The sequence below is a fragment of the Perognathus longimembris genome, chromosome 16, assembly GCF_023159225.1.
Source record: "Perognathus longimembris pacificus isolate PPM17 chromosome 16, ASM2315922v1, whole genome shotgun sequence".
In the NCBI taxonomy this organism is placed as follows: Eukaryota; Metazoa; Chordata; class Mammalia; order Rodentia; family Heteromyidae; genus Perognathus; species Perognathus longimembris.
Window position 1 is genome coordinate 36,950,184 of NC_063176.1, and position 142,986 is coordinate 37,093,169.

The following is a 142,986-nucleotide window of genomic DNA, read 5'->3' on the forward strand; positions in this document are numbered from 1 at the left end:
AACTGAGGACCTAGTTCTTGCTAGTCAGGTAATGTACTCTTGAAGCACACCTCCAGCCTGGTCTTACAATGGAGTTAAAATAATACTTGTTTGTTCATTTCTTTGTTTGGCAAAACCAGGACATGAACTCAGAGCCTTGTGATCTTGCTCAGTTGTGATTCTCTACAACTCAAGCCACATTTACATTAAAAAGGTCAATTTTAGATGGAGTCTCATGGACATTTTGCCCCAAGCTAGTTTTAAGCCTTGATCCTCCAGGTCTCAGCTTTCATGGTAGTTAGAACTGATAAGTTTGAGTTTCAAGTACCCAGATTTCTTTTTACTTTTAAGTTAACATATATTTATAATATGAGTGGGATTTACTGTATACTTTGAACAAAAACACTCTTTTCCCTTTGCTGGTTAATTTTAAGGTAGGGTCTCAGGACTGAGAAGGTGGTTTAGTGGCAAAGTGCTTGCCTAACATGCACCAAGCCCTTGATTCGATTCCTCAGTACCACATAAAACAGAAAAAGCTGGAAGTAGCACTGTGGCTCAAGAGGTAGAGTGCTATCCTTGAGCAAAAGAAGCTCAGGGACAGTACCCAGGCCCTGAGTTTAAACACCAGGAACAGAAGAAAAATAGGATATCACTTCCTGCCTATGTCTGCTACTGGACTGAGATTCACTGAGTTTTGACTTATTCTTGTAGTTGCAATGACATGCACATGGCCTCGGGCCAAGCTCCTCTCTGGTAAGCTGGAATCTTCAAGATTTGCCTGCCTCTGGAGGCCTTTAACCAAATTGCTCCTCTTCTGATTCTCCCACATAGGGAGGATTACAGATGTGTATCACTGGTGTCTGGTAATTTTGAGGATAATGTTAAAATTCTGTCTCAGTCGCTGTCTCTGTCCCTGCCCTCTTCCCCACTTCTCATCCCCTTAATGGCTTTTCATTATATTTGAGATAAACACCAAGCCTTGACAAGACCTATGAAACACTGCAGTGGCATCGCCTATCCTCTACCCCTGGACTTTTCTCATCACTCTTGTCTTTGCCTTCTTCAGCTACATTCTCTGTGCTCTGACCTGTCTGTAAACTCCATATAGTTTATACCATACAATTTAGTCTTTTGTTTTTGTGCCAGTATTGGAACTTGAACTCCAGTTCAAGTATTATGTCAGTATTCGGGCTTGTTCTCACTTGCATTTTTTTCATTCAAGGCTAGCAGTTCTCCACTTGAGCTACACCTCTACTTCTAGCTAGAGAAAGTGGAGTCTCCGATTTTTCTGCCAAAGCTAACAATGAACTGTGATCCTCAGCCTCTTAGAAGCTAGCATTACAGGCATGAGCCACCAGTGCCCAAGCAATTTAATATTTAATTGTTGCTATTTTACATTGGTATCTGTAGCTTGTATGTAACAGAGTCAGCTGAATTTCCTATAACTTAGAAACTCAGTCTTACTTTACTCTCTAGATGGCGCTGGGACCAATATTTAGGTAAGAACAGTGATAGTTTGATCTCTGGGTCATGTGAAAGGAACTGTGCTCGTTAGCATTCTAAAAAAGGGGAAAAGTCCATTTTATGAGTTTCATATAAAGAAAACTGGCTTCAAAATTTTTAACATGCCATGTGAAATTATGCCCTTTTGGGGCTGGGAATATGGCCTAGTGGCAAGAGTGCTTGCCTCCTACACATGAAGCTCTTGGTTCGATTCCCCAGCACCACATATATGGAAAACGGCCAGAAGGGGCGCTGTGGCTCAGGTGGCAGAGTGCTAGCCTTGCGTGGGAAGAAGCTAAGGATGGTGCTCAGGCCCTGAGTCCAAGGCCCAGGACTGGCAAAAAAAAAAAAAAAGAAAGAAAGAAATTATGCCCTTTTTCTTTTGTATTTCTTTCCCATGGTTTTACCCCTGATATCACTGTAACTGAGTTTAATACCTTGGATATCGTTTATGTGTGTATCAGAACTAGGGAAGGGAAATGGAATACCACAATTGAGAGACAAAAGATAAAAAGACAAACCAACACAACAGCAATACTTACAAAACTATATGGTGTAAACCAACTATACAACTCATGGAGGGGGAGAGGGAAGTAGTGAAGGGGGGAAGATGGGGGGGGCAGGGAAACAAGGGAGGAGATAACAAGTTGGATAAGAAATGTACTCACTGCTTTACATATAAAACTGTAACCCAATGTATCCAATGCCTAACATATGAAACTGTAACCTCTCTGTACATCAGTTTGATAATAATAAAAAAAAAAATTTAAACAACGAAGCCACATTTTAATTATTTATTTATATATATTTTGCCAGTCCTGGGTCTTGAACTCAGGGCCTGAGCACTATACCTGGCTTCTTTTTTGTTCAAGGCTAGCACTCTGCCACTTGAGCCACAGCACCACTTTTGGCCATTTTCTGTGTATGTGGTGCTGAGGAATCGAACCCAGGGCCTCATGTATACAAGGCAAGCACTCTTGCCACTAGGCCATATTCCCAGCCCTGATAATAAAAATTTGAAAGAAAAAAAAACTGTAAACCATCTGTACATCACTTTCACAATAAAGAAATGAAAAAAAATGGTGACTACAATAGCTACTGCATTAGAATTTTTCAGAATATTTCTTTTATTTTTCTTTTGATTTTTCTTGTTTCATACTATTTATATATTTATTTTCATTTTGACTGCTGGTTAACACAGGATTTTACTAGGTAACTCAGGCCCAGGGCTGATCATTTGACACCATGATTTCAAACCTCATGACATGATTCCTGTATTTGTTTATACAGAAATTATCAAATTGTTGCTGTTGTGTTTTCCTTCACTTTCTTGCATGTCTTGAAAGTCATTTTTATTAATTAGCAAATATTAATCAAATAATGGGTTTTATTATGACATTTTCATAAATGTACATGGTGTAGTCTGCTCATAGCCCCACCTGGTCCCCCTGTGGCCAACCTGAGTTACTATTTCCAATTCCCAAGTAGTTTATCATCTACTATTTTTTTTTTTCCAGTCCTGGGGCTTGGGCCCAGGGCTTGAGGGCTGTCCCTGGCATCTTTTTGCTCAAAGCTAGCATTCTACCTCTTGAGCCAGAGCACCACTTCCAATTTTTTCTGTGTATGTGGTGCTGAGGAATTGAACCCAGGACTTTGTGCATGCTAGGCAAACATTGTACCACTAAGCCACATTCCCAGCCTATCATCTACTTTTATGTGTGTTTTTTTAAAAAATGTTTCTTCTTCTCCTCCTCCTCCTCTTTCCCCTCTCCCCTCCTTCTCCTCCTTCTCCCACTCCTCCTTCCCCTCTCTCCTCCTTTCCTCCTTCTTTTTCATTCTTCCAGTCCTAGAGCTGGAAATCAGGGAAAGGCCACTGTCTCTAGGCTCATATTGTTCAAGGTTAATGCTCTACAACTTAAGCCATGGCTCCACGCAGCGTTTAGAAGGTTAATTGGAGATGAGTCATGGGTTTTCCTGCCCAAGCTGGCTTTAAAACAGTATTCACAGAATTTAGCCTCTTTGGTAGCTATGATTATAGGCTTGATACACTGCCACCAAGCATTATATCTTCCTTTAAAGAAAACAATCTTGATTTCCCAAAGAGACAAAATATGGTTGGTTGTATCTAAGTCTGGATTACTTAAAAAAACAGAATGATTGCCAGTTCAATCCATTATACTAAAAATGATGTCAATTCATTATTTATAGATGTTAATAATCAAAAAATTTAAATATAGAATAAAATTAGTTCCTCTAATGTATCCTTCTATAAATTTTGAAAAACATGGACACACAAAATAGAAGGAAAAGGGAACTAGTATCTCATGAGGGTCTACTTCAGTATAAATATCAGCATTCTTTCATCTACTCACAACAGATGTGAATGTACACTGAACCAGAACTGGACTGCAGTGGATGATACGCCATTCAGATGGGACAACAGATATGTTATATGCAACAGGTGGTCAATTCAAGTATACAATCACAGAGGTGTAGTTAGATCATATATCAGGCGTAGCATTTATTGACTTTATGATGAACGTGAAAATTAAAATTCAAGGAAATGTCTGGTTTTCTTTTGCTAAAGCTAGACAACCTTGTTCAGAATATAATTAAGGGACTATTTGACATTTCTCAGTGATATCACCTTGTATTCTGAGAGTGAAATTAAATCCAGGGTGATGAAAAATGATGAAAACTAAAACGCAAGGGTAAAAAGAAGTCACAGATGAGTATGAGCCTAAAGGAAGATAGTATAATACTGTTGGCATTTCAGAGAGAAGACTTTCTTAGGAGCCTATGAGTTCATTAATTTTCAAAGAGCTAATAAAGACATAAGGATATTAACAGAAATATCTGCTCGTTGTGAAAGTATCAGCCTAGTAACACACTAAATTACTAAGAGAATCCAGCCGAAGGAAATAGGAAGCAGTGGGTGCTTAAGTTACTAAGCTACCTAATCTTGAAAACTTACAAAAAGAGTGAGAGGAGATGGGTAGGAAAGAGGCTTAAAGTTGAGTGGAAACTGGGCTCTCACAAAGGTTGCTGTGGAGAGGATACTTGGCTGTGTTTCCTTGATCCCAGGTGGATGGTCTAGATAATAAATAGTACCAGTGAAGAATTGCTTGTGCCAGGGTCTCCTGGGGAAGATCAGATTGGCCTTGAGCTTTGGAACAGGTGTCTCTGCCTCCTGCAGGCTGAGCCCAGAGGTGTGAACCATCAACACTGATCTCCACCTCATTCCCCCTCTTGGTTAGGGTGTGTTCTGATGCAGCCTGGTTCCTTCTGGTGTGATAGAATGCTGGCTGGGTAGATGTGAGAGAGTTCCTCAATGTTCTTCATCATCTGAGGTGTGTTGGCACTTCATGCAATGGATACTTGTTCAGGGAATCACTGACCTCCTCTGTACAATTCAACTGAGGGCAGTGGCCCTGTGTCTTAGGAAGATAAAGAAATTATATGTATGTATGTATGTATGTATGTATGTATGTATGTATGTATGGGTGCTTTTATATATTATAGTTATACATATTTGTTTATATTACATGCATACATCTATATGTACACACAATTTGTGCACTATTTGGGTCCATGTGTGGATAGACTTTGATGCCCCACACCGCTGTGCCCTCCTCATTCAGAGTGGTGTACTTATTAAGGCATTATAAACCCAATCCAAGTTGGATATGTGTTCCTTAGGACACCTTGCTTGGAGTGGCACAAGGGGTGGAGTTAAGGAGGGAGGAATATCCATGAGGTGATAGGCTCCCATGGGGAAGGTTAGAGGGGACTCCTTGTGAGTCGGTGGCCGGGGGAGGCAAGGGAAAGCCTTCGGGCAGTGTCCCTTACACAGCCCACTGGTGCTGCAGGCCTCCCGAGGTCATCGCCAGGGGAACCTACCTAGTCTTGCAATTGGTGTAATCACGAATGGTCTTGGCCATGAGCCCAGCAGTTCTCTTAGCGGGGGGCCTTTCCGGTGTTGACCACCGGCCTGAGGGCAGCCCTTGTGGTGCTGGAAGGGGCACAGGCTGTTGTCTGGCTTTGGGGATGGAACCTTCAGCCACCACCGCCAGCGACAGCACCAACACCAGCAGTAGCAGCACCAGCAGGAGCCCCACCCGCACCCGCACCCGCACCCATAGCAGCACTCCTTCCTCCTCCTATACCCCCTGCTCCTCGCTGACCACTCCTGGTTGGGGCGCCAGGCCGGCTGCCGCTGGCCTCCCGGGGCCCTGCGCTGCTGACTCAGGGTTTCGGGGTTTCCACCCGGGGCGAGGAGGCTTTTCTGGACGTGGGTGTTTGAGCACCTGCGCCTGGCGGCCTTGGCTCCTCTGCGCCTGGGCAGCCGGGATCCTGGCGCTCACTGCCTGCAGATGCTGCTCGGGGACTCCGTGAAGCCGCAGGAAAAGCTCCCGCCAGGACTCACCCTCTGCCGGGGTTTCCTCCTGGAATTGCCTCCAGGTTCCAAGGTGCTGCTGCTGCACCCATGGTTCCCTGGACGGTGATGGTGGTGCTGAGCTGGCGGACAGGGGTCGAAGAGAATGCGGGGCCTCGTGGGGCCGCCTGGAGCACTGTGTTGCAGAAGCGCCCAGACCTCATGGGGACTGGAGGGAGGGAGGGAGCCCTGCGTGCTTCCAGAGTACCCCAGCATCTGCAGGGTCACTCTGACCAAAGGGAAGGCGGCCCCCTTCTCCGTTCCCTTCCTCTTCCCCTTCCCGGTCCTCTTCCCATTCTCCTTCTCGCTCCTCCAGGGGCCCAGAGGATCCAGGCTCGCGGGTGGCTGGAAGAAGGACCTCCATTGCAGGCCGGGCTGCCCCGGGAAATTGCGGGCTTCGGCAGCAGGCAGCAACATTTGCACCCCTTCTTCCTGTGTGGATTCGCAGCACTGGCTGGATCCAAGGCTTGGATATCAAAAAGACATTTGTACTTGAATGTTTATCGCGGCACAATTCACAATAGCCAAAATATTGAAACATCCCAGATGCCCCTCCACAGATGAATGGATCCAATAAATAAGGTACTTATACACAATGGAATACTACATATATATTAGGAATGGTGAAATATTGTTATTCGCAGGGAAATGGTCAGAACTCGAACAAATAATGTTGAGCGAGACAAGCCTAGAACACAGAAAACAAAGGGGCATGATCTCCCTGATATATGACTGTTAACAAAGGGAGACAGAGAGACAGTAGAGACCAAGTCTGTGAAACCAAAAACTGCTTGTCAAATAATATTCCCCACAGGATTGGGGCAGCGACCCAACAGTATGTAACTAAAACCAAACAATTACTCAACATATAAAGGTCAAAAATTGACCTCTCAGTGGAATACAATAGCCCAAAAGCTATGTATGTACGTTTATATAAGACTACTGTTGACATATTGTCTAATATTGACATTACAGTTAAAGCCCTAGGCGAATTTTCTTGGGCTTGGCCACGAGGCTACCATATATGTTCTTGATACATTGTGTATAGTATATATGTCTACCTGACCTAGGAAAAGGAAAGAAAAACAGGGTGTAAGATATCACAAGAGGAGCTGGGAATATGGCCTAGTGGCAAGAGTGCTTGCCTCCTACACATGAAGCTCTCGGTTCGATTCCCCAGCACCACATATATGGAAAACGGCCAGAAGGGGCGCTGTGGCTCAGCAGAGTGCTAGCCTTGAGCAGGAAGAAGCCAGGGATGGTGCTCAGGCCCTGAGTCCAAGGCCCAGGACTGGCCAAAAAAAAAAAAAGATATCACAAGAAATGTACACACTGCCCTACTATGTAACTGTACCCTTTTTGCACAACACCTTGTCAAAAAATTTGTGTTCAATTAATAAATAAACAAAATAAGATAATAAAATAAAAAAGATTTTTCTGCACCAAAAAAAAAAAAAAAAAAGAATCCCTCAATTTTTAGGTGCTGGGCCAGGGATATCATTGATATGTAATCTTGTTGTAAAACTCACAGCTCAGGGTCACAATGATAAACAACTTGGGCACATCTCCATATGAATGACTCTTGGATCTCAATCTCACTGATGTTTTGATCCTCTTGAGACTGTGTTTTAACTGGAAGGAGACAATAGTGGATCTGTTGATACCTATGCATGACATGAAGGGTAGCCTTGAACTGTGTTTTCCTTGAGCTCTGAGAAGGCCTTTTGTTCTCCACTGGCCCCAGGAAGTCTAGTGGTTAAAAGTCAACAACTGAGTTTCTTTTATAGGAGACCTATAAATCAGATCTGCTTTTTAGATGGTAGGAGAAGACAATATTATTAGTGGTCCCGTTTTCCTCTTAGAGAAGAGCATTTCTTGTGGACAAACTCAGTGAGAGTCCACTCATCTCCTAGTTATGTGGATAAGATTCTATGTGGAGAGAGGGTATTTTCATACCAAACAAAATGTCAAGCCACCTACAGGCCTTAGAATCCAAACAGGACCAGGCCAGTGGGTGTACAGTGTATTTATCCAGTTAGCCTCACTTTTCGTTCATAAGACCCCAAGATGAGTTCTTACTCCTAAGACTTTGAACAGAGAGTGGGCTTACTAAGTAGAATTTGCTTTGCATCTGTGCTTGGCAAAATATGCTGAAATTGTAAGATTTAGTGGTACTGCCTCGGTATGAAGTCAAGCAGGACTGCACACGTGGTAGGCAGGTTCTCTACCACTTGAACTATGCCCTCTGGCCCTTTTTTCTTTTAGGTTTTCAGATGAGTCTTTCTTGTTGTAATTGTTGTTCTAATTGTTGCTCAGGGCTCAGCTGAGACTATGAGCCTTCATATTCCTTCCACATGCCTGAGATGACAAGCGTGAACTACTGTGCCCACCTGTTGAGGAGGGGGTTGGGCTAGCCTTTTGCCCTGGCTGGCCTTGAACCTTAATACCCCCAATATCTGTATCCCTAGCAGTTATGACTATAAGCATGAGTCACTGTACATAGCTAAAGATTTTTTTAACTATTTACTATTATTTAGCTTCATCTGCCATTTTTCTCAATACTATGAAAAAAAATAATTCACATGGTGGCACACACCTGTAATGCTAGCATGCAGGTGCTGGGTGGGAAGACTTGGAGTTTGAGGCCCACTTGACATACATAGCTAAACCTGGTCAAAAAACAAAACAATAAAGGACTCACGAAGGCTAATAGACTGATTTATAACTTCCAACTTCATATTTTATGTCAAATTAGCTGTATTTATCCTTTACTATTTTTGCATACAGAATAGTTTTAAATCGGAAACTAGCACATTCACTTGTAAAAATAAAGTATCACATGAGTTATTTTACATGGGGGCTCTGAACATTTCGTTTGGCAAGTATCACGAAGCCTCGGCCACACTGCACAGGACTGGCATTGTTAGGGCAAATCCACTTCTGTCACAAAGTCAGCCTGAGAACGAGTCCATTTATTTTCCCTGAGGAATAATTTTTAAGGTCTTGGTCCTTGCTCTGTTTAAATATAAATTTAATGGGACTAAACGTGCAGTAATATTTATTTAGATTTATAAAAAATGATATAAATCTTTGCTGGGTTAAACCAAAATATAACCATTTCTAAATATATGCATTACTTTTATAATCAATACTTGTTCATTTATTTAAGTTTTTTTGAGCAGAATTAACTATGCACATTACATATTCATGATAAAGCCATTTCATTTGTGAGATAGGAAAGAGAGGACAAGACTCAGTCACGGAATGACTTGGATTGGAGTCATGGCTCAGGTGGTAAGAGCGCCAGCCAATGAGCAAAAGTGTGAGACTCTGAGTTCAGTTCTGGTCTTGGGGACAGGAAAAAAAAAAAGAGTGGAGTGTTTGCATTGTGGAAATAAATATCCTCAGTCCATTACTATAATACAACCCCTGCTCATCGGAGTTGTGTGAGGAACAAAAGAAATGAGAGGGATAGAGCATGTCAACCTAGCAGGCTACTAACAAGGAAGGGTTACGACCACAGGCTAAATTTCTGACCCTCTGCCATCATGGCTTGGTTTCAGACACCAGAAAAATAACATGGAACTATTTGGCAGGGTCTGCAGTAGTCATAGCAAGGCAAAGAAGCATTCGAGAAGCACTCAAACTCTCTTTTTTTTTTTTTTTGGACAGTCCTGGGGCTTGGACTCAGTCCCTGGCTTCTTGCTCAAGGCTAGCACGCTGACACTTGAGCCACAGCACCACTTTTGGCCTTTTCTATATATGTGGAACTGAGGAATCAAAGCCAGGGCTTCATGTATATGACCAAACTCTTTTGCCACTAGGCCATATTCCCAGCCCAGCACTCAAACTGTTAAGCCTTGTTAAATAATTGCAGTGGTTCTAGATTCCTATGTAATGGATATATTCTACTCACAAACAAGCTCACCAAGATATATGGACTATTTATCACAGTGATATAAATGAGATACTATTTTTCCATTTTTCACACATAAAGTATAACAGTGACACATAGGTAACAATGATGATAACAATCTTCAAGTTATTTTACTTTTTATTTATTTTTACAGTACTGGGGTTTGAACTCAGGGTCTTGAACTTGCTAGTTGGGAACTCTACCACTTGAGCAATGTCCCCAGCCCTGTTTTGTTCTTTTTGTTATTTTTCAGAAAGGGTATCACAGCTTTTGTTCTGGGCTACCTGTCAGAGGTAATCCTCCTACCTATGGTCTTTCACATAACTGGGCCCCCCACCCCCCTCTCCTCCTGGCCCTCCCCCTCTTCTCCCCTTTCTCCACTTCCTATTCTTTTTTTTTTTTTTTTTCAGACTAGGCCTAGAACTTGAGATCCTCCTGCCTCAGACACCTCCCAAGTGCCAGGATTACAGGCATGCACTGCCATACCTGGCTAATGTAGTTTTCAACTATAATGTTAAGAGCAAACTGATTACATCATAGCAAGCAATTATTTATTAGGACACAGAAGGCATGCTAAAAGTCGAACGAATTACTATCATTTAAAATATACAGCTTACTGGCTTTTTTCTTAAAACAAAAAAAGCTGGTGTACATCCACTGCAGTCTATGCTTTCTGGTACCACCTGTGGTACCAACTGGAGGCAATTTTTTTTTTAATTCTGTGATCTTGAAGGCTTTTACCTTGTTTTACAGGGCTTTTGTCTTTCTTTTAGCCACTAGATTTTTCAGGAAGAATTCACCTATCCAGAAAAATATAAAAATACATTAATATTAATTTAAAATACAGTAAAGCTTCATTTCAGAATTGTACTTTAATGTTTCCCTTATAAAGAGGACTTGTGCCCAGCACCGGAGGCTCACACCTGTAATGAGGAGGCTGAGATAGGAGGATGGAGGTTCAAAGCCAGCCCTGGCAGGAAAGTTCATGAGACTCTTGTGTCTAATCAATCACAGAAAAAGCTGAAGTGGAGTTGAGCCTCAAATGGTAGAGCTCTAGCTTTAGGCAAAAGGAGCTCAGGGTCAGCACCCAGCTCCAGGACTGGCCCAAAAAACAAAAACAAAAAACATATATATATATATATACTAATTTTTTTATTTTTCTAATCTCTTGCTTGATTGCTTGTTTGCCTGGTGCTTTCACTTGATCTATACCTTCAGCCCTTATTTATTTTTTTGTCTTTTCTTTTTTGGTACTCCAGGGGATCGAACCCAGGACACTGCACTTGCTAGGCAAGTGCTTTGCCACTGAGCTACATCCCAGCCCTCAGCCCTTACTTTTGCTAGTTGTTTTAGAGATGGAGTTTGACAGAATTTATTTGCCCTGGTTGACTTCAAACCATGATTCTCTGGATCTCAATCTCCAGAGTAATTAGGATTATAGTTGTAAGTCACCAGTGCCCATTTCCATTTTCTAATCTGAAAGGCAATATACTTTGTTTGTTTTTTTATTATTTTATGGTCAGTTGTGGGGCTTGAACTCTGGGCCTGGGTGCTGTCCTTGAGCTCTTTGGCTGTTTTTCTGCCTGGACTGGCTTTGAAGGGCTGGCTTTGAACTGCAATCCTCACATCAACCTTCTAAGTAGCTAGGATTACAGGCATGAGCCATTGGCACCTGGCAAGGAAGTATATTTTAAAAACCCATTCCCTGTTATTAGCTCATTCTCCCCCGCCCCCTGAGTCCTGGGGCTTGGACTCGGGCCTGAGGACAGTCCCTGGCTTCTTTTTGCTCAAGGCTTGAGCCATTTGAGCCACAGCACCACTTCTGGCCTTTTCTATACGTGGTGCTGAGGAATCAAACCCAGGCTTCATGCATGCTAGGCAAGCACTCTACCTCTAAGCCACATTCCCAGCTCTGTTATTAGCTCTTCAGTCTTTATCTTTTTGTTTTGTGTGCCAGTTCTGGGATTTGAAGTCAAGACCTAGGCACTGTCTCTGAGCTTTTTCACTCAAGGTTAGCACTCTGGCCACAATTCCACTTCCAGCATTTCTGGTAGTTTAGTGGATAGTCTCATGACTTTCCTGCCCAGGCTGGCTTTGAACCATGATCCTCAGGTCTCAGCCTCCTAAGTAGCTAGGGTTGCAGATGTGAGCCACCAGCACCTGGCTCAGTCTTAATTAACTCTTATTATAACAACCCTGATTGTCAAGGGCAGCCCTGTGTGTCTACAAACCGGCCTCTGTATGTTCACCCTCCTTGATGTGCACTCTATGTCTCATCACTGACAAAGTACTGCTGCTGGCAAACATCATTTCAGTGCCAACTTTGTTCCATCAATAGCCCAGATCGCATGTGCAGGACAGACCTGGATGCAGCTGAGAGACTCATCTGATGGAATTCTTCAGTGTATTGCCCTCCGGGGAAGCCAGCTCTTCATTTATAAGAGCTTTTTCCCACTCCTCAGGAGAGCTCACAGCTTAGTGGGGCCCATTCACTTTCCAGGCCATTAGGGTTCCATTTAGTCTAGGGCTCTTACAGCACAGATCAAACATTTGTTTAGTGCTCAATACTTGGGGGGCAGGGGGGAGGCCTGACTTTATGAGGAGTTGAATTAACTTTGTATGTATGTGAGTAGAATTGCAATGACCATAGCCAAAACAAGAACCACCAACTCAACCAAGCCTAGGAACCTTTGAAGATCTGTACCGCATGAGTCTGCTAGAAATATAGACGGCATTATCCAATGCCATCCGTGTCCACCATCTAACCCAGTGCCCCATGGGCCCCAGGTCAATCTTACTGGTAATTTAGAATGCATCGTAATGCTCATAAGTTATCTCTTTAAAATGTTAGAAATGAATTACAGAGGAGTTACAGTTTCATATGTAAGGCAGTAAGTACATTTCTTGTTCAATCTGTTACCTCCTCCCCCATTTTCCTCCCACCTCCCCCTCCCCTTTCCCTCTCCCCCCATGAGTTGTTCAGCTGGTTTACACCAAATGGTTTTGTAAGTATTGCTTTTGGAATCATTTGTCTTCTTATCCTTTTTCTCTCAATTTTTGTATTCCCTTTCCCTTCCCTAGTTCTAACACACATATATACAGTATCCAGGGTACAGCTATGGCCTTATGAACACTTAAGATGATGCTAAGTGAAATAAACTCCACGTTATGGAAACAAGTGTTATATCATTGTTGTAATTATTTTCAACATGCTATGTGAAACTGTACCCCATTTTTTTCTCTCGTATTCCCTTCCTGTGGTTTCACGCCCACTATCACTGTATCTCAGTAATGATTTTAATTCACATAAACTATGGGAGTATTATATTTTTATAATGATTTACCTGTTTTCATTTTAAGTATTTTTACATAATATCTATTTCTTTCTTCCTTTCCTTTCTCCTTTTTCCTTCCCTTTCTTTCTTTCTTTGTCCAATTCTGGGGCTTGAACTCAGGCCCTGGGCACTGTCCCCTAAGCTTCTTTTGCTCAAGACTAGCACTCTACCTGTTGAGCCACCACACCACTTCTGCTTTGTTCTATTTATATGGTACTGAGGAACTGAACCCAGGCTTCATGCATGCTAGGCAAGCAGTCTTCCACAGAGCCACATTCCCAGTCCTCTATTTCTTTCTCTCTCTGTACCTCTGTATACTATAAGAGTATGCTTTTAATTTCTTAAAAGTATTTTTCCGGGCTGGGGATATGGCCTAGTGGCAAGAGCGCTTGCCTTGTATACATGAAGCCCTGAGTTCGATTCCCCAGCACCACATATAGAGAAAACGGCCAGAAGGGGCGCTGTGGCTCAAGTGGTAGAGTGCTAGCCTTGAGCAAAAAGAAGCCAGGGACAGTGCTCAGGCCCTGAGTCCAAGCCCCAGGACTGGCAACAAAAACAAAACAAACAAACAAAAGTATTTTTCCACATAACTCAATATTAAAATCAAATGAGAACTAAAAAAATAAATAAAATAAAACAAAATGTTAGAAATGGAGCTGGGAATGTGGCTTAGTGGTAGAGTTCTTGCCTAGCATGCATGAAGCCCTGGGTTTGATTCCTCAGCATCACATAAACAGAAAAAGCCAGAAGTAGCACTGTGGCTCAAAAGGTAGAGTGCTAGCCATGAGCAAAAAGAAGCCAGAGTCAGTGCTCAGGCCCTGAGTTCACACTCCAGGATTGGCAATCAATCAATCAATAAAAGTGTTAGGAATGCTTCCTTGCAAAGAATAAAACATCTTTCAAATGGCATTACTGTAACCACTCTAATAGCTAATCTTGGTTTTAGACTTTATATATGTTTAATTTACCAGTGGTCCTGCTCAAAGAATGAGTGACTTATAATTACTTTCTAAGTCACCACATTCTATCAATCAGTGCTGAATCAAATTCTTGGGTTTTATCACTACAACAAACTACTAAACTGTTAAACTGTATAAAAGTCTCTTAAATGTATTGGAAACTGAAATTTAATAATACTTGAGCATTACATTTTTTTTTCGTTTTTGGTCGGTTGTGGGGCTTGAACTCAGGGCCTGGGTGCTGTCTCTGAGCTCTACAGCTCAAGGCTAGCATTCTATCACTTGAGCCACAGCATCACTTCTGTGTGTTTTTTTTAGAGTTAGTTGGATATAAAAGTCTCAGGGACTTTCCAGCCCGTCCAGGCTTTGAACTGTGACCCTCAGATCTCAGCTTCCTGAGTAGCTAGGATTATAGCATGAGCCACTGGTGGCCAGCTTTAAATTCTTTCAAATAGAATTATGGTTAATTTAAACATACCTCATTATACACAGATATCTCCCCGCCCCTCCTTTGGAGGTACTAAGGTTTGGACTCAGGATCTTGAGCTTTGTCATATCCCTGCTTAAATGATGTCCCTTTAGAAAACGCTTTTAGAGTCGGGCACTGGTGGCTCATCACTATAATCCTAGCTACTCAGAAGGCTGAGATCTGGGGATCTCGGTTCAGAGCCAGCCAGGGCAGGAGAGTCCCATAAAACTCTTAATCAACAAAAAAAAGCCAAAAGTAGAGCTGTGACTCAAGTGATAGAGCACTAGCCTTGAATGAAAAAGTTCAAGGACAGTGCCCAGGCCCTGAGTTCAAGCCCTAGGACTAGCACAAAGAAAAAAGAACAAAAAATGCTTTTAGCCAAGTTCTCAACTACTCAAGAAGTTGAGATCTGGAGAATCTTGGTTTAAGGCTTGAGGGCAGGAAAGTTTACTAGACTCCATCTCCAAAATAACAAGCAAAACAACCAGGTTCAAAGTGATATTGAAGTGGTAGAGCTGGCTGGGAATATTAGTGGCAAGAGAGCTTGCCTCATATACATGAAGCACTGGGTTCAATTCCCCAGTACCACATATATGGAAAACGGCCAGAAGTGGTGCTGTGGCTCAAGTGGCAGACTGCTAGCCTTGAGCAAAAGGAAGCCAGGGACAGTGCTCCGGCCCTGAGTTCAAAGCCCAGGACTGGCAAAAAATAAATAAATAAATAAATAAAAAGAATTGAAGTGGTAGAGCTCCTACCAGCAAGTCAAGCTATGTGGTATGCTTATTTATTTTATTGATTTATTTGTTTTCTTGCTGGTCCTGGGGCTTGAACTCAGGGCCTGAGTACTGTCCCTGAGCCTCCTGGTGCTCAAGGCTAGCACTCTACCACTTGAGCCACAGTGTCACTTCCAGCTTTTTCTGAGTAGCTTACTGGAGGTAAGAATCTCACAGACTTTTCTGCCTGGGCTGGCTTTGGGCCAACTTTGAACGGTGATCTTCAGATCTCAGCCTCCTGAGTAGCTAGGATTACAGATGTGAGCCGCCACCACCCAGCAAAAGCTTTTATTTTCATTTTTTTATAAATTGGTTCAAGCAACTGATCTAAACAGGTAAAAAGTTACATTACACTTAGCAAAAATACTGAAATTTTCTTTAGAGAGAAATGATTGTATGGAGTTTTGTTCTTGTTACCTCTAGGGGGGAGAATTGAAAGAAATTAACAATGCAAGCAGCAATGCTATTAAACTCCAGTGCTTAAGTTGATGTGAAATTGGGAGTGCCAGGATATGGCTAGCATTATTTTCAAATGGGTGCACAGCACATTTGTCAGAAAACTCTATTATATGCATGACATAGTTTGTCATTTCTTAATAATCTGATACTGAAAGCCATACATAGAATAATAAACTCACTGCTTTCACTAATGTGGCTAAGATATGAAGGTAGGGTAGGACTGGTTTAAGGAACAATCTAGGTTTAAGAGAAATTTCTCCTTAATATGACACCTATGGAACAAAGCTCCAAAAGAAGTTCCAGATAAAAAATACTTTTTATCCCCCAATAAAAGGCAACTACAACTTTTATCATTTGCTTTACAGCTTTGGTGAACTGAGGTAGAACTTACACGAAAAGTTAATGGCCCACAAAACCTCCCCTGTAGTCCTACTCACCTGCTTTATATGAAGAACGCACCAAAGGCCCACTTGCTGTATAATGAAATCCAAGTTCATTTCCTACTTTTTCCCAGTACTTGAACTTTTCAGGAGTAATGTATTCTTCAACCTAGATTTAAATAATCTCTTTAGGTCAGGTAGCATTTTCCTAAAACATTCTGATTTTATATAAAGTCTATACTCAGGTATTCAAAGATGGTTTTCACTCTCATCATTTATCCCGGCCCCTCTCTTGCTCACTGACTACATGTCTGCAGATTACTTCTTTGCCCCTCTATCTTTCTTTCTTTCTCTTTTTTTCCTTATTCCTTCTTTCCTTTCTTCCTTCCTCTCCGCCCCTCCCCCCCCCATTGTGAGGCTTGACTTAGGGACAGGGTAGGTACTGTCCCTGAGCTCTTTTGCTCAAGGCTAACACTTTACCACTTTGAGCCATAGCTCCACTTCTGGTTTTCTGGTGATTAACTGGAGATAAGAGTCTCACAACTTTCCTGCCTGAGCTGGCTTTGTACTGTGATCCTCATCTGAGTAGCTAGGATTACAGGTGTGAGCCACCAGCACCTAGCTTCTCTCTCACTTTTTCTTTCTTCTTTCTTGGGGCCAGTCCTGGGGCTTGCTTGAACTCAGGGCCTGGGTGCTGTCCCAGAGCTTTTCTGGCTCAAGGTTGACACTCATCACTTGAGCCACAGCTCCACTTCCGACTTTTTGGTGGTTAACTAGAGACAAGAAGCTCATGAACTTGCCTGTTCGGGCAGGCTTTGAGCCACAATCTTTAGATCTCATCCTCCTGAGCAGTTAGGATTACAGGTGTGAGCCACCAGCACCCAGCTTGAGCTCCTTATCTTATACATAACTTTAAGCCAGAAGATTATGGACTGTCAATGAGTGCAATTTCCCATTTTTTAGTCCTTTTCTGTGTTCACTTGGTTCATACAATTTAGGTGGCAGCAAATAAGAACCAGAGCAGCTTCTTTATGAAGATAATAAAATGAAACTGAAACTTATAGACATACATTCAACATTACACTAAAAGCCAGCAATTCTTCTTCTTCTTCTTCTTCTTCTTCTTCTTCTTCTTCTTCTTCTTCTTCTTCTTCTTCTTCTTCTTCTTCTTCTTCTTCTTCTTCTTCTTCTTTTAACAGTCCTGGGGTTTGAACTCAGGGCCATGGCACTGTCCTTGATCTTCTTTTGCTCAAGGCTAGCACTCTACCACTTGAGCCACAGCGCCACTTCTGGCTTTTCTATATATGTGGTGCTGAGGAATCAAACCCAGGGCTTCAAGGCTTTAAATTTCCAAACACTTTCTTGTAATACAGTGATGTCTTCACTATTCACAAGTAACAATCAGAATTAGTGGCTTCAGCCAGGAATGTGGCTTAGTGGTAGAGTGCTTGCCTAGCATGCAAGGAGCCATGGGTTTGATTCCTCAGTACCACAAATATAGAAAAGGCAGAAGGGGCGCTGTGGCTCAGGTGGCAGAGTGCTAGCCTTGAGAAAAAAGAAGCCAGGGACAGTGCTCAGGCCCTGAGTTCAAGCCCCAGGACTGGCAAAAAAACAGAACAAAACAAAGAGACTCTACCTTGAGATGGCGCTTTGTGGGCTGCATATATTGTCCCAAAGTTAAACAGTCTACATCAGCTTCACGGAGTGCTAGAGGAAAAAAAAAGCACAAAGAACATTATAATTATATTTGTAGGGGTTTATAGTACTGAAATTGTAGATCTAAATATAATTTCTGAGGCATATTTCATAACTGTGAATTTTAGGCTAGTATGTTATCATCATGAGGATTAAGGCTAAATCTATTGGTTGAAAAATGATATGTGCCAGGGACTATAGTAAAGGTTTAAAACATAGGAATGATTAACGTAGCCATGTGGAGTTAAAAACTACAAAGAAAGATACCTTTAATACTACAGAATAGTAAAAAATGGAGAGGAGAGGAGAGGAGAATGTCTTAGAGTAGGTATGCTAGGCAGAGATGGTGAAGGGAATGGTGTCTATTGAAGGCCTGTAAACAGCTGTATTATAGCCCAGACACGTCCTGTTAGGACATACTCAATGGACAGGGTAGGCTTTTAGGAGTGTGATTTGACCTCTACATATCATGAAATTTCTCATAAGTTAAGTTTCATAGGATTTACATAGTATGACTGTCTCTCCCGCCCTACTTCCTTTCTTCACTCCTCTACCTCCCTCCACTAGATCTCCCTCCCACACCTTTCAAATGCCACTTTCCTGGTGTCCATTTTGTTGGACTGCTAGTTGTTTCTAAGGAATGACACCATAAGGATTTTCTCTCACAAATATCATATTTTGATTAATACATTTGTGTACACTTGCACACAAACCTGTGGGGGGCTTTTTATTTATAAATTAGTTCTAGCTTCTATACATGAGCAAAACATAACCAAAAGCAGGTCTCTGGACCTGCTTTTACTCCAATTAGATGGGACAGATTTTTTTCATTTTTCAACTTCTTTACCTTTCATAGTTGCATATATTTGCTCATCATTTTCGCCTAAACCCAGCATTACTGATGTTTTGGAAATAACATCAGGCTGAATCTCCTTGGCATGTCTCAGGACACGTAGAGACTGGTCAAAATTGGCCCGGGGATCACGAACTTTCCTGAAAAATAGGAGAGTGTGATCAGCAAAAAGAAATACAAGTTCCACCAGGTATGTGGTTATACAAACGACAGGAGAGACTGGAAAGCCCATTGTGAGGGTTATATTCCATTATCTGGCTCAATGGTGGCATGTGTGCACAAATGTTCGATTTAGGAAAGGAAAGGAGGCCTCAGGAGGCTTGCAAGCTCTGTCAGCTTTGAAGATTTCTCAAGTCTGGAGAAGAAAAACAAGCACACCAGCACAGAAGAAACTTCTTCAGTAAGTATAATGAGCAATGAGAATTCTGGAATTCAAAATGATCATGGCTGTACAGAGCAGACAAAATAGAAAATGAGCAGATAGCAAACAAAGAAAAAAAACACCTGGCACTCCATTTCAGAGGTCTGAAACTTTCAATGTTCATTTCTTTCTAAAGTCTAACCTGCCCTCTGCTGGTGAGGACACAGCACTGCCAGCTCGGCCAAACAAACAAGGTTCTGGAATTTTCACTAGAAAGGAGAATGTTTCTTCAGCTAAAGCAGGGAAGTGGTACCCACTGCTGGTGGTGTCACGGCAGAATTGGCACAGGCTGTGTGCTAGACTTCAGCAAGGCCAAACCATGGTTGACATGGCAAGAAGGGTAAAAAGCCAGAAACTTGTTCATGGTAAGTCAGCATTCTTATCAGGTGTTTTTTGCCAGCCTGAATCTCTGCCAGGGCACTATCCCTGAGACTCTTTGTGCTCAAGGCTAGCGCTCTACTACTAGAGCCACAGCGCCACTTCCGGCTTTTTCTGTAGTTCATTAGAAATAAGAGTCTCGGGGACTTTCCTACCCTGACCTCCTAAGTAGCTAGGATTGCAGGCATGAGCCACCACACCCAGCTCCTTTCAAGTTGAATGTAGCTTTTTCCTTTGCAAACATTTTTTTTTAAACCAGAGATTGGAAGAAAAAAATGCATAATTTGAAAAACAACCCCCAACTGACGACATAGTTTTTCTTTTTTTAATGTAGCTCAGATGGGCCTCAAACTTGCAACCCTTCTGCCTGCCCCTCTGAAGTACTGGGATTACTGGCATGTACTACCATGCCCAGCAAGTTATTACTTTTATAAAAGGGTTCCTCCATTGAATTTAACATCCTCTTTAATGTGTGTACATATTTCAGTAGAAATGCGCATTACTATCCATCATAAGTTCTTATAAGACACAGGATAACATATACAGAAGTTAATAGAACCCACAGCCAAAAACTTTATAAAGTTAATGTAGAGAACAATACTAATCTTGACTGACTGCGGGTTTGTTTTTGTTTTCTTGTTGGTCTCTGAGCTTCAGCTCAGTGCCTGGGTGCTATCACTGAGCTCTTTTCCTCAAGGCTAGTGACTGCTCTACCACTTTGAGCCAGAACTCCACTTCTGGTTATTTGGTGGTTAACTAGAGATATGAATTTCTTGCTTGGGTTGGCTTTGAACCTTGATCCTCAGATCTTAGCTTCCTCAGTAGCTAGAATTACAGGTGTGAGACACTGGTACCCAGTATGACTGAATTTTAATAATATTGACTGTTTTAAAGTAGTTCTCATTTTTCTGAAATTTGAATATAGTCATTTGGAATAAAAAGCCTTCATTGTCCCTACCTACTAGGAAGAGAAGGAAAGGAAGCATAGTATTTACTTTTTAAAAAAAAAATTAAGTAATTGTACAATGAGGTAACAATGCCATATATCAGGTTATGAGTACTCACTAGACACTATGTCAAAAATGAACAATATAGGACTGGGAGCGTGGTACATGCATGAAGCCCTGGGTTAGACTGCTCAGCAGCACATAAACAGAAAAACCCAGAAGTGGCGCTGTGGCTCTAGTGGTAGAGTGCTAGCCTTGAACAAAAGAAGCTCAGGGACAGTGTCTGGGCCCTGAGTTCAAGCCCCAGGACTAGCAAAAAAAAAAAAAAAAAAAGAAAGAAAGAAAGAAAGAAAGAAAAAACAACTATATAACTTGTAGGTGGGGATAGGAGGGAAAAACTGTGAGAAAGCAAAGGGTAACAAAATGTACCTACTTATGTAACACCTCTGTAAGTCACCTTTCTAACAATAAAAAATAATTTAACAAGTTGCCATTTTTCTGCTGCATCACCTATTGCTTATTGCTTGTATAAGTGCTCTGTGTGTTTGTGTGTGTGTGTGTGAATGTGTGTGCGTGCATGTGCATGCATGTTTGTGTTCATGTAAGCTGGTGGAGATGAAAGCCCAGCTCAGTAGCCTAGAGCCTTTGGTATGCCAGGCAAGCACTCTGCCACTGAGGCAAATCCCCAGCCCCCCAAAAGTATTTTTTGTCTTTTCTTTAGAATGACAGCTAAAGTAATTCCTCCAGTGCAAATTTTTCCATTTTAAGAGGGTTAAAAAAAAACACAGTACTTGACAGAGGAAAGCATATATCACAACAGAGCATAAATGATGATGTCAGTTACTTATCCTGGAGTCTGTTTTTTCCCACACTGAGTGATACTAAGTAATTACTGGATGAAAATATGGGTGACGTTTTATGTCTCTTTGTTGGCTGTGTATTCTGATTATTCTATAGTAAAGGAAGAAAGGAAAGCAAGAAGGGAGCTCACTTTGCACACATGTGACCCTTACTTCCCAACCATATTCCATGTACATAATCACCTCTGTAATTCTGGAACTGTTTCTATATTATGTGCATACACATCTAATCCTGACAGAGCAACTTTTTCTACTGCTTTAAGATCCCCTCGGAAATCTGGGGTGAGGCATTCCACAAGAATTTTCGGATTCCTAGGAGGGGAAAAAAAGAGACATATCAAATTGAGGAGAACACATGACAGAAATGGTACTTAAAATAATTTGTCAATACTCATTCATGATCAGTTTGAACAGAGTAATCTTTTGTTTTGTTTTGTTTTTTTGCTAGTCCTAGGGCTTGGGCTCAGGGCCTGAACACTGTCCCTGGCTTCTTTTTTGTTCAAGGCTAGCACTCTACCACTTGACCCACAGCGCCCACTTCTGGCTTTTTCTGTGTATGTGGTACTGGAGAATCAAACCCAGGGCTTCATGCATGGTAGGCAAACTCTACCAGTAAGCCACATTCCCAGCCTGAACAGAGTAATCTTTAGAGCCTTGCTAATAAACGCACAGACAGAAGAATGCCCCCTATGATATAAAACAAAAAATAAACTCAGACCATGAAATAATATTTAGAGAATGGTTCAAACACATCCGCATGTAAATAATGATCAGCATAAAACCTGAAGCTCGGTGTGGTGGTGGCCTGTCTGTAATCCCAGCTATGTGGGAGACTGAGGCAGGAGAATCATGAGTTAGAGGCCTGCTTAGGATATATAGTAAGTTCAAGGTCAGCCTGGGAAAGGTAGTAAGACCCTATATCAAAATAAAAATTATAAAAGGCTGGGATTGTAAACCAATAGTGGAGTATTTGCTTAGTATTTGCAAGGCCTACCTAGTTCATTCCCCCCAGTACTACTAAAACAAAACATTTCAGATTAATAAAGGCTTTTAAACTTAATTTGAAGAATTTTTGTTTGATTGGTTTTGGCGATAATAGGTTTTGAACTCATGCCTCATTCTTGCTACCATTTAAGCCAGCCCCTTAAGTAAAATCATTTGCAGGAATTAAAAGGTGAAATGTTAAATGTGTATTTTTTTACAGTGTACAGAATAAACTGACACACTTCTGTGAATGCAAATATCATCTGATTGCTTCAGCTTTGATTTCTTTTACAGTTCAATAGTACCCTCCTCCCAAGTGCTATGGGTTTAGAAACAATTTTCTGGGTTGCTGAGTCATGAACTGTGCTTAAATGAAATGCAAGCTAAACATTAATCTTCCTATTTACACTGTGGTGATGTCTACTCACTCAAGCACTACAATGCAAACTAAGCTACAGAGCTACAGTTTTGACACTAGCAAATAGGGTTGGACAGCTGACAATTGTTTTTCACAAACCCTATAGCAAGGTATCTGGAGCTGGTCTTTGAATAGCTACAAAATAAGACCACAGAGCTGGGTGCCAGTAGCTCATACTTACTATAATCCTAGTTACTCAGGAGACTGAGGTCTGCTGATTACAACTTGAAGCCAGCCAGGGCAGGAAAGTCTGGGAGATTATACTCTCCAATTAACCACAAAAAGGTGGGGGGGGGGGGAGGTCTGGGAATGTGGCTTAGTGGTAGAGTGCTTGCCTAACATGCATGAAGCCCTGGGTTTGATTCCTCAGTACCACATAAACAGAAAAAGCAGGAATTGGCACTGTGGCTCAAGAGGTAGAATACTAGCCTTGAGCAAATGAAGCTCAGGGACAGTTGGCTCAGGCCCTGAGTTCAAGCCCCAGGACTGGCGCACACACACATACACATGCGTGCACGCGCGCACACACACACACACACGCACACACAAAACCAGAAGTAGAGCTGTGGCTCAGTAGGGCTATAGGTATGAGCAAGGATTACAGATGTGAGCTACTGGTGCCTGGCCTTAACTACTTTCACATGATGATTTGTTCAAAATCAGTGCTAAGAAGACCACAGTTTAACAGTTTTTAAAGAAAATCACTCATAATATAGACATGAGGTGGAGGGCTGGGTTCTAATAGTGTAGGGATACATTCCTGCCATTGAAATTCATGCAATCACTGAAATTTTTTACACATGTGCATCTGTTTATTTGTTTTGTTTTTGTTGCCAGTCCTGGGGTGTAGACTCCGGGCCTGAGCACTGTCCCTAGCTTCTTTTTGCTCAAGACTAGCACTCTACCTCTTGAGCCACAGCGCCACTTCTGGCTTTTTTCTACATATGTGGTGCTGAGGAATCGAACCCAGGGCTTCATGGATACAGGCGAGCACTTTACCACTAGGCCATATTCCCAGCCCTGCACACATGCATCTGTATGCATGACAGTGCTTTCTCTGAAGAACTGGTCACATCTTTCTCAGTAGATTATCAAGGGCAGGACATCTCCCCCAACACTGGAAACTGCTGCTTTAAAGTGATCTTCTGAAACAGAAATCCTGATTCTATAGCGGTCCTTGAATTTCACAGAGGCAGAAACAAGTACCTTTCCTTTAAGAATAACACAGTCTTTGCTATGTGCTCTGCTCCACCATCGGGCAAATCTAGAGAAAGAAAAGAAAATGATGCCACAAGATGATGCCACAATTTAGTAAAAGGCCATTTCCAGTAGAAGCCAGGACAGTGCATTACTAACCATCTCGATCCACAGATGTCAGGACAACGTAATCCAGACCCCACTCTGCAATTGCCTTTGCAGTGTTGTAGGGCTCATCAGCATCAAGTGGAGGGGGGTTTCGTGCAGTCTTAACAGAACAAAATCTGCAACCTCTTGTACATGTGTCACCCATCAACTGGAATACAGATGTTATCATTTAAAACAGGCAGATTACCCTCAAGAATGCAATGTACAAAGCAAACTGCAAAGAATCTGAACAAATCAGTCATGTTTGTTTATTTGTTTTTTATTGGTTGTGGTGCTTGAACTTGGGACCTGGGCACTGTACCTGAGCCTGTTTGTGCTCATTGCTAGTGCTGTACCACTTGAGCCACAGCACCACTTCCAGTTTTTGAGTGGTTAATTGGACATAGTAGTTTCACGGGTACTTTTCTGCCCAGGCTGGCAGATCCTCAGATCCTCAGATCTCAGCCTCCTGAGTCACTAGGATTACAGGTGTGAGCCACCACTGTCTAGCTTCTATTTTGGCTTCTTTTACTCTGAATTCTACCACTTGAGCCACAACTCGAATCTAGCTTTTTTTGCTGGTTAGTTGGAGATAGTCTTTTCTGTGTAGGCTAGCCTTGAACTATGATTTTCAAATCTCAGACTTCTAAGTGTCTAGGATTACACATAAGCCCCTGGAGTCTAGCCAGTCAGTTTTATTTTATTTTATTGGCCAGTCCTAGGTCTTGAACTCAGGGCCTGGGCACTGTCCCTGAGCTTCTTTTGCTCAAGGCAAGTACTCTGCCACTTGAGCTATAGCACCACTTCCAGCTTTTACTGTCTATGTGGTGCTGAGGAATAGAACCTAGGGCTTCATGCACAACAGGCAAGCACTCTACCACTAAGCCACATTCCCAGCCCTCAGTATCATTTTAGAAGACAAAATATTCAATCAACTGGTGGATTTGCAGGTCTGTGTGGGAGTTAAACATAAAGCACAGCTCCGTGTTGTTAAACAGATGGGACAGAAAGCTACATAAAGTGTTAGCACTCATTAAGAACAATTCCAAGCCAGGAACAGGTGGCTCACACCTGCAATTTTAGCTACTTAAGAGGCTGAGATCTGAGGATCATGGTTCAAAGCCAGCCCAGGCAGGGAAGTCCATGAGACTCTTACTTCCAACTACATACCCGAAAACCAAAAGTGGTCCTGTGACTCAAGTGGAAGAATGCTAGCTTCAGGGACAGTACCTGGGTCCAGAGTTAAAGCTCCATAACCAAAAAAAAAAAAAAAAAGAACAATTCTAAAAATTAATAGAAGAGGGCTGGGAATATGGCCTAGTGGCAAGAGTGCTTGCCTCATATACATGAAGCCCTGGGTTTGATTTCTCAGCACCACATATATTTAAAAAAAAAAAAAAAGAAGAAGAAGAAGGCCAGAAGTGGCGCTGTGGCTCAAGTGGCAGAGTGCTAGCCTTGAGCAAAAAGAAGCCAGGGACAGTGCTCAGGCCCTGAGTCCAAGACCCCGGACTGGGAAAAAAAACAAAACAATAATAGAAGAGATCTGGGCTGGGAATATGGCCTGTGGTAAAGTGCTCACCTTGTATACATGAAGCCCTGGGTTCAATTCCTCAGCACTACATATATAGAAAAAGCCAGAAGTGGCGCTGTGGATCAAGTGGCAGAGTGTTAGCCTTGAGTGAAAAGAAGCCAGGGACAGTGCTCAGGCCCTGAGTCAAGCAAAAACCAAACAAAACAAAATAGAAGAGATCTGCAAGGCTGCACACAGTTAACTATCAGACAGATGGAAGAGCCAATAACAAATGAGTTCAGAGAGTGGTGAGGTTATTCTGTCAGGATTTTTTGTTCTTTTTCATAAATTCATATGCAAAGGAGAAATCTGCCCAGAAGTGATAATGCACACACTGTATTGCCTCTGTCTTTGACAAAAGCTTTAGAGGTTGTACTGGCCTTACCATGATTGTGGCTGTGGCAGTGGCATATTCTCCACCCCCCCAACATTCTCCAATATTGGGACATCGCGCTTCTTCACACACCTAGGAGCAAAAGGGAACAGAAGACAATCAAGTGAGAAAAACCTACCAACTGAACATACTGATTACACACACACACACACACACACACACTTTTTGTTGTGGTGGTGGTACTTGAACTCCAGGTGCTATCCCTGAGCTCTTCAGCTCAAGGCTAGCACTCTACCACTTGAGCCACAGTGCTATTTCTTGTTTTCTGGTGGTTAACTGCAGGTAAGAATCCCATGGCCTTTCCTGCGCAGGCTGGCTTTGAACCCGATATTCAGATCTCAGCCACCTGAGTAGCTAGGATTATAGGTGTGAGCCACCGGCACCCAACACAATTATATATTTTAAGGTGCTCATTGTTTACAATGTATTTGTGTGTGCGTGCACACGTGTGGTGTGTGTGTATGTGTGCACTAGTACTGAGATTTTAAATCAGGGCCTCAAGTTCTAACTTTTTGCTCACAGCTGGCTTTCTACCACTTGAGCCATAGCCCTAGCTCTGGCTTTTTGCCAGTTAATTGGAGACAGCATCTCTCAGAATTTTCTGCCCTGGCTAATTCTTAATGGTAATCATCACATCACAATAATAACAAAAATAAAATTTAAAAAAGATTGCTGGGCGCTGGTGGCTCATGTCAGTAATCCTAGCTACTCAGGAGGCTGAGATTCGGGGAATGTGGTTCAAAGCCAGCCTAGGCAGGAACTTTCTTGAGACTCTTGTCTCCAATTAATCAGCAAAAAGCTAGAAGTGGTACTGTGACTCAAGTGATAGAGTACTATCCTTGAGCACAAAAATTCAGGGTCAAAGCCCAGGCCCTGAGTCCTAGCCCCAGGACTAGCACAAAACAAATACATAAAAACCACCACTACCACCCTCTTCAGCAACATTTGTTTCTCAAGTTTCAAAGAAGAATCTTGTGCATGTGTGTATGTGTATACACTGTTGTTGCTTTAGTAGGGAAATATGAAATTAAACAAAATTTGGGGTTGGGGCTGGAGATTGGATTCGGGGCCTCACACATACACTCTAACACTGAGATATATTCCCAGCTCCTGAATGTATTGTTGTTACTGGTGATATAATGTCTTTACTTTCCTCCTTTTTAATTACTTATTAATAATTAATTTTTGCCAATTACAATGGCAGACACTCATAATCTTAGTACTCAGGAGCCTGAAGTAGGAGTAACTCAAGTCAAACCCAGCTTGGGCTACATAGATAGCTCCCTTCTCAAAAACAAAAAAGAAATTTTAAACCACAAGTATGTAGAAACATTATAACCTTTGGCCAAAATGGAGAGTTAAAACTTGACAACTTACAGTATGGAGATTTAAATTCCTCAATGTATTTTTCAGTTTATTGTAATTTTTCCCAATGGGGATCTGGGTCTTTAGCCATGGAGGTAATCTTAACCTAAGGAAAGCCAAACATACCTGTCTATTAACAAACTGTCAAGGAGTCTCACAGCTTAGAAGGTACTTTGTCAATACAATTCCTTTCATGATCGTGGGTTAACGATCAGATTCTGCCACTTGAGTAAGACTTGATCCATTTTCAAAAACACAAAAGGGCACTGTGGGCACTGTGCTCATGTCAGCCCTTTGCAAAGATCTCTCTGCATCATTTTAATGAAAATTTGAACATTTCATTTACTATGAAGAATATTACCCAAAATACTATACTAAATAGAATATGGAGACATTCCAACCCTGCTCTATCTGCAATCATTCTATATATTAAATGGGTAAGAAAAATCTAAAATTTGGAGTGGAAATTACATTTTGGTTTCCCTTGACTCCACTCATGATTACAAATTGCTAGATAAATACTACTCAAAACAGTTTTCTTTGTACATAAATCCTCATCACTCTTTCAAATCAAGGGAAAGTATCCATTGGTTGTATGTAATGACTTGGAGAAGAAACAACATATTAGATTACTATCTACTTACAAATCTTTATCATGATCTAATCATTTAGTAGCAATGCCATAATCTTTACTCTATAAAGAAATTAGATGCTGGGTATAAAATGGAAGACAGTAGTAGAAAATGGACAAGCCTTAGAAGAATGTTGTGAAACTATGGGGGGGGGGGGGGGAATTCAGCCTATTCTATTCAGCTATTCTATCAAAGTCTGTTATCCCTTCTTTCTAATCATCCCCAGCTAAATTTAACAAGTCAGAAATTTAAAATCCATGCTAAGTCTTCATTGTACCTGAAAAGAATTCACAATGAAGGAATGGAACATTAAATTTATTTCAAATTTTCAGTTACCTTTCTCCTCTCTGACGTTTTAAGTTTCCTTTATACTCATCCCAGGTACTCTTGTCTGCCAGCTCACCAGATACAAATTCTTGTAGGTCTGGTCCATTCTTTAAAAATTCCTTTTTTTTATCCAGCAGAGAACTTAATGTTCTGGCAGGGCTGAGTAAGTATCTTCCAAATACCTAAAGAAAGAGTTTATTATGACACTCAAGTGGGGTCTGGAATCATTTAGTTTTAGTCCATTACAATAACTAAAAAGGAGGGCAAACACTCAGAACTGATTCAGAAAATATTCTAAATGATGTAGAAGTCCTAAATGCCAAGGAGATTAGAATCTAAATAAAATAAAAGCCAAGTGAAAGTGTAAGCCCCCAGTACCGGCAACTAAAAAAAAAAAACCTCAATGAGGAGACAAATTACAGTTGCTAACTGCCGAATTCTGATTCAGAATAAATTTAGATATCTTCGGAGGTTTGATATGTCAAACTTTCATATATACTTTTTTACTTTTTTTTTTTTTTTTTTTTTTTGCCAGTCCTGGGGCTTGGACTCAGGGCCTGAGCATTGTCCCTGGCTTCTTTTTGCTCAAGGCTAGCACTCCGCCACTTGAGCCACAGCGCCACTTCTGGCCATTTTCTGTATATGTGGTGCTGGGGAATTGAACCCAGGGCCTCATGTATACGAGGCAAGCACTCTTGCCACTAGGCCATATCCCCAGCCCCTCATATATACTTTTTTTTAAGAATAATACAACTGTATCATTGCTAAGGTGTTATTTCACAATTCCGGTACTGCGTACATTTTTTGTTTTGGATAATGTCATCCCTTCCTTTGCTTTCCCCTCCATTTTCCCCCTCCCATCTACACTTTTTGCCAGTACTGGGTCTTGAATCTGTCTGCTTGCTCATAGCTACCCTTTGAGTCTGCAATCCCGCATTTTGCTGGTTAATTGGAAATGGGAGTGTCCCCAGCTGCCTTCGCACAGAGGTCCCCAGATCTCAAGATTCAGTTGAGTCACCAGCCCCTGGCTCACATAGCGGTCCCCCCCCCCCAACCCCGCCCCGTTTCGCTGTGGCTGTGAGCGCGAGTGCCAGTTTTGGGTTTTGAACTCAGAGCCTGGGCGCTAGCGAATCCTTTAGCTTTTTCAAGGCTAGCGCTCTACCACTTGGGTCTCTGCATTACATCTGGCTTGTTTGGGCCATTCATAGAAGATAAGAGTCCCAAGGACTTTCCTGCCCGGGTTGGCTCCGAATCTCTGCCTCCCGAGCAGCTAGGATTCTAGGCGTGCGCACTGGCGCGGGCTCCCAACCCCGTCCTAAATGGCACACACAATGCGGGGCTTTCATCAAGTACAAACTGCAGTAACTGGGGATTGCCGCGGCTAGGAAGCGTCGGTTCCTGACTTAAATCTCCAAGCCGCGCACTTCCAGCGCGTGTCGGCCGCTCACCCGAGGCCCCAGGGCGCGGGCGGCACCCCCGCAGCGCAGAGACATCCCCCTCACACTACTTTAGGTCTAGCAGCGCCGCGCCGACGACGGACCGCCAATCCCCGGGAAAGGACGAGCCCAGACGTCGTCGCTCGGTTTATGACAAAACGCCAGCAACAACAGTGATCCCCAGCAATTTGAGCCCCTCTGCGATTGGCTGCTTTCGCCTACAGTCGCGCACTGATGACGCAAGACACCGGGTTCTTCCGGGCTACAAGACCGTGATGACGAAAGACGCTCTCTCTTTGCCCCATCTACTGCGAGGTGAGGATGTTTCTTCTGTGTTCTTGTGCTGGGGGGAATCTAAAGCCATCGGCTCCGGGAAAGTCAGCAGCGCGGGTCCGACGCCCTGAGTCCTCATCCTGATTGTCCCCCGGCGCAGAGAGCGCCCTATGAGCCTGGCAGCGCCAGATAGAAGTTCTTCTCTGGGCTTTTAGGCCTGCTCCAGTTCCTTCAGTCTTACCGCCATGGCGCGTCCGGATAGGACTCCTAGGGTTGGACAGAGCGGAAGCCCGTTGGGCTTCGCAGCACCCGAATTCTTAACACTCCTGGCAGTCTGGGGTACTTGTCTCGTTTCTCACATCCCCAGCCTTTCAGCCTGTGGGAGTGGAACCCTGAGCGCCGTGTTTGGTGGAAAATCGCACCCCCGCCAGCCTTCTGATCCCACTGTTTGTGTTTCAGAATGAAGACCATTCTCAGCAATCAGACTGTCGACATTCCAGAGAATGGTAAGAGGTTCTTGCTTGTCTTTCCCTTTTCTCTGTTTTATTACTCCGTGCTTTAAGCCTTGCATGCTCACGAGCTCCTCATCTCCTAGTCGACATCACTCTGAAGGGACGCACGGTGATCGTGAAGGGCCCCCGCGGAACCCTGCGGAGGGATTTCAACCACATCAACGTAGAACTCAGTCTCCTTGGGAAAAAAAAGAAGAGGGTAATGTGGGTTATTAACTTCTGAGCCCTTAGGGTAGGTGGGGGGGGGGTAGATACTAGAATTGCTTTTTTTTTTTTTTAGAAGCACGGCTTCACATTGCAGAACTGAAGTCTGTTGTGACTTGAACAAAATATGTGGGACTTACTATTCCTTAGCATTGCTGTGGTGTATATAGTAGCAAAATGTGTGGTTGGATTTTCCTATATGAAAATGTCTTTAACTACAGTAGTTGATGGAATAAATGAATGGAACGGTTCTCCTTAAAGCTTGCTTGGTATGGGTAGTCTCTTCTAATATAGTTTTATTCTGTTACAGCTCCGGGTTGACAAATGGTGGGGAAACAGAAAGGAACTGGCCACCGTTCGCACTATCTGTAGTCATGTACAGAACATGATCAAGGGTGTTACACTGGTAAGCCACCTGATCAAGCCTTTTTTTTTTTTTTTTACCTTTTGGAAGAGGTTTTTCTTTATGCTTAGAATGTAGATGTATAGTGCTGAAGAAATTGGTTACATGTGTGGACTGTAGAACTTGGCTAAACTAAACATAACCTAAGTGGTGGGGTTGTGTGTGTCTGTCTTGCTAGACCTTAAACCCAGGACCTTTGCATATACTGAGAAAAATCTACCCGATTTCCAGCGTTGATTATTAATACAAAGTATGCTATATCCTGAGTGTGTGGTGAAGGCTTTCATTAGTTGTGTGCCCGTTACTTGGGGATCCTTTGTATGGATAGGAAACTATATAGTTTCTTATCTTCCTGTCTTTTCCTAAGTACATGTTAGGTGCATATATGCTATAAACGCCCTATTGCCAAAATAAAAGTTTGTGCTGAGGTGATTTTTCTTTGCATTAAAACCTGGCACTCTGCCTACCTTGTGTTAAACCCTAGTTCATGGTTCCTCCTTTACCTTTGCTCCCAGATTAAATCGACAGTACTGACCCTGTTATATTTTCCCTGATTTCAATTTCAATGTGGTACTTTGGGTACCTTAGTGTCTTGGTAAATGCTATTCTGGTGTCAAAGATTTGGAACTTAGGGTTCTCATTTTAAAATAAGCTTTTTTAAAACTGCATAAGAAAATAACTGGTGTAGGGACTGGGAATGTGGCCTAGTGGTAGAGTGCTTGCCTCGTATACATGAAACCCTGGGTTTGATTCCAGAAGTAGCGCTGTGGCTCGAGGGGTAGAGTGCTAGCCTTGAGCAAAAAGAAGACAAGGGCAGTGGCTCAGGCCTTGAGTTCAAAACAAAAAAGAAAATGGTTTAAAATCCAAAGAGGACAAAAAATTGTGCCTGTGGTGTATAGTGATGACAATACATGACGTTTGGTATAGGTGACAAAACTTTGACGCCACAACACCTAGTGCTGTGTGACAATGACAAGTAACTGGTATCCTACCAAAAAATGTAAGACTGAAGCCAGGTGTGGTGAATACCTGTAATTAAGTGCTGGAGTGGAGGCTAGAGTTCCAGGGATCTTGGGCTACCCAGTGAGAACCCAAAATTCAACGGCTTTTGTTTATCACAGGGCTTCCGCTACAAGATGAGGTCTGTGTACGCTCACTTCCCCATCAACGTTGTTATTCAGGAGAATGGGTCTCTAGTTGAAATCCGAAACTTCTTGGGTGAGAAATACATCCGAAGAGTTCGGATGAGAACAGGTATGTGTATGCGCTCGGGTATGGTCCAGATGCTATTCCTTACATCTCTAGAAGGTTGGGGTTTTGCATTGCGTAGACTAAAATCAGACCAAAATAAAAGTTTGTGCTGAGGTGATTTTTCTTTTTTTCTTTTTCTTTTTTTTCTGTTTTCTTTTTTGGTACTAGCAATTGAACCAAGGACCTTGCAAGTGGCAAGTGCTTTGCCACTGAGCTACATCCCAGCCCTGAGGTGATTTTTCTTTGCATTAAAACCTGGCACTCTGCCTACCTTGTGTTAAACCCTAGATCATGGTTCATGGTTCCTCCTTTACCTTTGCTCCCAGATTAAATTGACAATACCGACCCTGTTTTATTTTCCCTGATGTTTTCAATTTCAATGTGGTCCTTTGGGTACCTTAGTATCTTGGTAAATGCTATTCTGGTGTCTGATGGTGGTCAGATTTCAAAGCCATCTTTTCATAACTGCTAAACTCTTGGTGCTGTGTAAGTCAGAGTTTCAAATATACAGAAGCTAGTAGGCTGGTTTGCAGGATATTAGAGCTTGTTTGTGGATGTGTTGAGGACTGATTGGGGCTCCAAAAAGCAAATGCTCTTAAGGAGTTATAGCCCCTGCTCTATTTGTTTTTAATTTGCTTTTGTTAATTGATAGTATATATTTTTAGGCCAAAACATATAGTATCAATTTTTTATTCCTGTGTATTTAATTTTAAAAAGTATTAAAAATAACTTACTAGTTATACGGGGAGGTTGTTTTCCCTGTTAGGCCTCCACGTGTCTGTACCATATTCTAATTTGTTTTAATTGCTCTGTCTCCCCCCAAAATAAGATCCCACCAGGTTTTCTTGTTTTGTTTTCATAATTATAAGCACTCTATTTGATAGTACTCTCTCCTCTATCACCTTCCCTGACAATCTCCACAAGTCTCCAAAGACTTAGACATTATTATACATTTTCTATGCAGCTTTCATACTGACAGCATGCAAATGTCTTCCTTTTTTTTTTAAGGTGTTGCTTGTTCTGTATCTCAAGCCCAGAAAGATGAATTAATCCTTGAAGGAAATGATATTGAACTTGTCTCAAATTCAGGTTTGTATGCTTAGTATCTGTAACAGTTCCTCAAAAGTGTTGCCTAAGTCTTCTAATACATAGCACTATAGTTATTTCATTGGATTTTTAACAGAAGTTTAAGTGAAAAGCCTATCTTAATGACATTCTGATACTTTTTGAGAAATGTGTCACTAGTTTTGTCAGATTTACAAAAGTACAGGACAATATATGGTAACAGTCTGAGCACTAGTTCTGTGTGCCTAACAAGTTAATGCTGCTTGTTGTACTGTTCCACATTGACTTTATGGAGAATTAATTCCACATATTATGCAAAGGCCACTAAGTTAATAGTGTTTCCTGTGCAGAAATTTAATATTATTTTTAGCCTTTAGCTATCCAGTAGGTATTCAATTACTGACAAAACAATTCTCAAATATTTGTCATTACAGTTTTTTTTTTCTGGTTTTGTAACCTAAAATGGATAGGCTGTTGAACATTCCACATTCAAAAGTTTTGTACAGTGGTGGGTAATGGGATCTTCAGTGTTTATTTTAAATAACAGTAAGTTCTTGGTTTAAGAAGGAAAGTATAGGACAGCTGGTGGCTCATACCTGTAATCCCAGGTACTCAGGAGGTTGATATCTGGGGATTCAGATTCCATGCCAGCCCCGGGCCAGAAGTTCCATAAGACTCTTATCTCCAATTAACCACTGGAACACTGGAAGGGGGCTCTGGCTCAAAGAGGTGGAGACCTAGCCTTGAGCAAAAAAAACTCAGACGGTGCCCAACTCCTCAGTTCAAGCACCATGACTTGGCGGGGGAAGTACAGGACAGCCAGGTACTAGTCATACACACCTGTAATCCTAGCTACTCAGAAGGCTGAGATCTAAGGGTGGTGTGATTCAACACTGGCATGGGCAGGAAAGAATGTCCATGAGGCTCTTACCTCCAGTTAACCACCAAAAGCTGAAGTGGAGATGTCTTAATTGGAAAAGCAGTGCTTCCAGCAAAAGAAACTCAGGGACGGTTCCCAAACCATGAGTTCAAGACCTAGGACTGGCACACACACACACACACACACAAATTAGGACAGATGCTGAGCAAGTTGGAACACCTGCAATCCCAGCAGGATGAGTTATGGCCGGCCAGCCTGCAAAATTGTATCAAAGTCCCTCCTTCCCAAGAAAGTGTGTGTGTGTGTTGTAGTTTCTTATCATTTGGCCAGTCCCAGGGGTTTGAACTCAGACTGGGCACTGTCCCTTAGGTGCTTTTGCTCACTCTACCACTTAAGCCACAGGGCCACTTCAGCTTTTTCTGTGTGATACTGAGGAGTTGAGCATGGGGCTTCTGCATGCTAGGCAAGAACTCTACTAAGCCACAATCCCAGCCCTGTATTATGCTTTTAACGTGACTGGAAACACAGTGGCTTCACCTTCATTATGAAATAAATTGCATATACACTGTAGTTTACTGTTGGCCAAAACAATGGTATGGTGCAGCATATGGCTAGGTCATGGGTTTTTCTGCAATGAGATCTCTGCAATATATCCCAGGTTGGCCTTGAGATTGAAATTTTACTGTCTCAGTATTTGAAAAGAAACAGCAGCAAGGTGAATGTAGCTGATGAAATAATTTTCATTTTTAATCCTATAGCTGCTTTGATTCAGCAAGCAACAACAGTTAAAAACAAGGATATCAGAAAATTTTTGGATGGTATCTATGTTTCTGAAAAAGGAACAGTTCAACAGGCTGATGAATAAGATCTAAGGTAGGTTCTTTTAGCATCTGTAAGTTTATTGCTATCTTAAATGAAAATCCTGATTATACTAGTTGTCTTACATTTATGGGGCCCTGGTTTATTTACCAGCACTGCAAAGGAAAGACATGGAAGTCATAATGGCAGCAGGTGGGGTGTGGCATTTTGTAGAACAGTAACGCTTTCAGCATATGAGCAATGAGGTTTAGAAGCTATTTTTTTTTTTGCCAGTCCTGGGGCTTGGACTCAGGGCCTGAGCACTGTCCCTGGCTTCTTTTTGCTCGAGGCTAGCACTCTGCCACTTGCCACAGCGACACTTTCTGGCCATTTTCTGTATATGTGGTGCTGGGGAATCGAACCCAGGGAAGTATATGAGGCAAGCACTCTTGCCAATTTACTGTGAACAGATATTTTAGATTAAAGAATACTTTCAATTATTTAGAATAGAACATTTGGGACAATGATATTGATTAATTTATTTGTTTTTCAGTTAACTCATCTTCAGAAACACCATCCAGGATCCTGACAACCAGTTTGTGATACTTCAGTGATGCAATAAAAGAATTCTATTGACTTGAGACTTAATCTTTTTCAGCTCCTTGCCAACTACATGGGTCGAGGAGGGAGCAGATAGGATTTTATTTTTCTTTGGGAACAAGTGGACGACTCCCTGATGCTTGAGGGAGTAACAATATTTTGGCAAGGGGAGTGTGTTAGCATTGGCAGGAAGTGCCTGTTGGTGGACAAAGAACTTTGGGATGATCCTGTTATTTAGTATGTTTGATGAGGCAGTGTGCCCTAGACACATAGGTTTGGAAAGACTGAGAAGAGGAACGGTGCAAGTTAGAAAATGCAGTTCATTTGAATTCATTGTGAACATGGGATAGGGCTGTCATTCTAGCACTCAAGAGTCAGAGGCAGGAATTTAAGGCCAGCCTGGTGTACTTTGTGTTCTAATCTATCCTGGGCTACATAGACCCCATCTAAAAAAAAAACTCAGTCCTTCTGCTATTCTAGTCTCTAGAACTGAATTTTTTTTTTCTTTTGCCAGTCCTGGGGCATGAACTCAAGGCCTAGGCACTGTCCCTGAGCTCAAGCAAGTGCTCTACCACTGAAGCCATTTCAGTTGGAACAAAGCCTCGCCTGGGTTGCCTCAGAACCTTATTGCTTCCAGTTTCTCAAGTAGCTAGGTTTACAGATGAGTAAACACCATTCCTAATACTTGGAGATGGTCTAAGTAGTCTTGGGTTTTTTTTATCTGCTCCAACAAGCTTTGAGTGCCACTCTCACATCTCAGCCTCCATCCATGGTAGGTAGCATTATAGGGTGAGCCACTGTACCCAACTCTGGTGATCCTTATTTTTTCCTTGTCCCATAGCTAATCCATTTGTGATGTAGAAAAGGGTCTTCCCCTCACTTTTTTTGTGGTGCCAGATACTTAAGACCTTGCACTGCTCACTGAGCTGTACTTTGTTCTGTGTTTCTAGATAAGAATAGCACTTCCAAGATGTCTACTTGGAGGTGTGTGTGGTAATGTTACCTATATGCTCCTGAATGCTGTGTTCTGTCACAGGCTCCCAAGTGTTGGGATTATAGGTCATACTTTTTTATGTGGTGCTGAGGAATCAAACCCAGGGCTTCCTGCATGCTAGGCAAACTATCACTGAGCCACATTCCAAGCCTATGGGTACAGTTTTTTAGCAAGCTCACTTCAGAGCTTGACCTCAAATTGCCTTACAATTTTTTCTCTCTGAGAGGCTCTTGGAAGTTGGACTGTTAAGTGGCTTGTTTATATGTCCTATTAAGTTAGAATGGTGGCAATTACTCTACCCTCATGCTGCACCAGATTTTGCTCATGGTATTTATGATGCCTTTTTCCTGCTAGAATGTATCTAGTGAAGTTATATGTAGCTATTTGCTGAGTGGGTTGTGCTCAGACTGCCAGAAAGTCACAAATTGTGGGACTGGAGGGTGATTTTTGGAAAGCATCAACAGTTTTTCTCAAGTGAAGACTGACCTCAGGGCCTTCCCATTTGTTAGGCAAGTGCTCTTCCACTGATGTAAATCACCAACCCCTGGCACTACTGAGAGAAATTTCAGATATACGTGTACATATATCAGGGTTAGAGATGTTGATACTGAGAGTGCCAGTGTGCAGTTGATTGGGGAGTAAGATTCCTCTGAGTAGATAGGTATATGGTTGTACCCACTGGTAACTTTGACAGCTAGGAATTGATTTCCATTAACTTGGGTGGGCCAATTTCCAGGGAAGGGGCTTTGTTTTAGTGTGGATAAATACTTGCATATTACCAAGCTTTGGAATGCAATTCCTCAGACTTGAGGTCTGTGTCCACATTTTATTAATGAAAATAAAAGCTGGTATACAATCTGGGAGATAAAAAGGAAGTGTTGAAAAGCCCAGTCACAGAGCCAAAATCTTAGAATTGTGTCTTTAGTTGACTATAAACAAATTTCTTTGGACTAACTGGAAATCAAACATTTAAGCCATGTTTTGGCTCAATTTCTAGAGGCTAAATGCTACAGTTTTAACACATTTATAAATACCAAGACAAGTGAAATACAGTTTTATTAAATACACAAAGTGGAACACAAGTTGGATATTAAGGTCATAGCTTTCCCTGCCCTTATCTACCAGTCTACAAAAGCTACAAGTTTTGTAATTGGCCTTTGACACTTGGAAAACCTGAATGTCGGAAAACCTGAATGTCCTGGTAAGTATTACAAGTCACGTGCAGTTATTTACCTGTTCTCCAAGACAGCAGGAGGATCTGTCACGTTAGGCAGGCTAGGAACGCCACTACTGTTTATGGCAAGGCAGTTAAGTTTGGAAAAGGGGAACCTGCTTTAGACTTAATATGAAATACTGGAGGGCAGTGGATTTCAAAACATGAACACAAAATATTTGAAGCATACTAAAGATGAGAAAGCAAAACTGGAAAAACTAGTTGCAAATCCTTATTAACCAACTGGCTCATCTTGCTGTGTGTGTGTGTGTTCCATCAGTCATGGGGCTTGAACTCTGGACCTGGGCACTGTCCTGAGCTCTTCAGCTCAAAGTGCTCAACCGCTTGAATCACTACCAGTTTTCCAGTAGTTAATTGGAGATAAGAGTCTCACAAACTTTTCGGCCTGGGCTGGCTTTGAATCTGTGATCCTCAGATCTCAGCCTCCTGAGTAGCTAGGATTACAGGTGTGAGTCATGGTGCCCAGCCAGTTTTGAGAAATGCTTTTTCAGCCTATAGCTGCATGCCTCCCGTCTAGCCACTAAGCTGGGTGGGAGGCTGAGATTGCCAGGTGCTGAGGTGCCAGCTCAGCCTGTACAAATAATGTCCCATGGCTTTTGTCTTCTGATGACACACACCTGTGATCCCAACAATTTGGGAGAAAAGGGGTTCTGAGATGCTATCCTAAAAATAATCAGTGCAGAAACAGGGATGGTGTAATGGCAGGGCCATGAATCCGATACCTCCAACCCCCAGTACCACCAAAAACATTCTTTGTAAAACACACTTTAAAATCACTGAGCCTTGGGGAGAGGAGCCTTTGTGTGTGTGTGTGTGTGTGTGTGTGTGTGCGCGCGCGCGCGCGCGTGTGTGCGCGCACGCCAGGCAGGCCTGGGTGCTGTCGCTGTGCTTTTTCACTCAAGGTTAGCAGCCTACCATTTGAGCCACTTCACCTCTTGCTTTGGGGTAGTTAATTGGAAATAGAGTCTCAAGGACTTCAGCATCAAGGCTGGCTTAGAATCATGATCTCAGATCTCGGCCTCCTGAGTAGCTTGGCTAGCTAGGATTATAGGCCTTGAGCCACTAGAGTGGTTCTGGGATCCTCTTGATAAGAAAAAGGCAAATCGTACAAAATTTACATGAACACATTTCTAGGCCTCTGAAGGCTTTGAAAGGGGCTCTTTAGTTTTAAACTCCACTATAGCAGTAAATCTTTTGTGCTTTTATCTTTTCACCTCAGAAGAAACTCATATTCCAAATTGAGTTCTTAGCAAAGAATGAATGATTTACATGCACCACCACAAGCCTACTTGGCAAGAAGAAATATGCAGTGTTCTTTTTGGTTTTGTTTAGACAAGATTATTTCCCATCCATTTGATTAAAATGGTCAATCATAGTGTCTTAAACTTCACTGCCGCATATTATCAACTACAACAGCAATTATGCCCTTGAACTCAAGGCCTGGGCACTATCCTTAAGCTCTTTTGCTGAAGGCTGGCGCTCTACCACTTGAAGCCACACTGCCACTTCTGGTTTTCTGGTGGTTAATACAAGTCTCATGGACTTTCCTGCCCCAACTGGATTTGAACTGGGATTCTCATATCTCAGCCTCCTGAGTAGCTTCCAGTGCCGGGCTCAAAATTTTATTCTGAAAGATAATTCCTTTACCATGAGTAGTTACTTGTATTTAATAGGAAACAGTGAAATACAACGTTCACACTTCCTGAAGCCATAATCAGGCATAATCAGAGGCTAATCGTCAGAATGAAGCCTTCAGCTCCAACCGCTGCGTTCTCTGATGTCTGTCCGCACAAAGCCACATTCACCTGGGCCACACTACAGAGATATCAACTGCCATTACCAGGTTACCCCGTAGCACAGATCATCTTCCTACAGTACAGGTCTGTGTTCCGCTAAGTTAGCAGTATATGGAACTGGAGTGAATTTTTTAGCTGTTATAGCAATGGAAATAAGGGAAGTTAGCTAAGAACTCTATTGTGGCCTTTCTTTAGTGGTATGTGTTGCAAGTTTTTTGCTTTGCAAAATTTTCTTCTCTTTCGCCGATGAAAGACAGTGAGGGATAGTAGCAGAACCAGGGTGAAGAAGCAGCAGCAGCCGAAGAATATCAATGGTTTCTTCTGCAGGAGAAGGGAGCAGACCTGGCACTCGGTGCTGCTCTGAGTCTGGATACATCTAGAACTACTGTTCTGGGAAGGGAAGCCATTGCTGCTGATGAGCTTGCTGTAAAACTCTGTGGAGGATTTAGCCTTGAAATCAGACGTGAAGAATCCATATCTGGGTTTAGATTTTTCTTCAGTCAGTTTGAATGCATAGTACCCTTTGATTTTGACCTTATCAATCAGGTATGCTGAAAAAAATCAGAACCAAACATTATTCATCACAAATGTAGGATAAAGTGTCTTTGAAAAAGAACTTAGTTCTCATTGAAACAAGCTAAGGTCATGTCCATAAAAGTCATAATTCTCATTAAAAGCCCCTTTTATGATCCCTATAACGGTGTGATTAATTGGAGACTCTTCATCTCCACTTAATCTCCCGAAATCTGTAAGTGGGGCTGTGTCTCAAGTGGTAAAGCACTAGCCTTGAACAATGGAGCTTAGGGACAGCGCCCAGGCCTTGAGTCCAAGAAAATTGTATAGCCTGAAAATTGTACTAGCGCGCGCACACACACACACACACACACACACACACACACACACACACACACACACTGCAGCATTTTCATGGGAAGAAAACAAAAAAGAGAACCCCATCCCTCCCTGTATCTGAGTATCTGAAATGCCCCCCGTCCCCCCCCCCCCCCCCCAAGTCACCCAGCCTGACCTTTGAGCGCCTCCTGCACGTAGGTCTGCAGGTAGTAGGTGCGGAGCCGGTCGTGGTCGGGCGCCGGGTCGTCGATGCCGCTGGCGGTGACGTGCACGTCCAGGTCTCCGTAGCGGCGGCGGATCCAGCGCAGCAGGCGGCGCGCACCGCGAGGCTCCACGGCCAGGCGCGCGGGGGAGCTGGGCCGGGTGATGTCCTGCAGGAACTGCAGGTCGCGGTCGGCGTCGGCGCGGCCGCCCCGCTGCGGCTCGTGCAGCACCAGGCGCGTGGTGAAGTGGTTCAGCGCGCAGAAGTCGGCGGCGCCCCGCAGCAGCCGGCGCTCGGCTGTGCTCAGGACCGGCAGCGCCGAGCGGGACAGCCCGCGCCGCGCCTTGGAGGCGATGTAGTCCCGCATGGCCCACGGGTAATCCCCGGTTTTGAACAGGGGATCTGCGAACCAGGCGATCTCGAACTGCAGGAAGCGCTCGGCCGCCTGCCGGTGCGAGTCCACGTAGGGGTTGGCGGGCTCGGCCCAGTCCGCGTGCAGGGACAGGGACACGAGCCCGCGCTGGACCGGCCGGTACCCCGCCCGTCGTACAAGTGCCACACCCTGGCGTGGGCCAGCAGCAAGTGGTGCGCCGCCCGGTAGGTGTCATTGCTGGTCCGGTTGTAGATGTCGCTCAGCCTGTTGGGCTCATTGATGGTGATCCAGAGTTTCACCAGGTCCCCCAGCTCCTGGAAGCACAGCCCGGCGTAGTCCTGGAAGGCCTGGGCGGTGGATGGGTTCAGCCAACCGCCGCGGCGTTGGAGAGGCCGCGGGAGGCCCAGGTGGGCATGGGTGGGGTAATACAAGGTGACCATGGGGGAGATGCCGAGCTTCAGCCCCTCGCTGACCACACACCTGTAGTACCTGAGCACTTGTCGGTTAATGACGGACAGGTTGCCCGTGGGAAGGATGGAGGCCCAGTCCAGAGCAAATCGGTAGTGGGTGACTTTCATTCTGGCCAGCATCTCCAGTTGTTTCTTGATGCTGACAAAATCCGTGCATTGGGCTGGCCGTGTTTTCAACTTTATCCCTTCCACACGGTGCAGCAATCTGTTACCCGTGGCATTCCACACGTACAGGTGCGGGTCGGTAAATTGTGGGGAGGAGGCCATGAACTCTGGCTGCAAGACAAGCAAGCACAAGTCAGATCAGCACAGGCTGCTGACTGAGGTGTTTATCACTAAATCCTCCCAGAGGAAGAAGGGCGCGATCCCACGCTGCCTCTCTCTATGAGAGAGAGAGAGAGAGAGAGAGAGAGAGAGAGAGAGAGAGAGAGAGAGAGAGAGAGAGAGAGAGAGAGAGAGGGAGGGAGAGGGAGAGAGGGAGAGGGAGAGAGGGAGAGAGAGAGAGGAGAGAGAGAGAGAGAGAGAGAGAGAGAGAGAGAGAGAGAGAGAGAGAGAGAGAGAGAGAGAGAGAGAGAGCTATTTTCTCCTGGTCAGAGAAAAGGCCTGAAGGGCAATTCTCCCTTCCAGCCCTTGGAATCTCCAGGGAGACCAGGAAGCATAGTGAAGGGTTGGCTTGGAAAATGAGTTGAGAAAAAGAATGAGAAACCATTTTCCAGCTCATTTGACCTAAAAACCCAGGTTGCTGCTATATAATAACATAGCCTGCGTTTACATAGCACGTTTCTTATGTGAGTCTGTTCAAATACATCAGGAAATTGGCTTGGTTGCCTCAGTGAAAAGCATTTAGAAAAGATGGATTCTAAGCCTTGTTGTAAATTTGAAGACAATGAAGAATTCCTGTCATGGAAGTGTTCACTGAGATCAGTAGTCAGGAGGCATATTGACCCCTGCCATGGTTTCTAAGAGAGGCTGGTGGGGTCAGGGAAGGCAATAAGCCCCTCCTACTTGCTAAAGGCAACTGGAAGACCAAGGTACAGCTTGATGCTGCTGGTGGCTCACACCTGTAATCCTAGCTACTCAGAAGGCTGATACCCGAGGATCATGGTTCAAAGCCAGCCTGGGCAGGAAAGTCTGTGAGGCTCTTATCTCCACCTAACAGCCCCCCAAAAAACCAGAAACGGAGCTGTAGCTCATGTAGTGCTAACCTTGAAGAAACAAACAAAAAAAAAGCTTAGGGGGCTGGGAATATGGCCTAGTGGCAAAAGTGTTTGCCTTGTATACATGAAGCCCTGGGTTCTATTCCTCAGCACCACTTATATAGAAAAAGCCAGCAGTGGCACATGGCTCAAGTGGCAGAGTGCTAGCCTTGAGCAAAAAGAAGCCAGGGACAGTGCTCAGGCCCTGAGTCCAAGGCCCAAGACTGGCAAAAAAAAAAAAAAAGCTTAGGGACAGGGCCCAGAACCTGAGGTCAAGGGGGAAAAAAGACTAAGTGGCATCCCATTTGCATTCATTGTCTTTCCCAACCATGTGCCTGTGAGAACGTAGCATTTATTCATCCAACAAGAGACCATAGAATGTTTTCTCTATGCAAGAACAGATAGTAAAATGTCCTGTAAACTCCCAAAGCTGACTTTTTAATCTGACTGTGTCATTCTCTACCTCTTTATCATGGAGAAACTCCTATCCTAATCTGTCCCCTTTGAAATTCCGGCTGGATAAGTGTTTAGTGACAGTGTTGTGTTGCCCACCTCTCAGGTGTGCTGTGAGGACTTAATTCCTCAGGAAAGTGCTCTGTTAAAGCACTGGGCAAGCAAGTCATGACTTGAGGTTAGTTTTTCCTGGTTGCAATAATTGCCTGCTATGTCCTTATGCCTAAACTAAAAGAAAAACATTTCCAAATTAAAGATTAATAAGAGCAAGTAAAAATCTGTACTTGTGTTAAAGTACTGTTTCTTCTCATGATTCAACTTAAATACAGCAGAAAAAAATGATGATAATTAACCTCTGGTAAATATTTTCCCCCTAATTGTTTTCTTTTCTGTCATCTTTCATAGTCTAATTACAAAACCACTAACTGTCCACTTGCCATCTGTCAGCCAGTTTATCTAGAACATTAAAAGAACATTGATCATATGAGCATAAAGTCAAATCTGCAGGGGCTGAGAATGTGGCTTACTGCTAGAGTGCTTGCCTAGCATGCACAAAGCCCTGGGTTCGATTCCTCAGCACCATACACAGAAAAAGCCATAAGTGGTGCTGTGGCTCAAAAGGAAGGTAGAGTGCTAGCCTTAAGCAAAAAGAAGCCAGGGACAGTTCTTTGGCCCTGAGTCCCAAGCCCCAGGACTGGCAAAATAAATAAATAAAAGTCAAATCTCTATGAGCCAAGTGCTAGTGGCTAATCTTAGCTACTTGGGATACTGAGGAGTGAGGATCTCAGTTCAAAGCCAGCTCAAGCAGACAAGTGTGATGAAACTCTTATCTTCAATTAACCAGCAAAAAGATGAAACTGGGGGTGTGGTTCAAGTGGTAGAGTATCTAGCAAACTCAAAGTTCTGAGTTCAAAAACCCTAATACTGCCAAAAAGGGGGAAGAAAAGGAGAAGAAAACGTAGGACATGATAGAGAATTATCGGTTTGGGAGTAGAGAAAAGCCTAATTATTATTGTTACTTTTGTAGTAGTGAGGTTTGAACTCTGGGCCTCACACTTGAAGTAGGCAAGTGCTCTATTACCTGAGCCACACCTGTAGTCCTTTCTTTTCCCCCCTTAGTTATTTTTCAAATAAAAATCTTGAGATTTTTCCTGGAGTCATCTTTGGACTACAATTTTCCTTCTTCTGCCTCCTTCCTTGCTGAAATTACAGATTTGAACCACCATATCTGGAAAACTTGATGGAGGCTGTTTTGAACACACATTGGGAAGAGTTGAGGAGTGAAATGTGTGGAGAAATTCCACTGGGATAGAGAGACCTTAGGAGTAAAGATAAATTATGCAGATCCACACACCACTTAAATAATGGAGGGCTGCTCACAATTTGCTTTTGGCCAAAAATCTGTAAATTTTTTTCCCTATAATTCTCATATTCTAAACAAATGTCTCACTCAGAAATGGTTGTTAAGTTCCCTCAGAACCTTTCTGGCAGACAGCCTCTTTATCTCTTCATTTTCATCATCAACTGTGAGTTCTGGTTTATGGCAAAATGTCAGAAAGCATTGATTTCCCTAGTCCTCTCTTTCTCTTCCTCAGCTCCCCTTCATAATTTCTAAGTAAGCATTGGAATTTATTGGTTAGTTGGTTGGCCATGGGGCTTGAACTCAGTGCTTCGACACTGGAGTAGACATTGTCCTTGAGCTCTTTCTGCTCAACGCTAGGCCTCTATCACTTTAAGCCACAGCTCTACTTCTAGTTTTCTGGTGGTTACCTGGAGATAAAAGTCTCAAGAACTTTTCTTGCCTGGGATGGCTTTGAACCATGATCCCAATCTTGGCCTCCTGAGTAGCTAGGATTACAGATATGAGCCACCACTACCCAGCTAAGCATCGTTTTTGATATTGCTGATGCCACGTTTCAGCTATCATTGAGTAAATGAATTCATATTGTGAAATTTCTCCCACAAGTTTATGGTGAATTTGAAGTAGCCACTTACCTTAAGAACAGATTCAGTGACCCCCCAGGAGAAGTCGCAGGGAAACTGACCATGCATATTTGGCGTGGACTCGTTTAAAGTAAAACCGTTTTCTTGTATAATCTTCTTGTAGTAATGTGCTGAGGATTTTGGTTTTCTTCCTTTCTCTTTACTATTAAAATCCACATAAAATAATCCACGGCGGGTGGTGTAGGCATCCTGCCACTCAAAGCCATCCAGGAGAGCCCAGGCAGTATAGCCAAACACCCGTACTTCATCAAACCGTATCGCTGCACAGAGCAAAGAGAGCAGACATGTTTGGAAGGCTAAGCAATCTCATGCGTGTTCACAGTTTCACCAGCAGCACGACATGGCACAGAATGTTGTAAAACTAATCATCCTTTCCCCATTAAATCAAATAAAAAATGATTGTGTGAGCTGGGTGCCGGTGGCTCACACCTGTACTCCTAGCTACTCAGGAGGCTGAGATCTGAGGATCACCGTTCAAAGCCAGCCCAGGCAGAAAAAGCCCTGTGAGACTCTTATCTCCAATTAACCATGAGAAAACTGGAAATGCGGCTGTGGCTCTAAGTGGTAGAGCACTAGCTTTGAGCAAAAGAGTTCAAAGACAGCACCCACACCATGAGTTCAAGCCCCATGACAGGGAACAACAAAAAAACTGTAAGTCAGGGGCTAGTGGTTCATGCCTGTAATCCTAGCTACTCAGGAGGCTGAAACCTGAGGGGTTGCAGACCAAAGCCAGCTTGGGAAGAAATGTTCAAGGGATTGCATCTCCGGGGCTTGGGATATGGCCTAGTGGCAAGAGTGCTTGCCTCATATACATGAGGCCCTGGGTTCAATTCCCCAGCACCACATATATAGAAAATGGCCAGAAGTGGCGCTGTGGCTCAAGTGGCAGAGTGCTAGCCTTGAGCAAAAGGAAGCCAGGGACAGTGCTCAGGCCCTGAGTCCAAACCCTAAGACTGGCCAAAAAAAAAAGGGATTGCATCTCCGACTCACCAGCACAATGCCAGACTGGTGGCATGGCTCAAATGGTAAGCACCATCCATGAGCAAGAAAGTGGAGCAAGGGTACAACACTCCAAATTTAACCCCCACTACCAACACACAAAAAGAGAAAAAAAAAGAGAAATTTTTATACTAAAAAAGTGGCATTTATTTTCATCCAGACTGGTAATTCCTTTGTATTACCCCTTCCAACTGAATGACAGTTCAAGGAGCAAATTCAGGTTTATGTGCAAGTCTTTGTTAGATATAGTCATTTCGAATTTGGGACTAATACAGATGTCTGTTAGTGACTAACATTCATTTCAAGTTTGGCTTGTTCCCATTTATATTAAAAAAAAAACCCAAAACTATTCACTCTATAAATCTATTCTTCATGGGCCGGGAATGTGGCTTAGTGGTAGAATGCTCGCCTAACGTGCATGAAGCCCAGGGTTTCGATTCCTCAGTACCATATAAACAGAAAAAGCCAGAAGTGGCACTGTGGCTCAAGTGGTAGAGTGCTATCCTGAGCAAAAGGAAGCCAGGGACAGTGGTCAGGCCTTGAGTTCAAGCACCAGGACAGTCAAAAAACAAAACAAAACAAAACAAACAAACAAAAACAACCCTATTCTTCAGAGACTGAAAAATAAATTTAAAAAAAATCAGCCCCTAAACCAGGTTCCTGTAGCTCAAGTAGTCCATAATCCTAGCTATTCAGGAGGCTGAGATCTGAGGCTCATAGTAAAGCCAGCCTAGGCAGCTAAGTGCATGAGACTTTTTTTTTTTGCCAGTCCTGGGGCTTGAACTCAGGGCCTGACCACTGTCTCTGGCTTCCTTTTGCTCAAGGCTAGCATTCTACCACTTGAGCCACAGTACCACTTCCTGGGTTTTTTTTTATGTGTGTAATGAGGACTCAAACTCAGGGCTTTTATAGGCTAGGCAAGCACTCTGCCACTAATCCACATTCCCAGCCCTCATGAGACTCTTATCTCCAATTAACCACCAAAAAGCTGGAAGTAGAGTTATGGCTCTAGTGGTAGGTAGAGCACCAGCCTTGAGCAAAAAAGCTAAGCGACAGTGCCAGGCCCTGAGTTTAAATCCTGATAACAGGACAAAACAATCAGCTCTTAGAGTTAATACAAGTGTGTTTGTGCATGCGTGCATGCGTGCATGCATATGTCCTAGGAGTCAAAGGAAGCAAGAAAGTGCCCCAGCAGCACTGAAGAACAGGGCCCATCTGTGTTCCTGGAAGGCAGTAACTGGACAGGATTCTTGGCCTCAGTTTCCTCATTTGTAAACAGAAAAGATTGGAAATGATGATTTCTAAGGACCTTTCTAGCTTGGTAACTCTGACTCCATAACCCTTAGGAACCAGAAAATCAATAGTAAGTTGTAAAACAAATATCCAAATTAGCCCCAAATCATTATTCATGTTCTCTCGTGAAAATGCCTTGCTTTCACACTTGAGGGACTTACCATTCACAATCTTGTCCTAAAAGGTAGAAAATCATGTCAAATATTCTAAGACAATTACATTTGAATAGGCCTTGGTTCTTAGCCCATTGCTGCTATAGGGTTTTGAGGAGGGCTGAATGGACACCCCTTCTACCGAAGTGCATGGCACTTGACCCAATGCCTGTGGCAATGACTTCTGCTCTAGATTGCCATATGCATATGATGCCTGGCTGGGCTTGGCTCTGTTCCTGCTGGCAGCAGAACTGAGGCAGAGACTTGGCTGAGGACTCTGTCCTGCAGAATCTGGGACTTGGGGCTTCTAAAGAAAGCTGCAGAGTGTTAGAAAGACCTGCAGAGAATTGTTTTATATTGAGGTGGAGCCCACCTCTGCAGGGTCAGGCCATCACCCCTACCTTGCCTTTCCACCAGCCACCTGTAGATGGCACTGCTTGAGAAATAGGAGAGGAATGGGAGATGTCTCAGAAGAAATCCCCAAGAGCCTTGCAAACCACTCAGCTTTGCCTGTTGTCTTTTTCCATTCAGTCTTGTTACAGAGTAAAAGGAGCATCTCAGAATAAAGTACTGTCTTTAGCATTTGTACTTCCATGTTTATCGTGGCACAATTCACAATAGCCAAAATATGGAAACAACCCAGATGCCCCTCCACAGATGAATGGATCCAAAAAATATGGTACCTATACACAATGGAATACTACATAGCGATTAGGAATGGTGAAATATTGTTATTCGCAGGGAAATGGTCAGAACTTGAACAAATAATGTTGAGCGAGACACACCTAGAACACAGAAAACAAAGGGGCATTATCTCCCTGATATATGACTGTTAAGAAAGGGAGACGGAGAGACAGTAGAGACCAGGTCTGTGAAACCAAAAACTGCTTGTCAAATGGTATTTCCCACAGGATTGGGGCAGCGACCCAACAGTATGTAACTAAAACCAAACAACTACTCAACATATAAAAGTCAAAAATCGACCTCTCAGTGGAATACAACAGCGCAAAAGCTATGTATGTACGTTCATATAAGACTACTGTCGACATATTGTCTAATATCGACATTACATTTAAAGCCCTAGGCGAATTTTCTTGGGCTTGTCCACGAGGCTACTGTATATGTTCTTAATACATTGTATATTGTATATAGGTCTACCTGACGTAGAGAAGGGAAAGAAAAACAGGGCGTAAGATATCACAAGAAATGTACACACTGCCCTACTATGTAACTGTACCCTTTTTGCACAACACCTTGTCACAAAAATTTGTGTTCAATTAATAAATAAATTAAATAAAAAAAGAATAAAGTACAGTCTTTAGGAAACTTGAAATTGCTTTTTTAGGGATGTACCCTACATAAAGAATACAACAGAATCTTTTTGCATGTTAAGGATTGAATCAGATTTGTCTGGTCCTGAGGTTTGAACTCAGGGCCTGGGTGCTGTCCCTGACCTCCTTTTGCTTAAGGATAGTGCTCTACCACTTGAGCCACAGTGCTACTTTTGGCTTTTTCTGTTTATGTGGTGCCTAGGAACTGAACTCAGAACTTCATGCATGCTAGGCAAGTACTCTACCACTGAGCCACATTCCCAGCCCCAAATAAATTTAAAAAATAAAAATAAAAAGGATATGAGAGTAACATTAAATATTCTGTCAACATTCGGTAGGACAATAATCCAACAACAACAATAACATATTTAAAAGTGACTTTAAATATCCTACAGGAATCAACCTTTTTGTATGTGTGTGCCAGTACTGGGGCTTGGACTCAGGACCTAGACTGTGTCCCATAGGTTTTTGTTTGTTTATTTGTTTTTTTGGCCAGTCCTGGGGCTTGGACTCAGGGCCTGAGCACTGTCCCTGGCTTCCTTTTGCTCAAGGCTAGCACTCTGCCACTTGAGCCACAGCGCCACTTCTGGCCATTTTCTGTATATGTGGTGCTGGGGAATCGAACCCAGGGCCTCATGTATATGAGGCAGGCACTCTTGCCACTAGGCCATATCCCCAGCCCCCATAGGTTTTTTTTGTTGTTGTTCTGTGTAAACGTGGTCCTCTATCACTTGAGCCATAGCTCTACTTCTGGCTTTTTGCTGGTGAACTAGAGATGAGAGTCTCACAGACTTTGCTGCCTGTGCTGGCTTTAAACCATGATCCTTAGATCTCAGCTCCTGGGTAGCTAAGATTGCAGGCATAAGGCACTGGAGCCCTGTTTAATTATTTTTTTAATTGAGAAAATGTGCAACCAACCTTGGAGAACTTGGTTGAGGAAATTCTTCATCATGTAGATGGCTGTGGTGTCGTCCGTCTTTATGTAGCTGTCTGTGAACCAGCCGTTCTCAGCAATCAAGATCCGAGGGTTGCTATATTCCAACTTAATCCAATTCAGCACTTGTCTCAAATTGAGTGACACATTTTGCCCCATTTTGTCCACGGTATTTAGAGGCTTGAAATTATTGGGTCCAAAGGAAAAGGCAAAAAAGTCAGCAGTGCCCTTCACCTCCTTTTTCTCTACATCTGAGAACAGAGGTAGGATGGACAGCCACTTGTTCTTCATGTGCTCTGGGTAGTCACCATTGCCATGGATGGGGCTGGCAAACCAGCCAAGCACTGAAGCCATGGATTGCTGGCACTTGTGTACATCCATCCGATTCTCCCATCTGTTTGGCTCAATCCAGTGAGACCCCAATGTGATCGATAACCAACCCTTCTGATGGGGTCGGAAATTTCTGTTGTAGTTATGCCAAACTCTTGAATGAGCCTAAAGGGGAAAAATTATTATTGTTTTTGGTGCCCGTTCTAGGGCTTGAACTCAGAGCCTCTGCACTGTCCCCTCAAGGCTAGCACTCTACCACTTGAGCCACAGGTCACTTCCAGCTTTTTCTGTTTATGTGGTGCTGAGAAATCAAACCCAGGGCTTCATGCATGCTAGGCAAGCACTCTACCACTAAGCCACATTCCCAGCCCCCAAGAGGTTTTTTTCTTTGTTGCTGTTTTTGTTTTGTCTTGTTTGTTCATTTAGGTGACTTTTGGAGTGTAGGGGAGAGACACAGAAATGGAAAGACAAAGCATGAACAAATACAGCAGTGGTGCTTACTGGACACTGTTGAAAATGAACTATACAACGTGTGGGTGGGATGGGAGGGAAAAACTGGGAGAGAGGGAGGGAAGGGATGACTTTTCCCAAAAAGAAATGTACTCTTTACCTGACTTACATAACTACTGGAGCCCCTCTGTTCATCATCTTTATAATAACAATAAAAAATAAAAAGCCCAGGGACAGAGCCCACACCTTAAGTTTAAGCCCCAGTACCAACATACACACACACACACACACACACACACACACACACACACACACACACACACACACACACCACAAAAGGATGGCACTACTGAAAACAAAAAAAACAATGGAAAGAGTGTGAGAGCATTGGGATTGGCACACCAGGCTTGAAGTTCAGGAATTTATTGTGTGACCTGAGGCAAGTTGCCTAACCTTCCAGAAATCTCTTATCGTGCTCAGCTGTAGAAAGAGATTGGAAGTGCTAACATCTTTTGGAGTGCTGTAGTCCAAGTTGGAGCTACTGCATCTATATGATATGTGGCATATAGAATGGAGCACATAGATAACCCAACAAGAGATGGGCGTTACTATCACGCTCCTCCTCGAGTTGACCTGTCCAGTTGTGCCGTCTTTTTTTGTCAGTCAGTCCTAGGACTTGAACTCAGGGCTTGAGCACTGTCCTTGCTAGCATTCTATCACTTGAGCCACAGCACCACTTCCGGCCTTTTCTGTTTATGTGGTGCTGAGGAATCGAACCCAGGGCTTCATGCATGCTAGGCAAGCACTCTACCACTAAGTCACACTCCCAGCCCCTTGCGCTGTCTTTTAACAGAGCTCAGCGATCACTTTCTAGTCTATTTAACAGGCATTTATGAGGCACTTACTCAATATCAATGTTTGTTTTGCCCTGCCCAGAGAGGCAGAAACATATGGCACAGGAACTTACCAGTAAGGAGCTTCCTGACTGGTGAAAGAAGCCTGAAATGGGGGCTGGGAATATGGCCTAGTGTCCAGAGTGCTTGCATTGTATACATGAAGCCCTAGGTTCGATTCCTCAGCACCACATATATAGAAAAGGCCAGAAGTGGTGCTGTGGTTCAAGTTGGCAGAATGCTAGCCTTGAGCAAAAAGAAGGCAGGAACAGTGCTCAGGCCCTGAGTTCAAGCCCCAGGACTGGCAAAAAAAAAAAAAAGCCTGAAATGTGCAAAAGAGAAATATATACCACTGCATAAAATAAAACATGAAAAAATAATTAAAATCCAAAAGATGGGCTGTCATCCTAGGTAATCAGGAGGCTGAGATCTGAGAATCAAGGTTTGGAGAAAAGGCTGTGAGGCTCTAATCTCCAGGTAACCAAGTGGTAGAATTCCAGCTATGAACAAGCAAGTGGAGGGAAGCTCAAGGCCCTGAGTTCAAGTCCTGGTATTGATGAGACAAACAGATCAGACAGGAGAGAGAGACAGAGTTCGCCAGTGCCCCAGGAGCAACGGCTGAAGGAGGAATCAACATAAGTATTTTGGTCAGTTAAATGCCCAAGGCACTTCTCTGCCTGACCAGGTTTACCTGTGTCATGGCCACTGAACCTCCCCAGAGCACAGTGCCTTGCTTCCCTCTTGTTTCTCCCCCATCTCTGACTTTTTCCTTTATTTAAGTGTTTGTAAAACAAATGTAACAACACTAATACTTTTTTTTTTTTTTATGTCTGAGTCCCTGTTCTATCCCTGACATTTAGATATAACTTTTGATGAAATAATAATAGTAGTAATAATAGTAATAACAGCTGAAGTGGGTTGTGAAGTTTAACTCTTGTATTATTCAATTTAATTTCTGTTTCATACCCCCATATCTTTGGGTCAATAAAAGTCATTTCAGATTATATTTTTAAGTCATACCACACCACTCAGTTTTAGAATCTTACACTGTTCCAAGGCTTCTGGAATGGGGCAGGTTCTGAATTCATTTATAGTGATGTGGCCATGACTGAAAAACATGGGCCCTTTATGGATAAGGCTTTCTGTTATTTTTAGGCTACTCTAGAGGTCTGACCCCTGAGTAGCTTCTAGGATCTTGCCAATTTAATTGACTAATGCCCTACTAATTACTCAACATGTATTGTCTTTTTTTTTTTTTTTTTTTTTATTTTTTTTTTATTATCAATTGAACATAAATTTTTTTTTTTTACAAGGTGCTGTGCAAAGAGGGTGCAGTTACATAGTAGGGCATTGTGTACATTTCTTGTGATATCTTACAACCTGTTTTCCCATCCCTTGTCTAGGTCAGGTAGACCCATATGCAGTATACAATGTATCAAGCACATATACAGTGTTCACAGACTTGGTCTCTACTGTCTCTCCATCTCCCTTTGTTAACAGTCATATATCAGGGAGATCATGCCCCTTTGTTTTCTGTGTTCTAGGCTTGTCTCACTCAACATTATTTGTTCGAGTTCTGACCATTTCCCTGCAAATAACAATATTTCACCATTCCTAATCGCTATGTAGTATTCCATTGTGTATAAGTACCATATTTTTTGGATCCATTCATCTGTGGAGGGGCATCTGGGTTGTTTCCAAATTTTGGCTATTGTGAATTGTGCTGCGATAAACATGGAAGTACAAATGTCCTTTTGATATCTTGGGTTTTGCTGTTTAGGATAGATGCCTAGGAGTGGTATGGCTGGGTCATAGGGTAGGTCTATATTGAGCTTTTTGAGAAACCTCCATACTGTTCTCCAAAGTGGCTGTACTAATTTGCACTCCCACCAACAATGGAGAAGGGTTCCTCTTTCCCCACAGCCCCTCCAGCATTTGTTGTTTCCTGAGTTCAGAGTATAGGCCATTCTAACTGGGGTGAGGTGGTATCTCAGGGTTGTTTTTATTTGCATTTCCTTTACTAGCAGGGATGTTGAGCATTTCCTCATGTGTTTCTTTGCCATTTTTATATCTTCTCTTGTGAAGTCTCTCTTTAGCTCTTTTGCCCATTTCCTAATAGGTTTATTGGGCTTGGAGGGGCTTAGTTTTTTGAGTTCTCTGTAGATGACAGATATCAGGCCTTTGTCTGTTGCTGTGCTGGTAAATATCCTTTCCCATATCGTTGGCTGTCTTTCTATTTTGGTGGCTATGACCTTAGCTGTGCAGAAACTTTTTAATTTGTAGTAGTCCCATTTGTTGAGTCTTTCCCCTATTTGTTGTGCGCCTGGGACTCTATTCAGGAAGTTCCTTCCTGTGCCTATAAGTTCTAGTGTCTTTCCTACTCTGTCCTTCAGTAGTTTCAAGGATTCAGGTCTGATGTTGAGGTTCTTGATCCATTTTGAGTTGATCTTGGTGCATGGTGATAGGCTTGGGTCTACTTTGAGTTTTCTGCATATGGCTGCCCAGTTCTCCCAGCACCAGTAGTTGAAGAGGCTATGTTTATTCCATTGTATGTCTTTAGCTCCTTTGTCGAATATCAGTTGGCTGTAAGAGTGCGGTTTTATTTCTGGGTCTTCAATTCTAATCCACTGGTCTTCCGATCTGTTTTTATACCAATACCATGCTGTTTTTGTTATGATGGCCTTGTAGTAGAGCTTGAAGTCTGGTATGGTGATACCTCCTGCACTATGTTTTTTGCCTAGAATTGCTTTGGCTATTCTAGGTTTTTTGCTGTTCCATATGAACTTATGGATTGGTTTCTCTATTTCAGTGAAGAATGTGGCTGGGATTTTGATAGGTATTGCATTGAATTTGTATAACAATTTGGGCAGTATGGCCATTTTCACTATATTGATTCTGCCTACCCATGAGCATGGGAGGTCTTTCCATCTCCTTGTGTCTTCTTTGATTTCCCTTATTAGATTTTTGTAGTTTTCATTGAATAGGTCCGTCACGTCCTTGGTTAAGTTGATCCCTAGGTACTTTATTCTTTTTTTGGCTACTGTAAATGGAATCGTTTCCATAATTTCCTTTTCTGTTTGTCTATTGCTGGTGTACAGAAAAGCTGCTGACTTTTGTGGATTGATTTTGTATCCTGCTACTTTGCCAAATTGGTTTATTAGATGTAGGAGTTTGGGTACTGAGTTTTTTGGGTCCTTGAGATATAAGATCATGTCGTCTGCGAATAGGGATAACTTGATTTCTTCCTTGCCGATGTGGATCCCTTTGATGTCCTCCTCTTGCCTTATTGCTATGGCTAGGGATTCCAGTACTATGTTGAACAGAAGTGGGGAGAGTGGGCATCCTTGTCTTGTTCCTGTGTTTAGGGGGAATGATTTAAGTTTCTCTCCATTTAATATGATATTAGCAGTTGGTCTGTTGTATATGGCTTTTATTGTTTTGAGGAATGTTCCATCTATTCCTGTTCTCTCCAAAGCTTTTAATAGGTATGGATGTTGTATTTTGTCAAAGGCTTTTTGGGCATCGACTGAGATAACAATGTGATTCTTGATTTTAGTTCTGTTTATGTGGTGAATTACATTGATTGATTTACGGATGTTGAACCATCCTTGTGACTGAGGGATGAAGCCTACTTGGTCATGATGTATGATATTCTTGATCACTTTCTGGATCCTGTTAGCTAATATTTTATTGAGGAGCTTTGCATCTGTGTTCATTAGTGATATTGGTCTGTAGTTCTCTTTTTTTGTTGGATCTTTGCCTGGTTTGGGGATGAGTATGATATTAGCTTCGTAGAATGAGTTCGGGATTTTTCCCTCCGTTTCTATTTCGCGGAAGAGTTTGAGGAGTATTGGAATTAGCTCCTCACTAAAGGTTTTGTAGAATTCATTGGTGAATCCATCTGGGCCTGGGCTTTTCTTAGTAGGGAGGTTCTTGATTACCTCCTGTATCTCACCGTAAGTTATTGGTTTATTTAGTTGATTTATTTCTTCTTGGTTCAGTTTGGGCAGTTTGTACTTCTCTAAGAATTGATCCATTTCTGTAAAATTATTGTTTTTTGTTGAGTAGAGGTTTTGGAAATAGCTCCTTATGATTGTTTGAATATCGTGTGTATTTGTTGTAATTTTTCCTGTGGAGTCCCTGATTTTACGTATATGAGTCTCTTCTCTTCTTTTTTTTGTGAGTCTTGCAAGGGGTCTGTCAATTTTGTTTATTTTCTCAAAGAACCAGCTTTTAGTCTTATTTATTTGTTGAATGGTCTTTCTATTTTCAATCAGATTTATCTCTTCTTTAATCTTTGTAATCTCTCCCCTCCTAGTCGTTTTAGATTCTGTCATTTCTTGTTTCTCCAGTTGTTTTAGTTTCATCGTGAGGGTATTCACCTGCTCTGCTTCCATTCTTTTAATGTGGGTACTGAGTGCAATGATCTTGCCCCTCAGTACTGCCTTAGCTGTGTCCCATAGGTTTCTTTGTGATGTGTTTTCTTTGTCATTGTGGCTTATGAATTCGTTGATTTCATCTTTAATTTGATCTGTGGCCCAAGTGTTGGATAGCAGCGTGGGGTTTAGCCTCCAAGAGTGTGTATAGGCTCTGTGGTATCCTTTGTTGTTGAGGGTTACCTTTAATCCACTGTGATCAGATATAATACATGGGATGATGTCAATTCTTTTGTATTTGCTGAGGTTCTTTGTGTGGGCTATGACGTGGTCTATTTTGGAATATGATCCATGGGCTGCTGAAAAGAAGGTGTATTGGGTCTCTGTAGGGTGGAAGGTTCTATATAGGTCTGTTAGATCCATTTGGGCAATGGTGTTATTTAGGTCCTCAGCTCCCTTACTAATCCTCTGGGTGTTGGATCTGTCTCTTGGAGAGAGAGGAGTATTAAAGTCACCCACTATGATTGTGTTTGCATCTATCTTGCTCTGTAATTCTGTGAGAATTTGCTTGACATATGTCGGGCCTCTTTTGTTCGGTGAGTATACATTTATCACCGTGATGTCTTGATTCTGGATTTTTCCTTGTATCAATATGTAGTGTCCTTCTTTGTCTTTTTGAGTGGACTTTAAAGAGAAATCCAGCTTGTCTGAGATCAGGATGGCTACACCTGCCGTTTTGGTGGGTGCATTTGCTTGGTAGATCTTGCTCCATCCTTTCATTCGAAGCCTGTTTTTGTCCCTTGCTGTAAGGTGGGTCTCTTGTAGACAACAGATGTCAACTTTTTGCTTGCGGATCCATTCTGCCAGTCTGCTCCTCTTGATCGGGGAGTTTAAGCCATTTATATTTAAAGAGATCAAGGATAAGGGTGTTTTTTCTCCTTCCATTTTCTTGTTGGGCTGTTTTTTCCTGTTGTTTTTTTTTTTTTTTTCTTCTTGTCTTTAGTGAGCTTGTGTTTCTGCTGGACTTTGGCTATTGAAGTTTCTTTCTGAATCTGTCTGTGTGTCTTTTACGATCTCTGTTGGGTGGGCTTCCCCTCTTAATATTCGCTGTAGGGCTGGTTTTTTATTCACATACTCCTTTAGCTCCTCTTTGGTGTGGAAAGATCTGGTTCTCCCTTCGAATGTGAACTCCAGTTTCGCTGGATATTTGATCCGAGGTTGTAAATTGTTATTCTGAAGTACTTGGATGGTGTTCTTCCACTCACTTCGAGCTTGGTAAGTTTGTGTGGATAAGTCGGATGTTATTCGAATCCTCTTCCCATTGAAAAAAGTTTCCTTCTTCGCTTTGGCTGAATTCAGAATTTGCTCTTTAATCTTGAGGTCTGTAGTCTTGAATATTATGTGCCTTGGGAACACTAATACTTTTAATCCTCAAACCCCTTTTTGATTTTTTTTCCCCCTGGTTGTGGGGCTTGAACTCAGGTCCTGGGCGCTGTCCCTGAGCTTTTTTCCCCAAGGCTAAAACTCTACCACTTTGAGCCATAGCACCACTTCTGCTTTTCTGGTGATAAATTGGAGATGTGTCTCATGGGCTTTCCTACCTGGGCTGGCTTTGAACTGTGTTCCTCAGATATCAGCCTCCTGAGCAAGTAGAATTACAGGTAGGAGCCACTGGTACCTGGTCCATTTTCATTTTTGTTCTAAAGCTTTTTGTTTGCGTATAGAGGCTTTATATTACACAAACCATCATCTGCAATGACCACATGGAGATTAGAAACCATCAAGTATTAGGATCAGTAGACTGGAACTTGATTGGTCCTGTGAGCATGACACTGTTCCTCAAATTCTGTTGGGTGGGGTAAATAGGCACTGTTGCAAGGGATGAAGATTCGTGTATCACCTACTTTATGAAGAAAATCTCATTTTTTTCTGGAGGAGCACATGCATTGAGGTATTACCTCTATCAGTCCTTATTCTGTTTTCATTGGAAAATCCTAGAACCATTGAGCACCCAAATGTTCTCAAGCTGGCCTTGAACTTAAGGATCCTCCCACCTCAGTTTCCCAAGTGCTGGGATTGCAGGCATGCACTAACATGCTCAGCTTTTCTCAAACGTCTTTAAGAATGCTTTCCTCTTGGAGAAGTGTTCAGGCTGTAATCTTCTCTCTTGACTCCAACCCAAGATTAGAAGGAGTCGCAGGGAACCTTGCCTTCCATGCTGACAGCACTCTCTTTGTAGACTTTGGTTTGAAAATTTTGAGAATTGCTTTTCTTTTCAATCATGCATCAGAAGATGCACATTCTTTGCTTTATTCTAAGAGGTCACTTGGTCCTTTGGGTGCTTTAGTGCTCTCATCTTTAGGAGACATGGTAAGCAGCAGTTCTCATCAGGGAATGGGTGCACATCATGTGGAAACTACCAAGTGCCACCCGTATAAGAGCTGAGCCATCACCTAGCTTCCTTACAAACAGGACACCATCAAGTGCTCCAGGAAAAGCACCTTGGTTCTAGTAGGAATATCAAGCCTAATGGGAAAAGGCAGGGGGGATTTCTGGGAAATACAGGTCCTATGGCATTATTGAGCAATTATAGGAAAGATGTTCTGAATTGTGGTACAATCTTGCTTCCACCAGCATTCAGATGTGCTCTGACAGCAGCAGATGCCCATCTTGGCCAATTGCTTCCAAGATGTTTTTCTTGGATTCTTATGTGCTTGTACTGTCACACCCAAGGTGACCTTCGAGTTCCCCTGGGTCTCTCTCACTTTTGCTGCTATTTGCTTAGGCTATCAAGGCATCTCCAGTTATCTCTACTCTGGGCTGAAAATGGCCCTCTATTATCATGGTAGAGAATGTGGGGGAGGTTCACTAGGAAGCACGTATAACTCCATACTGTCTTCCAAATAGCAAAGTAAAAAGTTTGCTTCTAGCTAGGTGCTGATGGCTCATGTCTATCATCCTAGCTACTCAGTAGGCTTAGATCTGAGGACTTTGGTTCAAAGCCAGCCTGGCCAGGAAAATCCATGAGAATCTTCTCTCCAATTAACCATCCAAAACCTGGAAGTGGAGCTGTGGCTCAAAGTGGTAGAGCCCTAGCCTTCAACAAAAGAGCTCAGGGACAATGCCCAGGCCCTGAGATCAAGCCCCACAACTGGGGGAAAAAAGTGTTTCTGGAAGTTGGGTGCTGGTGGTTCATGCTTGTAAATCCTAACTACTCAGGAGACTGAGATCTGAGGTTCCTGGTTCAAAGTCAGCTTGTGTAGAAATGTCTGTGAGAATCTTATGTCCAATGAACCACCAAAAAGCTAGAAGTGAAGCTGTGGCTCAAGTGGTAGAGTACCAACCTCAAATGAAGAAAGCTAAGGTACAGTTCTCAAGCCCTGAGTTCAAGCACAAGGACTAGAATACACACACACACACACACACACACACACACACACACACACACACACCCTTCTTGAAGAAAGCTAGGATTTCTGTGAGCATTCATAAAGGAGGCCTCTTGAGACAACAGAAATGGTTGGGATTTGCAACCTGAGCCCAGCTACCTTGCACAATAGCCATCCTACCAATTTCCCAAGGTTACCGTGTATCTTGTACAAGGCCATCTACCTTTGGAATGATTGATTGAAGGGAGTTTCAACCTTTGTTCTTTAGAGTCAGTAGGTTAACCAGGAGCTCAGCTGTGTTTTCCTTTTGAGCAAGCCAACTCTCAGGCCCAATGTCCTTGAGAGATAGAGGGAACTGGGTGCTGATGGCTCACACCTGTAATCCTAGCTACTCAGGGGGCTGAGATCTGATGATCAAGGTTTGAAACCAGCACAGACAGGAAAGCCTGTGAGACTCTTATCTCCAATTAACCACTAAACATTCAGAAGTGGATATGTGGTTCAAGTGGCAAAGTGCCAGCCTTGAGTGACAAAGCTAAGGAAATGTGCCCTGAGTTGAAGCCCCCAGAACTGGCAGAGAGGTGGGGGGAGAGAAGAGAGAAGAGGGAGTGTATGTGTGGGAGAGAGAGAGAAAGAGAGAGAGAGAGAGTGTCCTGGAGCTTGAACTTAGGGCCCAGGCACTGTCCTTGAGCATTTTTTTTGGTCAGTTACTAGGCTTGAACTCAAGGCATGGGTGCTGTCTCTAAGCTTTTTTTGCACAAGGCCAGTGCCACTTTGAGCCATAGCACCACTTCTGGTTTTGGGGTGGTTTAACAGGAGATTAGAGTATCTGACTTTTCCTGCCTGGGCTAGCTTTGAACCACAGTTCTCAGGCTGAGAAGCCTCCTGAATAGCTAGGATTACAGGTATGAGTACCAGCACCCAGCCTTGAACAGTTATTTTGAGTTGTTTTTTTTAAAAAAATATAAGGTGATGTACAGAGGGGTTACACTTACATAAGTCAGGTAATGAATACATTTCTTTTTGGACAATGTCACCTCTTCCCTCCCATCCCCACCTACAGGTTGTATAGTTCATTTTCAGTGAGTCTAGTGTCTAGTGTCTAGTGTCTAGTGAGTACTACTGCTGCATTTGTTCACCCTTTGTCCCTCCATTTCTGTATTTCCTCCTCACCATCCCAAAGACAGATATACAAGCACACAAAAAGAAAAGAAAAGAAAAATAACAAGAAAGGAAAAAAATCTCTTGTTTCCATTTTCTGGAACCTTGAATGTTTTTGCTCAAGGCCAGTACTCTATCACTTGAGCCACAGCTCTACTTCCAGCTTTTTGCTGGTTAATTGGAAATAATGATCTCATGGACTTTTCTCCCTGGAATGGTTTTGTACTAAGATTCTCAGATCTCAACCTCCTGTGTAGCAAGGATGACAAGTGTAAGCTACTAATGCTAGACAGAACTACTTTAATTATTTCTGTGACCTGCTCATTCTTGGCTAATAAGTGAGAAGGCTCTGTTCTATTCACAGCATTCCAGCATTGTATAGGAACAGGCTTGTTAATATTCAACAATTTTAATTCCAACTTTTTCTTTAAGCATAGACTATTTTTATGAACTCTCCTAATGCTGAGTTTTCTCAGCAAGACTTTATATCTGCCATTAAATGCTTGACACTAGAAAGTAGGATGACATTTCCCTAAGTTGTCACTATCACATCTAGCACCATTTCCATTACTAATAATATATTTTGATCTCTAGTTGGAGTCAAATTTCCATGTATGAGAGTGTCAAAGCTGTTTAAATAGGGCCACAATATTATTCTATGAGTATTTATAATTACATTTATTTAAACTGTTGTTAATCATTCACTGAAATAGCACTTTTTTCTACTTAATGGTTAGAAAAAGTAAACATGACTCTCTTGAAGGTTTTAGATATCAATTTTAGCCTATAAATCCATGGCTCTTATAACTAACAAAGTATTCTGATTGTAGAAACTGTCCTTAGAAATTCTTCTCTAGGGCTGGGGATATGGCCTAGTGGCAAAAGTGTTTGCCTTGTATACATGAAGCCCTAGGTTCAGTTCCTCAGCACCACATATATAGAAAACGGCTAGAAGTGGCGCTGTGCCTCAAGTGACAGAGTGCTAGCCTTGAGCAAAAAGAAGCTCAGGCCCGGAGTCCAAGCCCAGGACTGGCAAAAAAAATCTTCTCTAGAAGTAGTTTTCATCAGTATTTAAATTTGTTTAAAGTATTTATGGCTGTGCATTGGTGGCTCACACCTGTAGTCCTAGCTACTCAAGGCTGAGATCTGAGGACTGTGGTTCAAAGCCAACCTAGGCAGAAAAGTCTGTAAGACTCTTATATCCAATTAACCACCAGAAAACCAGAGGTGGCATTGTGGCTCAAAGTGGTAGAGCACTAGCCTTGAGCAAAAGAACTCAGAGACAGGGCCCAGGCCCTGAGTTCAAGCTCCATGACCAACCAAAAACCAAAAATATGTAATTGATATTCATGTGTTGAAAAGACGTATGTTTAAGCAGTGTGTATGTGGGTATATATGGTATGTGTATTTGTGCATGCTTGTATATGTCGTGTGTATATGCATGTGTGTAATATGTGTGATGTCCATGATGCATTTCCATTCCATTGTGAACTTATTTATATATTATTATTATTATTATTATTATTTTGCCAGTCCTGGGGCTTGAACTCAGGGCCTAGGTGCTGCCCCTGAGCTCATGGTGCTCAAGGCTAGCACTCTACCACTTGAGCCACAGCACCACTTCTGGCTTTTTCTGAGTAGTTTATTTTTTTGGCCAGTCCTGGGCCTTGGACTCAGGGCCCGAGCACCGTCCCTGGCTTCTTCCCGCTCAAGGCTAGCACTCTGCCACTTGAGCCACAGCGCCGCTTCTGGCCGTTTTCTGTATATGTGGTGCTGGGGAATCGAACCTAGGGCCTCGTGTATCCGAGGCAGGCACTCTTGCCACTAGGCTATATCCCCAGCCCTGAGTAGTTTATTAAAGATAATAGTCTCACTGAATTTCCTGCCCAGGCTGGCTTTGAACTGCAATCCTCAGATCTCAGCCTCCTGAGTAGCTAGGATTCCGGGTATGAGTCACTGGCACCCAGCTCTACTGCAGTTTTAAGTCCTTTCTCAGAAAGCTAGGTCTTCCTCAAATTGAAAATAATCCACGTGGGTACCTGTAATCCCAGTTACTCAGGAAACACATCTAGGCTTGCGGATCAAGTCTAGCAGAGGCAGGAAAGTCTTAGAGACTTTTTTCTCTAATTAACCACCAAAAGGCTAGAAGGGGAGCTGTGGCTCCAGTGGTAGAGTGCTAGCCTTGAGTGAAAAAGCTAAGAGACAGTCCACAGGCTCTGAGTTCATAGTCTCAATACTGGTACACACACATACGAAAACAGAAAAGAACCCATTCATTCTTTGTTGAATACCTCACACAAGGTTAGCTTTATCCAAGCTTTCCCAATGGAATGGTGCCAAGAACTGTTCAAAGTTCCTCAAAGGGATGGAAAAATAGGCAAGAAGTGAAGCGATTCAGTGAGGCTGTGACTTACAGTCAAGTTTCCCAACATTTCTTGACCCAAGAGCCTCTTTCACAGTATTAAGCAATCACGTGAATGCTTCCTTGAGGAATTTAGAAAATCATTTCATCATTTGTGTGGTACACAAAAAAGTGTTGACAGACACTTCATTTCTTAGAAGATTGTATTGTAAAGTTCACTTAGAATAAGTTAAAATATTCATAGAATAAATTGTTAGCAGTTAAAATGTTAATAATATACAAATATTGGCATTTCTCCATCTAATAAATAATACAAGCAGGTGCCATAGGTTCAGTCCTGTCATCCTAGCTACTCAGGAGGCTGAGATCAAAGACAGGAAAATCTGTGAGAATCTTTTCTCCATTTAACCACCGAAAGCTGGAAATGTAGCCGTGACTCAAGTGATAGAGTGCCAACTTGGTGCAAAAAAGCACAGGGACAGCAGCTAGATCCTGAGTTCAAATTCTAGAGTTAGCGCATATACACACAAATAATACACATTATTGAAATTCTTTTACTTATGTAGGAAGAAGCTCTATCTTTTGTTTTTGTTTTTTTAAGCAGTATTTATATAAGAAGCAGGTATGAGGTTCTGAATTGAAACCCCAGTTGTGGAAACAAACAAAAAAGCCATATGCAGAAGTTTACGTGATACTCTCATATGCAAGCGAACAAGTAAAAATCAAAAAGTCAGAAAATAAAACTCAATGTAATATGACCCAGAAAACAGACTTTTTGGCCTGAGATTTTTTGTGTGGGATAGATAATATTATAGAATCAAAAATGAATACAATTCTTGGCTCAGTTTGTTTGGATTCTTCAATTTTTCTATTTAAAAAAAGGAAGTTGAGCATTTTGTTCATAAATAACTAATGGTTAGAGAGAGAAAAATGGATTGGGTAGCTCTGTCAAGTAATTCATGAACATCTGAAAGGCAGTAGTAGAAAAATTTATTCATGGTGTGTGAAAGGACAAACATAGCTGTAATCAAATTGATAATGATATGCTATTGCCTCTTTTAATAGTAAAGGAAAAACATTTTTTTGAGATAGTCTTGTCAGATAGCTCAGGCTGGCCTTGAACTTATGATCCTGGAGCATCAATCTTCAGACAGTGCTGGGATTATAGATGTGTCCCACTATGCTTTAATGTGTGTGTGTGTGTGTGTGTGTGTGTGTGTGTGTACATAGTGCCAGTCCTGGGGCTTGAACTCAGGGCCTGAGCACTGTCCCTGGCTTCTTTGTGCTCAAGGCTAGCACTCTGCAACTTGAGCCACAGAGCTACTTCTGACTTTTTCTATGTATGCGATGCTGAGTAATTGAACCCAGGGCTTCATGTATGGGAGGCAAGCACCTTACCACTATGCCATATTCCCAGCCCTATGCTTGACTCTTGTTTATTTAATTTTTTAATCAGTTGTGGGACTTGAACTCTGGGCCTGGGCGCTATCCTTGAGCTCCTCAGTCCAAGGTTAGCGCTCTACCACTTGAGCCACATCACCACTTCTGGTTTTCTGGTAGTTAATTGGAGATAAGAGTGCCATGGATTTTCCTGCCCAGGTTGGCTTTGAACTGCGATCCTCAGATCTCAGCCTCCGGAGTAGCTAAAGATTACAGATGTGAGCCACTGGGCCCTGGCTTTTTTTTTTTTTTTTTTTTGGCCAGTCCTGGGCTTGGACTCAGGGCCTGAGCACTGTCCCTGGCTTCTTTTTGCTCAAGGCTAGGACTCTGCCACTTGAGCCACAGCGCCACTTCTGGCCATTTTCTGTATATGTGGTGCTGGGGAATTGAACCCAGGGCCTCATGTATATGAGGCAAGCACTCTTGCCACTAGGCCATATCCCCAGCCCGGCCCTGGCTTTTTTAAAAAACTTTTTTTTTTGCCTTTTTAAAAAAAATATTTTTTGTCCATCCTGGGGCTTGAACTCAGAGCCTGGTACTGTTTTTGAGCTTCTTTTGCTCAAGGCTAGCACTCTGCCACTTGAGCCACAGCGCTACTTCTGGCTTTTTCTGTTTATGTGGTACTGAGAAAGAATCAAACCCAGGGCTTCATGCATGCTAGGCATTCTACCACTAAGCCACATTCCCAGCCTTTAAGAACATTTTTTTAAAAGGCTTTCTAAATATTTTTATTTGTTTTTTTTTCTTGAGGTCCTGGACATTGACCCCAGGGCCTCACACAGGCTCAGCAAGTGCTCTACCACTGAGCTACATTCCTAGCTATAGATCATTATTTCTTCTCTAAAGACACAATAGTCTATAAATTGACATTGAGACTATGCATGCCATTTATAGGTTTGGTGATAATCTCCTTGATGCAGTTGTTGCAATTGTCATTTTTCTGCCCTTGGCACTGGTTATAGCTGAATACTTTTGTGCTTCATGCTTCTGCCTTTAGCTAGTATTGGTTACAGGTTTAAGTCAGTGTTTTTCAAGAAGTGGAGGAAAGGGTAGGGATCTTGACAGCCAAGGAGACATTTGGCAATGACTGGAAGCAGGAGTGGGGGTGGGGGGGTTGAGACCGGGCTGGAGTAGGGAGCAGGAAATCTGCTAAACACCCCACAATGCCCAAGCCAGCCCACCACAAGAAAGAATTATCCAGCACCAAATGTAAATACTGTCCAGGTTAAGAAATCCTTGTGCTATGTAAACATGTGCATCTATGAAAGATGAAAGATAACATTGGAAAGCCATGAAAATTAATGTGGAAGCTGGCTGTGTTTAATGGAGTAATAAACTGAATGAGTAACTATTTCATGAGCAAACTCATTTCCCCCAGTGTCTGTGCATGTTTACTCAGTAGCTCTTAAAGCTCCCATATTATGGGGAGACATATCCACATCGAAATGACTCTATGTGCTTATTCATTTAAAAATAAAAATGAAGAGTAGTGGGGCTGGGAATATGGCTTAGTGGTAGAGTGCTTGCCTAGCATGCATGAAGCCCTGGGTTCAATTCCTCAGCACCACATGCACAGAAAAAGCCAGAAGTGGTGCAGTGGCTCAAGTGGTAGAGTGCTAGCCTTGCGCTAAAGAAGCTCAGGGACAGTGCCCAGGCCCTGAGTTCAAGCCCTAGGACTGGCCAAAAAAAAAAAGGGTAGGGATGTAGCTTGGCGGTAGAGGACTTGCTGGCATGTACCAAGGGCCTGAATTCAGTCATCAGTATCATAGAAAGAAAGATAGGAAAAAAAGAGGAAAGAGTAAAGAAAAGGAAAGGGAGGGAAGAAGGGAGGGAAAAGGGACAAAGAGAGGGAAGAAAGAAAGAAGGAAGGGAGGGAGGGAGGAAGAAAGGAAGGAAGGAAGGAAGGAAGGAAGGAAGGAAGGAAGGAAGGAAAGACACTGTTGCTCACTTTACTTTCTTTTCTTTAACCAATCTGGGGGCTTGAACTCAGGGCCTTGTATTTTTGCTTAGTTTTTTCTGTTTAAGGCAGGTGCTATACCACTCAAGCCACAATTCTACTTCTGGTTTTCTTTGCTGGTTAATTGGAAATAAGAGTATCTTGAATTTGTCTGCCCAGGCTGGCTTCGAACCATGATCCTCAGATCTCAGTCTCCTGAGTAGCTAGGATTACAGAGGTGAGCCACCTGTGCTGGGCTAGAACTGTATCTTATTTTATTGGATTTTTGAGGGGTTTGAGGGTCTCATTTTGTAACTCAGGCTGTCTTCAAATTCAATATCCTCCTGCCTCTCACCCTTAAGGGCTGGGATTACAGGCACGTGTCACCACACCAGGCTAAATATAGATTTTAAAAGTTGAACTTTATAAAGTTTTTCTCTCCCAAGGGGAAAATGACAGTAACAACACAGCTTACTCAGGCAGGAAATTGTTTCTTTCTGTTTAACCTAATTTGAATTACATTCTGACACTTGCAGCCAAAGTGCATCCTGACTAATATACCGATATATTAATATAGGCAATATTTCAAGAATCAGCTATGGTACAATGAAATATAAAGATGATTGCATATAAAGATGAAATATAAAGATGATTCAGGTAGAAAATTCTAAGCTATTCATTCAACTGACATTTATATACTACCATGCACCAAGTATTGTCTGCTAGGTGTCAGGAACATAGAAACCAACAAACAAAACAATAACAAAGCAGAACCTGCCCATGCTTCCAGGAACTCTTGGTGTAGTTGAGGAGACAGAAGTACTCTAGAGAGAGTGTGTACCATGAAGAGAAACAAGTACAAGTATGGGGGCCTGGGTGGGGGGAGGGAGGTGGCATTTAATCCTAGAGGTTCCAAAACAACTTAGACCCGGGTGTCAGTGGCTCACAACTGTGATCTCAGTGACTCAGGAGGCAGAGATCTGAGGATACCACTCTGGGCAGAAAAGTCTATGAGACTGTTTTGTGTTTTTTTGTTGTTGTTGTTTGTTTGTTTGTTTTCTTTGTCGGTCATGGGGCTTGAACTCAGGGCCTAGGCATTGTCTTTGAGCTTTTTTTTTTTTTTTTTCTCAAGGCTAATGCGCTCAGCTTCATGAGACCCTTATCTTAAATGAAAACCCCCAAATCCAGAAGCAGATCTGTGGCTCAAGTGGAGCCCCATCCTTGAGAAGAAAAAGCTAAGCAAGACTATGAAGCCTGAATTCAAACCCCAGTACCGGCACACACACACACACACACATCACAGAAGAGCATCAATTTAAAGGTGGGATGATGGAAAGTAGTTCTTGCTGTTGAGTGTTCTCCAGTCTTCAGTAATTCCAGCCATTTTTGTATCCTGTTTAGGTTCCCCCCAAAGCAAGACACTGAAAAATGATGTGGAGTTGTCAAGATCATTCTAGAAAGACTGTAGTATTCACTATGAAATAAGTTCAATAATTGGCAATTGGGAAATCAATACTCTGTAACCTCTTAAAAATTGACTTTCATGTTAGCCTTAATTCATACATATTTTTAGATTTAAATCTCATGCTAAAAAATCTTCTGGGTTACAGAAGAGAATAACAAGGAAAAAATAACTTCATGGAAACATAAAATAGCACATTAATCTATTTTTATGTTAAAGATCGAGAGGGGAGAAATGGGGACTAGTTTATCTCAGGCTACCAAATAATTGCAAGATTTCTCTCTGGTGTGATGGGTCACTGGGTTATATGGCGTCTTTCCCTTTCCGAATAATTTCAAGGAGCATTTGACTAGGGATTTAGAAATCTTAAGGGGATAAAATAAATTATTTGGAAAACACAACTATTGAAAAACAAATCCCTCAATTTAAATCAATACAATTTATGTCACTATCATAAAGTGCAGAATTTGTGTTGATGGTTGAGTTATAGCAATAGAAAAAAATAGAAAATGTGAAAATACTGCATTTTATTTATTTTTTGCCAGATGTGGGGCTTGGACTCAGGGGCCTGAGCACTGTCCTAGACCTTTTTTACTCAAGGCTAGCACTTTACCACTTGAGCCACAGTGTCACTTCCGGCTTTTTCTGTTTATGTGGTACTGAGGAATTGAACTCAGGGCTTTATGCATGCTAGGCAAGCATACTACCACTAAGCCACATTCCCAGCCCAGAATAGATGCATTTAAAATTTTATATTTAATGTGTACCTGTTGGTTAACATTGATTTCTCTTACCACTAACTACCACTAGGAATAACAGTACTACTAATAACAACAAATTTGAGTTTCACATGGTTATGCCTTCATATAATTCTGAAACAAGACATGTCAGAAAGGAGCTCCACCCATTACAAGCCCAAAAGATTGGTTTCCCACCCAGACATGAAAGGAAACCCATGTTCTCCCATTTCACCGGATACCTGTAGATTTTTAAAGCAGCCAAAAGGTGAAATGAATAGAATTAATACAGGACTAATAGGTTAGGGAGACCAAATAGAAATACACAAGTTGAGGATAGAACTTGGCCAATTAGCTTCAAATGATCTGCATGATTCAACAATTCATTAAAGAGAACCGTTTCATTGCTTAGTGTTTCTTTTTAGTCCTTACTCTTCTAGAGCGAGACTGTGCAACTAGCTAGCTGCAAGAAGCCGGCTTTACCATACCTTGATGAGGTTGTGGCCCACCGCATAGACAGCTGCTAGATCTCCCTTCTCTCCAGGAGCGTGGAGCCCTGTGCCATAGCCATGCCAAGCCACCAGGTACGGGTTGTGAATTGTGATCCAGTATTTGACCCGGTCCCCAAAGGTCTGGAAACAGTATGTGGCATAGTCATTGAAGAAATCCACCATGCTGCCATTCTTCCAGCCCCCATATTTTTCTTGCAGAGCCCAAGGCAGGTCCCAGTGGTACAAAGTCACTATAGGTTCGATGTGTCTGAGCAGGAGAGAATCCAGAAGACGGTTATAATACTGGAGACCCTTCTCATTGACAGCTGCGACCGTCCCATCGGGGAAAAGCCTTGGCCAGGAAATGGAAAACTGATAGAAAGAAACTCCGAGGAACTCCAGAGCCGACAAGTCTTTTTCCAGAAAAATATAGCTGTCACTGGAACCATCCGTGCCGGTGACATTTTGCAGGTGTGCGCGCGTGAAATGATCCCAAATGGAGGGGCCTTTCCCATCCCTCTCCCAGCTCCCTTCCACTTGACATGCCGCCGTCCCAGCACCCCAGAAAAAGTTTTTAGGGAACGTGTCGTAGAGAAACAGCTGGCTTTCGTTTACCGGACTCCAGTGAGGATCTTTCGACCAGATTGCAGTACCATCTCCAGAGACTCCAGGAATGGCTCGCAGCAGTATAAAGGCTGACAGCAGGGCAGATCCTCGCAGGGCCACGCTGGACATGGTTTTCCTGTGGCGTGGGTGTCTGTGCTGGGAGCTGAAGGAGATCCATTCATTCCCCCACCGGGGAGCCCCAGCCACACAGCCCGGTTGCGTGTGTCACTGGCCGGTGGACGGACTGTCTTATCACCGCTCCAGCCTGGGCGGGTGATCGTAAAGCGCTGTCAATGATTAGCCCGCAGCGCGCGCTGGGGTGGATGGATGGCCCCGGGAGCCACGTACCGTACCTCCGGGGAGCTGGCCCCAGGGCACTCGCCCACCCGGACCTGCCCGGCTTTCTCTCCTGGATGAGCTAGGAATGCCTCCAGGAGTCGCCAGGACTCTGAAGGTGTAAAGTCAATGCGTGGACATTTCCTTGCCGCTTGTCACCTGGGCACACATCTTATCCTCTGAGAAGGCGTCTAACCTTTTTTTTTTTTTTAATTCTATTTTTAGAGTTTGGGAGTAGGTAATTTTGCTTTCTCACATTTCAGGAAAAGCGGGTAGCGGTTTTATGTAGAAGTTCATGGCCTTGCTTTCTACCAGTAATTACTAATGAAAACCATAAGATATTGGACATCAGCAAAAGTCACAACACATCTAACATAATCTTAGTAAAGAGGAGCTGTTTCCAGAAAATTCTGAAAATGGATTTATAGGTAGAGAGTTGGAAGAAGAAATAACAATGCTTTTTAGATGGAAACTTGAAACACTTGGCAATGTAATCTATACATTTGATACATTTTAAAACCCAAACTCTCGAATCCCAAATTTTAGCCCAACAAAGTTATTAAGAAGGTTCTCTGGAAGAATAAATATGTAATAATTGTAAATTTTGAAAAAGATAAACAGAAAGAAAAGCCTGAAAAAGAAAATAATGTTGTTATGGACTACATTCAGATTTTAAGATAAAAAACCAGAATACCTTAAACAGCAAGAAGAAAGAAAACAGGAAAAAAAGAAAAGTCATATAAACTCTTTAGCTCCACCCCTCCCCCCACCTCTCCCTCTCTTGCCAGTCCTGGGGCTTGGACTCAGGTCCTGAGCTTCTTTTTTGCTCAAAGCTAGCACTCCACCTCTTGAGCCACAGGACCACTTCTGCCTTTTTCTGTTTATGTGGTACTGAGGAATTGAACCCAGGGCTTTGTGCATGCTAGGCAAGTACTCTACCACTCAGCCACCTTTCCAGCCCATGTTTTTCTCTTATGTAAGAAGATTGTAATAGTAATTTGGACTTTAGGTATGTATTAAGAGGATTAAGTAGGTAATGCATCTAAAGCACTTCGAACAGAGACTGATGTATAGAAACTGCTCAATAGACTTTTTTCTGAATAATTACTTATTTATTGTCAATCAATAGACTTTTTTGAGGTCATGCTATGTTTCCCAGACATCTTCCAATGAATAGGAAGAGTTCAGAGGGGACAGTCATACATCACATAGAAGATGATGTTTTGACTCATCCAGCTTCACCTTTCTTTCTCATTAGCTGACTCTGCCCTTTTCTTGACTATGACACAATTTAGAAAGTTACATGCATCCTGCCTTTTGAGGAACCTGTACTTTGACAGATGTGTTTTCTGTGGCAGGGTGTTCAGTCCTTCTGCTAGCTTTTTTTTTTTAAACCCAGGCATCCCCTTTGAAAACCATTCTCACTCTGAAGTTGAGTTACATTTAGACTGATCTCTGCTGCGTTTCTGTTGCAGCCCACATAAATCAGTAAATCACAAACCACGTTTATCTGTACCCTTTGTTTGACTATCAACTCCCTCCCTTCTCCCTGGCTTTCTCTTTCAAAAAAGAACAGAGATACTGGGTGTGGTATACTATGCATGCCCTTCAGTTACTGCATTTATTATTCTATAGTGGTTTGTCTCATCCATCAGGCTCTGAGGGTATCTCTTACTGAAATTTCTATTATTACTGAAGAATATAGGCTTAAACTAGGCAATGGTAATCCTAGTTTGTAATCCATGCCTGTAATCATAGCTACTCAGGAGGCTGAGATCTGAGGATGAAGGTTTAAAACCAGCACAGGCAGGAAAAGCTGAGCGAGTCTTATTTCCAAGTAACTACTTAGAAAAAGCCAGAAGTGGTGCTGTGGCTCAAGTGGTAGAGCACTAGCCTTGAGCAAAAGAGCTCAGGGACAGTGCCCAAGCTCTGAGTTCAAGCCCTATGACCCACCAAAAAAAAAAAAAAAAAAGGGAAGGAGAAGAAAAGAAAGAAAAAGAATATATACTTAGTAACTATCAATTGACTAAATGGAGTTGGAACAAATAGTTCATCATGTATGAAAATAAAAATCTAAATATGTATCTGTACATCACTTTTATAATAAGAATAAAAAATTTTAAAAGGGGGCTGGGGATATGGCCTAGTGGCAAGAGAGCTTGCCTCGTATACATGAGGCCCTGGGTTTGATTCCCCAGCACCATATATACAGAAAATGGCCAGAAGTGGCGCTGTGGCTCAAGTGGCAGAGTGCTAGCCTTGAGCAAAAAAAAAAAAAAAGGAAGCCAGGGACAGTGCTCAGGCTCTGTCTGAGTCCAAGGCCCAGGACTGACAAAAAAAAAAAAAAAAAAATTAAAAAGAATTTATTACAAAAAAACTAAATATAGTAGTTTAAAGCCTTATACATATACTCAATTAAAATACATAGCTTCTAAAATAGTAAAGTTTCACATACTGCCATTATTAAAAATGTATAACCATAGAAAACTACAAGAAAGCAGAAGTAAACATTAGATTATGTATATAGTTTATATATAACTGTATGATCACATTTATATACAATAATATATAATCACATATACATATAACAATGTATGAATAGCTTAGCTCTGCATAAAACATAAATATTTTAAGAATTATACTTAGAATTCTAAGTAACAAACTTGGAAGGTTAAAGCAAATCTAGAAAGCAAATAGCCAAAGGAGAGCAAATAGTCTTTAGTAATTTCTGAAAATTGGTAAGAAAAAGACAAATCATGTGAATAGTTTCAAATTTATTAATTAAATTTGTCTGGCCAACAAATCACCAAATAACACAAATGAAAAATACACAATAGAAAAAAATACAAAAGAAGAAATAAAACTAATGAAATGCCTTTCATGATAATACTTTTATGATATTTTCTCCTATTAATTGGCACAAATATAAATAAATGATGAAGCTGAGTGTTGTGGCACACATCTGTAATCCCAACGCTAGGAGGCTGAAGTAAGGGGATCACAAGTTTAAGATCAACCTAGGCTGCATTAGTAAAGGCCTGTCTTTGTTGGTGGTGGTGGTGGTGGTTGTGGGGCTTGAACTCCGGACCTGGGTGTTGTACCTGAACCTGTTTGTGCTCAAGCCTAGTCTACCACTTGAGCTACGGTGCCACTTCTACTTTTTTGTTTTTTGTTTGCCAGTCCTGGGGCTTGAACTCAGGGCCTGAGCACTGTCCTTGGCTTCTTTTTGCTCAAGGCTAGCACTCTGCCACTTGAGCCACAGCACCACTTCTGGCCATTTTCTATATATGTGGTGCTGAAGAAATCAAATCCAGGGCTTCATGTATACGAGGCAAGCACTCTTGCCACTAGGCCATATTCCCAGCCCCACCTCCAGTTTTTGAGTGGTTAATTGAAGAGTCTCTCAGAGATTTTCTGACCAGGCTGGCTTCAAACCCTGATCCTCAGATCTCAGCCTCCTGAGTAGCTAGGATTACAGGTGTGAGCCACCAGCACTGGCAAGACCTGTCTTTAAAAAAAAAAAAAAGACTCTAAATGTCATCTCATGCCTATAATCTTAGCTACTCAGGAGACTGAGATCTGAGCATGTGGTTCGAAGCCAGCTCTGGCAGAAAAATCCATGAGACTCTTAATTCTAATAAATTACTCAGAAAAAGCTAGAAGTGGTGCTGTGACTCAAGTGATAGAGAGCTAGCCTTGAGCACAGAGGCTTAGGGACAGCACCCAGGCCCTGAGTTCAAGCTCCAGGACTGGCAAAAAAAGAAATGTCATCAAAGAGATGATATTCAATATTTAATCATATATCTATAGATGGATATTTAAATAATTTCTAATTCATTTTGTCACAAATAAAGCTGTTAGGAGGATCATAAGTTTGAGGCCTGTCTAGGCAATATAATGAGACCTTGTCTCAAAAAAATATATTGACAAGGGGTTGAGGGTATAGCTTAGAGGTAGAGCAGCTCCCTAACATGCAAGAGCTTGTGTTTTACGCAGAGCTCTAAAAACAGCAGCAACACCAAAAACAACAAACCCTGAAAAAAGACAAGAAATTGAATAATCAGTGTAATTATATTTCCACACAGAACTCTAAGAAAATAATCATATTTTATCATAATGTGGGGTGGTGAACTCTGAGTTACAGTGACTTTTTCTTCTTTTGTATATTTATTTTATTTTATTTTGCCAGTCCTTGGGCTTGAACTCAGGACCTGGGCACTGTCCATGAACTTTTTTTGCTCAAGGTTAGCACTCTGCCACTTGAGCCATAGCGCCATTTCTGGCTTTTTCTGTTTATGTGGTGCTGAGGAATTGAATCCAGGGCTTTGTGCATGCTTGGCAAGGATACTACTACTAAGCCATATTCCCAGTCCTATTTATTTATTTTTTGCCACTCCTGGGGCTTAAATTGGGCCTGAGCTCTGTCCTTTGGCATCTATTTGCTCAAGGCAAACACTCTACTACTTGAGCCACAGAGCTACTTCTAGCCTTCTATATATGTGATGCTGAGGAATTGAACACAGGTCTTCATGTATACGAGGTGAGCACTCTTGCCACTAGGCCATGTTCCCAGCCCTAAAATTAAGTTTTTAATGCCAGGCACTGGTGGCTCATGGTTGTAATCCTAGCTATTCAGGAGGTTGAGATTTGAGGACCACAATTCAACCCACCCAGGCAGGCAAGTCTGTGAGATTCTCATCTCCAATTAACAACCAGAAAACCAGAAATGGCGCTGGGGCTCAAAGTGGTAGAGTGCTGGTCTTGAGCAAAACAAAGCTCAGGGACAGTGCCCACACCCAAGTTCAAGCTCTAAGACCTAGGAAAAAAATACATTTTTTAATTCTTTTTTGTTTTTGGTGCTAATTCTGGGGCTTGACCTCAGGACCTGAGCTCAGTCCCTGATGTTTTGTGCTCAAGGCTAGTAGTGCTATACCACTTGAGCCACAGCTCTGCTTCTGACTTACTTTAGCTTATTGGAGGTAGACTCAGGACTTTCCTGCTTGAGCTGGTTTCGAATTACAATCCTCAGATCTCAGCCTCCTGAGTAGCTAGGATTACAAAATTGAGCCAGTAACCCTGCCCCCCACCCCACTATGTTTTTAAGTCTTTTTTTTTTTTTTTTTTTTTTTTTTTTGCCAGTCCTTGGGCTTGGACTCAGGGCCTGAGCACTGTCTCTGGCTTCTTTTGCTCAAAGCTAGCACTCTACTACTTGAACCACAACGCCACTTCCAGCCTTTTCTGTTTATGTGTGGCTGAGGAATCCAATCTAGGGCCTCATGCATGCTAGGCAAACACTCTACCACTAAGCCACATTCCAAGCTCTCCTCCTCCCCCTCTCCCTCCTCCCCCTTCTCCCCCTCCTCCCCCTTCTCCCCTCCTCCCCCTCCTCCCCCTTCTCCCCTCCTCCCCCTCCTCCCCCTCCTCCTCCTCCTCCCCCCTCCTCCTCCTCCTCCCCCTCCTCCTCCTCCTCCCCCTCCTCCTCCTCCTCCCCCTCCTCTCCCCCTCCCCCTCCCCCTCCCCCTCCTCCTCCTCCTCCTCCTCCTTCTCCTCCTCCTCTTCTCTTCTTCTCTTCTTCCTCCTTCTCTTCCTCCTCCTCCTCCTTCTTATTTTTGCTGGTCCCTAAGCTTCTTTCGCTCAAGGCTAGTGATCTGTCACTTGAGCCAAGACACTACTTCTGGGGTTTTCTGAGTAGTTCATGGAGATAAGAGTCTCATAGTTTTTCCTGCCTGGACTGTCTTGGAACCACAATCCTCAGATCTCAACCTTCTGAGTAAGTAGGATTACAGGCATGAGCCACTGGCACCCATCTAAGTTTTCAATTCTTTTATTTTTGTTTGTTTTTTTGTCAGTCCTGGGCCGTGGACTCAGGGCCTGAGCACTGTCCCTGGCTTCTTTTTGCTCAAGGCTAGCACTCTGCCACTTGAGCCACAGCGCCACTTCTGGCCATTTTCTGTATATGTGGTGCTGGGGATCGAACCCGGGGCTTCACGTATGCGAGACAAGCGCTCTTGCCACTAGGCCATATCCCCAGCCCAAGTTTTCAATTCTTAATAACAAAAATGAGCTTTAAAAAGAAGAAAGCTGGGGCTGGGGATATGGCCTAGTGGCAAGAGTGCCTGCCTCATATACATGAGGCCCTGGGTTTGATTCCCCAGCACCACATATACAGAAAATGGCCAGAAGTGGCGCTGTGGTTCAAGTGGCAGAGTGCTAGCCTTGAGCAAAAAAAAGCCAGGGACAATGCTCAGGCCCTGTGTCCAAGCCCCAGGACTGGCAAAAAAAAAAAAAAAAAAAAAGAAGAAGAAGAAAGCCATGATTAGACCTAAAAGGAAATTCATGAAAGAATTAGATGCTTTTTCACTAAGGCTAGAAAAGGAAATAAAACTTGTAGACTTGAAGCAGTACACATTATGCTGTGTTTGTTTGTACAAGGTAATGATTACCTCTGGAGAAAATCCCAAAGGATCAACCAAAAAATCCTGACACTAATAAGCAACTGTAGAAAGGTTGCAGAACACAAGGTAACATATAAAAGTCAATTCTTGACGAGTTCTTTTTGTGTGGATTGGGTGGGGAAGGGTTGTAGGGGTCTGAATTCAGGGCACATGCTTGTTAGGCTAACATTCTTGAGCCACACCTCCAACCCAAGTCAATTCTTTTCTTTTTAGGAGATATAAGCAATTACCATCTGAAATTAAAAAGGTTTTTATGGGCTGGGAATGTGGTAGAGTGCTTGTCTAGCATGCATGAAGCCCTGGGTTCGATTCCTCAGCACCACATAAACAGAAAAAGCTGGAAGTGGTGCTGTGGCTCAAGTGGTAGAGTGCTAGCCTTGAGCAAAAAGAAGCCAGGGACAGTGCTCAGGCCCTGAGTTCAAGGCCCAGGAATGGCAAAAAACAACAAAAAAAACCCAAAAACCAGAAATGCAGAAGGTTTCCAGCAAAGACACCAATTACTAGAACCAAGAGACAACCAGAATGGAAAAAATCTTTACCAGGTACTCAATGGATAAAGGATTAATATCTAGAATAGACAAAGAGCTCAAAAACTCAAACAGTAAAAGAACAACTCAATAAATGGGCATTGAAGTGGCCCTGTGGTTCAAAGTGGTAGAGCACTAGCTTGAACAAAAAAGCTCAGGGAGGGGCTGGGAATATGGCCTAGTGGCAAGAGTGCTTGCCTCGTATACATGAGGCCCTGGGTTCAATTCCTCAGCACCACATATACAAAAAATGGCCAGAAGTGGCGCTGTGGCTCAAGTGGCAGAGTGCTAGCCTTGAGCAAAAAAAAAGCCAGGGACAGTGCTCAGGCCCTGAGTTGATGGCCCAGGACTGGCCAAAAACAAAACAAAACAAAAAAGCTCAGGGAGAGTGCCCAGTCCCTCCCTGAGTTCAAGCCCCATGACTGACAAAAAGAAATTAAGACTACACTATGATGGTAGGGAAAATTTGGAAGTGAGGGAAAGGGTGACATTGTCCAAAAGAAATGTACTCTTTACCTGACTTACATACCTGTAACACCTCTGTACATCATCTTTATAGTAATAATAAAAAATATTTAAAAGTCTACACTATGATTTCATCACACCCAGTTAATAGTAATGATCAAGAAAACAAACAAATGCTGATGAGGATAGAGGAGAAAGAGACCTTAGGCACTACTGATGGGAATGTAAACTAGTACAACCGCTATGGAAATCAGTATGGAAATTCCTCAAACAAACTGAAGATGGATCTACCTTATGACCAACCATACCACTCTTGGATATATACTCAAAGGAGAACAAATCAATATACAAGAGAGACATATGCACATTCATGTTTATTGAAGCTTTGTTCACAATATCCAAATGGTAGAATCAGCCAACAATCAATATATGGATGACATAGAATGGTATGCACCATTATTCTTTCTCAATAAATGGATGTGATAGAATAATATGTACAATTATTCCTTCCTACCTTCCTTTTTTTTTTTTACCTTCCTCTTCCTCCTTCTTTTCCCCCTTTCTTCCTTCCTTCTTCCCTTCCTTCCTTTTTGGTTTTTTTTTTTGCCTGTCCTGGGGCTTGAACTCAGGGCCAGAGCACTGTCCCTGGCTTTGTTTTGCTCAAGGCTAGCAATCTGCCACTTGAGCCACAGCGCCACTTCTGGCTTTTCCTATATATGTGGTGGTAAGGAATCGAACCCAGGGCTTCATGTATACGAGACGAGCACTTTACCACTAGGTCATATTCCCAGCCCAGTATGGAAGTTTCTTAAAAAACTAAAAATAATCTACCTCATTACCCTCCCATTCCACTCTGGGGTATATATCCCCAAAGTACAAATCAACATATCATACTGATGAATTCTGATCAGTGATTTTATACAGTGTCTTTCAATTTTGTTTTATTTTCCCCCCCTGATGCTCCTTTGTTAATTTTAAAGCTTTTTTCCCCTTTTTTCTTCAAGAAGTTATATTCCTGTTCACAACCGATTGATTATCTGAGAATATATGATGCTGGTAAGTCTGACTAATGGTGTTAGTATTGTTGATGTTTGGTTGCTTTCTTTTCTTTTTTGAGCCAGTTCTGGAACTTGAAATCAGGGCCTAGGTGCTGTCTTTGGGCTCTACCATTTGAATCATAGTGCCACTTCCCATTCTTTTGGTGCTTAAGTGGAGATAAGAATATTACAGACTTTCCTGCCTGAGCTGGCTTTGAACTGAGATCCTCAGCCTCCTGAGTAGCTATAATTACAGGCATAAGCCATTAGGGCCTGGCTGTTTACTGCATAATTGTAACCCTAAAGTGACTGCTTTTCCCTTTGTAACTGACAGATAACTTGGTGGGGTGACACATTAAGACTATGTGAATGTCTTCTTTCTTCTCAAATGTTCACTATCAAATTTAACATCCATTTGTTGTAGGGAGCAGAGCTGAGTCCATCTTGATTAGGGAAACATGGTAGGAAATGTTGGGGGGAGTAGAGCTGATTCCATCTTGATTATTAGGTCAACCTGACCCCAAAATTCTGCTTCTGTAATGGTTTCTTTAACTTGCTTGCTCTAGCTCCTGCGTCAACCTCCTACATCTGTGCCATGCTTGTTTAATTTGTTTGTTGCTTTCTCTGCCCTCTGCATCAAGCCCCTACATCTGTGCTAGGCTTTTACTTTTATAAACCCCAATTTGAGGACTGCTTGGGGTCACAGTGTCAGTGCCCCAGTCTACACTGTGTCCCTGGCCTGTCAGCCTGCTTTTCACTGCAAGGTTTCAGCTCCCAAGTCTGTGCTGTGTGCCTGGCTGGTCAGTTCACTTTATGCTTCCCCAATAAATACATATTTTTGCCTGAGACTGTCTCTGAGTGGTGGACTCTTGGAGGGATGTGGAATATAGTTTATCCCCTCCCTCGAACTCTGTAACACATTGATACATCTTGCCTGGGAGCTTAGGGGTGGCATGCCACCCAGATACTCAGAATGTTGAAACTGGAGGATTCCTTAAGTCTTCAGGAATGCAGGACCAGCCTGGGCAACTCAGTGAGATCTCCATCTCAACAATGAAAAAGCTAGTTGTGGACATTTGAGAGGTTGCAGAAGTATTTTGGATTGAGGCCAGCTTAGGCTATCAAAAAATATTGTGATGTTTTGCTAATGTTGATATTGTATTTTCTTAATTCTTTCTACGTATACTAATTGAAATTCTACTGTAAAGCAGAACTTTGTCCATGAATTTTTTTTTTTTGCCAGTCCTGGGCCTTGGACTCAGTGCCTGAGCACTGTCCCTGGCTTCTCTTTGCTCAAGGCTAGCACTCTGCCACTTGAGCCACAGCACCACTTCTGGCCATTTTCTATATATGTGGTGCTGAGGAATCAAACCCAGGGCTTCATGTATATGAGTCAAGCACTCTTGCCATTAGGCCATGTTCCCAGGCCCTCCATGAATTCTTTTTTAATTTTTTAACCAGGCCTGGAGCCAGAACTCAGGGCCTGGGCACTGTCCCTGCGTCTCTTTTGCTCAAGGCTAGCACTCTACTACTTGAGACAGTGCCACTTCCAGCTTTTTCTGTGTATGTGGTACTGAGGAATGTAATCCGAGGCTTCCTGCATGCTTGACAAGCACTTTACCACTAAGTCACATTCCTAGTCTGAATTCTGATTTTTATATACACACATACATGTAATAATTATCATTAGGTTTTGTGCTGTTCAAATTGTTTTAGTTTTGGCTATTAGGGCATTCTCTCTCTCTCTCTCTCTCTCTCTCTCTCTCTCTCTCTCTCTCTCTCTCTCTCTCGTGCTCAGTAATAGAACTTGAACTCAGGGCCTGGGCACTGTCCCTGAGCTCTTTTGCTCAAGGATCTTGTGCTTTACCACTTGGAGCCACAGCACCACTTCCAATTTTTGAGTGGTTAAATGGCGATAAAGAGTCTCACAGTGACTTTTCTGCGCCTTCCCTAACCCTTGGCTTTGAACCTTGATCCTCTGATCTCGGCCTCATGAGCAGTTAGGACTACAGGCTCAGCCACCCTTGCTCAGGGCTACTGCTCTACCACTTTGAGCCATAGCTCCATTTCCTATTAGGGGATTCTGTAGTTTGGCTACTCTGTCTTTTTTACATGTCCCACTCTTTTTTTTTTATATACTAGTTCATTATTTTCTAGGTTCACAAGATGTTCTGTCTCATCTCTATTTTTCCTTTCTCAGGAATCAATCACGTTTCCAAGTTCCTTTCACTGGAGAATGGTATTTAGAAACTACTATCTGGGCTCTAGGGTGTGCTCATTGCTACTAGGATATTATTAGGATGCGCATTTGCACACATGCACATAACTATACAAAATATGTATGTAATAATCCTTGCAGATACTTATATTTTTATATCCATTAATTGATCCTATGCATCTATTAAATTAAGTCCATTAAAAGGGTAAGTTTGATTGGCACACATTGTATATATATGCTTGGAAATGTCACAAGAAAATCCCCCTGTATATTTGCTAATAAAAAACAAAACAGCTATTTCCTTGACTTAGGAGTGTGGTTCAAGCAGAAGAGCACCTGCCCAGCTAAATATCATATACTTTTCTTTTTCTGTTTTTTTTTTTTTTTTTTTGTGGGGATGGTCATGGGGCTTGAACTCTGGGCCTGGGCACTGTCCCTGAGCAATTCAGCTCAAGGCTAGCGCTCTGCCACTTGAGCCACAGCTTCACTTTCAGGTTGTTGTTTGTTTTTTTCTGGTTAATTGGAGACAAGAGTTATACAGACTTTCCTCCCTGGGCTGGATTCAAACTTTGATCTTTGGCTCTCTGCCTCCTATGCAGTGAGGATTACAGGTGTGAGTGTTCTTAAGGGTCTGGAATAGTCCAGCATGTAGTCACTCTTATTATAATAGTAGATCTCAAATAAGAGATGTTTGTTTCCTTTATTTGCTGTGCCTCACATTATTTCTGGGAGACAACCAGGAAAACAACATAGTTCCTGGAATTACTTTGAGAAAAAGATTGCACTAGTCATAAAAACTGTCATCACTACAAAACAGTGCTTGAATTCCTGTGGCTCTGTATATAAATACCCTTAAAATTTCCCATGATTATCTTAGGGAATTCATCCACAATAAGAGGACATTTGCAATTAAATATGCATATGAACACTAAAACTATGCTCTATATTTTTTATTTGGTGTTGGTATTAGGGCTTGAACTCAGCACCTGGGTGCTATCCCCTAGCTTTTCACTCAAAGCTAGAGCTATACCACTTCAGCTACATCTCAATGTGTAGCTTTCTGGTGGTTAATTAGAGATAAGAGCCTCATGGGACACCCCTGTTGAGGCTGGCTTTGAACCCTAATCCTCAGATCTCAGTTTATCGAGTAGCTAGGATTATAGGAGTAAGTCACCAGTGCCTAGCTACTTTAAAATTTTTACAGGGGCTGGGGATATGGCCTAGTGGCCATATCCCCTATGGCCTCGTATACATGAAGCCCTGGGTTTGATTCCTCAGCACCACATAAACAGAAAATGGCCAGAAGTGGCGCTGTGGCTCAAGTGGCAGAGTGCTAGCCTTGAGCAAAAAGAAGCCAGGGACAGTGCTCAGGCCCTGAGTCCAAGCCCCAGGACTGGCCAAAAAAAATAAATAAATAAATAAATAAAATTTTTACAATATTTCTTACCGAAGTGAATTTAGTGATTTACTTGGCAAAATTTTTCTAATCTTTTTACGGTCTAAAAATCATTGGCAAGTTTATATAAACCTAGATTATTGAAGCATAATCAGATTAAGAAGGTTAACTGGATATCATCTGAAAATTCATATAATTAACTCAGTACCTGACTTCCTAAATTAGAATAGGTGCACCTTAATGGTGACGGATTATGTTCCTAAATGGATTATCGGTATAGACTGCAGTTATCCCAAAGAAAAGACCAAGCTGCCCAATGAAGCTGTTTTCTATATAGAAAATGTTCCAATAAACCCTGACAAAGCAGAACATGCTAATATTTATCCAGAGGGTAGAAGGTCACATTTGTTGTTGCACAGTGAAAATTCGATTGATTTCTGTTGATTTTTAAAAGTCCAGTGAAAGACAATGTAAGTATTGTGCTTCTGAAAATGATTTCAAAGTGATTCCCAGTGGAGAATGAATCCTATCACTTTTAAGGCAGAGCATTTATTTGATTTCAGTTGTTTCTTACTTCTACACACCAGTGCTCAGACTACAAAGGAAGTCGAAGATACAGATGATACACTTCTGCTAATATCTAACTTTTAATCATTTCAGAAGGACAGCGATTTCCTTCTCTATTTTACAAGCATACTCCAACTCTCCACAAATTTAGAAACATACTAATTGAGATGCCAATGTCCGTATTTTAACTCTGGGCACAAAGAGCTCTTCGTGAAATATAGGCGATTTTCCCACCAATGATCGATTCCTAAGGTTGAAAGGGAAATAGACCTGACTTTCATGAATTTTTCTTTTTTTTTTTCTTTTTTTTTTTTTTGGCCAGTGGGCCTTGGACTCAGGGCCTGAGCACTGTCCCTGGCTTCTTCCCGCTCAAGGCTAGCACTCTGCCACTTGAGCCACAGCGCCGCTTCTGGCCGTTTTCTGTATATGTGGTGCTGGGGAATCGAACCTAGGGCCTTGTGTATCTGAGGCAGGCACTCTTGCCACTAGGCTATATCCCCAGCCCCTGAATTTTTCTTGATAAAGTTTTCTCTGAAGCCCTTTCTTTTATTTTTTATTTATTTTTTGCCAGTCCTGGGACTTCAACTCAGGGCCTGGGAAGTGTCCCTAAGCTGCTTTTGCTCAAGGCTAGCACTCTACCACTTGAGCCACAGTGCCACTTCTGGCTTTTTTTGTTCATGTGGTGCTGAGGAATTGAATGCAGGGATTCCAGCATGCTAGGCAAACACTCTACCACTAAGCCACATTCCCAGTCCCCCCTTTCTTTTAAGGATTAAGACAAGACCATTGAACACTAGATAATTTGATTCAATATGCAGTACTTAATTTAGGATGTGTCTTTCCAGTGTTAGGGCTCAACTAGTTGTTAAAAAGACATTTTAAGAAATACTTTAGGCTTTGGATAAATGTCCTTAATTCTGAAAAGTGCTCATCCAATTTTTTTTTGTGTATACATATTATTATTATATATATACACACATATTCTATATACACACATTATTATACACACACAGACACGCAAATGACTAGGAGCATAAGGACTCTTTTAAGAAAACAGACAAGGAGGGCTGGGGATATGGCCTAATGGTAAGAGTGTTTGTCTCATATACATGAAGCCCTGGGTTCGATTCCTCAGCACCACATAAACAGAAAAAGCCAAAAGTGGCGCTGTGGTTCAAGTGGTAGAGTGCTAGCCCTGGACAAAAGGAAGCCAGGGACAGTGCTCAGGCTGAGTTCAAGTCCCAGGACCAGCAAAAAGAAAAAAAGAAAAGAAAATACAAGTTAAAGTAGTGTGATATAAAAATATGTACAACTTTGATTAGTTGCTAATTTATTGTACAGCACAATGAAATTATAAACTGGTATAAGTCTAAGTAAGTCCTTTGATAGTATAGGCAAAAATTTGAAATATATTTGCTATATTCATTTTTTCTAGAGCTAGGTCACAGATTTCATTGATTTCTTAAGAGTTCTAAGGATCTACCTCCTCCTTCATCAAATATTTCCTGACGCAAAACTGTGGAGCAGACAAGCCTTTTTTTTGGTTGTGGGGCTTGAACGTGGGGCTTAGGTGCTGTCCCTAAGCTCTTTTGCTCAAGGCTAGCACTCTGCCACTTTGAGCCACAGTGCCACTTCGGGTTTTATGGTAGTTAGAGATAATTGAACTTTCCTGTCTTGTCTAGCTTTGAACTACTATTCTCAGATCTCATCCTTCTGAGTAGCTAGGATTACAGGCATGAGCCACTAGTGCCCAGCTCAGACAAGCCTATTTTTGGAATTCTTTGACCTTATAACACCTACCCTGTGTGATAACAATGATGATGACAGCTGACTTATAGTACTGTTATTTGCTGGATGAGGCGGTATACAACTATCATCCTGCCACACTAGAGGTTGGGGATGGGGGTGCCCCAGGGTTCAAGGAAATCTAGGCTTTATAGATTTCTCAAGAAAACAAAATACAAACTGAACACTCTCCTACTTACCACAATTTTACCCATTATGTGTCAGAAGCAGTTTTGTGACAACTCTATAAAGTGGTTCAATTATCTTTATTTTGTGGATGAGGAAACTGAGGCACAGTAACTTGCCTATGGTCAGAGAACAAGTATGCGTGGGATTGGCAAGCTAGTATATTGGTTTTAGAGGAACCTAGACCACAAGGCCTGCTGCTCTTGAGTAACAATATTCATTGTATTTTGAAAATTTCATCTTAACAGTTTACTTATTTGTAAGTTGTGTATTACAATAGTAGCGTGGGGGGGGGGGGAAGTGACCGAACTTAATATTAGTCCAAAACTGCATGCTGGACACATTTAGTAAGAAGTTTAATCAATATAAAGTGTGTTCCAGAAGGCTCTGCTATCTTTTAACTTTTTTTTGTCATGGGGCTTGAACTCAGTCTGCTATCTTTTATTTATTTTTTTCTTATTTATTGTCAAAGTGATGTACAGAGGAGTTACAGTTTCATACCGTTAGGCCTTGGATACTTATCTTGTACTGTTTGTTACCTCCTCCCTCATTCTTCTCTCCCGCCTCCCCTTTCCCTCTCCCCCTATGAGTTGTTCAGTTGGTTTACACCAAACGGTTTTGCAAGTATTGCTTTTGTAGTCATTTGTCTTTTTATCCTTTGCTTCTCGATTTTGATATCCCCTTTCACTTTCCTAGTTCTAATACCAGTATATACAGTTTTCAATGTACTCAGATAAGATAGTGATAGTGCAGGTACAACCACAGGAAGGGGATACAAGAGGATCATCAACAATAGAAGCTACAGTTTCACATGGTATGTTGAAAGTAATTACAACAGTGATATAACAGTCATTTCCATAACATGGAGTTCATTTCACTTAGCATCATCTTATGTGTTCATAAAGGCATAGCTATTGGGCTCTTATGATCCTTTGCTGTGTCAGTCTGCTATCTTTTAATGTAGCGATACAGGTGTGGTAAAACCACACAGATGTGGAAAAAGACACTGTCTCACAAAACGAAGAAAAACCAAATCACAGCTGGATGCTGGTGGTTCACACTTGCAATTCTATCCTCAGAAGGCTGAAATCTGAGGATATAGGTTCAAAGCCATCCCAGACAGGAAAAAAAAATCTGTGAGATTATTGCTTTAAAAGTAATCACCAAAAAGCCAGAAGTGGAGATGTGGCTTAAGTGGTAGGGTGCTAGCTTTGACCAAAAGAAGCTCAGGGTCAGGGACTGGGAATGTGGCTTAGTGGTAGAATGCTTGCCTGGCATGCATGAAGGTTTGATTCCTCAGTATCATGTAAACAGAAAAAGCCAGAAGTGGTGCTGTGGCTCAAGGGATGGAGTGCTAGCTTTGAGCAAAATAAGCTCAGGGACAGTGCCCAGGCCCTGAGTTCCAGTCCAAGTACTCGAAGAAAAAACAAAACAAAACAAAAGCTCAGGGACAGTACTCTAGGCCCTGAGCTCAAGCCTGAGGACTGGCACCAAAACAACACCCTCCCCCCTCAACCAAACAAAATTTGTTTAAAGCTGACTACATCTTAGGTTTTTTTGTTTTGTTTTTCTCCACTCTCCAAAGAGTGCACCATTGTTCTTTGAGAGATTTAGCTTAGCAGTACAGATTTGGGATTTGGGAGGCCCAGACTTCCTGGCTTGTTAGTTTTGGAGCACAGTTTAATGTGTTTGGCCTTCAGATTTTTCATTAATACAATGATGGCTTTTTGTTTGTTTTTGGCCAGTCCTGGGGCTTGGGACCCAGGACTGGAGCACTGTCCCTGGCTTCTTTTTTTTTTGCTCAAGGCTAGCACTCTACCTCTTGAGCCACAGCACTACTTCCGGCTTTTTCTGTGTATGTGGTGCTGAGGAATCGAACCCAGGGCTTTGTGCATGCTAGGCAAGCACTCTACCACTAAGCCACATTCCCAGCCCCTACAGTGGATGGTTTTATAGAAGTCCTTTTTGCTCTGGGGTTGGGCAAGATAAAGGCTGCCCTTCCTTAGGTCTGGTGGTTTTGGAACAGGGTGACTCTTCTTATTCAGTTTGTCCTAATTCAGTTAGGACAAACACTTAAAAAACTCAGGGCAAATATTGTTTGATGAAATTTGTTTCAGAAGATTTTTATTTTATTTATTTTCCTGTGCCAGTACTGGGAGCTTGATCTCAAGGCTTGGGCACTGTCTCTGAGCTTTTTTTTTTTTTTCAAATGCAACATTTTTATTAACATGTACAATTATGTACTGGAAAACCATTACAAACAGGTTTAAGAGGTAGAACAAAGACACAGCACACTCAGAAATCTACATATATGCAGTAAGAGGAACATGTTAGCAAGTCCATATAAGACAGTCTCTAGCCTATCTTTTGGAGATGGAATTCCCATGTGTGGACATGTCCATCTATAGTGCACAACTGAAAAAAGCTAGGTTTTACCCAAGCCCAGTCACAGTGCTTTATACATTATGACTCCATTATTTACAACAAAGCATAGTTCCCTATTTCCAAGAGCCTTCTTTCACGTTATTTTAACTGTATTCTTACTAGTACATTACATCTAAATGAGAGAGCAAAAAAAAATTGCCTAATATTACTGAGTTTGCCAATTATCTCTAGTTTAATTTCAAACAATAAAGCTCAAGACAGTGGATTCACTAAAAATTAGCTAAGATCCTTGTGTTATATGAACTCAGTGACAACAGTAATCACTGAATTCCCTTTTTCCCTATCTGTAAGTACATAAAAACAATTTTTCTCACAGAAGCATTACTGGTTTGTAAACAAGATTTGAATTAGAGGATTCTTAGAATGCTAGTTTCGATTGCAGGGCTGAGGAAACCTCTAGCCTACAGACTACTTAGGGCCATGAAATTATTTGGTACATAGGAAGAACATGACACTTACTGTCCAAAGCCCTCCTTTGTTGAAATTTTGTGTGGCCCTCAAATGATACAAAAGTCCATTGGCCTTTGGTATCAAGGCTCCCCATTCCTGCTGCTTTTGGTGTCAATAAGAAAACACTTGGTCTGGGGTAGATTTTATTTATTTTGTTTTTGTTGTGTTTTTTTTTTTTTGCCAGCCCTGGGCCTTGGACTCAGGTAAGCATGTCCCTGGCTTTCTTTTTGCTCAAGGCTAGCACTCTGCCACTTGAGCCACAGCACCACTTCTGGCCGTTTTCTATATATGTGGTGTTGGGGAATTGAACCCAGGGCTTCTTGTATACAAGAGCACTCTTGGCACTAAGGCCAATTCCCAACCCTGGGGTAGATTTCATAACTAATTTTTTTCACCAAGGAACAATTATTTGAAATTTTCAGTAATGAGGAAGAAGTAAGTTATAGCACTTACTTCCCTTTATTAAGAAAACAGTAAAAATGAACCCAAGTTTTGATACTATAAAACATACAATGAATATTCATGATCTTATAAATATTTTGCATATCGATTTAAAAAATACTTGAATAAGGCTGGGCACAGGTGGCTCTCATTTAATCCTAGCTAATTAGAAAGCTGATATCTGAGGATCTCGGCTTGACGCCAGCTGAGGGAGGAAAATCCATGAGACACATCTCCAATTAACCACCAAAAAAAAAAAAAAAAAAGCCACAGTGGAATTGTGGCTCAAGTGGTAAAATGTCAGCCTTGAGCAAATAAGCTGAGGGGATAGCTCCTAAGGCCTGGATTCAAGCCTCAGTCCTCGCACGTGCGGTCTCTGAGCTTTTATGCCTAAGGATAGTGCTCTACCACTTGAGCCACATCTCCACATCTGGATTTTTGGTGGTTTATTGGAGATAAGTCTCATGGACTTTCCTGCCCTCGCTGGCTTCGAACCATGGTGTGCGCCACCGAAGCCCGGCCAGGACAGGTAAGATAACGCCGCCACGATAACAGCGGTGGTAAGGACTCTCGATCCGCGCCATTCAGAAGCAGCACGCCCGTACACGTGGAAGCAGGAGGAACCGGATCCCAAGAAGCCAGACCCCGACAACTGGGCATCCGCGCCCAAACCACCGAGTACCGCAAGGCGCCACAGGCACGCGCAGGACGCGATCCCGCGAGCCCTCGCGAGAGCAGCCGCCGACATCCCGCAGGCCGTCACCCGGGACATACCAGGGCCCACGTCGCACCGCCCGCCTCTGGGCGGAGCTGGAGGAAAGCGCGCGCCTCCTGACGTCATCGCTGCGCGCCGCCGCTCCTTCCACTTCGCGGGAGAAGTTGTTGGCGCCAATGGATCCCGAGCGCCGATAACGGATTCTCCCGACGGTCGGACCACCTGACCCACCTGCTTCCTAATCTTGGGGTTACGATGGTGTGTGGAGAGGCCGGGCCCCGGAAGGGTGGGGAGGCTGTGCGGCTCGGAAAGGGGGCGCTGGGGAGACTTTGCAGGCTGGAGCGGTCCGGGTTTGCAGGGTGGCGGAGGCGGGCCGAGGGGCCTCTGGAGGGGAAGCCGCGGCCGTGGGGCCCAGCTCCGGGCGCTGGGACTTGCCTGTGATCGGTGTCGGGCGGGGGGGCTCCTGCTCTCGGTGGCTGCTGTAATTTCAGTGCTACTCGACAATTCTATCTCCCCAGCCCCCGTGGGAGCTGGGAAGGGGAAATTCTGATCTTGGGGCGTCATATTAAAAGTTACTTTCCTGTGCCGCGTTGTCCCCACTTGGAAGTCTGAGTGCTTCCTAAAAGCCCCTATTCCAAGTTTTGGGAAGGAGACTGTCACAAACGTATTCTCTTAGGAATAAGTCGTTTCAGGCCTTCATCCTGCATCTTTAGCTCCTCGTCGAAGGGCTCTTCTTCGTTGTTTTGAGCCCCAGTGGCATGAGGAAGTTTTTTTTTTAAGTTATTATATTTAAATAATTATTTTACAGCTGTCGAATGGCTAACGGTTGATTGGGGGGAGGGCGTCAGAATAGAAGCAGATGTACTGTATTTGACAGCTGTCATTTCTTATCAACAAAACCAGCGCATAATTCTGTATAAAGAACCTTCCGATTGCGAATGAAATGGCTTCTGGCAGAAGAGGCAGTCATGATGCTATGGCTGTAGGTATACTTGTCTGACGCATTTTTCATTTAAAGGGCAGCTGAAGACGTTCTGCCAAGCCAGAAGATAATCGGATATAATGTATTTCAATCATTCTTGAACTTGTTAGAATGTTAGTACTTTAGGGGACAAGTTTTATGTCATACTGAGAAATTTTGTTGCCTTGGTGTTTCCATCGGCTACTCCCCCCCCCCCAAAAAAAAAGATAAAATAATGATAGTAACCTCCTTGGACTAATCTTTACATAGCGAGCTGTTTTCTTTTTAAACACCTTTTTAAATTTTCAACCCATAACAATCCAGTTCTATAGACAACAGTGGCACCTTTTAAACAGTTGTCATAAATTAGTATATGATTGAACTAGAATTAGAACAAACATCTTTCTGACCACTAACTACATTGTGTTCTGCCTCCCAAAATGAGCATCATTACAATTTGGAGTTTGGCACCAAAGTGTTGTGGAAAGTAGATGAGATTTGGAGTCTTGAAGGTGAAGGCTAGGGTGGTGTCTTGGTGTCATAATTTATAATTCCATTTGTGTGTTAGTATAGTGTATAGTATAATTAGTATGTTAGTATAGTATTTGTGGTCTTGGGCAACTAAGTAAGATCAATCTCTTTTAGTCTTTACTTTTAAATATGTGGGGAAATAATAGCTATCTCAAATGATTATCTTGAGAATTAAGCAAGATAATACATGTATAGCTTCTGTTCTGGAACATGATATAGTAGACATTATACAACTGTTCCACTACCAATGACTTGTATTCTCAGAAATGACTCTTAAACAAATTTTCTTTAATACTCTTATTTATGGTGCAGGTAGAAACAAATCTCTTTGCAGAAAACAAATGGTCAGGTTGGTCAATTGGGCTGGGTATGGTGGTGCACCTTTGTAATCCTAGGACTCAGGAAGTACAGTCAGGAGGATCAGGATCTTGAGTTTGAGGATAGCCTGGGTTAGAGTAAGTTGTGAACAACCTGAGCTACTTAGAGATCCTGCCTTCAAAACCAAAACAAAAAACAGTATGGCTCAGCTGTCAAGTGATCTGAGTTTAAACCCCGGTACCACCACCAAAAAGAGTCAGTCTTTCTTTTTTTGTAAATGTGAAAAGGTTCTCATAAGAATTTTGTATTAGTGGCTGGGAATACGGCCTAGTGGCAAGAGTGCTTGCCTCGTATACATGAAGCCCTAGGTTCTATTCCCCAGCACCACATATATAGAAAACAGCCAGAAGTGGCGCTGTGGCTCAAGTGGCAGAGTGCTAGCTTTGAGCAAAAGAAGCCAGGGACAGTGCTCAGGCCCCAAGTTCAAGGCCCAGGACTGGCAAAAAAAGAAAAAAAGAAAAAAAGAATTTTGTATTATATTGGCATTATACTTAGTTCTACAGTCTCTGGTACAAAGATAGTTTAGCAAACCCGTAGGCTAAATGCTTGTTTAGCAAGTGCTTATTCATTTGTGCCTAACTTACAGGAGTTTTTGAACTTTTCTCTGGGTCACAATTCTCCTTGATAAATATAGTGTGTGGCATATAAATTTTCTGTTCAGAGACATGCTATTATAGGTGCTGGGGTGCTGGTGGCATATTATGTCTGTAATCCTAGCTACTCTGGAGACTTAAGAGCTGTTTGAAGCCAGCTGGGGCAGGAAAATCCATGAGACGCTTATCTGTATTAAACTACTCTGAAAAAGCTGTAAGTGGAGTTCAAGTGGTAGAGTGATAGCCTTGAGTAAAAGAAGCTTAGGGACAGTGTCTAGTCATAGACCTAGGCAAAAAAAAAAAAAGAAAGAAAAAATTCATATAGGCACATAACAAATTATTTTAGGGGATTTACCTGACTTCTTAAGTCCATCCATAGACAAAAGGTTAACAGCTCTTGCCCTGGGAGCTATATTTGTCCCCGATGTTTTCCAGTCCAAAGTTGCCAATGGTTGCGTGTGAGTACCCCTGTAATCCTAGCACTCAAGTACTCAGAGGCCAGAGACTGAAGCAGGTGAATAAGTATGAGTTAAGCATGGGCTAAGTGGTGAGTCCCTGTCTCAAAACAAATAATTAAAAAAATTATAAATAGAGAAATAAAATACTGTATCCACATAGTGGAATACTATGTGGCCATTAGAAAAAGGAGAAACTTCATACCTGATATATGATTGCCAAATTAGAATAATCTCCCTAGAAAGAACACAAGGAACTGCTAACATTTGTTACCTCCAGAGATGGGAAGTATGCCTCTGAAGGCCTAAGGCCTTTTATTTCATATTCTTTCCTAATTCTTTTTGCTAGAATCTGTACAGTGTTGAATGTAAATGTCTTGTGTTTTTCCAGATTCTCTGGGTAAAGTCTTTTAAGAGCTTACTCTTTGCTCCCAAAGTACAAGGCTTACTGTAATTTAAAATACTTTAAAATTATTAAAGTTACAATCATTTTCTTTGCTGTCACTAGCTACATTTTATAATATAGAAGTATGGTTTTCGCATTTGGTGGTTTTCAAGATAGAAGATTTTTGTATTTGGATAGATTATGAAGTGTGTTAATGATAACTTCTGCTTGTGAGTTTGGTGAGCTACTTAAAAAGTATTTAAGGTGGGGCTGGGAGTATAGCCTAGTGGCAAGAGTGCTTGCTTAGCATGCATGAAGCCCTGGATTCCATTCCTCAGCACCACATATATAGAAAACGGCCAGAAATGGTGCTATGGCTCAAGCGGTAGAGTGCTAGCCTTGAGCAAAAAGAAGCCAGGGACAGTGCTCAGGCCCTGAGTTCAAGGCCCAGGACTGACAAAAAAAAAAAGTATTTAAGGGGTTGGGAATGTGGCTTATTGGTAGAGTGCTTGCCTAACATGCATGAAGCCCTGTGTTCCATTCCTCAGCACCACATAAACAGAAAAAGTCGGAAATGGTGGTGTGGCTTAAGAGTGCTAGCCTTGAACAAAAGGAAGCCATGGACAGTGCCCAGGCCCCAGGACCAGGGAAAAAAGTATTTAAGAATATATTCTCAAATTGGAGAAGTAAAACTAGTGTATCTTATTTAGTCATCACTCTGCAGAGCTCTGGTGTTTACTTTGCATAAAATCCTCCACTCTTTAAAGGTGAATGCGCTGGGTGACATAATTTGCTTTCTCTTTACATTTTTTACAGGCAAATGTGATTTGTATGTTGGTTGGAAAAAAAGCAATTAGAGCTGTTTGGTTATATTGCAGAGTAAATATACACCAGCTTTTATACTTTAGCATTTGGAAGTGAAAGTTTTATCATGATGCTCAATTCTGTGAGTGTAGGAGTACAAAAAGATTTTTTTTTTTGCCAGTCCTGGTGCTTGAACTTAGGGCCTGAGCACTGTCCTTGGCTTCCTTTTACTCAAGGCTAACAGCACCACTTCCAGCTTTTTCAGTTTATGTGGTGCTGAGGAATCAAACCCAGGGCTTCATGCATGCTAAGCAAGCACTCTACTGCTAAGCCACATTCCCAGCCCCAAAATATTTTATCATGTTTTGCTTTATGTTTTTTTTGGGGGGTGGGGGGATATAGTCTCTTCATGTAGTCCAGACTGACCTCAAATTTGCAACCTTACTGCTCTAGCCTTCTAATATCTGGTCCTTACAGGCCACAGCCACCATGCTTGGCTGACACATTTTGCAAAATGCTTTTCACATCAGTGCTGAACTCAAATCTATGACCCCTCTGTGATAGACTCTGAGGGCCAAGTAAGGAAGGGTAGCCAGGTGGGGTAGAGTAGCCGCTGTGCAGTGCACGACACCTCTTTTGCTTTTATTCCACGAGTTGGTGTCAGAATGTGTAATGCTATACCAAATTTGGTTGACTGCCAGAGTAAACTATGATAAGCTCTTCACCTTGCTCTTTTCACTACATGGTGCCACCATCTTATTGAAATGTCTCTGACATTTTCTGGTTTGTGAGTTGGGTTATTTAAAAAATATATAACTATATTGTTGTTATTAAGGTGTTGTAGTATAGGGGTTACCATTTTGTAAGTCAGGTAATGAGTACATTTCTGTTTTGGATAATGTCACCCCTTCCCTTGCTTTACCCCAGTTTCCCCCTCTCCTTGCTCACAAGTTGCCCAGTTCATTTTCCACATAGCATCTGCTGAATACTATGACTGCATTTGTTCACCCTCTCACCTCCCTTTTTGCACCCTCCCTTTACTTCCTCTACAAAGCCCCCAAAACAAAGCAAAGCAAAAAACAACCACCCTAAAAAAGTCCAGAAAGCAAAACCAAACAACCAAAATGCATGTTTCTGTTTGCTGGAATTTATTCTGATAAATAGTATTTTAAATGTTTGGAAATGTTATACCTTTTGGTTCCTTGGCTAAATGTGTGAATGCCTCAATAAGTTATTGCTTCAAAAGTTATTGAACTAGCTTCATTTTATAGGTTGTTATATGAATTAAATAAGTTGATATTTTAAAGGTCTTAAACCATTGCATGTTACAGGGTAAATCCTGTATAAGAGATTGATAAATAAATACTTAAGTCCTTTTATTTTTTGCCAGTCCTGGGGCTTGAACTTAGGGCCTGGGCACTGTCCCTGAGCTTTTGCTCAAGGCTAGCACTCTACCACTTGAGCCATAGCACCACTTCTGGCTTTTTCTGTTTATGTGGTACTGAGGCATAGAACCCAGGGCTTTGTGCATGCTAGGCAATCACTCTACCATTCAGCCATATTCCCAGCCCCACCACAACATTCTTGTTCCTCAAATTCTTGAATGAGGTGCTAGACATTAATTATGTATGTCCAGATATTTCTGATTCATAAAAAAAATTGTTTGGCTACAAACAAATTTTGAAGAGCGTATACTACTAAAAAAGAAAGAGTATTTTTGTAGCCACATATTGTAATAGGGCAGGAGAAGAAAATATTCTAAGGATCAGATATGGGAAATTAGCCTTAGAAGTTTAGCACAGAAATAATACTTTATATATTTAATTTCTTTTCTTTTTTTTTTGGAAGCTCCTGGGACTTGATCTCAGGACCTGGGCACTGTCCCTGAGCTTCTTTTGCTCAAGGCTAGCACTCTACCACTTGAGCCACAGTGCCACTTCCACCCTTTTCTGTATATGTGATACTGAGGAATTGAACCTAGGGCTTCATGCATGCTAGGCAGGCACTCTATCACAAGGCCATATTCCCAGCCCCACTTGTAATTTCTTTAAACCAGCACCATCAAAGTCAGTTAAAAAAAATTCCCAGCTAAAGTTCATTTAGTCCATAATCTTTTTTTTTTTTTTTTTTTTTTGTGCTGGTCCTGGGGCTTGAACTTGGGGCCTGGGCGCTGTCCCTCAGCTTTATGCATTCAAGGCAAGCTCTCTGTTATACTGAGAGAAACATCTTTTAGTTGAGCCACATCTCCATTTTCAGCCTTTTGGTGGTTAATTGGAGATAAGAGTCTCATGCACTTTCCTGCCTAAACTGGCTTTGAACCATGATCCTTAGATCTCAGCCTCCTGAGTAGCTAGGATTACAGGTGTGAGCCACTGGTACCTGGCCATAACCTGTTTTGTTTTTCTCTTTAATTTAGAAATTAATACTTTTGTTTTATTATTTATTTTTATTAATTAAAATTGTTATAAAGCTTATGTACAAAGGGGTTATCATTTCATAAGTCAAGTAGTAATTTATTTTGGACAGCGACACCCCTTCTATTTTAATTTTTTACAGTTTAAAAAGTTTTAAAAAGTTTTTAATTCTTAGTAGAAAATGATTGGAATGAATGACCTAATGGCAAACCATTGTACACTGCTTGGCTGGATTTGGTATGAGGGGTAGGGATTAGCTTGTGAATACCCAGCTGTACCATTCTGGTTTGTGTGATTTCCACATCATTAGGCGATCTAGTTTCCTTTCCTTCAGTAAAGCCTGTGTAAAGAGGGCATATACTCGCAATCAAAATTGGGCTGACAGTTTACTGATGTATTAATAGCCTTTGAGTAGTTCACTTATTTTGACAATTTCCCAGGTTTTCTGCCTTGTCCTGGAAAGCTCAGGATCACTTCTGGATCCTGCAGAGCCTAGGCATTCCTGTCATTCCAGCATGCCCCCTCCCATTCTAAACATTTCTCCAGAAAAATTACCAAGACAGCCCATGGAACAGAGCCATTCGAAGCTGAGAGCCATCTGCTTTTCTCTGATCCTCATGTCTTGAGCCTTCTTAACCCTTTCTGTTCTTTGATACCTGTTTATGTTTCACTTGCATTTTCCCATGCTCCGGCATTTTCTCCCTTGAGCTTCTTTGAGCATTGCACTAATTCGTGGTCTTATCATAAGCCAGTTTTCAGGCAGGTCAAGGTCATGGACAGCTTCTTCCCAAAGCCCCACAAATCTGCCTTCTTTCTCTTGTCACTTGTAAGATTGTGTACATTCAGAATTTCTTCAGTGATTGTACATCTCAGAGGGAAGCATTTGGTTTCTATAATTTGAAGAAGACACTGGTTTTCTTAGCATTCAGAATGGCCAATGAGGATTTAGCTTGCTAGCATTGGGGAACAAGTCATTGGCTCTCTAGCTCATCACTCAGGGCTATAGTGACCATTCCTTCTCATCACCTGTCTGTTTCATCATCTCCAGTTATCTTTGCATTCATGTCTCCTGTTTCTGGAGGAATATCTGTGTCTGTTTCAGTTCTATCCATCTCGTTAGTTTCTAGGTTATTTTTGTCACTTGATTTTTATCTTTTTACCTTTTGGGGTTTTTTTTTTTTTTTTTGGTTATTGATGCTAGTTCTGGATCTTGGACTCTCGGCCTGGGCACTGTCCCTGAGATTTTTTGCACAAGGGTTATGCTCTGCCACTTGAGCCATATCACCACTTCTGGCTCTTTGGTGGTTAATTGGAGTTGAGTTTCAGGGACTTCGCTGCCTGGGCTGGCTTTGAAACCCAATTCTCAGACTTCAGCCTTCTTAGTAGCTAAGATTATAGGCATGAGCCACCAGTGCCTTGCACTTTTTCTAACTTATCTTACTGTATTTCTTCTTTGACATTTATTCGTAGGAAGCAGTACTTTACCCATGCGCTTCTCTCACTCCCAGTGCGTTGCCTCTGTATGCAGAGGGCTTGGATGTTGCTTATCCATTTTCATAGATGTCCAGCACTTAATTGGCTTAGGTGTTCATACTTCTCTGGGTACTGGTGGATAGAGAAGGTGGGAGGCAGAGGACCTGGCTGAGGAGGCTGCAATCTGAACATACAATTAAAAAAAACAGTCATCACATCGCTTTACATAATCAGGTACCTCTCTCTGAGCACAGGTGTGAAGATCAGTGACTTTAGGAAGAACCACTCATGTATTCATTGAGTATTTTCTTGTTTTGTATGTTCATTGAAAACCCTCTACTTATCTGTGGTGTTGGCCCTGTGCTTAGACTACAGTAATTAGACAAGCTTGCTGTGTGGAATTTCAGACCTAACTTCAAAGTTAAATTTCTGTCTGTGAATATCAGAGTATGCTGCTAAACATATTGTGGTCTAGTTCAGGTGTTGCCTCCCAGGTCCTATGTTAGGCATTCCCAGTGTTCTTGTAGCTTTGTGATTAGCTTTGTCTTCTCACTGTATTGGATTTAAGTTCTTCCATATTAATTTATTTTCCAGGTAGCTTCATGAGGGTACTTTTCTCCTGGAGGAATGCTACAGTGCATGCCTGTATAAGGATCAATTCTTATCAGAAATAATGTGAGGAAAGATGGCTAATTGTGAAGTGTGCCTGCGTCTGCATAGCCCTTGATACATAGGAATAGTATCAGAGGAATAGTATGAGGAGGCAGTAGTGGTCAAATTGAAAAGTAGAATGCTGTAGAGGCTTAGAGGACCAGTTTCAGCTCCTGTGGTGTTTGTTGTGTTACCTCTAATCCTTGAGGAAACTAAGGGTCGGAAACATGGAATAGCTCAGACCTACTCAAGGTGTCTCTTAACTAAGTGGCAAAATCGGCAAGATGCTTGTGTTTATCCAACTTAGCCATTCTATTTGTTTACTGATCTATAGAATGGGTGTGTTCTAATTTTGTTTATACTGTTTACTTGGTTACCTCATAGCATGTGTCTAGTTGCTATACATAAAGCATGAAAGTTTTGCATAGTTTTAGTTGTCTGTTAAACTTTGTTTTAACTTCTGTGTGATCTTTGGCTTGCTTGAACTATTTCCTTAATGTAAAATCATCGTGATAAAAGGGAGAGTTACTTTATTAGGGTTTCTCCTTTCCTAGAACATCTTCATGTCTTCTAGAACATCATCATTTCTTTTAGGAGTGGAATTACTGGAACAAATGATATCAATTTGCCCATTAGCTTTTATTTATGATTTTCTGTTGCTTTCTTTTTCTTAATTTATAGGAACCTACTTATGTATGCATATATTGTAGATGATTTTTATCTAAGTTGCTTGTATTTTATTTTCATTTATAGTATCTTTAATGTAGTAAGATGGTCTTTTTTTTTTTTTTTTTTTGCCAGTCCTGGGGCTTGGACTCAGGGCCTGAGCACTGTCTGTCCCTGGCTTCTTTTTTCTCAAGGCTAGCACTCTGCCACTTGAGCCACAGCGCCACTTCTGGCCGTTTTCTGTATATGTGGTGCTGGGAATTGAACCCAGGGCCTCATGTATACGAGGCAAGCACTCTTGCCACTAGGCCATATCCCCAGCCCCTCAATGGCTTCTTTTTTTTCTCAAGGCTAGCACTCTGCCACTTGAGCCACAGCACCACTTCTGGCCATTTTCTGTATATGTGGTGCTGGGGAATTGAACCCAGGCCTTCATGTATACGAGGCAAGCACTCTTGCCACTAGGCCATATTCCCAGTCCCCACTTGTCTCTCTTTTTTTTTTTTTTTTTAACAGATGGTTTGTATACAGCCTTGCTTAGAAGGGTCTTCTGATAGCCAAGACTTTAAAAAATTTAAAAGTTATTTGGATAGCTGTAGGAGGTGTTTGGATCTATTACCAACTATGATTAGCAACTGCCTGTTCTTCACATTTCATAAACTTTGGCAACTTGGAATGCTAGACAGACTGTTCGTTGGAAGAACAGGGTGAAGTCACACCCTATAAATCAGTGAAATTGCTGCTCTTCTAGCTGTTTATATTCAAGACCGCTGCTCATAGAGGTGTGAGTCAAGTGGTTTCTGTGCTGAAGAAAAATTTTTTTTTTCTAAAAGGAGAATTATTTTTTCAGAGTTTAGCTTTTTAGCATCTGTTGAGTTAGACCAAGATCATGTAATTTTTTTTTTTTTTTCCCGTGTGGGGCTTGAACTCTGGGCCTGGGCGCTATCCCTGAGCTCTTTAGCTTAAGTCTGATGCTCTACCAATTGAGCCACAGTGCCACTTCTGGTTTTCTGGTAGTTAATTGGAGATGAGTCTCATGGAGACTCATCTATTCATTCCTACTCATTCCATGGAGACTACTACTCATTCCTACCCAGGCTGGCTCTGAACTGTGATCCTCAGATCTTAGCCTCCTGAGTAGCTAGGATTATTATAGATATGAGCCATATTACAGGTATGAGCCATCATGGCCCGGCTTCACGTAATTTTTAAGAAAAGTTATTCTGGCATTAGTAGCAGGCATTTGGAGGAGTAGGATGGAATAAAGAAAAAGGAAAAGAAAGTGAATATGAGTGGAGGGAGGTGAGCATGAAGGCACATACCTGTAAAAAAGAACCTGTGAGGTGAGATTTTTCTAAACAGAAATTGGAATGCTTGTCAGTGTTGCCAATGGTTTTTAGTTCATTCTCTGAATTATATATTTTATCTTTTTTCTTGTACTTTTTAGCATTTGTGGTCCAAAGACAGATTGGAAACCAAAACTTACCTGCTGAAAGGAGCCACTTGGCGTTTGATCTTTCCAGGCCATGCCTGTGCCCTCTGACTTTCACTGCTTCTCTTTGCTTTGGGTGTACATTTGTGTGTTTGATCAATCACCACTGAAGTTCACTGTGTCATTTCAGATGATGACACTAATGTGAAACTCATTTCCTCCAGAGGCAATAAAGGACTGTGACTTCCTTTATTGTCTTATTCATTTGATCCATAGCTTTACTTCCAGCTCTTTTGGTGGTTAATTGAAGATAATGGTCTCACAGACTTTCTGCTGGGCTAGCTTTGAACTGCAATCCTTAGTTCTCAGACTCCTAAGAAGCTGGGATTACAGACACAAGCACTGGTACCCAGCTCTTTAGGCAAATTCTGTGTGTGTGTGTGTGTGTGTGTGCTTGTGTGCTTGTGTGCGCGCGCATGCATGCCCATACACCCTTGTGCCATTCCTGGGGCTTGAACTCAAGGCCTGAGCTTGTGTGCTCAAGGCTAGTGCTCTACCACTTTGAGCCACAGTGCTGTTTTCACTTTTTGGTGATTAATTGAGATAAGAGTCTCTGGGACTTTCTTTCCTGGACTGTGTTTGAACCTCAGTCCTCAGATCTCAGCCTCCTGGATAGCTAGGATTACAAGAGTGAGCCATCAACACCTGGAAGGCAAATTATTTCTAGCTCAGGTATTTTATCACCTAGCATTTTAACACCTAGCTGTGTGCCTGCTGACTATGGAGAGATGAGTCAGTTTCTTGTTATGGGAATAAAGCAGTCCTGCTTATAATTGAAATTTGAATTTTATTTGGTTAATGTTTACTTACGAATCTTCTTTTTTGTTTCTAGGATATTCGGAAATTCTTTGGGGTTATACCAAGTGGGAAAAAACCTGTAAATGAAACTGTAAAGAAGAATGAGAAAACAAAGTCTGCTGAAGAAACTTTAAAATCAAAGAAAGGAATAAAGGAAATCAAGGTTAGTTTAAAAAATTAGCATAGAGTAGTTTACAGGGGAGGATTTTATTGTGACATTTACACACCTGTAAACCATCGGTCTCATTTCCTCTATCACTCTCCCTTCACAAAACAATTGCAATAGGTTTCATTTGTTGTATTTTCATAGCTGCAAACAATCTACTTCAACTATATTTATCCTTTAATCACTTTGTTTGTCTGTTTCTTTTCTTTTTTTGTCGGTTGTAGGGCTTGAGCTCAGGGCCTGGACACTGTCCCTGAGCTTTTTTGCTCAAGGCTGGCACTCTACCACTTTGAGCCACAGGGCCACTTCTGGTTTTCTGGTGGTTAATTGGAGATAAGAATCTCATAGGGGCTGGGAATATGGCGTAGTGGTAAAGTGCTTGCCTCATATACATGAAGCCCTGGGTTTGATTGCTCAGCACCACATATATAGAAAAAGCCAGAAGTGGCACTATGGCTCAAGTGGCAGAGTGCTAGCCTTGAGCAAAAAGAAGCCAGGGACAGTGCTCAGGCCCTGATTCCAAGCCCCAGGACTGGCAAAAAAACAACCAAACAAAAAGAATCTCGCAGACTTTCCTATCCAGGTTGGCTTTGAACTGTGATCCTCAGATCTCAGCCTCCTGTGTTAGCTAGGATTATAGATGTGAGTCACCTGCACATGGCCCTCTTTTTTAGCTCAACTCCCACCCATTAGTACTGGTGCTTGAACTCATTGCTTGAACTTTTTGTTTGAACTGGTGCTGACCCTTTGCTTTTTCATTCAAGGCTGGTGCTTTGCTGCTTGAGCCGCAGCTCCACTTAGCGCTTTTTGGTGGTTAATTGGGAATAATAGTCTCATCGACTTTTCCTGCCTAAGCTGGCTTTAAACTGTGTTCCTCAGATCAGCCTTCTGAGTAGCTAGGATTGCAGACATGAGCCACCAGCACTGGGCTATTAATTGTGAGTTTTAAATTGTGATGTGTGTTTTAAAGAGGAAGAGAAAACTTTTTTGTGTAACTTTCCCTACCTGGGCTTAATTCAATGTAAGTGTGTGTGTGTGTGTGTGTATGTGTGTGTGTGTGTGTGTGTGTTTATTTTAATGCTAGTCCTGGGGTTTGAACTCAGGGCCTAGGCGCTGTCCTTGATTGAGCCCTTTTGGTCAAGGCTAGCGCTACCACTTGAGCCACAGTTCTATTTCTGGCTTTTTGGTGGTTAGTTGGAGATCTGCATCTCATGAACTTCCTGTCCAGGTTGTCTTTGAACCATGATCCATAAATCTCAGCTTCCTAAGTAGCTGGATTACAGACTTGAGCCACCAGCATTGGGCTATAATTGTGATTTTAATTGTGATGTATGTTTTAAAGAAGAAGAGACTTTTTTTTTTTTTTTTTTGGCCAGTCCTGGGGCTTGGACTCAGGGCCTGAGCACTGTCCCTGGCTTCTTTTTGCTCAAGGCTAGCACTCTGCCACTTGAGCCACAGCGCCACTTCTGGCCATTTTCTGTATATGTGGTGCTGGGGAATTGAACCCAGGGCCTCATGTATACGAGGCAAGTACTCTTGCCACTAGGCCATATCCCCAGCCCCAAGAAGAGACTTTTTGTGTGTAACTGTCCCTTCCTGATACAATTATTGTTCGGCTTCATCTTTAATTCAGTAGGAGCATCTTTGACCATTTTGTGCTAGATTAGTCCTAGATTAGTGGAGGACTGAACTATGTGTTGTTTGAGGTTTGGTACCATCCCTTGTTTACTCATCAGATGCTAGTAATCCTGCCTCCCCTTCAGTAGTGATAAACCAAAATGTCTGAACACAGATGTCATGAAGGTAACAGAATTATCCATTTGAGAACCAAGTCCAAGCTGATGAGGGGAAAAAAGAGATATCTATCTATATATGTTTTTGTTCTAATAATGCTGTAATGTTTATAGGTAAATAGCTCTTGTAAAGAAGATGCCTCCAAACAGAAACAAACTAACAGGAAAAAGAGGATCATCTATGATTCAGGTACTATTTCTTTTGAGGCTCTTTAATGTTATGAAGAGACTCCTTCTCAACAGATAATACTTGGTGTGGTAGTATGTATCTGTCATCCCAGCTATATGTGAGATCCTAGCTAGGAAGATTGCCTTCAAAAGATGGCCCATGGCAAAAATTCAGGAACCTATCTGAGCAATAAAACAAAAAAGGCAAGCATAAGTGCCTGAGGTCCTTTAGGAAGTGGTTCATAGTAGTAACTATTTTAAAACATTCTGTATTATAGTACTTTCCAAAGTTTTGTTTTTCTTTCATAGATTCAGAATCAGAAGAGACAGTGCAGGTAAAAAATGCCAAAAAGCAATCAGAAAAATTGCCATTGTCTTCTAAACCTGGTAAAATTTTACGTCAGGACCCTGTTACATACGTTTCAGAAACAGGTAAGGGTACTATGTTCATTTCTTTTGAGAATTTCAGTGTGCTTTGAGCTTTTATCTCCTTCACTTTGAATTGAACTTCTGCCTTTTTTGCTTTTTTGGATTGTATTTCTCAGGGGAAAGTTATAATTATTGGCATTTTCTGTGGGCTGATAGATCAATTTCTATTTTTTCCTTTTTGTTTGAACTCAAGGTCTCGTGGACAATAGACAGGTGCTGTACCACTGAGCTGCGTCTTCAGCTCCAGAGGAAGATTTTAAGTGTTCTGTATTGAATCATATATATGGAAGCATTACCTTGAGTCTTATTTTAAAATACTAGTGAGACTGGGTGCTGGTGGTGGTCTGTGATCCTAGCTACTCAGGAGGCTGAGATCTAGGCATCATAGTTCAAAGCCAGCCCAGGTAGGAAAGTAACCACCAGAAAACTGGAAGTAGCTCTGTGCCTCAAAGTGGTAGAGCTCTAGCCTTGGACAGAAAAGCTCAGAGACAGTGTCTAGACCCTGAGTTCATGCCCTATGACCACTCCTCCCCCCCCCCCAAAAAAAAAGTTAATTAGTTTAGAAGTATTTTTTTTTTTTGTGGTTCCACTTCAGCATTTTTAGTGGTTACTTGGAGATAAAAAATTTCACAAAGCCAGGTGATGGTGACTCACACCTGTAATCCTAGCTACTCAGGAGGCTGTGATCCTGAGGATCACTGTTCAAAGCCAGCCCAGGCAAAAAAGTCTGAGTCTCGTATCTCCAATTAACTATTATAAAACTGGAAGTGGCGCTGTGGCTCAATGTGGTGGAGGGCTGGTCTTGAGCAGAAAGAGACATTAACCAGGGTTTGAGTTCAAGCCCCATGACTGACAAAAACCTACCACCACCAACAACAAAAAACTGAATCTCACAAACTTTCTTGCCCAGACTGGCTTTGAACCACAGACCTTAGCCTCCCGAGTAGCTAAGATTAGAGGTAGGTATGAGCCACCAGCACTCAGCTTGAACTGCTTTTTTGTTTGTTTTGGTTTTTTGCCAGTCCTGGGGCTTAAACTCAGTGACTGAGCACCATCCCTGGCTTCTTTTTGCTCAAGGCTAGCACTCTACCACCTGAGTCACAATGCCATTTCCAGCTTTTTTCTATATATGTGGTGCTGAGGAATTAAACCCAGGGCTTCATGTATAGGAGGCAAGCACTCTTGCCACTAGGCCATATTCCAGCCCCTTGAACTGCTTTTTATGCATGTCTTTTGGTATTATATGCTAAAGTTGTTATAATCTTTAGATATGATTATTCATATTTGTGATTTATTAATTTATCACAGATGTGGCTTGAACTCCAGTTTTGGTAATGCTGAAGATTTTTAGCATTGACTTTATTTATTTGTTTATTTATTTATCAACCAATTGTGGGGTTTGAACCCAGGGCCTGCATGCTGTCCCTGAGCTCTTCAGCTCAAGGCTAGCATTCTACCACTTGAGCCACAGCTCTAGTTCGAGTTTTCTCGTGGTTAATTGAATATAAGAGTCTCATGGGCTTTCTCCTGCCCAGGCTGGCTTTGAACCACGATCCTCAGAACTCAGCCTCCTGAGTAGCTAGGATGACAGGCATGAGCCACCAGCACCTGTCCCCATTTCCTAGTCTTTTGCATTACATTTCTTTTTTTTTTTTTGTGGCCAGTCCTGGGCCTTGGACTCAGGGCCTGAGCACTGTCCCTGGCTTCTTTTTGCTCAAGGCTAGCACTCTGCCACTTGAGCCACAGTGCCCCTTCTGGCCATTTTCTATATATGTGGTGCTGGGGAATCGAACCCTGGGCTTCATGTATAAGAGGCAAGCACTCTTGCCATTAGGCCATATTCCCAGTCCTAGCATTGACTTTAATAAGATAAATATTATTTTGTACTTAAACTTATCCTGTTTCATTTGTTTTAAGAGTAATCAGAGCAAAAGACTCACTAATTGTGCGCTAATCTTAAGATTTCATTATAAATAATTATTTCATAGACAATACTGTCTTATTTAAGGACTAATTCATAATGTCACCCTAGAAGAATACAGCTAACTTAGTGGAGAAGTCATTTCTGTTCTAGAATTTTCAAGTATATGAAATGATGTGTAGATCCAGTGCCTGCCATATAAATACATAGGGGGTCAAGAGATAAAAGTTAAAATTGAAACAGAGCTCACAGATGAATTTCATAGATAATATGAGATATTTATTGATGAAGTTGTCACACTGAGGGAAAAATGCTTGGGACATATGTTTCTTTGTTATGATAGCTGCAGATTGACACTTTTAGCCTTTTTGTTCTATTGCTAAATATGTTCTATGGCACATTGTATCAATGAACTCTTTATTTCAGAGGTTTCCCAGTTTAGACCTGGGTATTTTGTGAGAATTCGAATATGTGCCAGGGTTCAGGAAAATAGTATGGTAAAAAGTTTATTACATAACTGAAGGTGGTGTAATCAACATTTCTGGGACACCTTGAAAATGCCAGTGAGTATAGACAGTCCTGGCCTTCACCTGTGGCTCAGGGCTCTCTTATCTCGTAATTTTAAGTACACAAAGGGTCAGACAGTTGGAGGTTTGATCATGTGTTTTCTTTAATACTGGACTGCTTTTTTTTCAGTAGAAAAGTGTTTGAATGTCATTTTCTGAAGAGTGGCCAGCATTTTATCTGGACTTTTTGTGACAATGTTTGGGTCATTTTGCCTAGGATGTACATGTATTATTGTTCTCGTTTTTGAGCTAAAATTCTTGAAGTACAATGTTCCCCTCCACAGTACTACATAGTATTGTTTGTTCCTTAGAACTGAACTACAGGAAAGAAACTAGTTGTTCTGTGTCCTGATTTCCTCCTGTGTAAAATAGGGACAACTAATACCTATATCATTGGCCTCTGAGATACCCCAATGAGATAATACTTGACAAGCACATACAGGGTCACATAGTACCATGTTTCAATGGTTCTGGCTGTTTCTTGTGAAACTACTTCCTCCTTTTTTTTTTGGCCAGTCCTGGGGCTTGAACTCAGGGCCTGAGCACTGTCCCTGGCTTCTTTTTGCTCAAGGCTAGCACTCTGCCACTTGAGCCACAGCGCCACTTCTGGCCGTTTTCTGTATATGCGGTGCTGGGGAATTGAACCCAGGGCTCGTGTATGGGAGGCAAGCACTCTTGCCACTAGGCCATGTCCCCAGCCCCTACTATTTCCTCTTTTTGCTTTTGCTGACATACTTAGGACTTGCTGTTGATTATGGTACTATTTAGACATTTAGGAATAACATTTGACCTACATTAGTTACCTCTGTGCGTGTCCAGTGTGCTAACTGCTGGCTATTTGTTGCGATTGGACATTTGGGAAATGTCATTAGCCTCAATTGTGAGTACTGTTAATTACTATAGCAGAGGAAATAAAAATGAATCTGCAGCCTATAGATTGGGGAAAAATATTTACAAACCATGTATGATAAGGGGCCAGTATCTACAGTTTATAAGGAACTCATACAACTCAGTAGTGAAATAATGAATAATATAATTAAAAAGTGGGCAAAGGACCTTACTAGACATTTTTCCAAAAGATACACAGAAACAGTAAACAGAGTTTGAAAAGGTGTTCACCAACCATAATCATGTGTCAGCCTCAAAAAGTCAGGGGATAATTTACTTCTTATTTCTGTTGCATAATGCTTTCGTACCTATGAAACAGACTTCAGAAATAATCAAATTTCTATCTTAAAAAAATACTATTATATAGTCTTCTAGGCTATGTTACTATGCACATCAGCTTCCTCGCAAATACTTTTCATCATTTATTTGTTTAAATCTTTTGGGACTTATTTTAAAAACTGCACTTCTGAAGTTTTGAGAAGAAGAAAATACTGTTTACTAATATCTTCATAGCCAGCTATCGACTAGTAAAATGTTCTTGGTTAGTAAAACCCAAATACTTGTTGGGCTGGGAAAATATGTTTACTTCGGCTGTTTAATAAAGTGAGAGACCTTGAGTTTTGTTTGGTAAAGATGATCTTTTATTATGCAGTTTAACCTGCTATTTGGTTTTTTTTTAAGTGAGGAATTTTTCCCCTCTTGAAAATTATTTAATTATTTAAACTGAATTTCTAATCTGGAGGTTAGTATTCTTGAAATTATTATTTTTTTCTTTTCAGTTTTTTAGAGACAGTTTTGTGTAGGAGGTCAGTAGGTATAGACTCTGTAGGTGATAGAGCTTTTTGCAGGTGTATTTAGGGATACAGACCTTGGCAGAAAATTGCCTTAGAGAGGAAACTAAGAGTTGTGTATTGTTGATACTTGGTAATAATTCATATTAACTTGTGCACTAAGATTCTGAAGAAAAAGAATGTAGAGTTTCTGAGGGTGGGTAAACTATTTAGAGTAATGATGATGAGTAATGATGATGATGATGATGATGATTAGGTAATAATTTTTGCTGGCCATGAGGCTTGAACTCAGGGTCTCGGCGGTGTCCCTGAGCTCTTTTGCTTAAGTCTAGGGCCCTACCATTTTGAGCCACAGCTCCACTTCCGGTTTCCTGGTATTTAATTGGAAATCAGAGTCTCATAGACTTTCCTGCCAGGGCTGGCTTTGAACTGCAATTCTTAGATCTCAGCCTCCGGAGTAACTAGGATTACAAGGGTGAACCACCAGCCCCTTGTGGTTTTTATTTTTTGAGTAGTTGAATTATTTTTAATTGCTTCATTAATTTGATGTGTTTTAGAACAAAGGAAAGCAAATCACAGAATTAGGATATTCAGAGATCTGTTTGATAAGCCAAACTAAGCAGTTTAAACTCCAGAATTAGATTGTTTTTCCTTCTTTGCTTGTAAATAGATTTTATTATGGATGTTGACATTATTTCTTTCTCTTTTATTTGTTTTTCTTTTAAATAAATGAATGTATGTAACTCAGAGTGGCAAAGCAATCTTTGCTTCCAGGCAATTCCTCTGCTCTATGTTGGATAATGCTGGCTGACTTGTTGTTGTTGCCATATTTGAGCTTATGATGTCTATAAATAAAAATAAATGATGTTTTTATAAGGAGACAAATATCCTGGAGGGAGATGTTAAGTGCTCAATTGCCCAAGATTTTCAACTAGTTCTCAGAAATTTGGCTTAGATGTATTTATCAATATTTTATTATAAGTTTCTGGGAAGAACAGAACAGAGTTTGCCTGTGGCTTCTGACCAGGCAGAAACAAATTTAGGCCTGTTAGAAAACAGGGGCACATTCTAAAGAAGAGGTATGTTTTATCTCTACTCAGTGTGGGTGATGGCACAATATTCATTTAATATGAGAAGGGTCAGCAATGCCTGATAAATGACTGTCTTTGCAAGTAGCTAGCTGTCTCCTTCGTTTTCTCTTTCCATAATATATTGGTAGAGCCTCTGAAATTCTAAGGGCCAAAGGCACTTTTAAGTCAACTAGCATCATGTAGCAGCAGTAAGATTGCTTTCTTGAGATTTTACTTGTTTGTTCAGGTAAGCAAGATGACAAGCTGTCTTTAGTCGTGCCTCATAGGGTACAGTGTTAGTCATATTTCTATTGCTGTGACAGAATACCTGAGAAAACAACATAAAGGAGAAAATTTTCAGCTCATGAGTTCAGAGGTTTTAGTCCATGGTCACAGTAGGCCTTTGACAAGGCAAGAACCTCATGGTAGGGTGCCCATAGTGGAGAAGAGCTGCTTATTTCTTCCTGCTGATGAGTGAAAAGAGAGAGAGGACCCCCTTTCAGCCTCTAGAGTACCTGGGATTATAGGCATGAGCCACCTGTACCTGGCCCCTTCATTAATTTTTGAGGCTTGAAATTTAGGCTTAATTTTTGTTTGGAGGAGACTTTGCCTGAGTCGGCTGTATGGCTAAATTTCAATTTATACAAGCCCTTCCTCAGTTTTTTTTTTTTTTTTTTTTTTTTTTTTTGCCAGTCCTGGGCCTTAGACTCAGGGCCTGAGCACTGTCCCTGGCTTCTTTTTGCTCAAGGCTAGCACTCTGCCACTTGAGCCACAGCGCCACTTCTGGCCGTTTTCCATATATGTGGTACTGGGGAATTGAACCCAGGGCTTCATGTATACTAGGCAGGCTCTCTTGCCACTAGGCTATATTCCCAGCCCCCTTCCTCAGTTTTGACTGTTTCAGTTGTTTACATTTTTCATGTTTCTAATGATGTAATGCATATGAAATTTGCTTACTCCTGCTATCTCCAAGGATTACTTTACTAAAGAACATGAGTTTCTCTAGAATAATAGATATGTTCTTCCAGTTTGCTATCTAGACAAGTCATACTAGTGTACATGTTTATAATTGTGTTTATATAACTAAGTCATATCAGTATTGAATATAAGTCTAAAAGTCTGTTCATAGTCATATATATACCTACATATACATATATACATATATTATACATATACTTATATATGTATGTATATACACATGTCACACACACAACCAGTCCTGGGACTTGAACTCAGGGCCTAGGCACTGTCCTTGAGCTTCTTTTGCTCTACTGCATGAGCTACAGCGCCACTTAAACCACAGTGCCTCTTTCTGTGTATGTGGTACAGAGGAATAGAACCCAGGGCTTCACACATGCTAGGCAGCACTCTGCCACTAAGCCACATTCCCAGCCCTTAGATACTTTTCATAAAGCTAGTAAAATGGTTATGTAATTAGAATTGATGTTTTATGAAAAAAAATTATATTCCATTTAAGATGAAGATGATGACTTTGTGAGTAAGAAGACAGCTTCAAAATCAAAAGAAAATGGAAGATCTAAAAGTAGTTATCTAGGAGCATCAAGCATGAAAAAGAATGAAGAAAATACTAAGATTAAGAATAAGCCTTTATCACCAATAAGGCTTACACCAACATCAGTACTTGATTATTTTGGAACTGGAAGTGTTCGAAGATCAGATAAGAAGATGGTGTCAAGCAAAAGAAAAGAGGTGAGTGTCCTACATGCAGGCAAGAAAGTTCGTGATTTCTGGATGTGTGGTCCATGCCTGTAATATAAGTATATGAATGTTAAGGCAGAAGGCTACAAGTAAGAGTCCAGGTTGGAATATATATCAAGACCCTCTCTCTAATAAACCAAAACAAAGCATAACATTATAGTTGGGAGCCAGCCCAAGCTAAACAAACAAATATAAGACCTTACCTCAACTAATAGAAAGCTAATTTAAAAAGTTGGGCATGCTGACACAGGTACAGGTCATTGCAGCTGTGTGGAAAGTGTAAAGAGGATTGTAGTCTAGGGCTTCATGGGCAGAAAGCAAGAGAGACTCCATTTGAAAAATAGCAAAAGTTTTGGGTAAAAGTGACTCATACCTGTAATCCTAGCTACTCAGGAGGCTGAGATATGAGAATCAGGGTTTGAAGCCAATTTGGGCAAAAAAGTCTGTAAGACTCTTATTTCTAATTAACCAGCTAGATGTGGCTCAAGTAGAGCATCAGCCTTGAGCAGAAAAGTCAAGCAGTAGCATGTGGTCCTGAGTTCAAGCCCCAGTACTGGTATTAAAAAGAAAAAAGTAAGTCTGGCACCAAGTAGCTCACGCCTGTAATCCTAGTTATCGAGGAAGCTGAGAGCTGAGGATTGTGGTTCAAAGCCAGCCAGGCAGGAAAGTCTGTGAGACTCTTATTGCCAATTAACCACCAGAAAACCTGAAGTGATGCTGTGGCTCAAAGTGGTAGACCATTAGCCTTTAGTGAAAAAGCTCAGGGACTGCCCAGGCCCTGAGTTCAAGCCCCACAACTGACAGAAAAAAGAAAAAAAAGCAAAAGGGGTAAGAGGCATGGCTCAAATAGCAGAGTAGTCTGCTCTGAGTTCAAACCCATTTTGCCCTCCCACAAAAAATGTTGACCATTCATTGACAGTAAGAGGAGAAATTGAGTTGTCATAAAAGAGAAAATGTATTTCATTGATAAGGAAAACAATTTTCTTTGACAATGGATAAAATATACTGCCTTTATTTTAGAGATTAAGGGAATTCAAATTTTTTTCTTTTATATTTGAAACTACGAAAATTTATATCATCTCACTGCTCCCTTTTTGGAAGTAGTGGAGCAGGAAAACAATACTTTGACTATACGCAAAAGTAGTCGTTCTTAGAATTTTAATTGGATCCTCAGAAATTCAAGCTTGTTTTGCTGTTTTCCTCAGGCAGACAAAATTAAATAACCTGCAAATGATATCATAAATACATCCATTACAAATAGAGCATACCTACATTTTATTTTTGATGTTCTCAACTTGGATACTGGATTTTTTTCTTTTCTAAGCATTTAGGAAATAGACTTTGAAGTACATTATTGTGAATTAGCCTCTGCGTTAAATAAGGCTGCCAAATGGTGTGTATGTGTGTGTGTTCATAGCCTTAATGTATATGCAAAATAATGTAATCATCCTCACATTGGCTTGCCAATGTTCTGGGCTACTTTCCAAGCATTAATCTGCAGCGTTTTCCTTTTGTGAGTACTTATTTTGAATACATTAGTAGAGCTAAGTGAGAACCATCTGTAGGATATTTACTCTGTAGGAGACTGGGTGTGGTCAAGGAATAATTATAAAACTTGATTTTCTGGCCCCTGTGGACTGTAACTATTACTGACATACTTTCCTCTCATTGATGTATCCAATCAGCCACAGTCAAGACAAGGTAACTTATTCTGAATGTAAGGTATATGTTCATCTTGTTTTTCTTTGAAATCTAGCCTTCCTCAAATACAGATGATTCCAGATTAACGGATGAAGCCATTGCCAAGCAGTTGCAGCTTGATGAAGATGCAGAGGTATTGCCGTTGCCCTCACATATTGTTAATACTTTGGTATTAAGACTTGCTATTTGTAGCCAAGCAAATAGAAGATTGAGTCTAATTTGGCTTAAGGCTTACTGCAAGTTATGTGTAAGAAAAGTTGAAGTATACTAGATGAAAATCTAAATTTCTGCAAAAGGTAAATGAGATAATTAAAGATTTATTTTTAAAGTTCTTTGGATGGGAGTCTCGTTTAGTATATTTAAGACAATTTAGGGCTGGGAATATGGCCTGTGGTAAAGTGCTTGTCTTGTATACATGAAGCCCTGGGTTCGATTCCTCAGCACCACATACACAAAAAGCCAGAAGTGGCGCTGTAGCTCAAGTGGTAGAGCGATAGCCTTGAGCAAAGAAGCCAGGAACAGTGCTCAGGCCCTGAGTCCAAGCCCCAGGACTGGCAAAAAAAAAAGACAATTTAACTTGCTCGTATCTCATTCCCTTTCACTCCCGTGGCATCCTGATAGGCCAATGACCTCTAAATTTGTCTGTAGTCCAGAGCTCTCTTGAGCTGTAACCCACATATTCAGTTATCCAAGTATTTACTAAGCACTCTGAATGCCTAGCACTCAAGTTATTGAGAGCATTGTACTGTGAGTAAATGGAAGGACATAGTGGAAGACACCCAAGTGGAGTGAAGTACAGGAGTAGTTTTTAGGTAAATGTGGTGAGTGTTTTATTTCCAGCAGAGAAGTTGGGAAAATCCCGCTGAGGAAGTGGCACTGTGGCAGGACTTGAAGTGATATAGTGAGTCACAGTACTGGGACTTAGGAAGATGCCACTGAGCAGAGGGAGCAGTGGAGCAGCAAGTGTGAGCTCCCAAAGGTAGACATGTGCTGTGTGTGTCCCCAAAACCAGTGTTCAGGAGACTAGAGAAGAGAGATTGAGAAGAAGAGTAGTATGAAATCATTTTGGAGAAATGGCCAGCAGTGAACCCTGTAGGTTCTGGTAAGTCTTTGATCTCTACTAAAATGATTTAAGCTAGATAGTAAGGACTTTGGATTTCAATTTCTGTGAGATGGAAGCTGTCACAAAAGAAACAGGGCTTCCTAGATCTTCAGAGAACAGTATTCTGGTCCTGTGAAGCTAACATATGGAATAATTGCTGGTGTCTTTCCTTATGGTGGGACATAAGAAAAAGCAGACCTGCTTGGAGACTGTTAGGTAGGGCAGGTGAGAGAAGACTCTGGTTGTTATCAGGTTGGTAGTTGAAGAGATGGTCATCATCTCAATGTGCCTACACTAGATAGAGCCTTAAGGTTGTTGTTAGTAGATTTAGTATAAAGTGGATGGATGAATAGGGCTTCAAGGGAATCAGAAGCAGGATTTGGTACAGAGAAGCCAAGAAAGAGTTAGATTTTGGACCGTTAAGTTGGAGATGTGTAATAGAGTTCAATGACAATGCAGAGTAGAGATTGAGTAAAGAAGTGTAGAATGAGTGATGGGGGAGGGGGAGGTGTTTCTAAGCAGAAGGTATACATTTAGGAATCATTAGCATTTGTATGGACTTAAAACCTGTGTACCTTAAGCCTTGGGGAAAGAATATAAATAGAAAAAAGGCTTCAGAATTGAGCTCTGGGCAACTCTGAACATTTGAGATAAAGAAGAGGTGGAGGACCTAGCAAAGGAGACTAAGAGAGGGCTAATAGAGTAGGGGGAAAGTTGATATTTTCTGAAGGAGAATAAAGAACACAGTACGAGGAGGAGTACTAATCTCCACCAGAGGCTCGGGTTCTAGGTGCCTGCTGTTTCTTAGCTTAAGACTCCGAACATTGTTGGAAGCCCCTTATAGCCATTGTTGTCACTATAATATTGCTGTTCAAGTGTCTTCTTTGTATATATAGTCTTTAAATTCTACCTACTGGGGCTGTTTATGTCTCAGAGTTGTGACATCAAAACTCAAAAAAAAAAAAAAACCCCTTCAAAAGCAGAGACCCCATATTGTGATTGTTCTCATTAATTGGGCAGTTTATGTCTTCAAAGTTGTTTTCTGTCTTATTTGATCACATTGAATTGTATTATTTGCAAATAGGTATCCTTATAGCTAAAGGTAGCACAAGTAGCCTAGGTCAGAGTATGAAGGGATTTTTAGGTATCTGTCTTTTCTTTTTGTAAATAGCAGAGGATTATCCAGTTCATTCCAAGGAACCAAAGCTATCACAAATCTCTGTTTTTCCATTTCTGCCACATTCTTTCAGTCTCGTTGGGTAATTTATTAATCTGATGAAGGACTTTTAGGATGTTAATAATTGATGATGTCTTTCCTCCTAAGAGCCTTATCAATTTTACTCCTGTTACTTCATTTAGTAACTTTGTCCAGTATCTAGTACTCCTTAGTGAATACATGTGTGTATGTATATATATTTATTTTCTTTTTTGTGCCATGCTTGTGGCTTGAACTCAGTGCTTAGGTTCTGTCCCTGAGTTCTTTCTTTCTTCTTCTTTTTTTTTTTGGCTTTAGGCTAAAGCTGTACTACTTGAGCTACAGTTCTACTTCAGCTTTTTGCTCATTAATTGGACATAAGAATCTTGCCCAGGCTGGCTTCAAACTGATTCTCAAATCTCAGTCTCTTAAGTAGCTAGGATTACAGGTGTGAGCTACTGGCTCCTGGTTTTACTACTACTATATTATTATTATTATTATTATTATTATTATTATTATTATTATTTTGACAGTCCTGGGCCACAGCGCTACTTCTGGCCGTTTTCTGTATATGTGGTGCTGGGGAATTGAACCCAGGGCCTCATGTATACGAGGCAAGCACTCTTGCCACTGGGCCATATCCCCAGCCCTTTACTACTATATTAAGTGAACTATGTCAAACACTATATTGTGATGCCATTGTGAATTCTTTTGTTCTAAAAATGACTGTTGGTCAAAAAGATGGTTTATATTGAGAAATGTTTTTCATTGCTATAAAGTGAAAATATTTAGAAACAGGTAAGTAGAATGCTTGTGCTTTGCTGATGGGATGACTTAAGTTTTTGAAAATTAGAACAGATGTCTTTGAAGTACGAAGTATTTGATGATAAACAGCAATGGTTACATTTGTATATTTGCTGGTGTCCAGTAAATTTTCTTGATTTCTTAAGATTCATGTTTTTCTGTCTTCTATGTAATTGTTTTTCAGTTAAGATGAGATTTATTTCATAGATTTTTCTATTACTTAAAAATATAGAAGAGATATATACCTGTTGTACAGGACTGTTAAGCACAGATTTCAAATTTTATTAGAAATGTTACTTAAAAATATACTGAATTTAGCTGGTGCTAGTGGTTTATGCTTGTAATCCTATCTACTCTGGAGGATGAGATCTGAAGATTATGGTTTGAAGCCATCCTGGATAGGAAAATCCATGAGACTCTTGACTCCAATTAACCACCAGAAAACCAGAAATGGAGCTGTGGCTTAAAGTGGTAGAATGCTACCTTTGAGCAGAAAAGCAGAGAGACAGTGCACAGGCCCTGAGTTCAAGCCACAGAACCAGTACAGAAACAAAACAAAACAAATACAAAATTGAATTTGAGCTGGAGGCATGGTGGTAGAGTACGAGGCTTTTAGTTCAGACCCTAGTAACACATGCTCCCCTCCCCCAGAGTACTGAATTTATCTGTTATGCCTATAAGACTAGAAATTGATGTTTTGGAGTCTAATTTGGCTTGCTGAAACAAGCTGTGACTTTTAACTGTTAATGATCAGTGGTAAAATGTTATGATTGTTTTCTAGGAAATGTTTTTCTAGTTTTTTCTAAGTGTATGAATTAAAAATGGAAACCTTTCAGGCTCAGCAAACAAAAGTATCTTACTGTTTGGAAACTTACTGCTTGTTTACAGCTGGAGAGGCAATTGCATGAAGATGAAGAATTTGCCAGAACATTAGCAATGTTGGATGAAGAGCCCAAGACCAAAAAGGTGCCATATTGGACCGTTAGCATTCTAAGTTTACAGTATAGATCAATATTCCTTTCTATGCCTGAATATTCTGGGCACTGAAGATAGAACTATAAGTAACTATTCCAGAAAGGAACTAAATTACATATATGTATATGTGTGTGTGTGTGTGTGTGTGTGTGTGTGTGTGTGTGTATTTGAAAACTCACTGAAAAACTTATTCCATTTGGGTACATTGTCTCATGCCTGTAATACTAGCTTGGAAATTGGGAGGAAGTTTGAGGTCAACTTCTGGCAAAACATCTAAGAGGTTCCAATTTCAACCAATAAAAGATGAGCATGATGGTGCATCTATACCTGTCACCTCAGCTACAAAGGAAATAAAAATAAAAGGGTTGCTGTCTAGGCTTGCATATGCAGAAATTCAGGATCCTATCTTACAGAATAATGAAGCTAAAGGGATTGAGGGGTTATGATCCAAGAGACACCTCTATAGCAAGTACAAGACTGAGTTTAAACTTAGCCCCGTACCAAGAGAAGAGAAGAAAAGGAAAAACTTATTCTCTGGCTTTAAATTTTTTCTCTTTTTTTTTGTTGTTGATCCTGGGGCTTGAACTCAGGGCAGTGCTGTTTGTGAGCGTTTTGCTCAAGGCTAGTGCTGTTGACCTCTTGAACCACAGCTGCAAGTCCAACTTTTTGGTGGTTAATGGGAAATAAGAGTCTCATGAACTTTGCTGCCTGGGTTGGCTTTGAATCCTGATCCCCAGATCCCAGCCTCCTGAGCAGCATGAGCCACTGGTGCCTGGTTGATTGAATTTTTTCCCCCCAACAAGATGATAGGGTGTTTATTACCTGACTCATGAAACTGTAACCCCTCTGTACATCACCTTTATAATAACAAAAAAAACCAAACCCATTTAATTAAAAAGAAAAGAACACAGGGTGCTGTATTACCCAGACCGACTTTGAACTGACAATCTTCTTGCCTTTGCCTGCTAGTTGGACTGTTAGATTGGGTTTTTGTTTTTAGAAGTACTGATCTTCATCGGAGGCATAGCTCAAGTGGTAGAGCATTTGCTTAGTAAGTACAGGGCCCAGTATTTCCCCTTTCCCCCCAAGACCAAGAAAGAGCTTGATCTCTAGTAAATTTAATTTCTGATGAGTCACATTCTGTTATGATAATTGTATGTATCAGTATCTGGCTATTTAAAAAGATTTTACTCTCTCTCTCTCTCTCTCCCTCCCTTTCCCATTGTCCCTCTCTCCCTCTCTCCCTTTCTCCCTTTCTCCCTTTCTTCCTTCCTTCCTTCCTTCTTTTCTTTTCTTTTTTTTTTTTTTTTTTTTGTCTCAGCAAGGCAAAATTTACTTCTGCAGAAGGGTGCACCATCAGCCAAAAATCTGGCAAGCAAACACGCAGAACAGGCAGGCTCCTCTCCTGTTTATACCTAATGCAGTAGGCCCTGCAGCATTTTACTTCTTTGAAGAAGAAGTAAATTTTCAGGGGCCAAGACTATGCAGGAAAGTATAAGATAGTAGGGAGTATGTGTGACTTTCTTATTTGAAAGCTTTACTTCATCTGTGTGTATTCAAATCACATTTAAAATTCAAATATTAGATACTGTCACATACCTGTTTGTTGTCTCAATAAAATAGAATTTTGAGGAATCACTGAAAAGATGGGATACTTTTTTTTTTCCTTTGGAGGAAATTCTTTTATTTTTCTTTTGAGCTTTAGTTTGCTTTTCATCTTAGGTTTTTTCATTTAGATTTCCGTTTTTAACTGCACAATAGTTACAGTTTGAGGGGTAAGCTAGGAGGCAGAAATAGGCTTCCATTCCAGTTTGAGAGGTTGGAATGAAGTGAGGTTATGTTTTATAGATGTTGTTTTATAATCTTATGTCTGTTTCCTCATCTGTGAAATGAAGTAAAATATGCTTAATTTGCTCTGAAAAAATTGTGTAGGAATAGGTAAAGTTTGTTGTAGTGTATTGCTAGTTTGAACTACTTGGACTTAAAATTTCTATTTTAACAGATTTTGTGGTTAAGAGTTTTCCTACTAAGAACAGTGGCCCAAGCAGAGCATTCCTGGGGTGCTTGTTGGTGGGCGCTGATGGGGCGAGCAGCAGGTTCAGGTTGTAAATGAGGCGAATTGCTGTATAACTGTACATGTTTGTTGGGATAGCAGTCTCATATTTTGTATATTGGAATAAGTTTCTATGAATTATTGTTAACTAAAAGTAAGTATTCTAAAGTAATTATGTCCTGCTTCTAAGTCACATGGCTTCTGTCTTGGAAATTTTACCTGTAGATTACTTAAGACAGGAGTCAGGAGACTTTAGGAAAGGGAAGAAAGGAAATGTTCTCTATGGGTCTTGTGACCTCAACCATCAGTATAGGGTTTTTTTCTTTCCTTGGTGGCAGTAGAAAGACTTCATTTTTATAACATACGACTCTTGATACTTTCTTTAAAGATACTTTTCATTGAAGATTCTCTCATGGGGTATTTGGCTGGGAGCTGGGAGGCTAAGGCGCTTGAGTCCTGGCTCTTCAGTGAACTTAACTGTGTAAAAGGGCAAGTCACTTAACCTCTCTGTGCTTCAGTCTCCCTGTCTTGTAAAATGGGAGTAATACCTACCTCACAGGGTTGTTGTGGGGATTAATTAGAGATAATGTCTGTAAAGCATTTAAGATTCTTGAAGATGGCGCTATATAAATACAAAATAATATCTATTAAAGTTGTTTTTTTTTGTGGAAAAAAAAAAAGAGTTTTCCTACTATTTGTCACATTTGGCCTTTTACAATTTGTTTAGGCCCGGAACAACTCAGAAGGAGGAGAAACATTTTCATCTGTCCAAGACAATACAAATAAAGCAGAAAAACATACCTATCCTCATACAGGTAATACTAGCTGAAGAAAGTAAGATAGAGTACTTGTTTTCATAGAAGAAAATTCCTTTTTTGGGTGGGATTTAAATTAGGAAATTTTAGTATATATTCTACTGTATTTGTTATTTCTTTTCTATCCTGTCTTCATTTCCACAGTCAGCTTCTTTGTCATTCTTTTTTTTTTTTTGCCCGTTCTGGGCCTTGGACTCAGGGCCTGAGCACTGTCCCTGACCTTTTTTTGCTCAAGGCTAGCACTCTACCACTTGAGCCACAGCGCCACTTCTGGCCGTTTTCTATATATGTGGTGCTGGGGAATCGAACCCAGGGCTTCACGTATACGAGGCAAGCACTCTTGCCACTTGGCCATATTCCCAGCCCTTCTTTGTCATTCTTTAGAAGAGATTTCTTGACGAGCTTTGTTTAAATATTCTGTTCAAAACTGTGTGGTTAGTAGACACTATTTTATAGAACTTTTAGAGCATGTTGTACTTATAGGTGCATCTAGACTTAAAATACAGTTAATGTCCTAGTAAACATCATCATAGGCTGGCAGTTCTATAAGTGGAAATACATTTACTACAATTTTCTGAATATCTTAGCAAGACAGTACACTGTAATCTCACTGCAGCTCAGTGTGTTGAGTGTGCATCATACTGCAAATTGCCCACGGAAGGAAAGAACAAAATACAGAATTGTACTGAATGTCTATTGCTTTTGCACCACTGTAAAGCTGAAAAATTGTAACGAGCTCTGATGAGTTGGGGACTGCGTATACTTTGAAAGCTATTTGGATACTTGCTTGTGGAGAGTGCCTTATGTTGTGCCAAAGGTACATTATGGTACCTTTGGCTTCCTATTGATTTCCAAGTGTATTGCAGCATGTGAATTTGCAGCATATGAAGACAAAAAACTAACTGCCATGAGCCTTTCATGTTAGAGTCCCATAGCATTAACTTAGAGTAGTTCAGGGCACCTGCAGCGTTTTTGCTGAGTGTGTTTGGACTTATCCGTTAAGAGCTCTGATACCGAACCACCCACTAGTACAGTGGTTTCCCATTGTGAAGGATTTGTCTCAGGACCCCTGTGGATACCAACATTTGGGGATTCTAAAGTCTTTTATATAAATTGCATAGAACCTATAAAGATAACCTATGCATAGCTCCCTATATACCCAGTCTCTAGCCTAACTTACAGCATGTAATACTAAGTAGTAATGTATTGTTTAGAGAATAAGGACAAGAAAAAAGCCTGTACATGCTCTGTACTGATATAATTAAAATGTTATCCTTTCCTATTTGATTGAATTCAAGAATATAGAACCTATGTTCTTTTTTATTTTTGAGACAGATTTGTACTATCTCTTAGGCTGGAATTTAGTGCAATATATAACTCAGGCTGGTCTCAAACTTGGAATTTTCCTGCCCATGTCACCCAAGTTCTAGGATTACAGATGTGCATCACCATGCCTGGCTAGATGGTCTTAATCCTATAAGTAGACTTGTCTTTTCATTATTTTTTAGTCTTGACACTTCAGGATTTTGGGTTTTCAGGTTGTATTATGAACACATAATTGTGGGATTTTTTTGGTTGGGTTTTTTATCTAACTGTATTTTTTTTGTCTTTTCTTTTTTGGTACTGGGGATTGAACCCAGGGCATTGCACTTGCTAAGCAAGCACTTTGCCACTGAGCTACATCCCAGCCCGGAACACATAATTTTTATCTGATATATTCTAGTGAAGCCTTTATGTAAATTTTAGAGTGTAACTTAAATCTACTTCTTGTTTTGTTCTGTTTTTTGCCAGTCCTGGGGCTTGAACTCAGGGCCTAAGCACTGTCCCTGGCTTCTTTTTGCTCAAGGCTAGCACTCTGCCACTTGAGCCACAGAACCACTTCCGGCTTTTTCTGTATATGTGGTGCTGAGGAATCGAACCCAGGGTTTCATGTATACGAGGCGAGCACTTTACTACTAGGCCATATTCCCAGCCCTAAATCTACTTCTTTAACTGTTATTTATAGTATTGTATCAACAGATGAACAGCTTATATTTAAAATAACAGACAGATCTCTTAATTTGAAGTGGTTACACAAAGGATTGTACAAATGTTTAATTAAAAGTGAGTGTTATATATAAAAAACTAAAATATTAATGTTTAGAAATCATCATATACTATGTGTTAGTAAGGTTACTTAGTTGAACAATGAAAAAAGAAAGTTGATACTGAGTATCATTTTCCACAAACAGCAACCATATCTTTTTTTCCTAGTAAAAACAGAACAGTTGTCAAGTGAGAGAAAGAGCTACAGTCCCAATAAGCAAACTAAGTGTGAAAGCTCAAAGGAATCTCAGCAACATTCCAAGTCATCAGCTCACAAAACAGGAGAATCCTTTTCTCCAAAGGCCAGTTCTAAGCTAGCACTTACGCAAATAAAAGAAGAGCGTTCTTATAAAGAATCAGAGCCTGTGGCCTCAAAAAGAAAAGAAAATGCTATTGAATTGAAAGAAGAGAAAAAAACTCCTCAAAAAGCCAAAAGTTCTCCTGCTAAGAAAGAGGTAGGAACTCTCTCAGAATATGTTTTGGGGCTGTGTGTTGATTGCGATTTGTTTTCAGGTTTTATTTAAATTGCTTTGTTATGGTTCTTTGAAGATAATATTTAAAGATTGGGCTCAAATGGTAGTGTATACCTGCATAGCAAGCCTGAGGCCCTCAGTTCAGACCCCACAGCACACTAAAAACATGTTATTTAAGGTCAAGGAGGGTAGCTCAGAGTAGAAGGCTTGCCTAGCAAGCTAAGCAAGCCCCAGAAGTATTAGTATAGGTAAAATAGTTATTTTTGTGTATTAGATAGTGTGCTAATATACATGGCATCTCTCAATCTTTACAATAACCTTTGAAATGTTTACTTTTATTACTTGTCAGGTATAAAGATGAGGAAATAAGCTAACGGAGTTTAAATAACTTTGCCAAAATTACTAGTAGTGAGTGAGTAGCAGAGCCAGTCTTGAACTTGGGTCTTCTGAGGACAATATGGTATGACAAGCAGACTGTGGGGCTCATTTCAAACCATAGCTTTGCCCCTGAGCGGTCGTGGGCCTTGGGTTTGGTTTCTCCCCGCTGTGTTGAGGTTTCCTCAATTGTAGGGTAGGGACCACAGTTGTACTCAGTGAGTACTGAATGACTGTTTTTGCTAAATGTGAAACCAGTTATATCATGGTGTGAGACATAGTGCTGTGTAAACTTTAGCTTTCACTCTTACCAATAATTGCTATTTAGGTTTCTTTTGAATTCTTTTGCTCTTATATAACAACAATGGTTAGGTGCCCAAGTCATTTTCAAAAGGAAAGGTAGTGAAATAACAGATGCTTTTCAAAAGTTTCATATCCAGATAGCCTTGAGAAGCTAGTGGTCTTAATGAATCTCTAGTTTTGAGCCACTTTAGTTTCATGATGAGCAATCTAGTCTTTCATGCCTCTTAGGCACTTAGTATTGAAAGCAGAGTATTGTCTATTTGAACTGTTTATAACCATTATTTTTTAGTGCAGAACCATGAAGTGGTGATTTTGAAATGCTTTTGTTATGGACAGTGCTCATAAATCTGCTTTAAGGAGCAATTAACTTTTTGGACTCAAATTTTTCTTCACTAAAAACTGGTACATGCATGCTTTTCTTCTGGAACATTAAATATGTTCAGTTTTAGAGGATATTTTTCTAGAAAGCAAAAATTTTAAATGATATTGTTAATCTTCACAGTATTTTTCATTAGGCTAAAAATAGAAAACTTGTGCATAAAATAGTTTGAGGAACATCAAAGTCTAATAAGTTTAGCTGAGCATTGTGGCATACACTGGTAATCCCAGAAATCTGGAGGCAAAGGCAGGAGGATTGAGCTCAGGGCCAGCTTGAACTATGTAGCAAGTTCAAGGCTCACCTAGACTACATAGTGAGAGCTTGTCTTTCAAAAAAAAAATCTAGCTGGGCGCCAGTGGCTCACACCTGTAATCCTACCTACGCAGGAGGCTGAGATCTGTGGATTGCAGTTCCGAGCCAACCCAGGCAGGAAAATTTGTGAGACTCATTTCCCATTAACCATCAGAGAAGTGGCAATGTGGCTCAAGTGGTAGACTGCTAGCCTTGAGCTGAAGAGCCCAACACCGACCCCCCTTCCCCCAAAAAGTCTTATTTAATTGATCTCAGTCAAATAATTCTAACTTAGTAAATAGATGTGTTTTAAAATGATTTTTAAATTGTGTATATTTCAGAATTTTAATGTTATAAATGAATAGTATTTCCATTTTGTATATATGAAGTCCCTTGAAGCTGTATAAGCAACTCTATTTTATTTTTATTTTTGAATTGTGATTATAAAGGTGATATACTGAGGGATTATAGTTAAATAGGTCAGGTACATTTCACTCAAGGCTAGCACTGTGCCACTTTGAGCCACAGCTCCACTTCTGGTTTTCTGGTAGTTAATTGGAGATAAGAGTCTCACGGACATTTTCCTGCCTGGGCTGGCTGCAAACCACTATCTTTATGAGGATGCCACCCTCCTGAGTAGATAGGATTATAGGAGTGAGCCACTGGTGCCTGGCCTGATATGTACATTTCTTTTTAGACAGTGTCACTTCTTCCCTGTCTCTCTCCCAGTTTGGCAGCTGTATTTTAATAAGCTTGTCTGGTTTGTATGTAGAGCAGTATGTGAGAGCCACTGTTACAAAGTAGGGTTGCGGTCTGAACCACCCTTAATGGTTAAATTATGTAAGCAGATTAACTTTTTTTGTTGTTTGGTTTTGTTTTTTTGCCAGTCCTGGGGCTTGGACTCAGGGCCTGGCTTCTTTTTGCTAGCCTTATATATGTGGTGCTGAGGAATCAAACCCAGGGCTTCAAGTATATGAGAAGAGCACTTTTCCACTAGGCCATATTCCCAGCCCCTAGTTTAACTTTTTAATTGGTTACATTGTTTATATAGAACTCTTAAAGGGAATGTGGTTAAATATAATACAAATAAGCTGGTGCTGGTGGCAGGTGTCTGTAAACTACTCTGGAGGCTGAGATTTGAGGATTGAGTTTTGAAGCCAGTGGGGGTAGGAAAAGTTCATGAGACTCTGTCTCCAATTAGCCACAAAAAGCTGGAAGTAGAGCTATTCCTCAAGTGGTAGAAGGCTAGCTTTGAGCACAAACGAGGGACAGAGCCCAGGCCCAGAGTTCAAGCTCCAGGATTGGGCCTCTCCCCTCTCCCCCCCCAAAAGAAGTAGAAAAAACAGTAGAGACCATCTTAAGTAGTTATTAAATCAGATTTATTGGGGCTTTCCCCCTAGCCATCCCATGTATCTTTGAATCAGAAACCTGGAAGTGGGCACAAGGCTATATGGCTTGAATAGTTTCCCCAGGATTTTCTGAGCCATGCTCTCCTGAGAGAGTGGGTGAGATTAAGTACAGGAAGGTACAACACATAGAACTTGTCTGCTCTAAAATAAAGACCACCCCTTTACTTGAGCTGACTGAGGGAAGCCTTTAATTCATGGGCCAAAGTGCTTATATCTCTATGGGATGTAAGGTAGTTTCAGGGGTAGTTTTAGGCCATAGTAAGCATCAGGTATCTTCTTGGGTAATCAGGAATAGAATTTAAAATTCCTATGAATTTCTGAAATAAAAGTTTCCATTTCTTTATGTAGAACTGAAAATGGGCTTTTCCCTCCAATCTGCCCTGATGTACGAGCCTTTATTAAGAGTAGGAAGCTTTGAGAGGGGCTGATATGGGAATGTTTGTCAGGTAGATATCCTGAAGCTGGAGCATAGCTATGTAGTGGAAACATAATTTCAGGGTAAAGCACATACATGACTTTAATGTGTATTATTTCTAGGAATGTATTTTTTACATGAATTTGATAAGACAGTTTTCATTTTTCTTTCCCTCTTTCAAAGTCTGTAAGTCCAGAAGATTTAGAAAAGAAACGCACTAATTATCAAGCTTATCGAAGTTACTTAAATAGAGAAGGTCCCAAAGCTCTGGGCTCTAAAGAAATACCAAAGGTAAGAGCAGTAAGAGAGCTTGCTACTCTCTGAGCCCCTCTGTGCTATGGGCCCAGGCTGTATGTACTGTGCTTCTCACATAAGGAAATGCTAACAGAAAAGTTGTGGTCACCATATTTGTAAATTAGGAATGTTTTTGCACTTTATGAATTACTGCTTGCTTAGGATAAGTAAAATGTTGAGAGCCATAGCTTTCTCAGGAGACTGATGATTGGGATTTGTGATAATAGAGACTTGTATGTGGAGTTTTGTCTAACTTGCTATTTCCTTTTGTCACTTAAGAAGAATGGGGATGAGTGAGCTTGTTTGAGCAGTCATTGGCCTTTCTTTAGCCTATTTAAAGTCTGTGTTCATCTCAGTTCTACTATGTATAACTTTCATTTCACTTGGATGAATAATTTTATTGATCTTTTGTAAAAAATGTAAACGTGTGATCATATTGTTATGGCCAGTGTCCCTTAAATGATGAGTTATCTTTCCAGTCAAGATCTTGTTGCCTTTACATTCCTAGCAGTTTTAGTAGTTATGATAAGCTTTGCCAACACAATTGGTATATGTTTCACAGTTGATATATGTTTCTTGTTGCTCCTTTTGTGTTTATTAAATGTTAGCTACATAAGATTTTCTCAGGATTTAGTTTCAGGTTCTGCCTATTTCCTGTAAATTTCCAGCCAGTGTTTCATGCTGAGGTTATTTATGATGTCAGATGAGAAAAATCAGTTGCTGCAGTTTTGATGCCAACTATTTCTTTGGAAAGCTACCATATAATTTCTACCCTGCTTGAACATTCTGGTTTTCAGGGAGCTGAAAACTGCTTGGAAGGCCTTATATTTGTGATCACAGGAGTCCTGGAGTCTATTGAAAGAGATGAAGCCAAGTCTCTAATTGAACGTTATGGGGGAAAAGTAACAGGAAATGTGAGCAAGAAAACCAATTACCTTGTCATGGGTCGTGATAGTGGACAGTCCAAGAGTGACAAGGTGGGTCCCCACCCAGTGAGAGCTGCTTGCTGGGCATGCTGGTGATGTGACTGTTTGTGGTAATGCCTTTACAGAGTTAACTGGGCAGCGAGGGGAAAACACTTTGTCTCACATCATTCTTTACATACCAATTTAGTGTGGTTGGCTTTGACCCCAGGGTGTTCCTTTCCAGTTGGAAACACAATTCCTGTTGACTTTGAGTTGACTTTTTTCATATATTCTAGTTTAAATCTTTTGAAAGAAACACAGCTTTATTTTTCTTCTAGCTCTATGTGTTTGTATGTATTCTCTATATATGCATGGTTTATTTGTTTATTGTACCAGGGTTCAAACTAAGGGCTTACACTTGTTAAGTGAGTGTTCTGCCATACTCCCAGGACTTTTTTTTTTTTTTAACTTTTTAGTTATTTTTCAGAGGTCTCATGTTTTTGTCCAGGGCCAGCATTAGACTCTGGTCTTCCCACCTATGCCTCCTGTGTAGCTGAGATGTTACTAACATGGCATGCACTACTGTGTGTGGCTTAATAATTGAGATTAATAACTTTTTTCCTAGACTTGCCTCAAACTGTGTTCCTTCCAATCTCTGCTTCCTAGCAGCAGGAGTTACAGGTGTGAGTCACTGTCTTAAGGTTTTTTGTTTTTTTTTAGGAAGTGCTAAGAACTACCACCAAAGGTTTTGTTGGATACAGTTGTGTTTAGTTCTAAGTAAGAGAATTCACAGCTAGTTGATTTAAACAAACTTGGGCTACTTTCCTTACACAAGAATTCCAGAGGTAGGCAGTTGCTGATATGGCTTAGCAGCTTAACGTGGCTCAGCTAGTCCCATTCTCCTTCGGTCATCTTTGTGTTAGCTTGTTGCCTTGTGCTTGCAGAGTAAGAAAGGAAGCAGTGACAAGTGTCATAGTAGCTGTGGCCTACCTGACAGCTGTTGACCCAGAAACACCTCCTGTAGAATTCCACCTCTCATTGGCCAGACTCCCATGAGCAGTCAGTTACCAGGGAGGTAGAGAAGGAGCAGGAATTCCCTGATCACACTGGGCCAGTTGTAAGATAAAACTCATTATGTGGAGACCCAGGGACATCAGAATCTTGTGGATAGGGAAGTAGGTTGCGGGAAATATCTGCCATTTGAGTCATACAAGATGGGGAAGAACTGTACGTAGGTCCTAGTAGCTTTGTCCTTTTTTTTTTTTTTCACAACAGTAATTGTGTGACACTTTCTCTGCCACTACCACTCTAAGGGAACACCAGTCATTTTCTTTCTTTTTAGTGAGACTTTTTCAGTGTGCGTGTATGTGTATGTGTGTGTTCATTCCAACATTACCTAGTCTACCAGTAAAACCCAAACCTTTTTTATTTACAGAAAGACAGATTAGGATATAGTTTTGATGATTTGTGTTTTGAACCAACAGGCAGCAGCTTTGGGGACAAAAATTATTGATGAAGATGGCCTATTGAATTTGATTCGAACTATGCCAGGCAAAAAGTCCAAGTATGAAATAGCAGTTGAAGCTGAGGTTTGTATACAGTGAACCTGATTTATTTCAGTTGGTGTATAGAAACATTTCATGGAGGTGTATGGTGAGTGGACACAATGCCTTTTTTTTTTTTTTTTTTGCTAGTCCTGGGCCTTGGACTCCGGGACTGAGCACTGTCCCTGGCTTCCTTTTGCTCAAGGCTAGCACTCTGCCACTTGAGCCACAGCACCACTTCTGGCCGTTTTCTATATATGTGGTGCCAGGGAATGGAACCCAGGGCTTCATGTATTCGAGACAAGCTCTCTTGCCACTAGGCAATATTCCCAGTCCCCAATGCCATTTCTTGAGAGCTTATTAACCCTTATGTCACAGACGAGCACACTTTATGTTCTTTGCCTTGAAGGATTCTACTTTAGGATGCCTTGTTTGATGTGCTGCCCTACTTTTCTCAGAAGGAATGAGAAAGAGGACAGTGTTTATTAAACACAGCTTGTTTAAGTACCAACCATGCTGTGCATTTCTCATCCTTCATTGACTTTACTATGGATGTTATTCCTTGTGTTCTTTAAATAATTCTGTTATGCATTATCAGTATGATAAATTATTCATCAATTAGAACTATATTGGAACTTTTCCAGTTGCAACAGAAACCAGCCTATATTGGTTTTAGGAGAAGGGAAAATTAGTGGCTTGAATAGCTTGTTATAAACTGGTGGATCCAGAGACTGTAATACCAGCAGAACCCTGTAACGTTCTGTCTCTGCTTCTCCTAGTTTTATTTATACTCAGTCATTCCACCTTTCATACCTGCCTGTCTTCTGCACTGTCACTGAAATGGCAAAGAGGTCCACTTGGTTTATCCTAGGGGATAATTTGGATCATGTACCATAGTAAAATTGTAAAAACAGGAGAAGTCAACATTGATGCCATAATGATACACATATACATACACAAAATAGTGGAACTTAGTGTCTTCTCCAGTTACCTCATTGTGTTTTAGTACCCCACACCACATTGGGCTGTGCTGCCTTATTCTCCTCCAGTCCATAACAATTCTTTAGTCTTTCCTTGTTGCCTTCAGGACCTTGACACCTCTGATGAGTGCTGGTCCGTTGTCTTATAGAATGTCTCAGTTGAGTTTGGTTGATCATTTCTCCCATCTCAGTGCACTGTATGATTTTGATATCACTGTCAATTATTTGATTGAAAGAGTGTAATGCTGAGCGCCAGTGGCTCATGCCTATAATCCTAGCTACTCAGGTGGCTGAGATATTCAGATTGCAGTTTGAAGTCAGCCTAGGCAGGAAAGTCCACTCTCCAATTGACCATCAAAAAAACCTAGAAGTGGAGCTATGGCTTAAGTGGTAGGGCACTAACTTTGAGCACAAAAGCTCAGGGACACAAAAAAGTTACCTGGTGAGCCATATGCTGATGGCTCTGGATTCTGTTATCACCTAGATCATGCTTGTAATTCTAGCTACTCAGGAGGCTGAGATCTGAGGATTACGGCTCAAGGTTCAAGCCCAGCCTCACCAGGAAAATCTTTGAGGCTACAATTAACCTCCACCAAAAAAGGGGGGTGGGGAGGTTGGAAGAAGAGTTGTGGCTCACATGGTAGAGTTCCAGCCTTGAGTAAAAAGGCTGTGTAACAGTGTATAAGCCCTGAGTTCATCCTGAACACTGGCACCAAAAAAAAGTTGCCCTTAGAAAATAGTGTAAGTCATGTTTTTTAGTTTATTTACAAAGCCATGCAACCCTCACAATTCATAACATTGTCATTCTAATAGTCCTGCCTGGTGTGTGGCACATGCCTATAATCCCAACTACTTGGAAAGTAAAGATAGGAGGACTGCTTACTTAGGTTGCCTGGGCAGAAATGTAAGGTCTTATCTGAAAAACAAACTAAAAGTGAAAGTACTTTGGTTGTGGCCCAGGTGGTCTTGAGTTCCATCTCCACAACCATCTCTTCCCTCACCAAAAAGTAAAAGCAGTCCCTTACTAATTCCTTAGTTATTTCTCATCCCTATCCCCTCATAATCATTACTTTGTCTCTGAGGGGTTGTTTGCTTATTACAGTAGTAGGGTTGAATTCAGGGTCTCCACTTGCTAAGTCGTGTGTCTACTTTTGTCTGAGGTCTGGCCTATTTCAGACACTTTAAATAAATAAATCCATATACTATGTGAACTCGTGTCTAATTTTTTCACTTAGCTTAATGATTTTTGTTTGTTTGTTTTGGCCAGTTGCTTGGGGAGCTTGAACTTAGGCCTGGGTGCTGAGATCTTTTGCTCACTCTACCACTTCCAGCCACAGCACCACTTCATTTTCTAGTGGTTAATGGGAGATCTCACAGATTTTCCTGGCATGGACCTCTGCTGCCCTGGCTTAGCCTAATGATGTTAAAGTTCACCTATGTTGTAGTATATATTAGTACTTCACTCCTTTTAATGATTAATGTTCCACTGTGCAAATTACTTTTTGTTTAGTCATCTGTGATAGACATTTGGGTTTCCATCTTTATAAACAACACTGGTATGTAAATTTATATACAAGTTTTTGTGGAGACATTAACTTGTAACTAGTTACAAAACTACAACAAAAATCCCTTATTATTCTCTTTTTTCTGAAACTGAAATCAGAGTGCTTATACTTTACAAAAAAGTATGTTCTTGTTTTTTTTTTTTTTTTGGCCAGTCCTGGGCCTTGGACTCAGGGCCTGAGCACTGTCCCTGGCTTCTTCCCGCTCAAGGCTAGCACTCTGCCAATTGAGCCACAGCGCCGCTTCTGGCCGTTTTCTGTATATGTGGTGCTGGGGAATCGAACCTAGGGCCTCGTGTATCCGAGGCAGGCACTCTTGCCACTAGGCTATATCCCCAGCCCTATGTTCTTGTTTTTGAGGTAGATCTTGCTAACTTTCTCTAGGCTGAATTTATGAGGCTTCTGTCTCCACCTCTGGGGTAGCCGGATCGTTGGTTATGGAGTTTAGAAAGTGATGGTTTCTATAAACAGCTCAGTCCATTGTGGAAAGACTAGAAGCTAAGATGCAGTAGGTCACATGGATACTTCAGATTGCCCTCTGTGGAGTATGTTTAGCAGAAATTCTGTGTCTCAAGTTTCTTTTTCTTTCACTTTTTGACTTTTTAAGATGAAAAAAGAGAAAACCAAATCGGAGAGGACACCTAAAAAAAATAACCAAGGAAAACGAAAAAGTAGTCCAAGCAAAAAGGAATCAGAATCTAAAAAGAACAAGTTGACTCCCCAAAAGGACAGCCCTAGGAAGGCAGTAAAAAAGGAAACAAAAGGAGCAACCGTGTTCCCAAGAGGCCTGCACTTGAGCGAGCAGGTGGCCAAGGAGGCAGATGGCGACAGCCAGGCGCGGGGTCTGGCTGATGACAGCAGTGAAAACCGAGTGGAAAATCTGCTCTGGGTGGATAAATACAAGCCAACCTCGCTCAAGACCATAATTGGACAGCAAGGCGATCAGAGTTGTGCCAATAAGCTTCTCCGCTGGCTCCGAAACTGGCACAAGACTTCGCCTGAAGAGAAAAAGCATGGTGATTTTTACAACTTCATTCATTCGTGTGTGTCTGTCGGCATGTAATTGCTCGGTTACACACTTGGGTGCAAGGCTAACGTTGGTTCTTTCACCCATCAGCAAGCCTTAGCTTACTGAATCCAGGTGCTGTAGTAGACCCTGGAGCTGCTGTGAATAAAGCAGCCTCCTCAGGAGCCTCCACACAGTGGGGCAACTGAGAATGAACCATTAAAGTGCCCTGAGCCAGTCATTACAGGGGTGAGTATAGGGTGTAGAGGGGCTGGTGGGGTTTGGTCAGGGAAGAGAAGGTGTGCTCCCATCCCTGGCAGAAAGGATAGCCCTGCTAGGACTTGGAGCCCTAGTGGTGGGAGACCTAGGGGAAAGTAGAGGTTGATATTGGGTGGGGAAGGAAAGTGTGCCAAGGCCATAGGGGTGGGTGAGGAGACAGCCGAGATGTGCCTCAGGTCAGGCAGCCCGAAAGCCCGGCCTGCACAATGGATGACTTACTTTGGGAGGCTTGATGAACCTCTGCTTTGGTGGTTTCTGTCCATTGGGTCCACCTCTGTGCCAGTACCCATGGGGAGTGGGTTCTCAGTCTTGTGTGGCAGTTGCAGGCACAGCATTTTCCTGCAAACTGGTGAGTGTGTGTTGGAAAGGAAGTTCATTGAATGACAGTTTTATAGACGAGTTTGAACATGAGTTTTTAAGTTTGGGTTGAGATGAGGAAGTTACTATGTATAATTCGTAGAAAATAGTCTGCAAATTTAGGACTAAAGTGAGAGCTGCTGTATGTGGGCAAGTCATCACAACCACTGCGGTTCCCGTGCTTCTGTTAGGTACTTTGGTAACCCAAACTCTCTGCAACTTCTTTTTCCTTAGTGGCCAAGTTCGGTAAATGTGCTGGCAAAGATGATGGCTCTAGTTTTAAGGCAGCGTTGCTCTCAGGCCCTCCAGGTATTGGGAAAACCACCACAGCCTCTCTGGTGTGTCAGGTGAGTGTGTCCTTGGAAAGACAAACATTAGTGTGCCCCTGTGGAGGGATAACTGTGTGCTGGTGAATGAGTGTATAATTGGTGTGTGTATGTAAACCTGCTGTGTATGTTTTTGTAAAATTAACAGGTAAGTAGTTTGTTGGCACAGATAGACTTGAACAGGGATGGTTTCTGTCTGGGGCAGCTTGAGATTTCCTTACATTATTCACAGTGGCAAATGTGAAACTTCAGTATTGTTTATTTCTCATATTTCCTGTTCAGTGTTTTCAGAGTATGGCTGTCTTAGAAGGGGACTCACATAATGTGATAGTATTCCCCTGTGAGCCAATCAGTGTGCTAAGCACTGGGGTGTACTTAGCTTTTAGATGTAGGTTAATCATTCTTAATATGAAAACCTGAAATTTTTTTTTTTTTGAGATAGGATCTCATTATAAAGCTTTGACTGGCCCTGGACTCATGAGGCGCATACATCACTATTCTCTGTTCCTGTTAAAGCTCTAAACTCAAAAGTTGGTTTTTTTTTTGTTTGTTTGTTTGTTTTTAGTATTGGATTAAACTTTCTGGGCAAGCACTAAACTACCTGAGCTACACTTCCAGCCCTTTTTGCTTTAGTTACATTTTGAATAGGGTCTTGCTTTTTGTCTAGGCTGGTCTGGACTTGTGATCCTCCTATTCTATAGCTGGAATTATAAGGTGTACACAGCTTTTTATTAGTTGAAATGGGATCTTTTGAACTTTTTGCCCGTGCTGGCCGTGAATTAAGATCCTAATTTTTGCCTCACAAGTAGCTAGGATTCTAGGTGTGAGCTGTGAGCTACCATGCCCAGCTTTAAAACTTTTTAGTGACATATTGGCATTCAAAAACTATCCAGATTTGGGGCTGAGGGGATGGCTCAAGTGGTAAAGTGCCTGTCTAACTAGCACAAGACCCAGAGTTCAAACTCCTAGCATTGCTTTCAGATTTGGAGCATTTTAGATTTCAGATTTTTGGGTTAGGGTTGCTCAACCAGTAAAGTATATGTAACTATTCCAAAATATGAAAACCTCTGCAACCTGAAGCACTTCAGGGTCCTGAGCATTTCAATTCAGGGATACTCTGTCTGTTCTACAAATACATGTTACAGGCATGAAAAGATATAAATACCTTATGTGCCTTTGTAGTTCTATATGTTCTGTTATGCTCATGTGACAAGGGAAACTGGCTGAAAAAAGCAGGTGATGAGATGGCAGTTGAGTCGGGGTATCTGTCCCTCCCTGATGTGTGCTCTTCCCTTCTTCCTTCTGGTTTCTGTGGCTGTTGGATTTCTAGACTTCTCAAGGACTTGATTTGCCTGGCCACTCAAGAGAAACAGTTAATACAATATCAGAATAGTAGCTGCTGGATTTCTAAGTTAGTGTTTCTTCTAGTCTTGGTTGGTATGGATCAGAGCATAACATTTATATATCAATGTTTATATTTCTCACATTAAAAACAAAACAATATTTTCCTAATCCCTACATTTGTGAACATAATTCTTCCTCATTGTCATGATGTTTTTGGTAATTTAAAGTAAGACACTTTCGTAGTTGATCAATTTTATAAAATGAATAAGAATAACTTGCAGTTTTCTGATAAAGAAGGAAATTTTGTAATTTATCTTGAAGAGGCCAGAATTACCTTGATTCTGTATCTGATATTGAATTCTTGGGATTATATTTAATTTTTAAGGGACTTTAAAGCAAATTAGAAAGTTTGCGTGTTTAAATATGCTCTTCTAGGTTAGTGTATCAGCTGAGGTTTAAAGACTGTATTTGTGGGCTGGGAATGTGGCTTAGTAGTGAGTGCTCACCTAGCCTCCATGAAGCCCTGGGTTCGATTCCTTGGTACCACATAAACAGAAAAAGCTGGAAGTGGCGCTGTGGCTCAAGTGGTAGAGTGCTAGCCTTGAGCAAAAGGAAGCCTGGAACAGTGCTCAGGCACTGAGTCCAAGCCCCAGGACTGGCCAAAAAAAAAGACTATTTGTGTGTGTTTCTGTGTGTGGGCTATATGTATACTTGATACTTTAGAAATGTCTAGAATGTGAGTCATATTACAGTTAAGCTTATTTATTATCTGTTGCTATCATTTTATATTTTACCCATAGTGTATGTGATTTTTCTTTTTTGTATAGCCTTTTTTTGGAGGAAGGGAGTTACTTTACATTGTAAATAGTAATGCTTTCCAATATTTTAATTAGGAACTGGGATACAGCTATGTAGAATTAAATGCTAGTGACACTCGGAGCAAGAATAGCTTGAAGGCAATTGTAGCTGAATCACTAAATAATACCAGCATCAAAGGCTTTTATTCAGGTAGGTGGCTATTCAACTTGTTGTTGTTGTTGTTATATAAGACAATACAAGTCTATTTCAACACTAACCAGCAGTACATACTACCACATGACAAGCCTCCTCCTAAAATTGTGGGGTTGTCAAGAAAATAAGGCTCTTATGGGGCAGTGGTTATACTTTTTAAAGCTTTAGTGGTTTCTGACGATGTGCTAAAATTTGTACGTGCACCTCTCTCAGTGTTTTTCTTACATGTTTAGAAGATACATAGATAAATTCTGTGAAGAAAGGAAGGAAATGCAGTGTGGTGTCTGAGGGAATGCAGCTGCAGATAAGAAATACTTGTGTTTGGGGCACTCTAAGCTTCTGGTAAAAGGGTGAACTTTTTTTTTTTTTTTTGCTAGTCCTGGGGCTTGGGACTCAGGGCCTGAGCTCTATCCCTGGTTTCTTTTTACTCAAGGCTAGCACTCTACCACTTGAGCCACAGTGCCACTCCTGGCCTTTTCTGTGTATGTGTGCTGAGGAATCAAACCCAGGGCTACTTGCATGCTAGGCAAGCACTCTACTGCTAAGCCACATTCCCAGCCCAAGGGTGAACTTTTTTGAGAAGCCTTGAGGAGTGAGTGAGAAAGCTGTTTGGAGATGGACAGAAAGACATGATGTGAAAATGCTTACTGGGTTCAGATGTGGCGAGTAGTCCTAGAGGCCCGAGTTTATGGGGAAAATGGAGATGCTCAAAGGACTGAGATGAATCTATTTAGAGCCTATCACAATTGCTGGGACACTTGAATTTTGCTCTTTCGTTTGTTTTTGTCAGTACAAAAAAATTCAGGGCCAGAGCGCTCTCCCTTAGCTTTTTCTCTCAAGGCTGGCACTCTACCACTGGAGCCACAGCTCCACTTACAGCTGCTTTTTGGCTGGTTAATTGGAGATAAAAGAGTCTCCAGTGTTTTCTGCCCAGGCTGGCTTTGGGTCTTGATCCTCAGATCTCAGCCTAGGATCACAGGCGTGAGCACTGCACCTAGCCTTTGGTTCTTGCAATGGTAGAAAATTATTGTTCGAGAGAAGCTGCTCAGGTAATGTTACTTTTACACAGGTGTGGGATGCAAATTGGGACAGTTCTGGAGAGCAGCCTAGTAGTATTTCTCAAACTATATTTTTCACACCTTCCAACCTGGAAATGACAATTTCTGGATTGTAGCTATTGTATTTGTAGATGTGCAAAATGACATAGGTACATACAGACATATCGAGATATTAAATATAACATAGCAAAAGCTTGGCAATCTCTTAATATTATTTTCATCAGTAGGCTGTGATTAAGTAATGACATATGCCAAGCTATATTAAGTTGCCTTAAGAATGAAATGTTGTATATCTGTAGATGAGGAACAAGTTAATCACCAAATTATGTGAAATGACAAAACCAAGGTGTATATTGTGCAGTGATTTTAGTATGTATAGAGAGTTTTTAAAGGGTATGTGAAGGATGGTTACCTCTGAGAAGAAGTTGGGGATGCAGGGGAAGGCTTACTTACTACTCTTGTAGGTTTTGAAGTTGTTGGAGACCTCCTGTGACTGTGTTCTTGTCCGTGTGTCAGGTGGGCCAGATGGAGCCGCTTCAGGCAGCGCGAAGCATGCGCTCATCATGGATGAAGTGGATGGCATGGCAGGCAGTGAGGACAGAGGAGGGATTCAGGTAAATGAAAGCCCTACACGTTTTCAGCCGATTTTTTTCCATTTAAAACAGTATTTAATTGTGTGCATTGTTATTTCTAGCAGTTAGCATATTTTTTAGAAGATTCTTAAAAGTTGAAATACATGGTATGGTATTTACTTCTTTTAAAAATGTTTTTATGTTGAAACTTTGTCTTTTAGGAATTAATTGGCCTGATAAAACATACTAAAATTCCCATTATTTGTATGTGCAATGATAGAAACCACCCCAAGATTCGCTCTTTGGTTCATTATTGTTTTGATCTTCGTTTTCAAAGACCTCGGGTTGAACAGATTAAGGTAAAATTAGAATTTCTTTTCTTCACCACACTGTTCTGTTTAAGTGTTGATTTAAAAAAAAACATCAGATAAGTATTTTTTAAAGGTCAGCATATAAACTAAAAAAAAAATGCTGAAGGATTCTTTCTTGTCAATTTCAGGGTGCTATGATGTCTATTGCATATAAGGAGGGTTTAAAGATCCCCCCTCCAGCTATGAATGAAGTGATTTTGGGAGCCAATCAAGATATCAGACAGGTGAGTTAAATGTATATTATGTGGCAATTGTTGGTTCTTGTGAATTAATTCCTTCAAACTTGTAAGGAGAGGTTGCTGTGCTTTCTTCTCTTTGCCTTGTCTTATTTATTTGTGTTTCTTTCAGGTTTTACACAATCTGAGTATGTGGAGTGCACAAAGTAAGGCACTAACCTATGACCAGGCCAAAGCTGACTCTCATCGGGCCAAGAAGGATATCAAACTGGTAAAAGAAGTTCCTGTTTCTTACTTTCTGCAGCCATTCAAGTGCATTCAAGTATATGATGGCATGTGTCACTTGCTCTAATATTAGACTACTTGTTCTGGCCCAGAGATCCTCTTACTCTGTGTCTTTTTGTCATCCTCCAACTTCCTCAACCCTGGACAACCACTAGTGTTTTTCCTCTCTTTAGTTTTTGCTTTTCCAGAATACTGTTATAGTGGAAATTATGAGCCTTTTGAGGTTGGCTTCTTTCACACAATTAGATACAGTTAAGATTCCTTCATCTTCATGGCTTGATAGAGGATCTTTAGAAAAAAAAAAGTCAAGTATTAGTCCCTTGTTTGGGTATACCACAGTTTATGTGTCCATTTACTTATTGAACGACATCTTTGCTGCTTCTAGCTTTTGGCAATTATAAACAAAACTGCTGTAAACAGTGTGCACAGGTTTTATTCATTTGAGTGACTAGCAAGGGTCATGACTGCAGATGGGAAGAGCATGTTGAGCTTTAGATGAATTGTCCAACACTAGCAGAGTGGCTCTACCACTTGCAGCAGTCAGAGATTGTGCCTGTTGCACCACATCCTTGCCAGCGCTTGAGGTCCATGTTCTAGGTTTTGCTCATTCTAACAGGTGTGCCCTTCATCTTTTCAGGGCCCATTTGATGTTGCCCGCAAAGTGTTTGCAGCCGGGGAGGAGACTGCCCACATGTCACTTATGGACAAATCAGATCTCTTTTTCCATGACTATTCAATAGCACCCCTCTTTGTCCAGGAGAATTACCTGCACGTGAAGCCTATAGCTGCGGGGTGAGCATTCCCAGTTAGTGGAGGGCAGGATTAGGGTCCCTCCCGGTGCTGCTGAGGCCAGATGTTTGGGGAGGAGAGGTGGGGTGTGGAGAGTGGTGTAATCTAGGCTGCCTCTCTCCTGCAGGGGTGACATGAAAAAGCACTTGATGCTTTTGAGCCGAGCGGCAGATAGCATATGCGATGGTGACCTCGTAGATAGTCAGATCCGGAGTAAGCAAAATTGGAGCCTTCTGCCCACTCAGGTAAGCGTGGGTTCTCCTTAAAGCACACACTGGGCTTCAGCTAGAGAGAACAAAGCAGCTTTTGTCCCCTGCAAGTATTTAAAATACCAGACGAATATTATGTTTGTGGCAAAAATATAATCTGTTACAGATTAAAATATTTTCCAGTTTCAAAAATGCTTTTTATGTAAATGGATGCAGGAAAATAAGAAAGCCAGTGTAACCAAAGCGCATGCGTGTGTGTGTGTGTGTGACAGAGAGTATAACTCTAGCCTTTCATACAGTGAAAACATCTACAGAGATTTTTTTTTTAAAGGTTCATTCTGAAATGCCATTCTCTTAAGTTTTCCACACTTGAATTTGCTGTGCTATCAGTTGCTTAAGCTAACCAGTGCTGAGACATGGTACTTGTGAGGCAAAGGCATGTGCTCAGTTGGCCAAGGATACAGTATGAACATGTTTTGGTCCACGGTGTTGATCGCAGTCTGTTGCTTATTCTGGGACAGGTTCCCCACATCTGTAGATCAGGGGAAGGGCCTGACTGCCCTGAAAATAGGCACTGGGACATCACTTCATTTCCCACAGACTATATTAGTCCATTTTTCCTATAAATGTAGTACAGTACCATAGATTTAGGAACTTAAGAGAGATGTATTTAGCTCACAGCTCTGGAGGATAGTTGGCCAAGTACGGAGGTAGCACAAGCCATCCCATAGGCTCATGAAGAGTATGTATGTTGTTGTTTTCTATCTCTGTACTATAAAGCTACCAGGCTTCAGTTATAGTGGAGTCTCTACCTTCATGACCTCATTAATCCAAGTCACTACCCAGAATCTGCCTTGCCTCTCTACGCCATAAGGTTGAATTACCTTTATACCTTCTTCATGCCTCATAATGGGGGTTAACTTAAAACACAGGAAGACTGTGCTGTTCACATTCAAACCAGATCTAGCCAGAGAACAAAACTAAAGAAACTGTAGCAAATTAAAACCTAGATTTGAATTGATTTTTTTCAGGCTATTTACGCCAGTGTTCTTCCTGGAGAGTTGATGAGGGGGTACATGAGCCAGTTCCCCTCCTTCCCCAGCTGGCTGGGGAAGCACTCAACCACAGGCAGACACGACCGCCTGGTTCAGGACCTTGCACTGCACATGAGTCTTCGGTAAGCACAATCATACCACTTCTGTCATTTTCTTGTGGTGATTTGAGGTATTATTTTTTACTCAGAACACAGTGAGTCTTAAAAATTTGGGGTTTTGTTTGGTTTTATTGCTAAGTAATTAGTTACCCTGGATAAATTCCTCTATAGCAAGTCTACCTTGTGAATCCATTATATGTGGCTTTAACCAAGTATGGTAAAAATAAAATATATAAAAAATCAGAAGAAATTTCAAAAAATAAAAAAAATTTTTGGTCGGTTATGGGGCTTGAACTCTGGGCCTGGGTGCTATCACTGTCCCTATGCTCTTCAGCTCAAGGCTAGCACTCTACAACTTGAGCCACAGCCCCACTTCTAGTTTTCTGGTAGTTAATTGGAGATAAGAGTCTCACAGACTTTCCTGCCTGCATTGGCTTTGAACCATGATCCTCAGATCTCAGCCTCCTGATGAGCCTCCGATGCCCGGCTTTCAAGAAATAATTTTAAAGCTGGAGGCATGGCACAAGCAGTAGAGCATATGCTTATTAGCAAGTGTGAGGCCCAGAGTTCAAACCAACAGTATCACCACCACCCAAAAAAATTAGTCCAGGTGGTTTGGCTGATGCCTATAATCCCAGCTATTCAGGAGGTAGAGATCAGGAAGGTTGTAGTTTCAGTCCAGTCTGGGCAAAACGTTAGGGATACCTTATCAACAAACAGGTGAGTATCATCCCAGCTAAATGGGAAGTTGTAGATAGAATTTGAGTCTGAAGCTAGTCAAAGCCCTAACCTAAAGCTGTCAAGGGCTGGACTTGGCCCAAGTGGTAGAGCACTTGCCTAGCAAGCATGGGGTCTGCAGTTCAAACCACAGTACAGCAAAGAAACAAAAATTTAGATTCTGTAGCCCAGAAGATGCACTGAAGCTCCTTGTTTAAATCACCCGCTGAGTATTTTCCTTTGTTCCTCAATTTTGTTAAAATATGCTTCACAAAAAGTAAATGGGGGGCTGGGAATGTGGCTTAGTGGTAGAGTGCTTGCCTTGCATGCATGAAGCCCTGGGTTCGGTTCCTCAACACCACATATATAGAAAGAGCCAGGAGTGGCACTGTGGCTCAAGTGGTAGAGTGCTAGCCTTGAGCAAAAAGAAGTCAGGGACTGTGCCCAGGCCCGGAGTCCCAAGCCCCAGGCCTGGCAAAAAAAACAAAGCAGTGGTACTCTGCAATGGTAGCCTTTCACTCCGCACTGGTGGCTGAATTTGGGGGTGGATCTCTGAAATTGGGGCCTTTAGCCCTGTCTTTGGCCCCAGGTGACACTGGCAGAGGTGTCTCACTCAGCTGGTTTTTTTGGGGGTGCTGGTTTGAAGCACGCCCTTTGGGCCCCTCTGTGTGGATCCTGACTCTACCGCTGCTGCCGTTCCTGTCTGCATTGGTGGGGGCTTGGCTGGAAGCCTTAGCCACAGTTTGTCCTAGGCTGGCTGCAGGTTAAGTCCGCAGGTGCAGGTGTGGGCCAGCACCCGTGTGGTCGGAGCAGGAGCCCCAGGCTATCTTGCCTAGTGTGAGCTGAGACTGATGCCCACTCAATGCCTAGCACCAAACGTTGTCCCTGGTCTCGAGCTCCCCCAAGCACCAACTCCTGACAGTGTGAAGGAGGTTAAAGCCTCACTTTCCTGGTACAGGCTGAGACCTATGTGTCCCTGGGTTCTTAGCTTAGAATCTCGGCTCTTCTTCATGTCCACCCCCGTTCCTGTGTCCTTTGCCTGCTTTTGAGCTCCTTCCCCACCCTTCTCCCACGCTCTCCTTCCAGGGTGTCACCCGTGAAGTTGTTTTTCTGTTGCACTACAGCTGCAGCCTTGAGTTGAGCTATGTCCCCTCCTGGCAAAGGCACTTTCTGGCACCCCATTGCCGAATGTGGCCTGGTGGGGCTGTCAGGGAATGTGAGTTGGGGGCCGGCCGGGTGGAGCTCTCTGAATTTTAGCAGTGGCCCACAGACGTTTTTTAAATAAGAAGGTGTAGTCACAATTGTGTTGTGATTCCTGCACAACTAGAAAAGAATTGACCACCCGTTGGAAGTTGATGACAGCCTGCCTGACTTTTTGTGTATCCAATTAATGCCTATTTTGCTTATATAACACCCCGGTCTCTCCCACCTTGGGATCTAAACTTCTTTCTGGTACTAGCCTAGTTTGGCCCGCTGGCAGTACTTTATCCTCTCTAAACATTAGTCCTGATCTTTGCCGGTCTGTTCTCATGGGCCATCTGAGGTCTGCCGTGAATGGGGCTCGCTCGAGTGTGGCTCTTCATGGAGCTGTGGGCCCCGTCAAGCCGCCATCCCAGCAGGGCTGCGTCCCGCACGCGGTAATGGGACTTCGTTATGAGGACTTGGGTTTTTGGTGTTTTTTGGTGTTTTTTTGTTTGTTTGTTTTTTTCAATTTTTCTCCTCTTTCTGAATTACGTCTGATGTTTCCTGATTGTCATGAATCTCTGACTGCTCGCCTTTCCCAGAGCTGGATTTCCAGCTTGGAGCTCTGATTAGATCTTCTCCATGTGCTTAATCTGCATAATAAAGTGAAGGCTTCAGATGTTGAAAGGCAGCATGTCTTTATTGGAAGGAGGGTGACATTTTTGGAGAATGATGTTCTGAACTCCACAACCGGAGCATGCGCATTTTCCTCAGCACAGGCTCCTTGGGACCACAGACTCACCAGCAGGCAGGCAGCTGTTACATAGCAGCCGCTCCTCTACATTGAACTCTGCCTGCCTGCTGGACTCGCGCTGCTGTGTACAATACGGCCCGTGGGTGATAGGCTGCCTCTGACAGTAGGTTTGTCTTTTGGTTTCAGAACTTACTCCAGCAAAAGGACTGTGAACATGGACTATCTGTCTCACGTCCGGGACGCACTTGTGCAGCCCCTGACTTCACAGGGTGTAGAAGGAGTGCAGCATGTAGTTGCCCTTATGGATACATATTATTTGATGAAAGAAGACTTTGAGAATATAATGGAAATTAGCAGCTGGGGTGGCAAACCTAGTCCCTTTTCCAAGCTGGATCCTAAGGTAAATTTTGTTGCTCATTGGTTCTCCATCACTTTGTTTTTGGTTTGGTTTGATTTCTTTGGAGACAGGGTCTCTGTATATAGCCCAGGCTGACCTGGAATTCATGGTGAAGTTTGTCTTGGTTGTACTTCAAGGATGTTTTAGTTGTTAAAAAAAGCTTTCCAAAGATAGGATTTCAGTACAAGTCTATATTTGACTACAGTTTGTATATGGATTACTTGTTTTGGTAGTACCTACAGTACCGTGCTTATTAGGTAAGTGCTCTACCATTTGGGCCACATCCTCAGCCCTTTTTTTGCACTAGTTATTTGTGTATATGTGTGTGTGTGCACCAGCCAGTGCTGAGCTTGATCTCAGGACCCCATGCTTTGTTTGGCTTTTTCTACCACTTGAGCCACACATCTATTTCCATCTTTTTGCTGGTTAATTGGAGATAAGACTCTTAAACATTTGTCTGCTTGAGCTGGCTTTGCACCATGAATCTCAGATCTCACCTTTCTGAGTAGCTTAGGATTTTAGATGAGTAAACAGTGCCCTGTTTTTACTGGTTATTTTTGAGATAGTCTCCATTTTTGCCTATGTACTTGCCTGGACCATGATTTGCCTATTTTTCGGCCTCTGGCCATGGCTGGGGCGACAGGCGCATTCCACCACGCCTAGCTTCTTCCATTGAGATGAAGGCTTGGGGATTTTTCTGCCTAAGCTGGCTTAGAACTGCTGTCCACCTAGTCTCAGCCTCTTGTGTAGGTAGGGTGACAGTACTTGTCACTTAGCTATCTGTTGAGGAAGGGTCTCAAACTTTTCTTCTCCAGGTAATCTCAAACCATGATCTTCCTGTCTCTTTTTTTTTTTGCCAGTCCTGGAGCTTGGACTCAGGGCCTTAGCACTGTCCCTGGCTTCTTTTTGCTCAAGGCTAGCACTCTACCACTTGAGCCACAGCGCCACCTCTGGCCATTTTCTGTATATGTGGTGCTGGGGAATTGAACCCAGGGCTTCATGTATATGGGCAAGCACTCTTGCCACTAGGCCATATTCCCAGCCCCAGCTAGCATTTTTTATTTTTATCTTGTCTTCGAGTCTGAGAGCAAAGAAAAATGCATTCCTTCTAGAGGAATGTACCTGGGAAGTGAGTGTGAGGGGCTGGTGTAGATTCTATCAGTGAAAGTGTTTACTGTCCGGGGATTTTTATAACTTCCTTTCCCATAGTCTACTGTATAAACCATGTCCTGTCTTTGAGCTTGAGTGACATAAGTGTGCCATAGCTGAGTGCCCCGTAGTGCTCAGTTGTGTGTCTGTGCGATACGCTATTAGAGGACAGCTTTCCTGTGGCTTGCCCTCTTGAGAATTTTGACGGATTTAATACTTATTAGTAAAAATTCACAGTAGACATCCGTTGTTAGGATTCATGGACTTATTCTAGGATACATTTAGACACTTTGAAGCAACAGCTAGAACCATGGTAAATAAA

At 41.7% G+C, this 142,986-nt stretch overlaps 4 protein-coding genes across 6 annotated transcripts in view; 2 read left to right on the plus strand and 2 right to left on the minus strand.

Moving 5' to 3' along the window:
- Positions 1-10,237: 10,237 nt before the first annotated feature.
- Positions 10,238-30,021, minus strand: Lias (lipoic acid synthetase). 2 transcript variants are annotated; one of them, XM_048364258.1, is made up of 11 exons: positions 29,845-30,017; positions 28,406-28,578; positions 27,450-27,543; positions 26,064-26,144; positions 24,121-24,277; positions 23,971-24,028; positions 21,546-21,674; positions 18,751-18,896; positions 17,845-17,915; positions 16,266-16,377; positions 10,244-10,633 (listed from the first exon to the last, which is right to left on the minus strand). In XM_048364258.1, the coding sequence occupies exons 1-11, from the start codon at positions 29,887-29,889 to the stop codon at positions 10,581-10,583; spliced, it is 1,119 nt and encodes a 372-aa protein (XP_048220215.1). In that variant the 5' UTR covers positions 29,890-30,017; the 3' UTR covers positions 10,244-10,580. The 2 variants fall into 2 exon arrangements, with proteins under 2 accessions (XP_048220216.1, XP_048220215.1); XM_048364259.1 differs by lacking the exons at positions 23,971-24,028; positions 24,121-24,277; positions 27,450-27,543 and having other exon boundaries at positions 10,238-10,633; positions 29,845-30,021.
- Positions 30,022-30,089: 68 nt separating this feature from the next.
- On the plus strand, positions 30,090-35,859 carry Rpl9 (ribosomal protein L9). Its single transcript, XM_048364260.1, has 8 exons — positions 30,090-30,147; positions 30,565-30,611; positions 30,701-30,816; positions 31,132-31,227; positions 32,346-32,478; positions 33,484-33,564; positions 35,179-35,293; positions 35,772-35,859. The coding sequence occupies exons 2-7, from the start codon at positions 30,566-30,568 to the stop codon at positions 35,283-35,285; spliced, it is 579 nt and encodes a 192-aa protein (XP_048220217.1). The 5' UTR covers positions 30,090-30,147; position 30,565; the 3' UTR covers positions 35,286-35,293; positions 35,772-35,859.
- A 3,681-nt stretch (positions 35,860-39,540) lies between these two features.
- On the minus strand, positions 39,541-70,108 carry Klb (klotho beta). The gene is given in 6 exon segments (XM_048364622.1): positions 39,541-40,393; positions 40,870-41,431; positions 41,434-42,015; positions 45,384-45,652; positions 50,086-50,596; positions 69,126-70,108. Coding segments are annotated over 6 exon segments (3,051 nt in total). The 5' UTR covers positions 69,864-70,108; the 3' UTR covers positions 39,541-40,004.
- Positions 70,109-88,874: 18,766 nt separating this feature from the next.
- The window catches only part of Rfc1 (replication factor C subunit 1), a 56,351-nt gene continuing 2,239 nt past the window's right edge, over positions 88,875-142,986 (plus strand). Inside the window, exons 1-23 of one of the 2 annotated variants that reach the window (XM_048363972.1) lie at positions 88,875-89,015; positions 100,393-100,521; positions 102,432-102,507; positions 102,795-102,917; positions 109,628-109,860; positions 111,626-111,703; positions 115,560-115,637; positions 118,427-118,514; positions 120,768-121,054; positions 124,428-124,535; positions 125,336-125,515; positions 126,928-127,032; positions 130,137-130,545; positions 131,406-131,518; positions 133,735-133,849; positions 135,427-135,524; positions 135,704-135,841; positions 135,982-136,077; positions 136,202-136,300; positions 136,952-137,106; positions 137,231-137,348; positions 138,344-138,489; positions 141,305-141,518. In XM_048363972.1, the coding sequence (XP_048219929.1) occupies positions 89,013-89,015; positions 100,393-100,521; positions 102,432-102,507; positions 102,795-102,917; positions 109,628-109,860; positions 111,626-111,703; positions 115,560-115,637; positions 118,427-118,514; positions 120,768-121,054; positions 124,428-124,535; positions 125,336-125,515; positions 126,928-127,032; positions 130,137-130,545; positions 131,406-131,518; positions 133,735-133,849; positions 135,427-135,524; positions 135,704-135,841; positions 135,982-136,077; positions 136,202-136,300; positions 136,952-137,106; positions 137,231-137,348; positions 138,344-138,489; positions 141,305-141,518 (3,189 nt within the window). In that variant the 5' untranslated portion in view covers positions 88,875-89,012. The remainder of the gene's footprint in view (positions 89,016-100,392; positions 100,522-102,431; positions 102,508-102,794; positions 102,918-109,627; positions 109,861-111,625; positions 111,704-115,559; positions 115,638-118,426; positions 118,515-120,767; positions 121,055-124,427; positions 124,536-125,335; positions 125,516-126,927; positions 127,033-130,136; positions 130,546-131,405; positions 131,519-133,734; positions 133,850-135,426; positions 135,525-135,703; positions 135,842-135,981; positions 136,078-136,201; positions 136,301-136,951; positions 137,107-137,230; positions 137,349-138,343; positions 138,490-141,304; positions 141,519-142,986) is intronic. The other variant, XM_048363973.1, reaches the window with a different exon arrangement.

Excerpts from the sequence above, each read along its gene's own strand:
- Lias (XM_048364258.1), bottom strand. The coding sequence starts at position 29,889 with ATGTCTCTGCGCTGCGGGGGTGCCGCCCGCGCCCTGGGGCCTCGG. Across the intron at positions 28,579-29,844 it reads CCCGCGCCCTGGGGCCTCGG|GTATTTGGAAGATACTTACT; the intron begins GTGAGCGGCCGA and ends CTCTTTCTTTAG. Across the intron at positions 27,544-28,405 it reads AAACGTCAGAGAGGAGAAAG|GTTAAGATTACCTCCATGGC; the intron begins GTAACTGAAAAT and ends GGCTTTCCTTAG.
- Rpl9 (XM_048364260.1), top strand. The coding sequence starts at position 30,566 with ATGAAGACCATTCTCAGCAATCAGACTGTCGACATTCCAGAGAATG. Across the intron at positions 30,612-30,700 it reads TGTCGACATTCCAGAGAATG|TCGACATCACTCTGAAGGGA; the intron begins GTAAGAGGTTCT and ends CTCATCTCCTAG. Across the intron at positions 32,479-33,483 it reads AAGAGTTCGGATGAGAACAG|GTGTTGCTTGTTCTGTATCT; the intron begins GTATGTGTATGC and ends TTTTTTTTTAAG.